The sequence below is a fragment of the Coffea eugenioides genome, chromosome 2, assembly GCF_003713205.1.
Source record: "Coffea eugenioides isolate CCC68of chromosome 2, Ceug_1.0, whole genome shotgun sequence".
In the NCBI taxonomy this organism is placed as follows: domain Eukaryota; kingdom Viridiplantae; phylum Streptophyta; class Magnoliopsida; order Gentianales; family Rubiaceae; genus Coffea; species Coffea eugenioides.
In genome coordinates this window covers 9,158,981-9,271,426 of record NC_040036.1, presented here as the reverse complement: position 1 = coordinate 9,271,426, position 112,446 = coordinate 9,158,981, and the positions used below count along the sequence as shown (strand labels likewise).

Below are 112,446 nucleotides of genomic sequence, written 5' to 3'. Positions count from 1 at the left end.
CCAACCACCAACCACTTTCACTGTCAATTTTGAGAAATGTGAAATTGGAGAAAGCCGTGGACGGACAAATAAGAAAGAAAAGAGGTCGGTGGTGGCTACAGGTCTTCCACTTCGCTAATAGGAGGAATGTTTTTCAAACCACAAAAAAGAATTTTTTTTTTCCAAACTTAATATTTTAATATAGGGAAAAGTCTGAAGTAACGAGCGTTATGATAACGAAACTGTTTTTGCCTGATATAACAGGTAAAAACACTTTTAGCGACCATTTGATTACCTGTTATACTGGTCATCTAAATAAAATAGTACCTAAAAATATGGTTAGTAAGTTTTACATTAAAAATAGTAAGTTAACTCAAGAAATTAGTAACTTTTATGTCTCAAAAAGTAAATTTGAAGAAATATGGAACTTACTTTTTTTTTGAAGTAGATAACTACTCTATATCTAAAACTTACTTTTTGGAGAGTAAGTTTAGTTCAAATAATAGTAAGTTTTTATAGACTAATAGTAAATATTGTTGATAGAATAGTAAATTTGGGTTAATCATCAAAACTTACTAGTTTATGGCATAAATTTACTATTTTACTTAAAGAAACTTATATGGAACAAGTATTAGGAAGTTTATTTGAAATAATGCTAAGATTTTTTATTAATAATTGAAACTTAGTATTATAGTTAGTAATTACTCGTAATGTAAATGTATGATACACAATTGTACGTATCATTTATAAATGTTATATGTTTTAAGCATTTTAAATAAACTATGAAAACTTTTTTTTTGCATATGACCTTATAAAATATGTAAGAATAATTTGTCATATTATAAATTTTGAATTATTTTTGAATTTGTAAAAGGTTAAAAAGTTTGGATGACAGTAAAAAAAAATCTTTTGAGTTATATATAGAATTGCACTTATCTATACATCACAATTTCCATATATGGACACCGATGAATATAATAAAATGGTACGCAATTTTCATATATTAATGCCTATGAATTTAATAAAATGGTAAAATCTTAATAAATTTATTTTCTGGGTCACAAGTATAAAAATTAAAGTTGTATTAACATAGAATAATCTTTGAAAATTATAGTAAAATTACCCATATGTTAAGTTTTGTGACTTTCAAACATACTTTGTATCATTTACATTATGGATTTGTATCCATATGTTTTCTATCAAACTCTTTTTTATTGGCAAATGGTAAGTAAATTATTATAAAAGGGTATTTTATAATAATCATAATTTTTAATAGATGAATTTTATGTAAACTGTTAAAATTATGAATTCACAAACGACTAAATCTGACTACTTTATGACACATATTAGTCTAAATGACTAAAAAATTACTGTAATCATGTACACGTTGATTGTTGAATTGAAATTTCTTTTATTACTAGTACAAGTTCTTCTAATCAAAGCAAAATAAAATCAAATATCTTTTCCTTTTGTATGCAATAGTTATGCTTAATAGAAAATTATTAAACCATTTTTACAGTACATAATTTCTCCTAAAATTTGTAACATTTACCATGACCTCTAACCTTGACATTGTTATTTAATTTACCTTCTAAATTTAATTTAATTTTCTTATATTAATTGTTATACTAAATTTATAATTTTTGTTATTATATTATTTCTCATTTTGTTTAGGCTTTTACTCTTATTATTTCTTGTGTCTCAGATGTAAATTTATTAAAACTTTATCATCTTATTATATTCATAGGTGTTAATTTATAAAAATTTTGATATATGAACAAGTAATATTCTATATATAACTAGGAAGATTTGTTGTTATTATTATCCAAACTTTCAAACTTTTCAAAAATTGAAAATAATTAAAAACTTATAATACGACAAAATTTTATTACATATTTTACGAGATTATGTGAAAAGTCAAACTTTTTTCCATAGTATTTTAAAATATGTAAATAAATTTTTTTAAATGTTAACTATAATCTTGTATTATACAGGTATATTATGAGTACTTACTAACTAAGGTACTAAAAATTAATCATTAATAAAACATCTTATCGTTATTTCAAATAAATTCCCTAACACTAGTTTGAAATATGTTTTAAAGTAAAATAGTACATGTGTCTCATAAATCAGTAAATTTTGATTATTAATCAATTTTACCATGTTATCAGTAAGAATTACTATTTATGTATTAAAACTTACTATTACATGAATTAAACTTATACTATAAAAAGTAAGTTTGGGATATAAAGTAGTAATTTATTTATTTAAAAAGTAAGTTTAATATTTATTCCAATTTACATTTTGAAGTATAAAGTTACTAATTTATTACTGTTAACTTACTATTTTAGATGGAAAACTTACTTTCTTATTTTTAAGTGTTATCCTATTTAGGTGGATAGGCCTATCAAATAATCAAATGGCCGCTAAAAGTAAATAAAAAATAAATCGAAAATGGTCATATAAGTGTTATCCTATTTATGTTTCAAAAAGTAATCGAAATAAAAATGAAAGTTACTTTTTTTAAAAATTAAATTACTACTCTACATTCGAAACTTAGTTTTGTGGGGAGTAAGTTTAGTTCAAGTAATAGTAAGTTTTTATAGATTAATAGTAAATCTTGTTGAAAGAACAATAATTTGGTTAATCAAGTAATACTTACGCATCAAAATTAAGCTGGCAGGACACTAGATATAGCTATCTAAGCATGACAAGATTACATGGCCAAGAACTGAATTTAGAGCACAAAGACTTTGGCTTCAGAAATCTGAAGCAATCAAAAGGCTAGTAACTTGATTTGAGAATTTGATCACCAGCATCAAGGGCTCTGATCACTATCAAAAGCTTCAGTTTGGATTGACATTTCTGGTTTACAAACCCAAGAGCACTTGGATGCTAACAATATCTGAAATTTGATCACCAAACTTTTTTCCAAGCAAGCTGAAATTATTCACATTAAAACAAGTAAACACCAGAAATTGCAAACTAAGGAGATTATGTTCAGATTTACAATCAAAACGCATTAAACTACCTTCGAAGAAACTTAAATCATCCTAAAAGCTTTGAGCAAAGACGTGCAAAAACATTTGTACTCTCTCAAGAATAAAATTCCTTAATGGTCTTGGCTGAAATTTGGTTCATTCACTACAAAACCATCACAAGATTTGTATTAAAAAAAGGCCACAACAACACATAATCATAGCAAATAAATAACATAAAACTTAGGCGTGAAGAAGGAAAAATGTACCTGAATACTTTTCATCTCCTAACAAGCTAGTGTTTTGTACATGACTTTGGATTAATGAAGGATTGCATGCCCACATTAATGCCTATACAAATGCAAATAGAGCACCATTATATTTCATGCCTTCACACAAAAATAAATAAAAGCAAGCTATACATTACCTGACCAGGAGGAATGATCTGAAACCAATTACTATCCATTAATTCCTTATTGCATCTATGCTGTGAATCTGATTGCAATAGGCCATCGGATGATCCTATCAGATTCAAATTTACATTCTCAACATTATTGGGTGCCCCAACATGATCATAATTGTGAGTTTCATATGCATCTGTGCACACTTTAGTACATTTTCGTCTATCATGTCCAAATGACCTGCGGGAAAAAAATTGCCAAGCACAATCCATAAACAATAAGATTGAATTTATAAAGGCGTATATGAAGTGTACATATATAACTAACATTTTTGGCCTTCTAACATAAAGCCAATGAGTGGATGAAATTTAGCATTGCTCATTCATATCTGGTTTTGCAAAGCTATTCTAACCGTAGAATAAGTCAATTTTAAGAGTAGGTGATTACTTGCAATTTTTGCATCGTCTTCGCTTTCGCTTGTGAGTGGACTGTTTTGCCTTTTGTCCCTTTGTAGCAACAACAATTGGACCAAGAGAAAGTATGGACCAAAGTGGAAACCTTTGCCTGGGAATTCAATCGTATCGTTGGAATTGAGAACTAAATAAGAAGAAGACAGATGACTTTAAAGAGATAGGTGAATGTGATACCCGAAAGTGTTTCAGGAACCCAAAACCGTTTTCAGCAACCCAAAATCATTTTTAGAAACCCGGTGATTTTTTCACTTAAATATGTAAATTTTTTACTTTTAGTATTAGTAAGTTTAGTTTAAACATAAGTAAATTTTGTCAAATAATAAGTAAATTAAATTACTCAAAGTGTAAATTTCTATTTCTGACTAAAACTTATCTTTCAGGCATATACTTACTAGTTTGAATTAAAAACTTACTTATCTTCTCGACTTGGCAACCCGTTTCTTTTCTAGGTATTTTATGATTAGAACTCCATTCTCTCTCTATATTACAAACCATCATCAAACTAATTGAAAACCTCAATTCTCATATAAACCATTCATCTGAATTTTGTTCCAATCAACCCATTCAACAGATTTATGTTCCAGTCTAATCGTTATGATATAGCAATGGCATTAACAAGCTATTTTGACTCTCCCGGTAAGGGTTTACGTATTAGTAATTTTTTAGGAGGAAGATGAGTTATTCACATGTCCAAAATATCGAAACAACCAGCATAATCTAATCCTTAGTTCAATGAAAGTCACAAATTTGCGGGTAGGTAGATTAGATTATGTTGAATGCCTTTGGCTCTTTACAATGAAATTCAAAATTTTTTCTCATGACAGAGCAAAGACGGTGATATAATTGATTGTGTCTATATGTATCAACAACCAGCATTTGACAATCCTTTCCTCAAAGACCACTGGATTCCGCAGGTTTGCCCCATGCAACACCATTCAAAAGAAAAATAAACAAAAAAATGCAAAAATATGAAGTATGTATAACACCATAATTGATTGATGGTCGGAAACTGTTCTATGAATTTTCTCTCCTTTCCTGACTGAAGAAGAGGGAAGATGTGATTCTACAAAATCTACATGTATCATAGGATGGTAATAAGAATTGCTTCTGCAACACAGATTTACAAGAGTAATAATGGCCAAATTTCCGTGGCATTGCAGACGTTACAATGGAGTAAAAAATTCAAGAGGCTGATAATAAATTTCCATAGAAACAACAGATTCGCAACAATGATTCTAGATCAGTTCAGTTCAATAACATATGCTCCATCAAGCGTATCAACTTAGAATTCCAAAACGGGAGAAACCTCTCTTGCCTGAAGAATTCAAGTTATAAAGCTCATGTTGAGTTACTAATATATTAGTAATTCTCACCCGCACAGAGTAGCAATCACAACATACAAATTTCTCTTTGACATTTCACCAAACATCTTATATGCATTCACAAATTAATCACATTTAACTTAAACGCCTGGTCTCAAGTCCTTTCCTAGATGTTTCACATGGCTATTAAACATATTTTACCCGTAGACAATCAAAACTACAACCATTTCCTAGATGTTTCAACGGACATTTTCGGCCCCAAAATTGCAATAAAATCTTCAAATTCTCAGCCTTGATTTCCCAAGAAAATCTTGACAAACAAAACAAATGAAATATAAATAAATTACAGCAATATAATCAAACGATTTCAAGAGAACATGATGATCTAACCTCGTCACTGCTATTTTTCATATGCTCTTTGGCTGGCTACCACCGTCGCTAACCCTTTTGTTGTGTTTGCATATGGCAGCACTCAAACCCAACCGAACGATGAGAAAGGATAGAAGCAAAGTGTGAACTAAAGATGAAAATTTTGAAGTGAGAAGATTTATTCAATTGTAACAAAGAGAAAGTGTGGATCAAAGTGGAAACCTTTGCTTGGGAATTCAATCGTATCATTGGAACTGGGAACTGAATAAGAAGAAGGTAGATAACTTTAAAGAGAAAGGTGATACCCAAAACCGTTTTCAGGAACCCAAAACCGTTTTTTTACTTAAATATGTACATTTTTTACTTTCAGTATTGGTAAGTTTAATTTAAACATAAGTAAATTTTGTCAAATAATAAGTAAATTAAATTACTCAAAGTGTAAATTTCTATTTCTGACTAAATCTTATCTTTCAGGCATATACTTACTAGTTTTAATTAAAAACTTACTAAAGTTAATATTAATTATTTTAATATAATATTTAAAAAGTCACTAAAAGATTTGATCTGTCACTAAAGGTAATAGAAACCTATAATAGCAGGTTTCCCTAATATCGTTACCATAACTATAGGCACTGTAGCACTGTCCTTTAATATAATTATCACTCGTTTCTCCCAAGTCCCAACTATGAATCTAAGCTGTTCAAGGTTCAAACCAACTCCAAGTATGAGAAGTTTAATCACATTAATTATTGCATGCTCAATAATTTACTAATCAAATGTGAGCCACACACATTAACACAATAATCACACGCACATTTTTTTTTATAAATGATTTTTAATTTGGTGTCAGACACTAAAATTACACTTGACTTATCGTAAGAACAAATCCGTTTACAAATCGATTCACTCCCTACACTTAGATACTGTTTTAAATTAATTTCACTCTTGTTAAAAAATTTAACACTTAAAAAACTCCTGTCAACGAATGAATGCCTTCAAAGTACCCGTCAGTTAAACCCAAAAAAGACACTCCCTCCGTCCCATTTTGACAGTCCTGTTTTCCTTTTTCGTCTGTTCTAAATTGTGGTCCACTTTCCAATTGAAAAATGCAGTTGTATTTTAATTTTTCTAAAATATTCTTATTCAATATAAGTTGTTGTTACTATAAACCTACTCCATTTAATGAAAGTTAATTCTTTTTTTTACCATCAATTCAAGTTTTCATAAAGTTGTACTCTAATTAATGTGAAGGTATTTTAGAAAAATAGCTAACTAAATTGATTGTTTCAATAAAATTAATTATTTTTTATTAAACTGTGTGAAAAAAGAAACATTATATCACAGTGGGACTGAGAGAGTAGTAGAATATAAGCACGAGCGCTCTGTAGGGAAAAAGGTGACCTCGCTCCCACCTTGTATCTTGTACCCTGCCTACGAGAATCCTATGAAATAACATGCGTAGTCGTCATTGTCTCGAGGTCCACAGCCTTTCTTCCATTGTTTCAGGTTTGCAGCGCAGAAGAAAGAAAACCGCATATCATATCATTCCGGACAGATTTAGGAGATTATAATTTGGCTTCTCTGATTCGTTTCAGGTTTTCTTTCTCTTCCCTAGTAGCAGAGTGTTTTCTTTCTTCGATTACATATTCAAATTTGCCCAAGAATGTTGAGCACCAAGTAGGATTATGTGGAAGATTCTTCCTGGGATGGCTAAACCCACAAATAGCGTAGCCGTAGTAGCTGGCGGAAACCAATACCTTCATGGCTACTGAATCAGAAGTTCAGCCTAATTTCCACCACAGAAGATGGAACCACTGCAAACTTAATAAAAAAAAGAATCCCAAATCGTCGAGACCTTTTCAATGATCACCCGTTATCTTTTGCCACTGCCCAAACTAAAATCTCCAGGAGTAGCTTATCACGTCGGATCTTGTCCACCATTTCTTCATCAGCTAAGCTACCATCATCGACGACCAGCCAAGCTACGGCCCAGCTTCTGGGCTCCTCCTCCTCTTCCTCGCAGTCGTCCCTGTGGAATGGCGATTGCCTCCTCCGACTTTTGCCAAGTGTTTGGCCCAGGAGACGCCGTTGGAATGACCCAATCCGCAGCCTCCCCACCAACAACACGGTTGGGGTCCAATCTCATGACCCATGGGGTCAAACCCCCACCCTTGGCATCAGCTTGTACGTATGCATCAGTATACCAATCGTCAGGTCTTTTTGTACTACTGTTTTTCTTTAATTGTTTTCATAAAAAGTACTACTGTTTTTCTTTAATTGGTTTTAGTTTTTATGATTTGAGTTGTTTCTATGAATTTTGACTTGGGTGTTAATACGTAGTACGTAGCATAATAATTGACTAAAATAAAAAATTAAATGGGGAAATTTGAGATAAGTAACAGTCAAATAAAATGGAGAAATTTGTGGTAAATAATTAACTGTAGTGCTGCTAAACAATTAAAAAAAAAAAAGGTCACGGGAAAATAATTGAATAATCTAGTATTGGCCAGATGACAGCTGATAAACAGAAGGGGAAATTTGTTCAAATTAGACTTTTTAATGTGATATCCATAGGTTCATGCAGTGCACACGTGTACGTATATTGTAAAACTTGTGCAGATTTGAACCCATACCTTCATGTCCAGTCTCCCTTAATTTATGCATAGGCAACAATGTCTTTTAACCTTTTGTGGATTATGAATTAGCATTTGCAAGCCACTCCCACCTCCCAAAATTATGGACATTATGTACTTCTCAGTTTCTGTCATGGCAAAATTATTGTGATGTTGACAGTCCTGTATGGTTTGTAGTGCTTGAACCAATGAATGTTCATAGCAGAAAGATGTCACTGTGTTGTTGTGGCGATCATAAATTGAATCATGTTACAGTGGCAACATTTACTTCTATCCGTCTACAGCAATGGTGAATCTAATAGTTTTCTTGGTGAAATGAAACTAGTCTTTTACAATTATAGGTTGGAGAAAACAATCTTTTACTGATAGTTTTCTTGGTGAAATGAAGCTAATATCCGTCTACAGCATCCTGAAGATTGTTTCTCAAGTTTCTTTTAGTTATTTCTTCTCATACTCTAGCTTTTTCTGTTTAAGGAGCTAAATATGAACCGTTGTTTTCAGTGATGATTAAAACAATTATACCATTGTTGTTTGTCGGGTTTCTAGCATGGATACTTCAGCCCATCCGCCCTCCACCTCCTCGCATCTGTGGCTCCCCCGGGGGTCCACCAATCACAGGACCTAGAATTAAACTTAGGGATGGGAGACATTTGGCTTATAAGGAGCATGGTGTTTCCAAAGAATTGGCGAGGTACAAGGTCGTATTGGTTCATGGATTTGGGTCTAGCAGGCATGAGGCAGAAATTGCGACAGCGGTAATTTGTTACCTCACATTGAATACGCAAGCCATTCTGCCAGAACTGGTTTCAAAAGAATTTCACTTTATTTTCAGGAGGCAGTTCAAGAACTTGGGATCTACTTTGTATCTTTTGATAGACCGGGTTATGGAGAAAGTGATCCTGATCCAAAGCGATCTTTTAGAAGTCTAGCACTAGATATAGAGGAGCTTGCTGATCAATTGGAACTCGGATCCAAATTTTATGTCATTGGGTTTTCCATGGGTGGACAAGTGGCTTGGGGTTGCCTCGAGTACATCTCTCACCGGTATGATTTGTAGTTCCAACATTTACTCCAATTTAGAATAGCAATTTGTTTATTTTAAATTAAAAATTTCCACAACTTGTGGAGGGTGTTCAACTATAGTTTCACTACGCAAGAAAAGGTAACTTAAGGAGAAGTATGCAAGGTCTTACTTTTAATTTGATGGAAGAATACTGGGAAGAATTTTTCTTCAATGACTATCCAATGATGGATGGACGTGACGCTGGCTAGATGGGGTACAGAGCTAATCTTGCCTGGCTACAGATTATCTAACTTTGAGTCTCATACTTAGTCAATCTTCTCTTCTTTGGGAAGATGATTCTAACTTAAGCAGTATGCGAAGAAAATGCCTGGCTAACAGTGTGTTCTTCTATTAAGTAAACTGTAGTTATCTGAATTGCAGTGGATATCAAAATGAAAGACGTTATCTTCACGGAGAAATCAAAGATGATGTCCTTTTCTAAGAGATCTAAAACCTGTGGAAATATAAAGCCACCTTGATTTTTATGTCTATTGTTATTAGATTATGAAACCAAACAGAAGCTTCAACTAGATGCGAGAGGCAGTGATGTCTCACACCTAAGCTCTTTCCCCTGTTGTAATTTGTATGCAGTCTCAACACTTCAATTTGTTAAATTCTTGGTGTGTAATTTTGATCTTTTAGTGTCCTGATTGTTTTCTACATGAGTTTGCAATAACCGTATGGTTCAATCTTTCGGATGCTGATAGGTTAGCTGGAGCAGCATTGGTTTGTCCAGTGATCAATTACTGGTGGCCTGGCTTCCCGTCAAATTTATCGACTGAAGCATACTATCAACAGTTACCACAGGATCAATGGGCTCTTCGAGTTGCCCATTACACCCCATGGCTCACCTACTGGTGGAACACGCAGAAATTGTTTCCATCCTCCAGTGTCATATCCGGAAGGCCCAAGCTCTCTCGCCGAGACTTGGAAATTATATCCAAGCTTGCAGATAGACAATCTCAAACGGTACTTGGAACTTCTCATACCATGGTTTTTTTTTTTTTTTTTTTTTTTGAGTTATAGATGGTTGATTTGGACTCCAATGATTTGTTCTGTTTACAGGAATACGTAACACAACAAGGAGAATTTGAATCCTTCCATAGGGACATGATAGTTGGATTTGGCAAGGTTGAATTTGATCCTATGGATCTTAAGAACCCTTTTGCTGACGGCGAAGGCTCAGTTCACTTGTGGCACGGCGACGAAGATGGCCTCGTGCCCGTTGTATTGCAGCGTTACATTGCTGAAAAGCTTCCGTGGATTCGCTACCATGAGATACCAAACGCCGGGCATTTGCTTGTGCTTGACAATAAAGAGGCCATCCTAAAAGAGCTTTTCACTGTCTGATGTAAACATCAATTCGTCCTGGTTACATTTAATCCTCCATTCTTTGGGACTACTAAGTAATGCTTTTTGCAAGTTTGTCCCAGTCGTGCATGTGGCTGCAACACTAGTCTATTAGTATTATAGAACTTTTTTGTCTGTCAAGTGAAATTGTGCAGACATCGCTTTCACTAAGTGGAATTCGAGAACGAGACTTCACATTACTACGCTGCATTCAAGAACTACAATTCCTTTACACATTTTGGTTTTGGAATGATGAAGCAAATTCGGATTTTATTATTATATGGAGTTCATTTGTAAACTAAGTTAGTCAATCTGTTTGGTATAGGTTGAGAAAGTCTCCAAATCCAAAATATTACATTGAAGACGCTAGAGAGAATTTCCCAATCCGAAATACTACAGTATTATATTGAAAACACTAGAGAGAATTTCAACACATGTTGGGGTAAATTCCTGATGATTCGGTGGGGCCCGCTCTCTCAGGCGCAGTGGGATTAGTTGGGGTTAATGGCGGTGTCAGGTATCCAGTCCCAGACCGCTACCCCCAGATACCCCTGTGTTGACAAAAAAAAAAAAAAAAAAAAAAAATTTCAACACATGTTGTAGCAGAGTCCGCGATCAGATATTAACCTTGACCATTACTTGTAGCGGCCTTGATCAGAAGATGGATGCTTTTTTTTTTTTTTTTTACCGGGACGATAACATTTCTATAATTTAATAATCTGATTAAATTAAAGGAGTGTTCTGACATTTTCTTTGAATTTTTTTTCACTGCAAGCGAGGTTCGAATCTCCGACCTACAATCAAAAGGAACCGGTGACCAGTGGTTATTAAAAGATGGATGCAGAGTTCGATATTTAACCGCCAGTACAATAAAGTAGGATGCTGAGTCCGATATTGTTCCAAAACCGGAGAGAGAGGCTTAAGTCACTCCTTGGACTGTAGGTGAGGGTTCAAATCTCACCTGCAGCGAAAAAAATCTAAGAGTCTGCAGCGAAAAAAATCTAAGAGTTGTGTCATAGCACTCTTTGGTCTAGTTGGGTCTGTATACCCACTAGCCCCCTACCACAGCCTCCTTAGGCTTCCCTCGCCCCTAGATTACGATAGAGTAGGTTATACAAATGTATAGTTGCTGACAAAAAAAAAAAATTACTTGCGCACAGATTATCCCGATAAAGTATTATCTCGTTGGGAATTGTAGGGAAAAAAAAGAATTAAACTGACTTGGTCCCACCTCCGCCAACTGATTGCTGAAGGCCTCAAGGCACAAAAGACTTTGTAATCACCAATATCAAAATCGCCAACACAAGTATATTTAGTTGACAAGAACGGATCATTTTCTTGTAAAAAATCGTGTTCAAATTTTGTTGTTGATGTGTGTGTCATTTCCTCAAATATTGATAGCTGTTTTGGACGAAAAGATTCTAGTAGTCTTCAATGAATAAATTGCGGTCTACAAATGCAAATTAAAGTTTCAACAATGTTCCACAAATGATTTGAGCAATTTGTGTATCATTAATGTAAGCTTCCGGCGACAAGCAAAATTAAGCCAAAGTGGGATTGCGTCCCCAGATTGCATCGATTTAATGCAAATTCACTGCTGAAAAAAGAATACGGAAACATGAAACTGTTGAATCTAATCAAGATCCCAAGTCTTTCTTAATAATTAAGAAGAGCCACAACACAGATTTTACATATCATGTAATCTGGAGAAAATAACCCTGCCAGAGCACTTGATGGATAGCTTAAGACGAGCACCTCCAGAGTTCCATTCATGCAACATTATTGTTTTTGAGGTACAAAGAAATGACTCAAAAAGATCACAAAATTCTTATTTGTTATCTTGCTGGAAAATCCCAAGTACATGAATATTGACTGACAAGAAGGAAATTCTAAATTACAGCTACAATTCAAAAAATGGCTCCAACTTGGGAAGTTCATACGCAGTGACTTCTTTGCTGTAAAGGACCGTCATAATTGAAATCCTTCAAGCTCAGATACTTGAAAGTTAGCCCGAGCTAGAAAAGCACACCTTTACTTGGGCAAGCCAGTTTCAGGGTTTAGGAGAGCTTGACTTTCCTCTGTAAGCAAAACTGGACCTCTACCAGGTCTTGTACAAATGAAGTAGCTTACATCTCCTTTGAATTTTCGGGTGGGAACGTTATCCTTGATTTCTGGAGGTGGAGGCAATGCTTCCACATCTTTCAGGTCCTGAATGCCAGCATCCATTAGAACTGATTTATCGCCAACAATATAGCTGCACAAAATAGGACACGCAAGAGAACATATTAGGGAGCTCATTATGGAAAATGTATTGGGACAAGAAAAACAAATCAAATCTTGAGTTGATGAATGTTATTCACGGTTAGAAAGGCCGTGTAAGATTCCATTTTTAAATACTTAAAACTTCAAAATAAAAAACAAGCAAAAAGATTACCTGTTTAGATCTGCACCAGACTGCGGAGGGAAATGAAAGAGCAGTCTTTGAAGCAGAAGGGCTGCAACTTTCCTGTTGCGGGCTATTAGAACTGCGTTTGGACCCGCATCAAAAGTATAAGCCACCTGCCAAATTTCATCAAACTTGTCATATCCAACCATTTGAACTAACCAATATGAGTTTCAACAATATTCCCACAGGTTCAGAGACCACATATTCAAATTTAGATGTTTGCCAATCCAAATGGCATTTTGATTACAAGATGTAGATGTTTGCCAATCCAAATATTGTAGCCTCTAAAACAAGATAATACTTTATTGTATGAGCTAAACCAGCCTGCTCAGCAATTCTTTTGTTACTAAAATCCCTGTTACATCCCATTTATTTAATCTTATAAAGGTTGTATTACCTATCAACCAATTTCTCTGCATGCAAGCTTCCTAAATACACATGGGCCTGGCAAAGAGCATATACACACCCAAACATGCATAAATCTTACTGTGTCTTACTCTTGAGTGTGTGTTTTTGTGTGTGTGTGTGTGTGAGAGAGAGAGAGAGAGAGAGGAAATATGAAGTAAAACAACTCTCTGCCACTGACGGCAACATATATCATCAGTCTTGCTTGTTTATGTGCCCTTTCAACAGGTCTTATCTGAATCTATGTTCATATTGCTGATCTTCATAAACAAGAAAACAGAATTTTACAAAGAGCTTTAACTTACTAAAAGATTCCAAATAATATAAGTTTGGATCAATAAGGGCGGTTATCACAATAAATATAGGAATAATCCGTTTCTGAAACTGATTTGCAATCCTTGCACTTTACAGATTTTAGAAAATTCTACCTGAGGTGTTCCCTCGGAGCGATTCCATTTCTCAACACAGCTGATTATCCTGCAAAGTTGCAAACCAGTACTGTTTAAAACTAAAAATTTGAGAGTGCAGCTTTGAGACCACAAAGGTTGACAATGTGCCACGAAAAAGAAAAATACAGAAACTCTTGACTAAATTGCTTGCCTATGAGATGTGTCATTCATGTAGAATATAGGGGGACTTGTATCCAGACAGACGGCATGGAACTGATTACTGTCTGAACAAGTCAGACGAGCAAATGCTGGAAAATTACGACTTTTTACGGCTTCTTCCATCTCAACTACACGTTTAGGTACCACTTCCTGAAATAATTGCATCCAAGAATTAGAAATTCAAAAAATTGTGTAACTTCATATCATGAAGAGTCTGATAATACAAAACTACACACACACAAAACTTAAACGTAACAACTAAAGACTCATAAACAAGCTCAACGAAGTAACTGAAGACTCATTATTTAAAATAAAAATAAAAAAAGAGGACCAGGTGATACCTTTGCTCTGTGCAGTACAAGAGGACTTGTTTCAACTGTCTCGCGCATTCCACTGGTGCTACTAGTTTCCTTCTGCCGCGAACTTACCTGAATTCACAGGAGCAATTTGAGTGACTAGTACATAAAGGATGCTGAAGAGATTAATGATGAGAAAGTGAATAACAAAGGATAAGGGAGTTCTTTTTTTTATCAACGAAATTGATGATGAAGCATGTAGTGATGTGCTTTTAGAAATAGTAGCAGGAAGTCACATGATACTCATAGCTTCTTCCAGTGAACTAAATCTGATTTATCTAGACATACGAAGAAAGTAGTATAACATAAACTTATTCTCATTATGAAGGAGCAATCATTGTCACTCACAAGAAGGGATACATGTCAAGGCACACAGGGTACCCCAACTATGAATAGCCATCCCACATGTTACTGTCAAATATATGGTGCAGGGCATTAGAAGACAAAGGGCAGAAAGAAGACTCATATTCCGAGATTTTGCATTTTATGAAGCCAAAGCTAGTGGATTTCCACCAATTACAAACACTACAATATTCAATGCAAGGACAAGACCTACTGGATCATGTTAACAGTAGTACAAGAATAGGTACTGGGATGTAAAACTTAAGTATACCAAGTTTTGAGGACAGACCATCCAAAAATCACTTTACTAGGCATTTTAAGCGGTCGCTACATCATCATCAAATTCTAGATTCTGAATAAGGAATATTTGAATTGGACCAAAGCAAAGATTGTGAATATTGCTTGACAATAAAAGTAAAACAAATAAAGGGCGAAAAAGAATGTGCAAAAGGATTTATTCTGTATAACCTTTCATTCTTATGTGCACCCATCTACCAACAAAAAGGAAAAGGATAATGAAAAATTTGTACTCTCAATATATCCCTCAGGCCCAAGGAAGTGGAAGATGAAAAAAGTAGGTATGTACCACTGCAATGAGAATAACAAGTTCATCCCAATGTTTCTCATCCACAAGCTGAACGGCAATGCTATCATTTCCATTGTCATCCTTATCAAAACCATGAAAACCAAATTATGGCAAGATCTTAAAAGATAACCTCCTTTTCATTGGAGACACAGAACAAAGCTTATAATCCAAACGTACTTTTCCCATGATCCACTTGACAAATCCACCATACAAGCTGCGACAAGCACTTCCGGAACCTTGCCTATACACGAATAATGGTGTCATTTGTAACTTAATTTTAGCCACATAGAAAGAGATGCATGTATAGCAGCTAGCAAGTTTTGGGAGAGACTAGAATATGAGCAAACATATTAGAAGGAAGCTTCAATATTTACAATCCTACAACACTACAGCATGAGAACACATTTAAATCATCCAGTTCTCAACTTCAATCTGATAGTTAAATCCCGACAATAATGTGGCCACATACATACACCTAACATCAATTGACAAGCCAGGCATGAGATGAGCCAACACAACAAAATCCCTCCAACAAAACGGGTTCCTTATGGGCTGCACAAGCTTCTCCTCAAGTGCACTCAGAAGGTAATAACAATAAGATGCACTAGAGAAAGAAGGAAGCTGACATCTGAATTCCAGTTTCTAAAATAAGTAAATGAATCCTATACCATTCATAGCCCAACAGAGATGAGTGCAAAAACTTTAAACTATATCTCATCTCCCCTATGAACATCAGCAGGGAGGGGGTTAACACATGTAACTTATAGCTCAAGAGACTTGATTATAGTGCAACCATTGACACAAGAAGACTAAGGCACATGGTAGAGATGAAACTGCGAAGCAAAGTAATGAAGAATTACCTGGCTATAGCAGAAAGATGACTATTATCTTCTTTCACGTTCATTAACTTTGCAAGCGAATAAACTGCAGGTGAAAAAAAATCATACATTTTTTCTCTTCTTGTATTATCTCTAAGACCATTTAAATCCAATAAGTAAAGGGACAAGAGTACTAAGACAAAGTACTGTAAGGCCCTTCAGAACACAAAAGCACAAAATCGGTAACAAAGATAAAGGGAGGATACGTAGTGAATACCAAGGCAGGCAAAGCCGGCAGCTGAGGAAGCCAAGCCAGCAGCAGTAGGGAAATTATTGTAAGACGCAATGTGCAAATGCAGGTTTTCCCAATCTCTTTTTGCAATTTTGATACCCTTCTTCTCATCCTCGACGTCACTAGCTCGAGATCGAATTTCCCTCAAACAATTTTGATATCTGCCTCCGGAGAGTGATATTTCCTATATTAACCAAACAGCAAAACAATTAACAAAAAGTGCCCCTCCAAGGATCACAGGAGAGAACAACAGAATCCAATTCACATAAAACCTTCATCAGGAAAGTACAACCAGAGGAACAATCTTTTGCTCCACATAACTGAACACAGATTCGTTTACAGTAAAGGGTTGAGGGGGGCATTGAGCATGATGGGCGGAGACTAAATTGAATGCGAGTAAATTAGTAAAGAAAAAGAATACGAGGAAGGAGGTAATAGCAGTGGTGGGTTTCAGTTACTTTGCCATTGAGCCACATGCGGTCGTGGGTGAAGTCGGGGCTGACGGCGACGGTGGTGGTGGTGCAGAGGTGGGAAGGATCAAGGGTGACGCTGATGCTGTCATTGATGGGGAGGATCAAGGACTCGTCCCTCTTCCCCCAGTACTTGATGACGGCTATATTGGTGGGCGTCTGGGCAGTCACCATCAGAACCCATGATTTATTCTCAGCCATTCTTACCCTCCCAGCTACTTTTGCTGCTGATTATGATTGGGAAGCAATTGCTGTAGCAGTGATATCGAGAAGAACAAGAAATGAGAGATGAGAAGGTGGCGTGAATTGCTAGGGAGGGAGGGTGGCTTGATTAGAGATGTCTATGAGATGAGAGTAGGGGAAGAGAGAGAGAGAGAGAGGGGTACGTGATTTCGTGGGGATTCCTTGAGAGGAAGAGCAATCAGGCCTGGGCACTGTGGATCTATCCGTTGCTGTTTGGTGGCGCCGAATTTATATATAATGGCGACGAATCCATGTTAGTTATAAAGAGGAGGAGCAGCAGCACCAGTAGCTTTTAATTTGGACAACTGCTTAGAGCAAGAAACAATCAAGAATCAACGACTCCTTAGTCCTTTATTGCCTCCTTATGTTGATTTTTTTTCCTTTTTTTTTTTGGTATCAGGCGCAGCTTACAATTCTCTCTGGAAAGTGGACACTCGTGACCAGAGGTCCAACGAGCCAAATCGAGTCAAATTTTAGCCTAATTAAATCGAACCTCAGTTTAGTTTTACGAAACTCTGTTTCGAAGTCGAATTTGGCAAATTCTCAATGTAAAGCTCGAGTTAGAGTTTAAAAAATAAAAAATTATTTTATTTTTTAAAATAAATAAAATAATAATTTTTCTTAATAAATAATAAAGTATTCATAATATTTATGTAATTTTACTATTAAAATAATATATATATATATATATATTTGTATTGGCTCGCTAACTAATAAGTTGAATATCTTTGAACTCGAGTTCGAGTTCAAATTCAATTTGATCAGCTCGAACTCGACTCGAACTTGGTAAACATCGAGTTCGGAGACTTGAGTTCCTCGTGAGCAGTTGGATTCGTTTGTAACCCTACTTGCGATTTTGAAACCCCCAAATTTTTAAACACGTTAATAACACCTTGGTATAGGGAGGACTTTTTTTTTTTTTTTTTTAATTTCCAAATCTAATGAATGTACTCTTTCTGTTCCATTGAAAGTGTCATACTTTTCTTTTTGGAATGTTCCAAAATATTTATCCTGTTGAGAGAGTCAAAACACTTTTTAGTCTGTTTTTCTTATATAATCCTTTTCTCTAATCATATTTATGTTACCATTTAAATTCAAATTTTGAATTTGTGAAGGTAAATTTGAAATAAGAAATACAAACCACTATTTTTAAAAAGTTGAATTATCGAAACAAGACCAAATAATTGGGACAGAGAAAGTATTACTTCAATACTCCAATTGAGCATGAGTTGAACCTATTATGCTCAATACTCGAGTTGAGTGAGTTCAATTTAGGAGTAATTCGAGTCGAGCTTAACTCAATTGCAGCTTATTTGAGTTTGATTTATCGATTTAAACATAAATAATTTCATTAATTCTTCAAAATAAATAAAGAAAAGAACAGGTCGGAGGCAATGACTAAAGGAAGGGTGTTCATTTATTTACATTGAAAATGTGGCACAACCAGCTGCATCAAATGCATGCAGGAGCAGGGCCTCTAGCAAATAACCGGTGAATTTGGCAGGGGTACTTCTACTCTGCCCATATCTAACTATTTGTCCGATTATTTATGTGTGTTAGGTTAAATTCTTCTTCTTTAGAAAGGATTAATTAATATTTGTGAGTGAGGTTAGGTAAGCTGCAACCTACAAGTAGTGGGCCTTTTCTAAATATCTCCACGTGTCTCACACAATAACTGCTGAATAAGAATATTTAACTTAATTTTTTGCAAATTACAGTTTAAAAAAATTTTCCATTCATCTACGGGCAATAACTGCAGTTTCTCAAAAGTGAAGAATTCTTCAGAGTTTCGTAGTCTCATCTCATCCTGCTACTACTTTTGTTTTTGTCTAAGTATATGCTGCAGATGCATACAATAGAGAAAAGAATGCATGGATGAAAATATATTAAAAGATTAGTGTATTTGCATATGCTTTTGGATGTTTGAACGTGGCCTGCTAAGTCATCGCCGGACAGTGATGGCAGGAAATAGACTAATGAGTTATTACCTACAAATTTGGTCACTATGATCGTTGCTACCCACTTGTTAAAAGAAGGCAAAATGTAAAACATAATTGGGTTCAAAATTTAAGAAAAGATATATCGTCGTATTTGTTTTATTTACTATTCTTTCCTTTCATTTTCTTATCACTTTCTTCCTTCATTTCTTATAATAATTTTCCTCTGTCTCTCTCAACTTTTTATACAAAGGATGATAGTCTTCTTGTAATATTTCTTTCCTCTCATCCCTCTTCCTTGACAAGGATGGAGTTGAAGGTTGAAAAAGTAACAACTTTCAATCAAAATAATCAAAGGAAAAATGGACTTGATGACATTAAATAAATTTGAATTTCGTTTCTTTGATGAAAAAATACCCATAAATTTGATTGATATGTTTGAAAATTTTGGTTGGAATTTAATCATAAAACAGTGCTTTAATCATATATTGTGAGTAATTGATATATGGGTATTAAAAGAAAAAAGGAAAACATATAAGATGGAAAGTCATTCCTATTCCAACACAACTGCCTAACATAATCAGTGCCATTGTCATTCCCTAGTGGGTACCAAACGTGTGGTTTTTTAAAAGCATATTTGACAATCCAACATCGTCCGGCACAGCGATGCTCAAGAAAAGTAGGCGGGAGAAGAAGTCAATCTTTGACAACAATATGGAGTACATATTTTGTCCATTCCTTTGCACATTTGTGAGTGAAGCGTGAAAAAGACACGCGCGCTCCTCCGATTCTAATTTTTGCCTTTTGGGAAGGTCAAAGGTGATGACCCAAAGCCAGAGGAATTGAGATAGAGATGTCAAAACTACGGAGAGATGCCATCAAGTGCCATTATATGCTGGGCTTCTCCCGTGAAAATTTATTGAATATGCTTATAAGAAAATTATTTCAAATTTCTTATCGAAATATTACTATAACATGAGTGAGATAAAAGGATAATTAGACAAATTTCTTATTTGAATTAGCATTCTATTTCTATAGGCAGGCTGCATATATTTCTGACTTTCTCCTTCACTATTATTCTTATGTTACTAAAAAACTCACATCCAGCCCCACCTAAAGCCCCTTTACATTTGTATCTGCATATAAGTAAAGTTGTAATCTCTTCAATGCGGTAGGCCAGGGAAAGACATTAAGAACCATAAACATTTGACCCAAGGTAGGTCTCTCTGCACTATCACCGACTGAAGGCCTCAGACCATCCCTCTTTCTCGGACAGCGGTGCAACCGTTCCTGGCGGTTTTTGTTATTTTACACAGCGCGTAACTTTGGTTGCACACGGCGTAACTTTATTTACACAACGTGTAACTTTAGTACAAAAATTTACGGGCCCAACATACGTTGTGAAGATCAATGTATAACTTATGATCTGGATCGCACATTTTTTTTTGATCAAAATCTGGCCATTGACTGTTCAGGGGCGGTCATTCTGATGACCGTCCCTGCCCCTTGTCCCTCTTTCTCTCATTCGCCCTTTCTTTAGTCCCACCAATCCAAACAGCCCACTACTCATCAGCAAATTTCCCGTTTTCAATTATGGCTTCTTTTATAAAAAAAAAAAAAAAAAAAAACTTCACAAGTCAAATGAAGCATAACTTTTTTCCAGCAAGCATGAGAAGACTTGATTTAGTTTAAGTCAAAAAGAGTATCGGTCAAATAATTGCAACTGACTCTCACTCAACTCTCCACCTACGTACTCCACTACTAATTTTTTGTTTTGGTTTTTTGTCTTAGTAGTAGTATTTCTTTTTTGACCAATCCTCTAGATTCTCTTGCTTGGCTTTGGTAAAACCTAAGAGATCCCAATATTTCAGCCCAATAAAGAAGAAAATGAGAGCTAGCTAACGTAGGAAAGAAAATACCTAGTAGTATTAACTAATAAGTAGCATTTCGAGCAGACTACACTGAAATAGAATTCACAGTATTAGATAAGGGAATTACTGCTAAAACAATAATAAAGTCAGACAATGTGGGTTGTAGCCCAAACGAGAATGCAGGACTATAATGGCGTTTCTAGGATGCCCAGTATCAGGAAAGAAGTGGAGATTTAGACATAAAATGCACGAAACTGCTTTTACAACATTGCTAAGTGATAAGAGAAGCCTTCTATCATCTACTGCATTCATTCATCTCAAAATTGCGTAAAACCTCTTACGAGGATCAAAAAGCCCCTAATTTTTCTAACATGCTTACGAAGAACTTCAAATTCAATATACAATGAATTTCAACACATTCACTAGTAAATCTAATCGAATACTGCCCAATCATACACATACATTTTCACTCAATCAGAGTCGGGATCACCATCCACAATATCAGGAAGTGAATCCATTGAAGTGTCGTCATTGATTTCTAGCACCAATCCAGCGCCCCTTCCTGTGTTTGATATTGTAGCAGAAATCTTTTCCACAATCCTAGTGTATTCATGATCTTGGCTTGTCACCACATCCTTCGCAGATGTTGGCGTGACACTCTGCTCAGTAACCATAGTGTTTCTTTTACTTGCTGAAGAAGAGACATCTTTTCCTGCTGCTACAACAAAATCTGTATGACCATCAGCTGATGTAGCACTGCCTGAAACCAGTCCATCTGATTCGATGGCAGTATGACCACCAGCTGTAGCAACCAATATTCGCCCTTCAATATGATCGCGTTCCTCTGTCTGCTTGTAGCTTTCCGGAGTCGGCAAGTCAACCATTATCTCATCCCCATCTACTGGTACTTTGTCAGCTGCAACAGCCATTGATTCCCCAAATTCACCACCTTCACGCTTATTTCTTTCAGAAGGAGAACCACCATGAGGAAGCTTTTCTAATGCTGGATCGGTAGAGGTCCCAGAGGGTTTTTTATCACTGCTGGTATATTTTCCAAGGTCATTGACATCTGTTTCATCACCATTTGCCAGCCACCTTTCGTACAGATCATCATCCCCAGACTCTGGCAGAGAAGGCTCCTTTCCTAGTGTGCTAAAATGAAATGAAGTGTTCTTTCTGTGATCTGCGAAGTGTACGTCTGGAAGGTTGAGGCTAGCGCTGCCATAATGGTCAACTGCCGATTGAAGATCTATAAATGGAAGGGCCCTAGGATGTATGAGCACTTCCAAGGTCAAAAGAGCATGACAGCAATATTCAGAAATTTTTGTTCCAGATTCTCGACTGCCTGCAGTCACCAGAACGCATAAATCTATGAGCAAGAAGTCGAGAAAAGTAGACTTTTTCAATTCCATTAACTTAAAAAAAAAGGGTTCAAGTAGCCCCGCAGAAGAACCTCTTACAAGTACGGTTATTCCTTCCATATCTTACATATTGAAGACCTCTTACTGTCAAACGAAATTACCAAGACAAATTGCAGGCATACATCACTCATTTGACAAGCATTTTAACAAGTACTCCAATTATACCGCTCATGTTAGTTACATAAAGGACAAAATCAAGCAACCTCTATTTCAGGTTTACCAACTTGACTTGGTATCCCCTCATCTATCTTAATTATATAAATTGTTCGTGCCTCCAATTCAAATGTACAACGTGGAGACAGCCCATGGATTGCATGGGAAGAAGATGACACTGGAGGCTGGACAGCACTTACCTCTATGAAAAAGTTCGAGACCCTGAGCAAGATGTGGAGGGCGAACACGACCAGGAGAAAGAAGGGATGCCAAAAGTGCGCGTAAAGCAGCAAGTTGGAAGTCTGCCCATATAGGAGTAGCTTCACCATAAACTACGGTACTATTGTTGTCAGCCCATCCCACTTTGCAAGCATTTGTTGCAACTGTTATAAGGAGACGATCAATATTTGATCGCCAACCATCTGATCTCATGGCACCAGCCTGTTGACAAAAAATAAAAATTTTCATTGTAAGCTCTGAAAGCATATACAGTTTATTGGAATCACAATTAGAGAAAAATAGGAGCTGCATTCATTTGAATATTGAAATACTGACAGGTACATCAAATAAAGTAGATGCCCCCCATGTCAGAAAATCAGGCTACATTCCATTAAGTGACAATTTGGAAACATAATTAAACGTGCAAGGGGCAAATTTAGTGCATAGGCCTACTAAATACGGCCTGAAAATGCCTGAAGTCTGGATCAACTTAGCACCAACTATAACATCACAGCCATAATGGATGATATTTAACACTAAAGCAGATTAGATGTGTCAGCAAGACTAACTAAGCATACTACTTTAAATAGATACCGGTAAGCATATAACTCCAGATAAGTACAGCTAGATAGACCATTACACCGTCTACATGAAGTTTCAGCTCAAGGAGCTTAATACTGGCTGCATAAAAAGCACAATTAACAGGATCTACCATGGTACAAGACCAAAAATGAAGCACCTCTCTAAGGCTTCCAAAGTGAATTCTTATTCCAAAATAACCACAGAGACAGTAGAAAGAAGCAGAATGAAAGACCAACTTGAGGTACTTTGTGAGCACACCTTTTGCTAAGTCAATAGCTAAAGTAGTATTCTCATAAGCATATAAATGATGGTAACTCAATGCATTTAATTAGATAAAGAAGGAATATACCACACTCAAAAGAGCTTCTAATGCCTCTAATGCAGCAATCCTGACAGATATTGCAGTCATATTTTGGGATGTCTCCACTTCCAGACCACCTTTAGCAGATTGGTCTCCAACAGATTCAGCTGAAGTTGGGTGCTTCCTTTTTCTCTGAAAACATTGTTGCAGTGCATCCTGTAAGGTCTTTGAGCGTGCAGCAGAGTACGAGCCACCACTCTCACGACCATGAGGATCCAGATCAAGCAATGCATTGCTTATAACTTCCTGGATCAGATATATTGCAATCCCTGTCAAGAACCACCACCATTAGGAGAAACAATTCCATGTGACAGATCTCTGTGTGCATCTGTATTTGTTTGCGAAAGAAGGAAAGAGGTAGTAAAGGGTTATTGAATTGAACGAATTACAAGAAGATTTTTTTTTTTTTTTTTTAGTATCAACAGCACTACTCTAAAAAACATCACTTCAAATTTGGTAAGCACCAAAACTATTGCCACTGAGTTAGATGCTAAAAAAAAAATAATCGGTTGTAGCATGCTACAAAGTCAAACCTATATCAAATATGGATTAAGAGAAAGGCAGGTAAGGGGAAAAAATTGTCACACAAAATTGGTAAAGGATGCACAATGGGTGCACGATTTTTTTGTTAGCAAATTTGGCAAAAGATATATATGAAAACATCTTCTAAATCACAAAAAGAAACAAACGAGGTTAGATAACAAAAGATTACTGCCTGGTTATGACACCAAATGTCATCAAGTCAAAGTAGTTTGATTAAAACTGTGAGCATCAACCTGATACCTCCTTATAACCTTCTACATACGAGTAAAGCAGCATGTTCGAACTTAGATACGGTAGTAGATCAAGTAGAAAATTACCATCATGTTCAAAATGTCTTCAAATAAAAACACGAGTATGGACAATTATCTAGTTCTCACAAAAGAAGTTGCAAAGCAATAGACAACATGCAAATGGTATCCCATAAAAACCTGAGATGTCGAAAAATCTCATGTATCTGATATTGACCAGTGAAAAAAATTAGAGAACTCAAACCTGAAAAGTATCATGCCTTTTGAAGAATATTAACCTCAGCCAACCAAATGCACTTATAAACCTTTGATAGTCCTTTATGCTCAAGTACGTACAAGATCAATCCCGGTGTTAATATCATAAATCACACGTTTTGCCTAATAAACTCATCAAGGCCAAACTGACAGTAGCTCTGGACTCATGCAAAGTATTGAGGTTCATTTTGTTTTAGTATTTCTTTTTCAGGGCTCTTGACAAGCAGCATACTTATAGAAAATCACCTTAATTGCAATGATCTTCCATAGAACATGTAGACTTGTAGAATGTCGGGATATTCAAATGACAGTTTTATAAAGCAAATTTTAACAAGATTCACGAGTTCCAATGCTACAGACTTTTTAGAGGTTTCGAAATAATGAGCAACTTATGCTCCATGTGCTTCTATTTTTGAACCCCCAATATGACAGAAATGAGCAAGAGGAGGAGGAGAAGAGTATCTCATGCTTACAAGCATATATTCTTGCACATGCATCCATAAGGGATCAAAATGCATGTCAGATGAACTAAGCGCGGGAACTAACATCAATTTCCAGGCACCCAATATCAACATAAGCAAAGAGGTGAAAAGATATGTTAAACAATTACTTACCAATCCCCATGGACATCAGCAAAACTTTCATAATTGAGTAAACCTTAATCCTTAGCTCTGGCAGGACGCATGTCCTAAAATATTCTGTTAGCAGTCGTGTGATATCTGCCACATGTGGTAACAACTGACTGCAGAAGCGCATACAAAATCATGTTACAACTAACATTTTTGAAATGTAAACTAAAGAAGGAAGAGGAAATCAAACTAAAGAGCATAGCTTTATATCCAACGGACAAAGAACTCAAGGACAAGCTTTATAATAAGATATAAATAGAGTGATTACATTTAAAAGAGAACAAGAAGAAGACAAATCAGTCACCTGCGAAGTCCCTTTACAATAGAACTCAGAAGCTCCAGGCTGCACCTATGCAATTCGGGAAGTTCTAAACAAATCAAGTCCTGTCTCATGGCAGTCATAAAAGGGGAGGATTGTGAGAATGAGCCATCGACCATCAGCACTCTCTTAACAAGAGCTACCAGTGAACGAACAGGCACAGAAACCTGCATAGAGCACCAGACAAACTTATGCTCAAGGTAACGAGTTCATGTATCTCCCTTAAAAAATACAAGAAATCAATTCGGTCCTTTACACATATTTGATATCATAAACTAAACGAGGCATATCACCTGAACGGGATAAGCAACAGTAAGCATTGTGCAACAGCAGGTCATCAGGGTAGAGACTCTTGAAACTAATACTTGTTCAGGCCTCTTCATTGCCTGATCTGAGTTTTTTGCTGATGCCGTTAGCCCTCCTAAGGGAGGTGGGGGGTCCTTCCCTGGAGGAAGTAACAACCTCACTACCTCACTACTTCTGGCCTCTGCAACAGGTGAATAAAACATCAGCACCTAAATATTCAATCAAAATAGCAGTTCCATCTCCAAATTAAAGCAACTGTTACCTTCTTCTAGACCTTGGAACATAACATTTAGTTGATTATTTATGAATATCAAGACCTTCTGCATCATCAGTGACCAGCTATCCTCATCTCCTCGGGATTTTGGAAGTAAGGCCAAGCCATGAGCAAGTTTCTGCAGACCAAGACAAATTAACTCTTTTTGGATTGGCTATAACAAGCCAACCTAAAATAAATGCATCAAGTAATTCTATCACCTTGAATATACTGACAGGACAATTCTCTGACATAAATTTTGAAAATATAGAGGATTCAACCTGCAAATTCACTGTATATCAGTAAATCATTCATAATAATAGCCAGCAAAACCAGTTAAATATGTCTAGTAGAGCAACTTGGTCCTGTCAGTTCCTTTTTCCTTTTGTTAGGGGATGTTAGTTCTGGATAAAGAAACTTAAAAGGATGAGCAAACCCAGAATATAAGCATCAGAACAGCCTTCCCTTTGTATATCTGCTAATGAAATGTGAATCTAAGATCAAACACCAGACTAAGATTGAAGAAAGGAAAAGGACTCTATTGCAATGTAAACCAACCTGCACATAGTAATTTTTAAAATTTCTAAAGCCCAATCCTCTCACCACTCAAAAGATTAACAATGCTTTTTCCCAAGTTTATATTAGCAATTTCCAACATGAATTTACATGCAATCTGTTGCATTGTCAATACCTCACCAGGAGAAAGAAAAACAATAAAAGGTTACCCCGGAAATCCCTACCTGACTAACAACGCAAGTTTAGGAACCCTAAACATCAAGCAAACATTACCCAGGATGAGATGTAGCATTTCAAACTATACATCTTTCTTTGCAGGCCAATTCTACTATATAGTTCTCCACTCAGATTCATGTTCTGCAAAGAACAGTGCTGGCAAAAGGACCATAGATAAGTATGTGGTTCTACATTTCTAGCATGTAAATAGTGGCCACCTTCATTTCTTAACCTATACATAATTGTAAGAAAACAAGAAAAAGTTTTTGGTGATTCTCAAAATAACTCAAATCTGGACAGCAAACACCCATTGGCATTTGAGAATAGATTATCAACAAGATGCATGAAAAAATCATTTCATACAGAAAGAACTACTCACACCATCGTAGTGTCGGCTGACAGAAGCAGGAAAAACATTTGTAAGTGTGCACAATAAGGAGATAGCTTCTTCCTGCACAAGCCAATCATGAAAAAAAAAAAAAGAACTTACAGATTGAAAAGGACAAACAACTGTGAAATTCTGCATAACTCTACTACTATGAAAACATACAAATCAAAAAGCAGTACGCAATTATTGACTTTGGAATGTAGGTTGATGAAGAACGAGACACCAGAATCCTGGTAAAGTCAAAAAAATTTAATAACTATATCGTTTTCTCCAGGATTAATTTCATTCAAAAGATATTGTGAGAAGTAGGATATGCTATGCTTCTAGAATACTACCACATTTTATATTTAAATGGGAAATCATAAAGAAATGCAAAACTTGCAAGAGGAATAAATATTTTATGCATCAAATGTGGTAGAATGAAATCAATCAGTTCAGGAGTTAAATAGATCAATTCGTGAGGAAAAAAATTTCCCAAAAAAAAAAAAGAATTTCCTACAGATTTATACCTACCCAGAAGGCATCAGAGCTATCCTCATTTAATAGCTTCAGTACTGGTTGAATAAGCTTAGAGGCTTGCGAATTCCCATCTTTCTTCGCATTAGGAAATCCACCCAACCTAAGTCAGTCAAAACATGAGCAGCACTGCTATGGATACTGCAAGAACGCATTTCATGACAAGCCAAGCACTTCTACTAACAAATTTAAGCTTGAAAGAGCAAGCATGCTATTGAATAACATCTCAACAAGTTAACTCCTAAACCCACTCAGCATCAAGAAAGAAAAGATAGACTGCACAGTTCTTCTCTGCAACATCTTTCTTTGGATTCCCTTTGCAGAAATGCAGGAAATGCTCTTAAGATTAAAAATAAGACATCAAAAAGGAAATCCAGAAATAATCCCTAAACTCGTGTCATGGAGAATTGTTTTTTTAATGCTGTAAAGTACAAAACAAACCTTGTGAACAGATCAGACATTGAGGCACAAGAAGCGACCCTCACGAAATGGGAATCTGAAGGAGGCTGCTCATAGTGACAAAAGGGAAAAAAGAAAAAAGAAAGAAAGAATATCTTTATCAGTAAATTATTTAATAGAGTTTCAACTAAAGAGCACTGTTAAGGTTATGAGAAAGCAAGGAAAGATAGCAAGATGTGAATCCCCATAGTAACAGCAGGATTTCAAAATTTTTACAGCTATGAGGTAAATACCGGACATAGTAGTGTTTAATATTGGTATGATTGAACCAAGAAACCCCCTCTATCCCCAGTCAATCACAAAATTATGTTCACGTTTCTTAGAAACCATATAATCCTACATCCCTTTGTTCTTTATACGCCAAAATTTTACCTATGTGTTTGTCATTCGACCAATATGGTGGTCGTAAATGTTTCTCCCTTCCCTCAAGTCTCTCTTAACATACTTGCCGCCATCAAAGTACGACATTCAGTTGGGAGCAACAGGAATACATGAACTGTGACATTAGTCGAGGTAAAAATGCAGGAATAATAATTGCAATTGAGGAAAAGGAAAGGCAAAATTGATGAATTTGATTAATAGCATTTTTAAATCATAAAGATGGAAAGCTACAGATGGCAACAACACCACTTAGAATTTGGTTGCTCAAAGAGTCCAGTGATTTCCAGAAAACATTTAAATGACAGATTAACATCAAGCACGAGAAAAGATATCTCTAATAGGCAAAAAATGTCTGATATGTCACTGGGAAAAGCTCAAATACCTGCATATGAGACAAGATCTTGTTGAACCATTCTGAGTAGGAAGCCAAAAAACGCTCTGAACTGCATTCCTGACTTGTCAATCCTAGCAAGCATATTCCAGCCCAGGATTTATCTGGCTGTATAATATTCATTCAGATTACTCCTGAAATGAGTTCCCCGTGGCTCTTGACAACTTCTAAAAGAGTATATAATAATTGTTTCTGTTTAAGTATGATTTTGCAATCTATCACTTTTAGACAATTGTACACATGCATATGTATATGTGGGTCTCTGTTGCAATAGCATTTGAGTATACAACATAAAACTGAAATACCGCATTCACCTAATAAGAAAAAATATATATATATATATACATGCATATACTAATGAAAAAAAAGCTGCATAACTTGTTGGAACCACAAATCAAGGTGCTCACACCTTTCAGTTATGAACCTAATTTTAACTCATCGGCTTACAGCCCAATTTTCTCTATTACTACAATCAACACGGAGTTTAACTTCTCACAAATTATAAGGGTTCTAAACTGATGTTTTGTGAAGTTGAGATGGGTTTGGATTTTTGCTAATTTGAGAGTCCCTGACTCAGTTCCACACCATTTTGACTCATACTTTCTGAGTTTACATATCTCTAACTAAAATGCGTGTGCCATGATACCATTTTGCTTTACATTGAAAAGATGATTAGTTTAAAAGCATATGATCAAGTGTGACTAATGATTGAGGAGAAACGTAAATATAGAATGTGCTCTAGAATATTTTACCATGCTGCTGGAAGCAAGGGCGGAGACCCGATTGACCCAGGCATCGACGGCCGACTTCCAGCCGTCACTGAGCTTTTGGTCGGTGGAAGATGGGGCCCATTCCCAGAGGAGATGATGAGTTTTAACGGCAGATACGGCGTGAGAGACGTCCAAAGAGTTTCTGAAGGAGTGTTTTTCGTCTGGGATGTATTCCCTAAGAAGTGACCGCAGTAGCTGAGGCTTCAATGCGACGCCGTACATGCCCGGATTGTGATTACTGGCTGCCATTGAAGAGAGACTAGAGAGTTGAGAGCAAAAACGATAAACCCTAAGGCTTAGTTAGGGAGTTTATGAAGGACGAGAAAAGAAAAGAAAGGAAAGGAAAGGAAAAGATAACTTAGGAAAGAAAGGAAAAGAAGGGAGAGGATGGCTAATTGCTCAGATTATTGTCGAAAAAAAAAAGTTGGAATAATATTATTCTGACAATGCAACGGTACAAAAACTTATGCGGCTATGCCTATGGGCTGAAAGCCTGAAAAACCCAGTAGGGCAAAAGAAATTTTTTTTTTTTTATAAAAGTCAGCCCGGCAGCTACTGGAAATTTTGAACAAAAGCTGCAGGCTGGCTTTTAAAAAAAAAAAAAAAAAAAAACCAGGCAGGTTGTCGGGCTTACTTAAATTTTTTTTTTAATAACAAACTTTTGCTGGCCGTAGTTGGGAATCATCTGCTCCATTAGCCGAAAAAAAGCTGCAGGGAATATTTTCGATCAATGGGATTCACTTGCTCCTTTCCTTCCTTTCCTTTTCTTTTCTTTTCTTTTAAGAATTCATGCATAATAAATAGGGGTGTAATCGAACTGAACTGGCTCGCGAACAACTCGGCCAAAAACTTAATTCGAACTCGGGTTAACCAAATTCGAGTCGAGTTTCGAGCGGCTCGATAAAACAAGCGAATCGAGTGCGAGTATTCCAAATCAATGCTCGAGAGTTCGTCGAGCTTAATCGAACTTTTAATTTAATTATTTTAATATATTATTATTATAAAATTATTCTTATATCCAAAAGAGTGTTGAATTTACGAAAATGTTTAAAGTTGTATAAAAATTTTAAAAGGGCAATAATGTTTTTTTCGCTCAAAAATTATTAAGAAAATGAAATTTTGTAACTCGACTTCGATCGAGCTCGATAAGACTCGCATTGACTCGAGCCTATGCGAGTCGAACTCGAGTTCTGCGAACAAACTTCGAGCTCGAGCTCCAATAATACTAGGGGTGGGCACGGGTTGGGTACCCGCCCCTAATATGATTTAGCTAACCCGACCCTAATATATCGGATCAATCATTTTACGATCCTAACCCGCTCATAATATCTTTGAGTACCCGCTATTCGGGTACCCGAAAATAAGGGGCGGGTCATACGGTACCCACCCCCAAAAAAAACTCTTTTTCAATAAAAAATTTATTTTCACTTAATATCAACATGTTTTTCAATAAAAAAACATGCTATTCCAATTAATATTGGTAGAGATATTGTAATTAAAATCCATACATCACCATTCTCACACATTTCATCCAACAATCAAATCGATCTCATAAATTTAGTACATATTAGAATTATAATATCTAACGGACAAAACGAATTTCATAATAATTTTGAGTATATCACTATTCTCACACATTTCATCATTCTACAACACAACAAACATAAGGATAATAAGTATTTCGTAACTTTCCCAATTTCCTTAAGGATGTTATGGTACAAGACTGCATCCCAATAAGTCGATTGTGAAATAAAGTTCGGAAAAGAATTGAATAGAACTAATTATTTTTGGAAAAAATATAACCAAAATAACCTTAAAAAATCTTTTCCAACTTCTTTACATCTTTGGAATAGACCTTATGGTATTAAAGGTGATGAAAAAATAAAAATAAATTTCTTACACTAAATAAAAGAGACACATTTAAGAGACATAATTGTAATAAAATAAATCAAATAAATAAATAAATGAAAGACACAAATGTTTTAATTATCTAGCTAACAGAAAATTGAAATTCCAAACGCAAATCTTTGATTGAATTGATGCAAAATTTGTAAGAAAGATCGATGGAAGTAGAATAAAAATAAAAATGATGAAAGGGATGAACAACTTTTATAACAAAGTTTCACAAATTTTTTTTTTTTCATTTTGTTCATTTGGTTCATGTTTCACCCAGAACATTCGCTTTCTTTAAACAAGATGAGGAGAGGTTGATCATATAGGATTAGAATATGAGGCTGTGAGTCACTTCACTTGCACTTAGAATTAAAAATTACAAAGTTATGAAATGATCCCTAATTTTTTAATATTTATAAAATATACCTTGCGAGTCGGGTACCCGCGAGTTTTTATTTTTCTAATCCGTATCCGTACCCGATTTTTGCGGGTACCCGACCCTCGTCTGGCCCGCTAAGAAAAATCGGATCGGATATCCTATTTTTCGGATCGGGTTCATCGGATTTTCGGACCGATGGATTTTTTTGTCCACCTCTAAATAATACTACTCGCTCGAGCTCGAGCATCTTCCTTCTATGTCGAGCTCGACTCGATTCGATTACATCCCTAATAATAAATGCATATGCAAATTATAGATTAGACACAAAATTTTATCAACGATTTATTTTATCCAAACACATATTGAAAACCTTGGGTTAAATCGTTCGAGTCAATTAAGAGTCTGGCTAGTAGATCATTTTGGCACAAAATGGTAGACTCTATTACTTTTACGACCAGAAAATGTGACAAATAAATAATTTGATAATTTACACAACAAAGATACATCAAATAAGTTGATCCTCATACGACAACATCAGTCAAAGCAAAACTTGCATTTTCATTCAGGGCAGTTGCCTCTTGAAATCGAGATTAATGAAATTACTGCAGTACAAATATATTTCACCATTTCGTGTTATCAAATATTCTTCATTTTTATTTTTTGCCTTTTCATTTTTATATTGCACAATAATTTTATATTTATAAAATTATAGTTTACATTAAAAATTACTTTGTATACTTAACTACCCACTATCATATTTATTTTTACCTTTATTCTTATAACAATCCACTACCAAATAATAATTTATTTCTATATTTTATTTAGGTAAATATCAATTTTCTATATATTTTATAAAAATATAAAACCAAGTCTTATACATAATAATTTCAACGATTATTTTTCAAAAATTTGGAAAATGCATCTTCTTGTAAATTGAATGAGTTTTTTTTTTTATCTAAAAACTTTTTTTAGGATTTAACATAAAATAAAAATAATTGATTTAGCAAATCTATCTGAACCTTTTTCTTACGTTTCAACTTTAAAAAAAAATTTAACCAAAAAGGCTACTGGGCGTAATCAGCCCGACAGCATAAGTTTTTAAATATAATACCCTGGTTCACCAGTATGCTAAATTATTATTCATAATTTCTTGCCGTGATGATTTCACTGCTCTTTACATCCATATCAAACATATTTTAGCGATTGGAGACAGCCTGCAGCTTTGTAGGCAAATTTCCACTGGCTGCTGGGCTTAGAAGGCAAATTTCCACTGGTAAGCCCGGCAACCGACAACCTGCAGCATTTTTTTCAAAATTTCCGGTAGCTATCGAGCAAGTCAGCCCGACAACCAAACTTAAAAAAAAAAAATTTCTTTTGCCTACCAGGCTGACTTAGTTTTATACTACTATATTGTCAAAACAACATTGTTCCGACTTTTTTTTTTTTCGGCAATAATCAGCTCAATTAGCCAAAAAAGATGCATATTTCGATTGGGAGTTCAGTGAAAGAAAAGAAAAGAAACATCTTTCTCTTATTTGAGAGTTAGAGAGATATGGAAGGAAAAGATTTTATGAGAATATAACTTTACGTATTTGCCCTTTCAATTTTTAAATTAAAGTCCAAATATTAGCTTTTTTGTTCCAATAAATAGAATATTTGGGCAAGACAAATTTCTAAAATAATTGCATGTGCATTCTCACAAGATGAATAATAATAAGTTGAGTTCCCAAATGGTGTAAGACACATTTTTTATACGTTTCATGATTATTAGCCCTATCTACAAAAGGCTCATCGTCTTTGATCAGGTGATCAGATTTAGGGGCTGATCCCATGGATGATAAAACTCCTAGAGGCATCAGTTTTTGTGAAGCTGTTTGGATTGTTGATCTACAACATGGAAACTGGAATACATGAGAAATGGAAGTTCTTGCTGGATCATTTTACAATTTGAAGCTTACATAGGCAAATAAACATACAGATTGTATGCATTCAAATTTCATATTCATGTATCACCACTGGAGCTTACATGTACCATAACCATGCAAGATATAATCACAAATCAATAATATAAAAATCAAGAGTTCATTGACAAGAATTTTATGATAGAAAATGAACAAAAAATTTAGAATACAAACAATAACAATCTACACAAAAAAAAATGCTTTTTCCATAATTCTCTAGAGAAGATTGAGCAAAGAAAAAAAGAAGAGATTGAGTTAAAAAAATACCTTTTGTTATTGAATTGTTATCAAATATTCTTCTTTTTTATTTTTTGCCTTTTCATTTTTATATTGCACAATAATTTTATATTTATAAAATTATAGTTTACATTAAAAATTACTTTGTATACTTAACTACCCACTATCATATTTATTTTTACCTTTATTCTTATAACAATCCACTACCAAATAATAATTTATTTCTATATTTTATTTAGGTAAATATCAATTTTCTATATATTTTATAAAAATATAAAACCAAGTCTTATACATAATAATTTCAACGATTATTTTTCAAAAATTTGGAAAATGCATCTTCTTGTAAATTGAATGAGTTTTTTTTTTATCTAAAAACTTTTTTTAGGATTTAACATAAAATAAAAATAATTGATTTAGCAAATCTATCTGAACCTTTTTCTTACGTTTCAACTTTAAAAAAAAATGTAACCAAAAAGGCTACTGGGCGTAATCAGCCCGACAGCATAAGTTTTTAAATATAATACCCTGGTTCACCAGTATGCTAAATTATTATTCATAATTTCTTGCCGTGATGATTTCACTGCTCTTTACATCCATATCAAACATATTTTAGCGATTGGAGACAGCCTGCAGCTTTGTAGGCAAATTTCCACTGGCTGCTGGGCTTAGAAGGCAAATTTCCACTGGTAAGCCCGGCAACCGACAACCTGCAGCATTTTTTTCAAGCTATCGAGCAAGTCAGCCCGACAACCAAACTTAAAAAAAAAAAATTTCTTTTGCCTACCAGGCTGACTTAGTTTTATACTACTATATTGTCAAAACAACATTGTTCCGACTTTTTTTTTTTTCGGCAATAATCAGCTCAATTAGCCAAAAAAGATGCATATTTCGATTGGGAGTTCAGTGAAAGAAAAGAAAAGAAACATCTTTCTCTTATTTGAGAGTTAGAGAGATATGGAAGGAAAAGATTTTATGAGAATATAACTTTACGTATTTGCCCTTTCAATTTTTAAATTAAAGTCCAAATATTAGCTTTTTTGTTCCAATAAATAGAATATTTGGGCAAGACAAATTTCTAAAATAATTGCATGTGCATTCTCACAAGATGAATAATAATAAGTTGAGTTCCCAAATGGTGTAAGACACATTTTTTATACGTTTCATGATTATTAGCCCTATCTACAAAAGGCTCATCGTCTTTGATCAGGTGATCAGATTTAGGGGCTGATCCCATGGATGATAAAACTCCTAGAGGCATCAGTTTTTGTGAAGCTGTTTGGATTGTTGATCTACAACATGGAAACTGGAATACATGAGAAATGGAAGTTCTTGCTGGATCATTTTACAATTTGAAGCTTACATAGGCAAATAAACATACAGATTGTATGCATTCAAATTTCATATTCATGTATCACCACTGGAGCTTACATGTACCATAACCATGCAAGATATAATCACAAATCAATAATATAAAAATCAAGAGTTCATTGACAAGAATTTTATGATAGAAAATGAACAAAAAATTTAGAATACAAACAATAACAATCTACACAAAAAAAAATGCTTTTTCCATAATTCTCTAGAGAAGATTGAGCAAAGAAAAAAAGAAGAGATTGAGTTAAAAAAATACCTTTTGTTATTGAATTGTTATCAAATATTCTTCTTTTTTATTTTTTGCCTTTTCATTTTTATATTGCACAATAATTTTATATTTATAAAATTATAGTTTACATTAAAAATTACTTTGTATACTTAACTACCCACTATCATATTTATTTTTACCTTTATTCTTATAACAATCCACTACCAAATAATAATTTATTTCTATATTTTATTTAGGTAAATATCAATTTTCTATATATTTTATAAAAATATAAAACCAAGTCTTATACATAATAATTTCAACGATTATTTTTCAAAAATTTGGAAAATGCATCTTCTTGTAAATTGAATGAGTTTTTTTTTTATCTAAAAACTTTTTTTAGGATTTAACATAAAATAAAAATAATTGATTTAGCAAATCTATCTGAACCTTTTTCTTACGTTTCAACTTTAAAAAAAAATGTAACCAAAAAGGCTACTGGGCGTAATCAGCCCGACAGCATAAGTTTTTAAATATAATACCCTGGTTCACCAGTATGCTAAATTATTATTCATAATTTCTTGCCGTGATGATTTCACTGCTCTTTACATCCATATCAAACATATTTTAGCGATTGGAGACAGCCTGCAGCTTTGTAGGCAAATTTCCACTGGCTGCTGGGCTTAGAAGGCAAATTTCCACTGGTAAGCCCGGCAACCGACAACCTGCAGCATTTTTTTCAAAATTTCCGGTAGCTATCGAGCAAGTCAGCCCGACAACCAAACTTAAAAAAAAAAAATTTCTTTTGCCTACCAGGCTGACTTAGTTTTATACTACTATATTGTCAAAACAACATTGTTCCGACTTTTTTTTTTTTCGGCAATAATCAGCTCAATTAGCCAAAAAAGATGCATATTTCGATTGGGAGTTCAGTGAAAGAAAAGAAAAGAAACATCTTTCTCTTATTTGAGAGTTAGAGAGATATGGAAGGAAAAGATTTTATGAGAATATAACTTTACGTATTTGCCCTTTCAATTTTTAAATTAAAGTCCAAATATTAGCTTTTTTGTTCCAATAAATAGAATATTTGGGCAAGACAAATTTCTAAAATAATTGCATGTGCATTCTCACAAGATGAATAATAATAAGTTGAGTTCCCAAATGGTGTAAGACACATTTTTTATACGTTTCATGATTATTAGCCCTATCTACAAAAGGCTCATCGTCTTTGATCAGGTGATCAGATTTAGGGGCTGATCCCATGGATGATAAAACTCCTAGAGGCATCAGTTTTTGTGAAGCTGTTTGGATTGTTGATCTACAACATGGAAACTGGAATACATGAGAAATGGAAGTTCTTGCTGGATCATTTTACAATTTGAAGCTTACATAGGCAAATAAACATACAGATTGTATGCATTCAAATTTCATATTCATGTATCACCACTGGAGCTTACATGTACCATAACCATGCAAGATATAATCACAAATCAATAATATAAAAATCAAGAGTTCATTGACAAGAATTTTATGATAGAAAATGAACAAAAAATTTAGAATACAAACAATAACAATCTACACAAAAAAAATGCTTTTTCCATAATTCTCTAGAGAAGATTGAGCAAAGAAAAAAAGAAGAGATTGAGTTAAAAAAATACCTTTTGTTATTGAATTGTGGGTGAAGAACAAAAGAAAGCCAAGTGAACTCAACTAGTTGGAAGTATAGAAAGTATAGAACTCAGAAAGCTTTGTATCGGTGCTTTTACAAATTAACTTTAGGATATATCGGAAATAATGAAGTTTTGTATCAACTTTTGAAGGACAAAATTGTTATATTAAAAATATCTTTTGGCGCCCAACAAGTTTTCATCCTTTTCTTCCCAATTTTAGGCGAAAATTTTTTCACCAATTAGAGGAAGTCCCATCCGTTTATTTCGTTTATCTTTCGTCCTTGTTAAAACTCCCAAAAGAATTAAATGGTAAGACTTTCTCTCAGGATACTTTCTTTTCTGTCATTTTCTCTCGATCCTAATGAAGCCTAAATTTGAATCAACGGACGTATAATTTGAGGGCTGCAATGGTCATTAGGGGTCTCCGGGTCGGATCCGAGAACATGGTGCCCGAGAATGTTAAATCTATTTTACCATCCAATTCAATGTTCATTTCTAACTATTAAAAAAAAAATTTAATTATTATTTTATAACCTCTAAGGTTTCATATCACTCCGTAAGAATTAATCCACACAATTGATGAGAACATATAATTTTTTTCACTCGAAATTTTTTTATCTTACTTTGAAGACAAACTTGTAAATTTCATTGGATATAAAACTTCGAACTATTTCTAATTCCTGGCTTATTACCAACTATGCTACATTTTGATGCCAAAAATAAACATTTACGTATGATCAAATGAAAATCACTGCAAGGCCCTTACGAGTGGTCTGACTAGTTCCGTAACCTAGTAATTACCAGTAAGTCTCGTGATTGATCCCTATGTGTTACTTTGATGCGTATCCTTGGAACAAAGCCGAAAGGTTGGAATACTCCTAAGTGGAAAAAAAATGAAAAACATTGCACGAAGGACCACAATGGTTCTAAAATAATGAGCATTCCCACTGATGACAGAAATTGCAGATGCAAGAGAGACACCATTTTGCACCAAATCTTTCTTCCATACAACAGCTACATTCAGAACTCTCATTTGCAGTTTCTTTTTAAGTAATCTAAATATCGGAAGCCGAAAATAATCCGCCGTCTAATACACATTATCCTGATGATCATCTAGGTGACTGTTTTTACAACAGGAGGCAGAGTCTTCAGAAGTGACATTGAAGGCCGACGTACGGTGTGATTGAGCAGAAGCATCAGACTTAGAAGCGTTAGAGCTCCAGCTTGATGAGCTGTGCCAAGTGACACAGGTACGTATGACAAAAGAGTTGATACCCCCAAAGTGACCTGTCGATGGAGCAAAATTTATTTAACAGATAAATTTAAATCATTCATGCGCGTCTGACAAAGGCAATCAAGCCAAGGAATTGGCCAGACAATTGTGATAAAGCTCGCCAACGAGGATTGCTAGAACTTAGCAGGACACACCTGGAGAGCAGCCATGCCTACTATACTTCCGATCAAGGAGCGTATGGCCGGATGCAGGTCCAGGTTCCGAGTTGAGAACCATAAGCCACCAATTGCTGCTAAAGTCGTAGTGGCAAGTAAACGATGATCTAGCTGTTAAAGAAATCGAGTCTTGTTATTAGAAAATATTGCATACCAACACAAAATATGGATTCTAACAGAGATGAGATTTCATATTTGCATCTGGTCAGAGAACTAAAGTTAGTTGCTTTCCATCTTTCAAGAACATAAACATTAGAGAGCCAAGTTTGTCATACAGTGAATTGAGACAAATATCACACACAGTAAATGCTTATGCAGCCAGGCCATAAAACTTCAAGATTTTTAAACCTACATTCCCTGAAAGTTTTCTCATAGCATCTTGACCACAGTAAATCCGACTTTGTATCTTCCATCTACAGTCATTATCAATGTCAATGTACCAGGTTGAGTACTTGATTCACACTTCTATTTCTGTCCTGATGATCCCAAAGGAGAAGGTCAACATTATCTGAGAACCATCTCTTCAATGTGCTAAATTTTGCTAGAAGAAAAAGAAAAAGAAAATAAATGTAACATCAAATGTCCAACCTTTTCTCGTGTCAGTGTCCACATCATTTCATTTCATAAGTAGATTCCTACAATAAAACTATTGATAATAAACAAAGACAGCACACTTCCTAATGATAATAAATAAAGTTCACCAATTCATCTGGAATCCAATAATATTTCAGCAAATGTGAAGTCTGACTAGAAACTAAGAGAGGTTACCTGCACAGTTGATGTATTCTCAAAGAAGTTCCGCAGAAGAGGCTTCATATTGAAAATATCTTCTGGAACCCATGTATCACCCATCTTTGGGAAAGTGTTAAAGGCACGACCCTATTGATTTTAGGTGCAGCCACAAGTTAAAATGAATATATTTCTGACTCATAAAATACAGAGCTTGTCCTTTGATTATTGGCAAACATATCAAGTTTCAAAGAAGCAATAGGTACATACAGCATCATTTCCTGCAACAAATGCTCCTGAGACAGCAGTGATTCCGACAAGAATGCTCACAGGGAGGGCAAGTCGCTTAACTTTTGCAGCACCCTTAACCCAAGCTACTGACTCAGCAGGAGGTTCAGGCATAACAACTGAAAGAGCAGTCCAGAAGAGCCCACTGTAAATTACAAATGCTGAAGTAAGATGGGCCGCTAGGCGGTAAGGGCTGACTCTTGGTTCAGCATATTCCGATTCAGGGGCCTATAAAGGAAAAGAAATTAGACCTTTTTGAATAGATATGTGTCAGATATTAATCATTGCAAGTAGAAAACCCAGTTCTTGATACCTCTAAACCACTTTTAACCATCCACCAACCTATTAGTCCCTGCCCGGCACCAAGAGCAAATAACCCAGATAATCTAAGTCCAAGTTGTAGAGTAATATAACCCTTGCGAAGAAAGTAAGAGAATGGCAGAGCAAACATGATACCCAGTGCTCTTCCCCACATTCGATGTGCATACTCCATCCAATAAATGAACTTGAAATCATCAATACTCATCCCTTTGTTTACACTGCAACAAAACAAAACTAAGAAATGCAGCGAAAAGTGCTCCCAAGTGAACATGACTAACAAATATTGTGACTGACATAAAAATTACTATCATGTTTAATGATCAGTAGAGACCTAATCAACAAACAAAGAGCACAGAAAATTCATCAAGACACGAAATACCCTATGAGAATATCATATGCAGCAAATAAATAAATAAATATCAGCACAAAATGCACCAGGAGTTCCAAAAAGTTAATATTGTAAACATGACTGATTCTTGCGAAAGTAAAACAGCAAATAATTTGAACTACAATTGCATAAAATGCTACCTCAACTGACCGTTTATATTCAGGTGACTGTTTATATTTCTCAAATTCAACCAGCCAATCTTCATCTGTTAGAGGAGGAAGCCTCCCAGTGAATTTCCAGTCAGTCATTGAAAGCCCCGATCTGGTTAATCGTGTCATACCGCCAAGCACCACCATACTGAAGACCCAAGCAGCAGATCCAAAAAGCCATATCCCAACCAACTTTTGGGCACGAGGCCCAGCAGTTACAAGGAGCCTCAAACCATCCTTCTTTTCTGTAGACGCAGCTGCTGCAGTGGATAAATTCCTAAAGGATCGTCTGCAGAAACCCTGAAACCAGAAAGCTGGGTTAGCAACCATGATCATTAGAACAAAATGCTAATAAAGTCCATTGCCTTGTCCATGAAACGAAAGTACAAGATCAAACCTAATTATAGCATCTAAGTTAAGATCTTCTACCCATTAATCAAGCCAAATTTCCCAGTTTTCAAACTTACAATTGAGATTTTAACAGCATCCTATCCCAGAGGTATTAAAGACCAAAGCAACAAACAGATCAAGATATGGCTAAAACCTGCAGTATTTCCATGTTGCTTCCTATCAATATGACTAAGAATTGAAACAGTTCATATCAAATTTGAAGAAAAAATGCCATCTTCTTTTTTTCACAAAAAATCCACTGCTTCTAGTTGTCTATTAACAATCTTAACATTAAGCCGCCACCAAATTGAACAAAGGGATGATCTTTAATCAAAAGCTAAACATGCTAAACCCATTATACCAAAAAAATATTCGGAATAGACATTTCTGTTTGTCTATAAAATACCAAAAAAAAAAGGAAGGAAAAGAAAACGAAAAAGGGCAATAAACATTTATGTTGGTCTATAAGATACAAAAATAAGCTGATTACACTTGAGAAGAGGAACAAGAAATGAACCTTATGATTAGGATAATGACGACGAAATGCTTTGAATCCCAAGTTACTCAAGCTTCTGATAATGCTGGTTTGGCTTGCAGGAATAAGATTAGAAGAAAAAGAAGAGTAAGTTTTTGAGTGGATCAGCAAGGAGGGCTCATTGGAAATGCAAAGCCCTGATGTTGATAATCTTGAATTTGAGGAAATTTGATTAACTATGTTTTTAGTTTTTCTGAAAGCTGAGATAAGTCTGCTCTCCATCATGTTTTCTCCACCCTGTTAGATTATATTTCTTTTTCTCACTTCGTTCTGTTTAGAGGATTTGAATGTAATGGGGTTTTAGAGTTTGGTGTTTTGAGTTACAGAAAAGTCCCGAGGCGAGGGTTTAAGCCTTTATGGCTTTTATTGTACATGACCGCTCTCTGAACCGCGACCGGGGAATTTCGAGCAATAGACAAGGTCCAGAAGGGCAAAGCATGAAGCAGGCTTGCTGATTATGGAGTAGTGGGGAATTGGGCCGACGACAGAATAAACTCCGAGAACCCAAAAAAATAGTCCAAAAAGCAGAATTAGACCATGACGCAGGTCCAGTGTGAGTCCTTTCGCTTTTGAGAAAAATTGTAACAAGGTCTGAACCCAAAAAAAAAAGGAAGAAAAAAAGCAACCGAGTAAAACAGTCTATTATTACTAGGTATCGGGTGCGTTTGATAAAATTGAAATTTAAAATTTAAATTATAAAATCTGAATTTATTAAATTATTGAATTGTTAAATATTAAATCTAATACATTTAAGTGTATATTACATTCAATGACAAGCAAATAATTTATCACTTAATTTTGGGAATAAGTTTTGCCTAAAAAATCCGTGCCAGTTAATTAATTCAAATGTTCAATTTTTGATTATTAACTTATTTGAATATGTTAAAATTTTAACCCATTAAATTTAATTACTGAATTGAATTATCAAACAGAACCTTAATTATTTTATTTTTTAAAGAAAAATGTTTGAATGGGTTCGATCAGATATCCCCACAAATCAATGCATGCTTTTCGAGATCATGGACCCTTATAAGCGTTTTGACAAATCGTACACTAGCAACCAACAAAGCGCTCACATCTGACATCACAATCTTAGTTGTTACCCTTAGAAGAAAATGCTTACAATCAATACTCGTTAGTCCTAACTCCTAATCTCATATACTCGTACCATCATAAGCATCCCCCTATCCTTACAATATAGCTCTAAACCTTGCCTCAAAGTGACATTAAAGATCAATCTATCAGGTAAATAAGTGGCCTTAAGAGCCTGAAATTACGGAGTTACGGTTGCCAACAGCAAGTTCAGTTTCAAACTTCCGATCAACAATCCCCTAGATGAAGAACTTTTATTTTGCTTTGTTTTGATTCTTCTTCCTGGAATTAGGTAGTGCGGAAGCAATGATGATTGAACCATGCATTACAAACTTTTGTACTGAGTTTTGTCATAGTAGAAGCGAAAGAACCAACGTGGCCAGCCCTTTAAATGATTTGTACCCAAGGGAAAAAGGCAAAGTTATAGTAGTACCATCTTTAATTACCACTACAGAGACTTCTATCTAATGAGTAAAAAGTACATTTGCATGGTCCATTGCTCCATATCCCAGCGCAAGTCAAGGCGAGATGGAACTAACAGTACTCACTTTAGTCTACCCTAATTAAATTTAAAGGCCTCCCACTTGCAAATTTACTTCACAACACTGGAGCTCAGCTGATAGGGTAGCTTCCCAGTTGCTCTCCAAGGCTTAAACTTAACAAGTTCAGTTCCACTGGTTGCAGATGGGAGCCAAGGCTAAGATCAGTTGGCCATTAATGTGGCTTTTGTTCTTGTGCTTTTTCCTACTGAATTTGTCTGATGGTGAATCTTCAAGGTATGAGCAAGAGGAGCTGTCGTGGCTGGCCGACAATGACGACGAAATTAACATGATTCAAGGCAGGCATGCCTCGCTCAGGAGATGTGATTTAACCTCTGGAAAATGGGTTTATGATCAAACTTATCCGCTTTATGATCCAAGCACTTGCCCCTACCTTAGCACTGCAGTTAAATGTCAGAAGAACGGACGCCCTGATTCTGATTATGAAAAGTGGAGGTGGAAGCCAGACGGTTGTACGATTCCAAGGTACCTCAATTACCTTCAAATAAGCGCATCATTTTTCAGTGCATTATTATTCTCCTTTGGGGATTATCTTTTCTGGGAAATCTTCTTCTTCTTCTTCTTTTTTTTAGACATAAAATGCATGATTGCATGCCGTGATATGAGTATGTATGTCTTTGCTCCATTGAGTGGTCCGGTGATGCAGGTTTGATGCATTGGAATTTCTGGGGAGAATGAGAAGGAAGAGAATAATGCTTGTAGGTGATTCCATAATGAGGAACCAATGGGAGTCTCTTGTCTGTTTAGTCCAATCTGTTATTCCAACTGCTCGAAAAATGGTCACTTATCATGGTCCTGCCATGGCATTCCAAGCATTGGTAAGGAGAGAAATTTAGAAAGCTTCTATATGGTTAGATGAAAGCCTCTGTTTTTAACAGTGGAATGGGAATGGTACTCTCAAATATTGTAGGTGCATGATCGGTTTAATTGTTGAATTTTGACAGGATTATGAGACATCGATTGAGTTTTGTTGGGCTCCATTTCTCGTGGAACTGAAGAAGGAAACAGCAGGCAAAAGAATACTGCATCTAGACTTGATAGAAGAGAATGCGAAGTACTGGAGAGGAGTTGATGTTCTTGTTTTTGATTCAGCCCATTGGTGGACTCATTCTGATCAATATAGTTCGTAAGACAGAATCTTCTTGTCCCACTTCTACAAGATTAATAAAATGTTTGCATTCATAGCATCATTCCTTTGTTGTTATATCCTATAAAGTAACTAAATTGCAGGTGGGACTTCCTCGCGGATGGAAACAATGCATATACGAATATGAACCCAATGGTTGCATATGAGAAAGGACTCACTACATGGGCTAAGTGGATAGACTTGAATCTTGATCCTCGCAGAAGTCGAGTCTTTTTCAGGAGCATGTCTCCGAGGCATAACAGGTAATCAACCAGAATTTCATCCTTTGTAAAATGTAACACTCCAACTCTCCAACATTATTAACTTCAATATTACTCTTTCTGTATAACCAGACTAGAGATTGAATGGGTTCCATGGTAAGTCGACAGTTTATGAACCTCAAAAAAAAAAAAAAATGACACAGATTTAGTGTTTTATTAGTTCCTGACTAGGTTTGACCAATGTAGTTGCCTTCTAAGCTTTTGGATTGTCTCAAACTGAACCTTGAATCAGTCCTTAATCAGGCATGCCAAATTCCGTACCAGTTTAACAATGCTAATATTGCAATCTCTAACAGAGCTTTCCACATGCTGATTTAGATTGAAGTATATATAGGTTATTAATCATCAGGGATTCATTTATTGGCAGGGACAACGGCTGGAAATGTTATAATCAGAAGGAACCTCTTCAATACTTCAGTCACCCTCATGTCCCTCCACAATTACCTGTATTAAGAGGGGTGCTACGAAGGATGAGATTTCCAGTATATCTGCAGGATATTACTACATTGTCAGCACTTAGAAGAGACGGCCATCCATCTGTTTATGGTAGATCCATAGGCCAAGAAGAGAAACAGCACGTCAAAGGGTATACCTCTGATTGTAGCCATTGGTGCCTCCCTGGAGTTCCTGATACCTGGAATGAAATGTTAAATGTTCTACTATGAACATAAAATCTGAAGCAATTTATGTTCTAGAACTATGTAAAGGTGGATTGCTCAGATTATTAGTGTCAGTTGTGGTGGTACTTCATCATTTCTCAGTATCATGCGGTTTCTCGAGCAATTCCTATGTTATATAAGTATCCTATATAGATTGGAGTGTCTGACATCAGAGTTGTGACTTTGTGGTAGAAAAGTATGCTTATTCATTGGTCAGTTCTTCGTTTTGGTGCAACATCCTTAATCATTTTAGTTAATTTGCATTGGTTGAATATGCCCGTTGGTAACTAGTAACATCAGAAATTATGCAAGTTCGTCTGAAAAGCGATCAACTCCTGCAACATTTTGTTCTTTTGCGCAATATTTCTGCATCAAATGTCAAGAGATGCTCCTAAAAGGTGTAAGATTTCTGCACCAGCTAAAGGATTAGTGATTTGTTATTAGTTTAATCATGATAGACTACAAATGTTCCAAACATGGTCCAAAATTCCCCTCAATTAGGGAAAGAGAATTGATCATGAAGCTTTACAGCTCACCCTTCCAACAAATCATGGTGCCTTCTGTCTCCCAAGCAATATCATATGCGCGCCAAGCTTGTTCTTCTTTGCTTTAGTGAAATGATGATCTCTTATGTTTTAGCTGCAACAAAGGAATTCCAGAAAAAGTACAAACTCAACCCTTTAACTGCCTATAAATCAACTTCTTCACTGCTTTCGCTCGTTTTTGAGTATCAGGTACTGTCAAATCAGTTTCTCTTGACCTTCATCCGTGCAATACTGCAGCTTGTACAAGTAATACTAATCTAGGGAAGAGGGGCAGGAACGGTTTCCTGGCAGTTCACGGCCAAGATTTGGCCAAAAAAAATTGTAAGGTCCAGATTTCATCTTGTACCTCATTTTTAACAACATGCGTGGGACTCACAAAATTTTATTCTAGAGTTACACATTATTGAAAGTAAATTACACCGTATGCAAATAGAGTTACGCCATGTATAAAATACACATAACCTTGACGTTCCTGACCCGGTCCCTAATCTAGTATCAAAATTGTCGTGAAGATATGTATAAACTATAACCACTAAACTCTGATATTCTGCAAGCTGCAAAGAAATTCGTGATCCTGTACCTTTGAACATGGGTCATCATTCATGTAGCGCTGGACTTCTTTGTGGCTCGTTTTTCCAGGAGAACGTGTTCTTTTGCTTTATCAAAGTGTTAGTTGAGGTAGTTGAAGGTTGAAATCTTTTTTGACTGAGGAGTTCTATATTCATCATCATATTTAATCTTTTTGGAGACATTGTCTCTTCTAGAATCATAGTTTATCACTTTATCTACACTTGAAGGATGTGGACTATATCAAATCTATGTCAGATTGGTCAAATGACAAATCCAGACTGGAATCAAATAGACAACATTGGATTCCAATTCAGAACCACATTAACATCATACTGCAATTACAGTACTATAGCATAGCCAAATAGGTATGTGTATATAGCTCTACCACAGTACAGATTCTAGACTTCTAGTTCTGTGAATTAGTAGAAAACAAGAACTCGTAAAGTATAGCCAACAATAGTGAATGAGATGTGTTGCTATAAGAAGTTTAACTGAAAACTCCTGATACATTATTATTTTCATTGATACCATACATTTGATGCCTATAATCCACACAAGTTGCAGCTCAAGTTTCTGCTAAAACTGATTTAAAGAATTGTAACCTGATACAACAAAAGCCAGGAGATTAAGATGGAGTAGGAGAGAGGCCTCCACTCTACTTCAGATGCTAGGATTCAAAGTGCTTCCTCAATTTAGCGAGCTCCTTGGAATTGAATCCAAAAGCCTTCAGCAAAAGCTCATCTTTAATTTCAGATCCAAAAATTGCAGCTGGAATTTTCACCAACCCTGGATTCTGACTGTCAAAACTTCCTAGTATCGTAGCTGCTGAATCTCCAACATTCATCTGAAAGTGTACAAGACCCCTTGGAAAGACCATCACCTCACCCTTCTCAAGCACTCTAGCAAAAACTCTGTTTTTTGTGTCAATAAACCCGGAATAAATCTTTCCCTCCAGCACAAATCCAACCTCAGTAGCTCTTGGATGATAGTGCGGGACATTAACCCCACCAGCAGCAAAATCAGCACGTACAAATGACATCCCCAGTGTGTTTAATCCAGGAAAAACAGTTGAGCTAACTGGAGTGGCTGCAAAACCAGTTTTCTTGAAATCGCCAGGGCTTTTTATGCCTGCATATACAAAATCTTCAACTGTGACCAATGTTGAGTTTTTGCAAGAAAGGGCATCGGATGAAAGATTTGTTCTTGGTACGCAAAAATCATAGACTGGATCAGGATCTGAAGATGAAACTGCATGAATACGGATGAGAATTACTAAGAAAGCTGTCACCTTGGAAACCATGGTTAGTGTCTTTATCAATGAAAGAAATGGGCGAAGACTGGACTTTTAAAGAGCTGGCGGCTCTGAAACAAATTATTGCTTATATACTGCCAAACAGCCCAGCAATCAACAATATTTGACCAAATGACTACACCAGAAGAATTGTGATTAGCACCAGATGTTACCACTTCCTTTTCAATTTAATTTTTCACCAACCTTTGACTTAAAATGAAATTATTCTTCAACCTAAAATGAATGACACTCGTTCTCTCTACCAACTTAGCTATCACAACATCACAAAGTAGTATGTGTTGACTTCACCAAAATATATAATATATTCACATTGCATTAAGCATTCTGCTTCATGGAGTAGCTTGCTTTGGGATGAAGATAAAGAGGAGTAGTTTCTCCTCTCTTCTTTTTGTTGTTCAGTAATTAAAGGTGGAGTAGTTAGCTCCCACATGACTGCATTCGAAAGTATAGTCATGCTAATATTTCATTCTTTTCAATACACTTGATTGCTTTAAATTGCTTGCCTTCGTGGACCAAATACATAAAGTGTAAGGACCCTGTGTAGAAAACAATAATGCAGGGAATTGAATTATTACCCAGTTTTATTCTTATATTCAGACTTCAAAGACAAGTGAAGATAATAATGTCATCCAACATCTCAAGCTTAAGGACCACTAGGCAAAGCCCAAATCATGATTCTTATTTCTTGGCCACCTACACATGAATAGAGAGCGCTGAATGGTCACTTTTACAATTTCCTGGGGTACCATCTTTTTACTTTGGGAGCTACTTTGAAACGAGCTTTTTTTCTTGTGGGATGACATTGGCAAAAGATTCAGCAAACTTCAACATGCACCAATCAGTACTCACCCGATTCTTATTGGCAATAACATGCAAACGAAAAGCAATTTCTGCGAAGATCAATCATCTAAATTCAGTAAAATTTTCTTTAGACTTGTAAGTTCCTATAAGATGATGCAAAATTGTGGAGCTGAATGCAAAGTCAATCTTCATCAATACAAGTAGTGTGCTGCTCCATGTTTGAGAGTGGTGGATGAAGGCGAGTGGTCACCGAACCACGACTTTGAAGTGGGGCATTTGTCATTTGAAGGCGTGGAACTGTATGTTGTCAAAGCATTGTCCCTCCAACTTTTGACATCTTAAAGCGTAGGCTTTCTCATTGCGTTAAGTGCTCCTTCAAAATGGGGCATTTTAAGGGTGTGTTACCGAATACTCCTATTATAATACTCCTATCAAGCTTTAAAATAATTCGTTTTAAGTGTAAAAATCTTAGGTTTGTTAGGATAGCCCAGTTTTTTCCCCCAAAAAAATATATAAAAATTGCTTGCATTATAAAAAATTGAACATTTTTCAATTAGTTTTTTTTATCTTTCATACCATATTTTTATTACATATATATCACAATACAAAAAGTGCAATATTGTTATTTCAAATTTTTTTTCAAATAATAATGGGCTTGTTTGGAAGTGAAATTTTTGACCAAATTTTTTAGCTACTAATTTTTTAACAACTTTTGATACAGGAACCCCAAAAAACTTATCAAAATTTTTTACCTATACACTTCAAAATAATACACAAAAAACTTTCCCTTCAACTTTTCTTCTTCTTTTTCCTCCCATACCCAACCGGCCACCACCTCCATCACCGCTTCCGAAGCCGATAACTATTCTGGCCAACTTTTGCCGGCCTTCCTCTTTTTTTTTTTTTTTCCCTCCCCTCCCCCTTTGACCGATATGTTGGTTTCCAAAATCTCTTTTTTCTTTTTTTTTCTTTCTCCCTCCCCCCTTCCTCTTTCCCTCTGTCTTTCCCCACCACCTTCCCCCTCCCGCAGCTTGGGGAGAAGAAAAATTGCAAAAAAATAAAAATTAAAATTAAAAAAGGTTCTGCCGACGCTAACTGGCACCAGCAGTAACGACGAGGAAGGTTCTCGAGAATTTGCAGTCAAGAAGCCAAGAGCCCTCCTGTCTTTAGACCTGAATCTTCCGGCCGCCCCAGACCAACCTGAAGATGATTACAGCACAGAATCCAAATACCCCTTTGCATCTGCTAAGCAACAAGTTATTGTCTTCTCCGCATCTCCTCATCCCTTGGTCGATTGCCATTACTAATTCAAATCAAACCCTCTGTTCGATTGCGGGCAGAGGGAGAGGGAGGGGGAGCTTTTGCAGGGATGGGGGAGGGGGGTCGCGGGCAAAGGGGAGCGACGGGGGAGCTTTTGCAGGGGCGGCGGATTTAACTTTTGCAGGGGGTGGCGGGGGGGGGGAGGGAGTTTCGGAAAAAGGGACAGGGGAGGGGGAAGGGGAAGGGAGGAAGGAAAAGAAAAAAGAAAGAAAGAAAAAAAGAAAAAAGAAAAAAGAAAAAAGAAAAAAGAAAAAAGAAAAAGAAAGAAAAAAAGTTTTTTCATCTCATAAAAAAGTTTTTCTACAACTTCTACAGTGATCTACAGTAAAGTTTTATACAAACACTCAAAAAACTCACCTTCCAAACAAGCCCAATATTCTATACAAACAAATCCAAAAGTTTTTATTGGCTTTTCAAGTAAGGCATTTAATTCTCGTGGTTAAAATGTGTATTTCAAACCACTAGGACGAAGAGTAACATTCACAAGCAAAATGCAAAACAAAATAGTATGTTTCCTTTTCTCCTTCTAGTAAAACAAACAATCAAATTCAGTCAAACAATTCGTATTTATAAACTCTAACAATATGAAGAATAAATCTTATATACAATGATGGTATGTACACTATTACCGTTAGATCGATGACATATATATAAAAGTTAAATTTCAAATTCAAAAATTTACATAGTTGTCATTTACACCGTCAATGTAAAAAAGATTAATCCTAATATATAAATTTCTTGCCAATCTTGCAATTGAAATATGAGGGACTAAAATAGGACTTTCTAGATACGTAAAGGACCTGTTTAGCAAATTGTCAATATAAGGGACTAATAAAGGAACGCACTCGTCAGCGCTAGCTGAGTCTTTACTCTTGAGTAGTTTGACCGGTTTAGTAGACACTTGTCAAAGTTCAGACGAACCCGAGTAGCCGCTGGTGAAGATGCTGGGGTTTAGTGCAGCTATTGCCTCTCCTTCCCCTGTCTCGACTGACGCAGCCTATTTAGCCACGGTCCTCACCGTCCCTCGCGCTCCACGCGCCGTCGCTGCTCTTCCTCTCTTCGTTCAAATAACAAATATCAGCTCTCCTTCCAACCTGGAGGTATTCAACACTAGCATTCAACAGTTCTCCGAATTCTATCCCTTTTTTTTCCTGCTTTTGCTTTTTAGTCCATTAGCGGCATTGTTACTGTTGAAAACTATATTAATGCTCTGTGGTTGGCTGGTTGTAGTATCTGTCTTCGTCGACGACGTCGTTAAGGTCCAATAGTTGTTCTTCAGTTAAAGCCATGGCTGAAGCTGGAGCTCTTTCAGCACCCACGACACCCGCGCGTAGTACTTTTTTACCGCTCTCATGTGCTCAGCCTTTTTTCCGTATTCGTTCATGTTGAATCCTTAAATTGTTGAATAGAGCAATTACTTGATCTTTTCATGGTAATGGAGGCAAATACTTAAGAATTGAAAATGGAAAGAAGAATTTGAGGATGGTTAATGAGTTCGAAATTGCTATTTACTAGGCCTGTTGCACTAACTATCAAGAATTATGTAAAAAGTTTTATTTTTGCAAGTGTTTATGTGACGCCCCCACTTCTCCCAAGGGCGAACCCAAGGGTATCCGCGGAACGCCTGCCCAACTCTCGCCAGGACTCGAGACAAATCGATTCAAGCTTAACAATATATAACAATTTATACTAGTCTAATAAGGAAAAGTCGCTTCCATAATCAAATATCCAAATCTTACACCACGAGTTCAGAATACATCAGTTACCCAATTCTTACATCAGGATCCAAAAGATACATCAATTCCCAAATATATACAACATCCAAAAGTTGTCTAGACAAATACGTCCAATATGCCAAATCAAAAGTGCATCAAGTTTCAAAATACAACAATTATAAGTCGACTAAACAATTATAACCAAGGTACTAATCAAAAGAGTAATCTAGTCGGCTTTTCTCCAAAATCTTTCCATCCGGTCCTGTTAAGGAAAACAAATCTAACGGGGTGAGCGAATGCTCGTGAGGCCAAGAAACACACATGCAAGCACGTATTCCAAATAGCAACAACAAATACACCGTAAGTAAAGCTATAAAGTTCGAATAATTCACATTTCCAGTAAGAAAAGTAGACAGAAACAATTCAAGGATACTGTAGCTCTCAGGAGCTAAATTCCACGTAGTCGAGCCATGGTCTTGATCAAATTCCATGTTGACACTCCGTCAACCACATAAGTATCAAATCCTGTAGATACACCACTTTCTTCGAATCCCGTCACCGTTACACCCCCTTACCGGGCCCGCTCATCAAAGTTTTGATAATACTCGAGTATATCATGGCAATACTGCGCGAGTAATGCCGAGCAAGATCTCTCCAATAGATCATGCTCTACGAATATCTCATGGTTTGCAAAGCTTACCGACCAAGCCCATGCTGGCTCGATTCGCAAAGTAACCAACGAGTTTGGGCGTCCCCCGAATACGAATACAAATACAAATACGAATATAAGTCAATGAGCAACGCTCAAATCGACGATTCCGACTAGGAATCACAAATACGAATCATATCCACATGACTACATACAAGTCGAATATGAATTCACATAGCAAAATTCGAATATAATTTCATTTGAAAGAGAACGAGTGCGGTAAAGTACGCACTCGTCTCTAAATTTCCAAATTCAAATAACGGATAAGAAGCAGTAAACACTTAGCAACAAATTCATGCACTTGACACTCACCGAGTGATTCAAGTAGCAAGTTCAAATGATGGTTTAGGCGTCTCCCGTGAGATCTTTTGGAAGGTCCTCTTGAGCGCCTGAGCATTTAATAATAAACTATCACTTACAAACCCCAATTAATAAGGAAGATTGCACTCTTGTACAATCTAAGAAAATTTCACGAGAATGAGCCTTAATTATTTGTAAATTGAAGCTCAAAAGTGGAGTTTTAAAACACAAGCAAAATCTGATTTACATTCTTAAAATCGAGTGTAAAACGATCAAGTGATATTAAAAGGGAAAAGAGAGTTTGAAAAACTCCATTTCCTTTAAGTTAGAAATTTTCAGATTTGTTACACTTACTTTGAAAAATCGTATCTCATTCTTTACACGTCCGAAATTGGAAAATTTGGTACCATTGGAAACTACTTCCAAAGTACTAAAAGTTCCTAGAATACAGTTTTCCATGATTCCAAATGGAAGGTATCCAAAATTTGGCTCAAAGTTGCTGTTCTGGGGCATTGAAGACAGGTTTAGGTTGGTTTTTGGCCAACTTTGAAAATTCGGAAAAATTCACTTGATCCGAACTAACCTCTGAAATTTGGAACTCATTAGAGTTGCAATCCAAGTTTAAAACAAAACAAACGGAACAAGATTCGGAGTTTTGAGCACCAAGATATGGTAGCTCAAAGTTACTTAAATTTCCTTGTTAATCAAGGATTTTCCAAACTCAAATCATAAACTTTGGAAGTTTAGTTGAGCAGCTAAACGGAGTCGGAATGGCACCAAATTTAGCAGTATAATACTTCCATATAGGGACTATTCCTCTGCCAATTTTCATAGAAAAATATGTACGGAAAGTTTTTTAATGAAACCACTAAAGTCCCAAGAAGTTCCTCGGCAAATCTGCCTTGGACTTCCGTTTTTCCGTTTTCAAAACGTTTGGCCAATAAAACACCTCAAACATGGTGCATTTCAGTAGGTAATGTCTAAAATAGGTCCAAGGTACATTTGATAGGTGATTTACACTAAGAAGCTTCGGATATCAAGTCCTAAATCATTGTTAGTTTCAAATCTGTCCAAATGCATGGTATTCCTTCACAAGACCAGATTCAAATTTTGATCATAAATCACTCAATTCAACACGGAATTGAGCATGGTTAGTGGAGTTGGAAAACACATTCATAAAGCTATAATTTCTCAGAAGAAACCATTTTCAAAATCCGTCCATAACTAGCTCACATTTCAGCATCAAGTTGTAGTTCATGTTCTGCCCTGTAGTGAACCAACGAAACAGGACAGAAATTTTTAAACGGACGGTTTGGCTCACTCGAGTGGAACCAGAATGTGAATTTTATACCAAATGAAAGCTGGGAATGTCTAGTTTCCAGTGCCACAAATGGCACTCGATTCCGACATCAGAACGATGAATTATAGCCGAAACAAGATGACTGACTGGGTAGTGACGGGAATCATTTTCCAGTTTCTAAACTTTGGAAATTACTTCATTTAACCAACCAAATCATGTTATTTTTCCATGAAATTTTTTACACAATCAATATAACATGTAAAAAACATAAACAAGTCATTAGATCTTCAAAATTTCACACCAAAGTGCTCGAACAAAGCAGGGGCAAAACGGTCACTTTTGGTCAATGCACCATACTTAAGTTTCTATCAACAACCCAACATTAATCCACTAGTTTAAGCACTAAATAAACATTATTACCATCAAAACGCCACAGATCAGTCCATATATCCAAGGTGGGAGTTCATAGAGCCCACACAACCAATTTTCCATCACAAACAAGTTACCCATAAACATGCAAGGGCTTAAATGTGCATTACTACTTCCATGAAGCAAGATTTGGAGAGTTGATCGGGCTCACCTTCTTAGATGCACGAGGACAGAATTTTCGGTCCCCTCTTGGTCCAAGAAATTCATGAAAACAGCCCCTCTTTCTTAGCTAGATACAAACTCCAAGGGTTAAGCTATGTGTAGTTCAATTTTTGTGTGATTTGGTGATGTTTTTGTGCAAGAAATGAAGAGGAAAAATTTGGAAGCTTGGAGTTGTTCTTCCTTCCTCCTTGGCCGCTGGAATGAGAGAGGGAAATGAGAGTGTAGAGAGTGTTGTAGCTTCTTGAGGAAGCTTGAGAATTTGTGGCCAAGATTTGTCCTAAAAGTCAACTCTCTCTCTCGCGCGCACGCGAGCGTTTTGTGCTCCATTCCTCTCTAGTTTATTTCACTAGTGCACTAAATCTCTAATACACTTATAATCATATCATCATTATTCACTCTTAGTAGTCCCAAAATAATGGTCTAAAGGCCCTCAATTCAATGCGCACGCGAAAACGCGTACTTCCGATTTATACGTGATAGAGTGAAATTTTTAAGAAATTCTTATAACGATAATATTACTAACTAATAATTGAGCACTTAAACATAAAAAAACCTATTTTGAGACTAATGTACAAGTTTCCAATTTTCCAAACTTATTGTATCCTCGAATCAATTATTTACTCCAAATCGCGTATTCACTATTTTCACTTAACGAGCCTTCGAAAATTAAATTTTGAAACGAGCCACTCTAAAAATATAAGTAAGTCATAGATCAATATAATTAGGTCTCAAGAGGTTAGAAAATAATATTTGAAGCAAATGGCCAAGTAAATAATTAAATGAGCTCGAAATAAAAATCTAATATAAGAAAATTTGTGAGTCCTTACAGTTTATGTGTCATTTATACCTAACTCCAGTATTTTGTAGTAAAATGTAGCAAGTTAATCTAATTTGAGATGAATATCTAACAGCTAACATGCTAGCTGTTCTTTTTATATTTTTAGCTTCCCTGTATTTAATTGATTGAGATCTTTGTTTTCATAGGGAGGAAGCCCGCTTTGATTTTGCTACCAGATAAAACGGATGTGGCTGTTCTTGGCTGTGGACTTCAGGAACTGGGGTAAGTTAAGTTAATATTTCACATTTGAAAGTTTACATTTGAACTAGACTTCAGGAACTGGTGATGAAAGATGTCATTTAATTGATTGAGATCTTTGTTTTCATAGGAAGGAAGCCCGCTTTGATTTCGCTAGCAGATAAAACGGATGTGGCTGTTCTTGGCCGTGGACTTCAAGAACTGGGGTAAGTTAAGTTAATATTTCACATTTGAAAGTTTACATTTGAACTAGACTTTAGGAACTGGTGATGAAAGATGTCATTTAATTGATTGAGATCTTTGTTTTCATAGGGAGGAAGCTCGCTTTGATTTCGCTACCAGATAAAACGGATGTGGCTGTTCTTGGCCGTGGACTTCAAGAACTGGGGTAAGTTAAGTTAATATTTCACATTTGAAAGTTTACATTTGAACTAGACTTTAGGAACTGGTGATGAAAGATGTCATGTGGGTAGTTGTAATTAATTTGGTAGAAAATTCAATGTAAGACAACAAAAATGGTTGGAATTGGGAGAAAAATATATATATCCCTCATAAGGTGATTACTATAAAAATATTTTAATGATACAAGGTTGAGATCATTACAAAAAATATGATTTTAGGAGATGTTAGTAATATTTTTGAAACTTTAAAAATGTAAGTGATATTAACAAAAATCTTAGGAAGTTTCTAAAATTATCTATAACCAAAAGGGTGAAATATACCTTTTGCAAGTTTGAGGGATAAAAATTATACACTTAATAATTGGAGAGCTAAAGGTATATAAACTAGATAATTTGTGGACTATCCAAATTTTTTGCCTTTATCCAAAATTTTAACCTCCAATTTTCTAATATTGAACTTTAGGAATTGCTTCATTTGACTTGTTTATTATATTGCTATAAATCTGAAATTGCGTCAAAATAAAATGGAAGCGCGTGACGGGAAGGAAACCATCCTCCCCCTGCTCGATGTCAAGTTGGAGGTTCAACGCTGTGGAGCAGCATGCTGGAATCTGGAAGGTTCTCGGCCCTTATTCCTTAAACCTTTAAAGGGTGAAGGAAAACACGTAGCATTCATGCCAAAAAAACACAAATTTTCTGAGTGAACCGTCGGGATGGCACTAACAAAAGCTAACTGCCCCTAGGACATGTCCAAGAAGTTTGTCATATGAGAAGCAAAAAGGTTTAAACTCTTCACATGGCCTGTTCCTCAATTTGACATAATAATGGAAAAATAGTTTTCTAATAGAATGATGACATCTTTTCAATGGTAACAATGTTGCAAATACACCCTAAAAAATGGCAAGGAATGTGAGCTCAATTTCCTGATATATCATAATGCAATAGCAACTCAAGCCCTTCCATTGAGGCAGCGCAAAGGTTTGTACAGTGAAGATACCATTTAGTAACTATCTTCATCAGTTTCTGGCCTCCGGAGGTAGTAACGCAGGCAATTAGTTAGCACCTGCAGGTTCAAATTGTAACTACAGAGAAGTGCAAGTTTAACATGCAAGGAACACATGCTTAAACAAAAGGATCATTGGCAAAACATAGAAAGAAGTTCTGCTCATTGGAAACTCTCAACATCAGCCCCCTATTCACCAATTGAGTGGGTCTTTTGACTTTGCTAATTGAAACACATGTTATCTTGCCTAAGATCCCAAGACATGCCTCTAGATCAAGAAATGCCACTTCCCTTATTTTATGAGTAAATCTCAAAGGCTCTTCACCTTAACTATAGGATTATTCAGGCAAAACATAAATTTTATTGAACCATTTCAGCTGCAAGTTTCCAAGGAAAAAACGTGCAAGTTCATCAAGGACTAATCAGTAAATAGCACTCGAACTCTTAGTTATCTTTCTGTTCTGGACTAGTGCAATAAACCTGTAATCAAAGAACAAAAACACCCAGGATTATATTTATAATATTTGGGCTTAAAGGGAACACCAAAGATGAATCAGTTGTCAAATACAAAAGGGGACTTCAACAGGATGGTAGTACCCAGGACACTGTAAGTAGTAGAAATTCTAGTCGGACTATCAATTGACAATATTAAAGAGCATTTGTATGCATGTGACCCCTTTTGTTTTGTTTTCATGCATGCCCACACATGCACACACGTGCGCGTGCAGAGACTAAAAAACTAAAGCAGATTTCAATTACCTGAGACAAGGAATTGTTCAATGCTTGCCCTCTGTAACTGACATGAAACTTGTCCTTTGCTACTAGACCCTAAAAATTAGTAAGTATTAGTTGACGCCAAAATATAACAACAGATGTTCACTCAGACAACAACTCAGGGAGAGGGGGGGCAGGGAGGGCATACTTCTGTTTCAATTTCAGCAGATTCCACATTAACATTGATGTCAGCCATAATTTTGATCATCTCTAAGAGCAGCCCAGGCCGATCAGCTGTTTCAATATAAAGTAAGCTGAAACCACAAGACAAAAGCAAACAAATGAGTTCAGTCTGAGATGCCACAGAACTGTACTCGGAAAAAGCTACCCAACACTTAGTATTAGTTTGAAAGCCAGTTAATAACTTGGGGCACATGCATATAAAGAACTCAAGCTGCAAAAATGCACACCTCCTTGCAGGTCCATCATCCTTGACATGTATATGAGTAGCAATATCAACATCAAGCTGCCATTTTGACAGGAAAAAGTCAAAAGTTTACAAGGTGGTAAGTTCCAAAAAAAAAAAAAAATTCAACACTCATTTTCACCTAGGCACGTTTCCATCTACCTAGTCACGTTTACAAGGTACTTAGGGTGTTGAATATTTATTCTTATTATTGTCCAAGGATGATAGGTCTAAACTGACTGAAATGCTGGAAATTCTTGTAGATAATGACTATAAAGACTACTAGATTATATTCGCTGTTATGACTACAAAAATTGTTAAAGATAATTTTTTAATCTAAAACTCCGTTTGGATTGGCTATTTTTTCAAAAAATAAGTTTTTCAAATACAATATTACAGTAATATACAATAATTCAAAAAACATCCCATCCATATTAGTATATCAAATATTTCAAAAAAAAATTATAGTAAAAATTTTTCATATACACTGCTACAATAAAAATATTTCAAAAACACCTCCCAAAAACAGCTAATCCAAACGGAGCCCTTGCTATTTGAACCCAGTGGGTACCCAAGTATTTTTCAAAATTTCTCATCAATTAATGGGTATAATTAGAATTTATCCCATTTTAAACCCAATATTAAATTTCGGTACCCATCCCTCCCAAAGTTCCCATGGGCATGGGTAATCCATTGGGATTTGGGACAAATTGCCACCTCTAATCAAGTGGGACCCAGGTATGGGATGGTGGAAGCCACGCCAGGCGGTGATCTGATGGGGCTGACGACCACTCCCCTTCCCAAAGAGCTCACTTCCGCTCTTCTACGCTCAGCCCGCCGTGCAATTGAGGAATTATCTGGAATGGTGCTGGTATTGGGCTTAGGCTTGCTTAGACCCAGTCCATGGTCTGATGAAGAGGTCCACAAGGGCTAGTTTGGGAGTTTAGGAGAGGATAGCTAATTCATTTGTGTATTTTACTTTTACTTTTTTTTTTCTTTTTAATAAAACATCATAATTTCAATGAAATTTGCACTAATTGGAAAAAAAATTCCATCAAATGTACGCATATACCAAAGATTTGAATAATAGATACTATACATCTGAAAAATACATAAAATTTACACTATAAAACTATAAAATATTTCTAAAATAAGATACAGTGCTTATAGCATGAAAAACATGTGTACATACTTCCAATCGTCAAATTTGGTGATCAATTACTTAAAATCTAGATATTATAATGAGATGCGTTGATCAGATTTAAGGAATTCCAAATCTGAAAATGTGTATATTTTACTTATTCACCTTTAGGTTTGTACTATTATACGTCATTTATTTTTCTTTTTATCAAGTTCAAAATCAAGAATTCTGTTGTCAATACATATGTAATTCTGAAAGCAATTAGTGATGAGATTATTTTTACAGTGGCGATGATATAAGAAAAAGTCTATTTCTTATATCAAGAAGGCTAAAAAACAATCGTATTTAATATCTCTTATATCGATCAGTTGCTTGATGCGTTTGTTTAATATAAAATTTCTCAAATAAAAATGTAATATGATTGGAATCACAGATCATAAAAGTGATTCATATAATTAAATATAAACGATTTTGTAAATAGATTTATGGGTCAAAATAATATTAATCCAAATTTGGCAATTGAAAAGTTACCGCCCTTTTTATTTTGAAGTCGAATTAGGCCGAAAGCATAACATGAATTATTTAGAGTGCATTTCATAAAACTAATGTTTGAAAACTAAATTTTGAAATCTAAAATATAAAGTTTGAATCCATTAAGTTATTTAATTGTCAAGTACTAATTCTAATATATTTGAGTGTATATAACATTAAGTGATAAGTAAATACTTTAACACTTATTTTTTAGAACAAATATTGTTTAGAAAATTCAATATCATTAGATGTTCTAATTTTGGTTATCAAACTCGTCTAAACATGTTAAGATTTGAATTCATTAAATTTAAATGTTAAATTGTGTTATGAAACAAAACCTATGTCTTTTTTTTCATAAGGAGGTTAAAGAACATGAAAGCGGAAAAAACACATTTTCAAATTACAAAAAGGGTACGTTTGGTAAACCATAACGGGAGTTTGCGTATGTCATCTTGTCCAAGATGTTTCCTATGTGCAAATTAAAATAAAGAAAGTTAAATGTGATTTTTCCAACTTAATAGTACCTTTATGCAATTATCATAAATCTTGTGGAGGTATGTTATGCTATACAAAAAATACAGAATCAAGATGTATTTGTGCATAACCATGTATATATAAATACACGTGCGTGCGCACATACACACACATATATATACATATATATATAGATGTATACACATATTTATAAGTAAATACACGTGTGTATATTTCAACTTTGTGGAATGAATTAAGATAAGAGTTGTCTGTTTCCGTTCAACATCTTGAAAATATTAGATGAATATGGAGTTATTTGCAAAAAAATTTTATTACATCATAAATACGTTTTTTAATACTTTTTTTATTCTTTCAACTATTTTTTATATCACATATATTACATCACAAATAATTGCACTGTTGATTTCGTGCCTAACTAATGTGGAATTAATTTTCAGTAGCCCTTGAAAAAAATTAAAATAGCTCTCCACCAGCCAAACGTGTTGGCTTCCCTCACATATTTGACTTTTTTACCAAAGCCAGGATGACTTTTGATCATTTTACAAACCTAAACCCCGAGAAAATCACAAAAGCCGGCCAACTTTTGAGGTTCCTCAGGAGACTGATAAACTAACCCAAACCCCCCAACACTCGATGTGGAATAACTACCTTAAGCAGGGCAGCTGCTACCAAGACCTAAAGAGACCTCACTAACCCCTCACCTATTTGACTACGAATAGGAAAAGTAAAAAGAGTTTGGAGCCAAGGAGAGAGAGGGAGAGAGAGAGATTTGGTGACTCCCACTTTGTCCTTGTCTCCTCTTCACAGAGGACTCCCATACGACAGAGGATCACAAGAAGAAGTCCAGCTCCGCGTCTCCTCTATTGCTTTGTACAACTATACATGTGAGGGAAAAAGAGTCTCCTCAGTTGGGTCCTTCCAAGTTTCTTCAGTTGCTTGCATCCCCAGAACAGAAAACCCGAGAAAAGCAAAGTCAAGTCCCCCCACCCCCAACTCTTATCTCTCTCTTCCTTCACTTTATTTTTGGCAAATTCAAATTCCTGCATTGAACCAAGGAAAAGGGCTCAAGAAAATCCATCAACCACAATTGTTTTGCATCATTGCCTCGCTCCTTGTACGTTTTCTTGTTTAATTCATTTAATATGCCAGAAACTATTTTCTGTGATTGGTTGGATCTTGTGATCACTAGAATTTATACATGGACTTCGCGAATGAGTACCTGCATAGCTTGGACAATTAGTTATGCAATTCAATTCGATTTGGTAGGTATTAGGACTGTAGTGTACCTACCTTTTCAGCAGAGGGCCCATTGTAATTTGCCTTCTAATTAAATTTGAGTGATTTTTTTACCTTTCTTTATGGTAAGTTTGTGGTAATTTTGTTGCATTACTGATTACTGTTAAATTTGAAATTTTGACCTGGGCTGCAGGTACAGCTGTTGTACAATCAAAGGAGGGATACTAATAGGCAATTGATGTCAGAGGGTTGATTTGAGTATTGCGGTGGTGTCGGTGTTCTTAGCATTGGCGAGTTTGCTCAAATGTTTTTTCCCAAATAATCAATCTCCTAATAAAAAAAACATCAATATATTCTTACCGTTACTTTCTCAACTTGATTGATAACTTAGCCGCTGGTGACAATGCTGGGGTTTAGTGCAGCTGTTGCCTCTCCTTCCCCTGTCTCGACTGACGCAGCCGTCCTAGCCGCCCCTCGCGCTCCACGCGCCGTCGCTGCTCTTCCCCTCTTCGTTCGAATAACAAATACCATCTCTCCTTCCAACCTGGAGGTATTCAACACCAACATTCAACAGTTCTCCGAATTCGATCCTTTTTTTTTCCCCTGCTTTTGCTTTGTAGTCCATTAGCGGCGTTGTTACTGTTGAAAACTATATTAATGCTCTGTGGTTGGCTGGTTGTAGTATCTGTCTTCGTCGACGACGTCGTTAAGGTCCAATAGTTGTTCTTCAGTTAAAGCCATGGCTGAAGCTGGAGCTCTTTCAGCACCCACGACACCCGCGCGTGGTACTTTTTTACTGCTCTCATGTGCTCAGCCTTTTTTCCGTATTCTCTCATGTTGAATCCTTAAATTGTTGAATAGAGCAATGACTTTGATCTTTTCATCGTAATGGAGGCAAATACTTAAGAATTGAAAATGAAAAGAAGAATTTGAGCATGGTTAATGAGTTTGAAATTGCTATTTACTAGCCCTGTTGCACTAACCATCAAGAATTATGTGAAAAGTTTTTATTGTTGCAAGGGTTTATGTATCATTTATAGCTAACTCCAGTATTTTGTAGTAAAATGTAGCAAGTTAATCTAATATGAGATAAATATCTAACAGCTAACATGCTAACTGTTCTTTTTTATCTTTTTTAGCTTCCCTGTATTTAATTGATTGAAATCTTTGTTTTCATAGGGAGGAAGCACGCTTTGATTTCGCTATCAGATAAAACGGATGTGACTGTCCTTAGCAGCGGACTTCAGGAACTGGGGTAAGTTAAGTTAATATTTCACATTTGAAAGTTTACATATCTTTTGTAATTTGGAGCCGCTTGCTAGGAGTTCCTCCAATGTAGAAATTTTTTATAACAACTATATTGAGAGACAGTTGCTGTAAGGGTGGAAGTTTTGGCACCAGCTGCACGCACAAAGAAAAAATGATCTGTTTTGATTGTATGTAACTGCTTTGTTTCTGTTGGAGCTGTAGCTGCTTCTCTTGTTAACTTGGATTGCTTTAGATTCATTATTTATGCTAGTTGTATTATTTAAAAGTTTTGTAAGGAGTACATTACCAAGGGGATCTTGGTAATTTTCCTATATGCTCAATGGCTGTGGCTCATCGAGACTTTTTGTCTAGTTTATTGAACTTTTCAATTTAGGATTTCATAATTGACTGAGTCTCTTTGTTTCTTTGCACATGCTTGGCTTTTGTTGCCTTGGTTCATAGGGACTTTGATGCATATAGCTTTTTTTTTTTTGCCAAATACATTTGCATTTGTTAAAAAAAAAATGCTAGATGGGACAGAAGAACCCCCCCTCCCCCCGGGGGGATGTAAGGCATTTTGTATCTTTTCATTTTTACTTCTTTTAGTGTGCCTTCAATGGTTGAACTTCTCCATGGTGATCATTAACAGAACATGCACACTTGCTAACTTAATAAAAAAAAAGATGGTCCTAATGCGTATGTTTTTTATTATGCTTTTTGGCTGGTAGGTACCATATTTTGATGAACCTTGTCAATTTTAGACGTACTGAAATGATAATGAATGCCTTCACTTGTATGGAGCTTGACATTGTAATCATGATGTTTAATTTATATTTCAGTTAGCTAAAACTTGGGGAGGGGATATTATTGGTATTGTGGAAAATACCATGCACCAGAGCTGTAATATAGCAAACTTTTCTATTATAAAATTGGTGGTGCTTGACTGCTTGTCAAGCTAATCTATCTTCAAATGCAGGTACACAATTATTTCAACTGGAGGAACAGCATCTGCTTTGGAAAGTGATGGTCTATCTGTGACTAAAGTGGAAGATCTCACTGGTTTTCCTGAAATGGTAAGCTGCTTGTTAAAATTGTGATTTTATGACAGATAAAACGATACTACTGGCCCACTTCCCTTAACTTGTAAATCCTGTACAGCTTGATGGTCGTGTAAAAACTCTGCATCCTAGCATACATGGGGGTATCCTTGCTAGGAGAGATTTGGTGCATCACATGGAAGCCCTTGACAAGCACAAGATTGGTGAGCATAGTTTACAATTCTGTTGGTTGAGTGGATGCGAAAACATCATTAGAGGTGAAAAAATGAATTGGTCACTTTCTCATTTTAGAGTTGAGAGCAGGCTCTGAGAACCTGTTGACCTTCAAATTGGCGATGAAAGATGTCATGTGGGTAGTTGTAATCCCCTGGAAGAGTAACTAAGGAACTGCATCCCCTTGACTATACCTTTAATCTTCAAGGCCATAAACAACACCTTAATCATATCCTGCCAATGCTGCAAGTCATACTTTTATTGTTATCTTACATTACCTATCTGATATGTGTAACTGAAATATATAGGACATGAAAATGTATTTCAGAATGTTTGCATCTTCAATTTGAAAAATGAACACCTTTCCTTGCATCTGGAGTGGAAGACTTTAGTTGCTTGTTTGCCTTATTACGTTACCCCAGCCATCTTTAAAACGACTCCCTTTTGCAGGTACAATTGATGTAGTGGTGGTCAATTTATATCCATTTTATGAAAAAGTTTCCTCTTCAAGTGGAATATCTTTTGAAGATGCAATTGAGAACATTGATATTGGTGGCCCAACCATGATAAGAGCTGCCGCAAAGGTTATTGACCTCAACCTTGTTGCTTTTGTTTTCTTCATTTTATTTATTAACATGTCTCATATCCATTCTCCTTGCTGCTGGATATGTTTTGAAAAGCTGTCAAATTCTTTAGGCAGGCCTGTATAAACCTTGTGTAACATTAGACTCAACAATTGTCTAATTCTAGGGTCTGATACTAAACACTGGGGATTTAATGAGTCATGAGTTTGAGTTTGAGGAAAACTAAAGTAATGATGCATCAAATGATGCGCTTTTGAAAAGCTTTGTGAGCTTGAAGCTAGTGCTTTAAATTACCTGCGGTGCTGTAGCAAGTAGTAAAGAAAAATACTATAGCCTTGCTTCTTGATGACAAAGAAATAAAAGTTCTTACTGTTTGTGGAGTTTGTATAATGCAAACAAAAGTTACTCTTTCTTACATCTTTTTAGTTTTGAAGGTTTATTAGTTGTAATTAGGCTCAGTTGCAAATCACTTGTGTGAGCTTCAATTGGCATCTTTCATATCTGTGCGTTAATGTTTAGGTGATATATCTTGTTATAAATGAAAAACCCTACTTGTGTGTATTGGCAAGTCAAAGTCTTTTCCTATGGTAGCAAAAAATGCTCTTTAGGCTAATCTGTAAGATAGCACCAAATGACAACTGTCTTATTTTTCAATGCTATATCCACAGAATCACAAGGATGTTTTGGTGGTGGTTGATCCAGAAGACTACCCTGCACTTCTAGAGTTTCTTCGTGGAAAGCAAGACAACCAACAATTTAGGAGAAAGCTGGCTCAGAAGGCTTTCCAGCATGTTGCCTCTTACGACACTGCAGTTTCAGAGTGGTTGTGGAAGCAAACATCAGAAGGTATTAATTTTTCTTATGGGTAGAAATATTTTTGCCAAATCATCCATGCCAGACGTATAGTTTCCAAGATCGCTTTGCCATGAGATTCCTTATCTCTACATGCTTCAAAAGTTGAATTCATGTTGGCAACTACTCGAAAGATTGTGGGTTCTTTATTTAAAGGTTGAAAACCAATAAGTTTGAATCATCCCATCATCTGTCCACTCATATTGACTAGTTTCTTGTGGATTTGAAGATAAGTTTCCTCCCAATATGACTGCGTCTCTCTCACTCAAAAATGCACTTCGGTATGGTGAAAATCCTCACCAGAAGGCTGCATTTTATGTTGACAAGTCTCTTGCTGAGGTTAATGGTGGTGGTATTGCAACTGCTATTCAACACCATGGAAAGGTAAGCGACTGATGCCTAACTCGATCTGCATTCTTTTCAGGCCTCATTTCTTGAATGATTTTGTTCCATAGAGTGTCCTATTTAATGACCTTTTCCATTAGGCTGACTGTGTGCTACCTCAATCGAAAGTTAGCCATGTTTCATGTTGGTCATGGAACTGAATGTAAGTGATATAACACGATCAAGGCTTTGCTTTGATATGTTGAAAGATCAACCTGGTGGAGAGAGGAATGAATCCTTTGGTGTATTAAGGATGATTATATTTATCCTTTCCTTTTGGACAAAAGGAAAATGATATCATTTGACTCGACACAATTTTTGTTGTACCTGGAACAGAGGAGAGTATAGTGAAGTTTTGCCGTCCTCTTTTGTGATGGGGTCTAGTGTGGTGAGGAATCAGGGACTAAAGCTTTTGAACTGCTTGCAAGTAGTGTTATCCATATTTCTTTGTGCCTTTTTCAGGGTTTTTTAAATCTTATCCTGCTATAAATTAGTTACAGCTCTGCTGTAATCAAAGTTTTTATGGTTTGAAAATTTATATCCTTTATAGACATTTTACCATAACGCTGCAAATTAATAACCTTATACATTTTCTCCAGATGAAAGAAATGCTTGCTGTCTTCTAAATGATGTCTTATCATTTTAATTAGTGTGTTTTCAATTTTCCTGAGCGAGTCTGCTTGTGTTATGCTTCCATTTTTCAAACTTATTGAATCTCTCTTTTTAGCTAAATCTGGAATTACGTCCATTTACTGTGTTAACTTCCTATTTTTGAGCTTTACATTGAGTAAGAGATTTTTTATAATTTGAACTTTGTATCAGACTCAGATTGCTTTTGTATCCTTTGGTACAGGAGATGTCATATAATAACTATTTAGATGCAGATGCAGCGTGGAATTGCGTGTGTGAATTTAATAGACCTACTTGTGTCATTGTGAAACACACAAATCCTTGTGGAGTTGCTTCACGTGATGATATTGTTGAAGCATATAGACTGGCGGTGAAAGCAGATCCAGTGAGCGCTTTTGGTGGTATTGTAGCCTTTAATGTGGAAGTTGATGAGGTAATTTTCATGTCTTCTTCATGGTGTTGACATTGAAGTTCTGTGCTATTTTTTTTTTCAGGCCCTAGCCCAGTTAGGGGAATGTTTTGTCTTCAAATTTTAACTTCTAATCTGAGTGATGAAATGTGGTGCCTGTGCTTAACCATTGCACAATGTGCTCTACAATGATCTTGATATAATGTTAGCTGTTTTTCATTTGGAACAACTGAAATCCATTTTTAACTGCTCAAGTTCTTGAAAATTGTCTCCTTAGGTGCTGGCTAAGGACATTCGAGAATTTAGAAGCCCAACTGACAATGAAACTCGAATGTTTTATGAGATTGTTGTTGCACCCAAGTATACCAAAAAGGGGCTAGAGGTTCTTCGTGGAAAATCCAAGGCTTTGAGAATACTTGAGGCAAGTAAAAATAGTAAAGGAAAACTCTCGCTCAGGCAAGTTGGTGGGGGTTGGTTAGCTCAGGATTCAGATGATTTAGTTCCTGAAGATATCGAATTCAAATCAGTCTCTGATAAGGCTCCACAAGAAAGTGAGCTTTCTGATGCACGGTTTGCATGGCTCTGTGCGAAGCATGTCAAGAGTAATGCCATTGTCATTGCAAAGGTGAGTTTAATCTAGCTGAACATAAACAACATTTCCCCCAAGTAAGGAAATAAAAAGAATACAGGTGGTAAAAAATGTCTAGATTCAGATGATTTGTTTTTGACCCTACTCCTTGCTTGGCAGGACAATTGCATGTTAGGTATGGGAAGCGGGCAACCAAACAGGTTGGAAAGCTTCAGGATAGCTTTAAGGAAAGCTGGGGATGAAGTCAAGGGAGCTGCTTTGGCTAGTGATGCTTTCTTTCCATTTGGTAAACATTTCATTACCTTAATGAACCAATATTGGATTTTGGTTTATTTACCTGGCTGAGTTCAGTTTGAGGTGGGATTAAAGACAAAATGTCAGGGAGAGGTTTATTTATTAATTTACTTATTTTTATTTTTGGATTGAGAAAGGTAATAGGTCTGCACTACTGAAGGGACTTCTTGATATGAAAAAGTTCCAAGTGGTAGCAGAACATAGACTGAAGGATAAGCCAAATCAAATCATAGACAACTGGTTACCTACCCCCATCTTTCTAAAGTTTTCTTTTGTGAACAGCCTGGAACGATGCTGTTGAAGAAGCATGTCAAAGTGGGATAAGCGTCATTGCGGAGCCTGGAGGTAGCATCAGAGATGTCGATGCTATCGACTGCTGTAAGAAATATGGAGTATCCCTGCTTTTCACCAATGTGAGGCACTTTAGGCATTAAAAAAGGAATTTTGAGTTTTAGAAGTGTTGCATGCCTTGAGGAGCAATTTCCAAGCTCGCAGCCAAAATTAAGGCCTGAAAGCTTTGGTAGTTAACCGAATAGTTGATAAATCGACAATATTGAATCTTCTTATATTTAATTTGGCCGGTTTTCAAAATGCATTATGAGCTAATTCTGTGTACATCTGGGAGCCAGAGTGCCTTTCCCACTGTACCTCTATATTTCTAATATTGAACTTTAGGAATTGCTTAATTTGACTTGTTTATTATATTGCTCCAAATCTGAGTTGCGTAAAAGAAATTGATGATAACATGGAGACACGTGACGGGAAAAAAACCATTCTCCCCTTGCCTCATGTCAAGTTGGAGGCTCAACGCTGTGGAGTAGCATGTTGGGATCTGGAAGGTTTTCGGCCTCAAACCTTTACAGGGCGGAGGAAAGCACGTAGCATTCATGCCAAAAAACACAAATTTTCCGAGTGAACCGTCGGGATGGCACTAACAAAAGCTAACTGCCCCCAAGACATGTCCAGGAAGTTTGTCATATGAGAAGCAAAAAGGTTTAAACTCTTCACATGGCCTGTTCCTCAATTTGACATAATAATGGAAAATTAGTTTTCTAATAGAATGATGACATCTTTTCAATGGTAACAATGTTGCAAATACACCCTAAAAAATGGCAAGGAATGTGAGCTCTATTTCCTGATATATCATAATGCAATAGTAACTCAAGCCCTTCCATTGAGGCAGCGCAAAGGTTTGTACAGTGAGTATACAGTGAAGATACCATTTAGTAACTATCTTCATCAGTTTCTGGCCTCCGGAGGTAGTAACGCAGGCAATTAGTTAGCACCTGCAGGTTCAAATTGTAACTACAGAGAAGTGCAAGTTTAACATGCAAGGAACACATGCTTAAACAAAAGGATCATTGGCAAAACATAGAAAGAAGTTCTGCTCATTGGAAACTCTCAACATCAGCCCCCTATTCACCAATTGAGTGGGTCTTTTGACTTTGCTAATTGAAACACATGTTATCTTGCCTAAGATCCCAAGACATGCCTCTAGATCAAGAAATGCCACTTCCCTTATTTTATGAGTAAATCTCAAAGGCTCTTCACCTTAACTATAGGATTATTCAGGCAAAACATAAATTTTATTGAACCATTTCAGCTGCAAGTTTCCAAGGAAAAAACGTGCAAGTTCATCAAGGACTAATCAGTAAATAGCACTCGAACTCTTAGTTATCTTTCTGTTCTGGACTAGTGCAATAAACCTGTAATCAAAGAACAAAAACACCCAGGATTATATTTATAATATTTGGGCTTAAAGGGAACACCAAAGATGAATCAGTTGTCAAATACAAAAGGGGACTTCAACAGGATGGTAGTACCCAGGACACTGTAAGTAGTAGAAATTCTAGTCGGACTATCAATTGACACTATTAAAGAGCATTTGTATGCATGTGACCCCTTTTGTTTTGTTTTCATGCATGCCCACACATGCACACACGTGCGCGTGCAGAGACTAAAAAACTAAAGCAGATTTCAATTACCTGAGACAAGGAATTGTTCAATGCTTGCCCTCTGTAACTGACATGAAACTTGTCCTTTGCTACTAGACCCTAAAAATTAGTAAGTATTAGTTGACGCCAAAATATAACAACAGATGTTCACTCAGACAACAACTCAGGGAGAGGGGGGGCAGGGAGGGCATACTTCTGTTTCAATTTCAGCAGATTCCACATTAACATTGATGTCAGCCATAATTTTGATCATCTCTAAGAGCAGCCCAGGCCGATCAGCTGTTTCAATATAAAGTAAGCTGAAACCACAAGACAAAAGAAAACAAATGAGTTCAGTCTGAGATGCCACAGAACTGTACTCGGAAAAAGCTACCCAACACTTAGTATTAGTTTGAAAGCCAGTTAATAACTTGGGGCACATGCATATAAAGAACTCAAGCTGCAAAAATGCACACCTCCTTGCAGGTCCATCATCCTTGACATGTATATGAGTAGCAATATCAACATCAAGCTGCCATTTTGACAGGAAAAAGTCAAAAGTTTACAAGGTAGTAAGTTCCAAAAAAAAAAAAAAATTCAACACTCATTTTCACCTAGGCACGTTTCCATCTACCTAGTCATGAACAATTATTGAGAAACCAAACCATGATTGGAATGCATAAGCATCACCGTATACAGCAATCAACAAGAGGATATGGCCAACTGGTCAAAAGGAAATCTTTCGAGTAGAATATGTTGATGTACCAAGCACTATAAACTAAAATCTCCAGCCAAAACTAAGCTTTCAATAATCTGAAGGAAGGTTTGATTGTTACAGGAAGGAAGCAACACTCATATTTAATATGCAATTTTATCAACTAGAGAGAGTAACTATTGGTTCTTCATCTGGCAAAGTTACTAGGCCCTCAAGCAATCACTGATTAGGAAAGAATGGAAAAACTTCATTGTACCGTGGAACACATTACTCTTATGAATGACTAACTGCCTTTGCATTACGTAGAAATTCTTTGTTTAAAATTGCATCCAAGTGTAATTAAAAAAAATTAGTGAGCAAATCAACAGACCCCAAAGGACCAATGTACATATGATTGAGGTAGTAGAAAAAATATGGGTGGGCAGTATTGATTGCAAAAGCAAGTTCTATGGAAGAAATTCCTAATCAGTTACAATGAATCATCAACCAGGATTATGTATTTTATTTTGATCATTAAATATAAGGAAATTTGTGTTCTATTTTGATAATTAAATATAAGGAAATTTAAAAGAGACACGGAAATCAGATTGACTAGGATAGATAGGGAAAGGGAATTACCTTCTTTGCCGGTGCTTTTATTCCGAAAGCCTCACCCATTGCAAGACGCTCACTAGACTCCTGATATGTACATATCATCGAGATGAAGGAAAGAGTTAAATAGTATAAGGAACAAAAACAACCTTAAGAGATAGGAAAGTACACAATAAAAAATGAATAAGCACGTGAAAATCCTGGAAAACTATTAAATGGTGTCCAAATATGAGTACATTAGCAATAGAAACATACTGGATGATACTTCAGCAGGTTGTTGATAATGGTAAGACGAATTCTCTCCAGAAGATCAGGATCTTCAACTTTGCGTCCACTTGCCCTAATATGAGAGTTATTGTAAACCATTCCAAAAAAAAAGGGATATGGCACATCTGATATCTGAATTAGAATTAATACATGCATGCAAAAGGTAACCTCCAGCAGACACACGACAACTTAAGGGGTTGCTGTGTAACAAATGCATAATGTCCACTTCAACATCCATGAATTTTATCATCAACTTGATGAATTATTTAAGATACAAGGCTTTCCTATTAGAATGGGTTGTTCAAAAGGATTCCCTGTTCTTCCATCAGATGTTCTGCTTTTTCCTGGATACTCCACTTCAAATACCCATGATTGGCTTACTAGCTTGATATAATTCAGAAAACACCAGCTTTCTCAAAGCTTCTTGCTCATACCTCTCATCAAAGGGCGCTATTTGATAATGTCTGTGGCAAACTTCCCGCTAAAACCAGTGAGCATTCAAATATCTGTCCAACATTCATTCATGAAGGTACTCCTAGTGGGTTGGAGCACCAAAAAAGTTTGTGAATAATTGTTGGCAATGCTTCAAGATTGCTTTTTCTTTTCAGATTAACCTATTAAGCTGAATTCCATTTATTTATCTATCGAACTTTTATTTGCCCGTGAATAATTCTTTTCTCAACAGATGGCAATCTCAAAAATCAGATTGAGTTCTTTCTGGAATTTAATACAAATTTAATACAAGTAGTTTAGACATATTGTTTCCTTAAGAAACTGAAATCTTTTACCAAGTAAACTAATGTGAATTATCTTTATGCCAACACCAGAATCAGATGACAAAAAGGTGAATTTTGCATCATCAACCATAAGAAATATTTTCAAAACCCATCAGCATAGTTACACAACTATCGTGCCATTCTTCATAGCAGCAGGAACAGGGAATCTAGTCTACTTATAAGACCACAAGCAGCATCGGAAACAGCAACCAAATAGTGAGAACTTTCCATCAATTTCGAAAAGCAACTAAATAGTTCCTTACAGACGCATGATGAAAAATTTTGTTTCTATCACTGAGGCCTCAGTGTTGACAGTTCCTTTCACAACATCCAAACCAAGATCTTTTAGTGCCTTCATCTGCTCCAGAGAAAACCAAGACTGCATGTTATATAAACTTACTTAAAGATGAAAAATATCCAAGATGACATATTTGAAAAGATTAGGAAAGTGAAAAAGGCATTAATCTTAAGCAGCAAGTCCCCATAAAAAATCTGAATATCTAGCATCGTAAAAAATCTCACACAGTTGGGCTAACTAAAAACCATGGGTTAAATGAGCATAAGGATACAGAAAGGCAGATATTTGTGGTCTAACTGGAAGAGTATTACCTCAGGCTCCATCACATCTAGTCTATACAGGAGGAAACATGACATACAATATCTTACAAGTCAGTACCTCTTACAAAAAGGTACACTGAGGAGTTTGATAAAAAGATGAGGTCCACAGTATCTAAAAATTTCCAAAAGACCTGATGCCATAAATCTGAAAAGGTTATAGATGGCTTACAATAACTTACAAAGACTTGAGTCTCCTAACTTTCCCTACCCCCTTCCACTTGATACAAAAGATACCTCATGAACTACTTTCAAATATTTCAAAAACAACTATATAACGAATACCAAATAATAAAACTGGCACAAAAAGAAAAAGAAACGTGATGACAGGCAGACAAAGGATGGTGACTTCACCGTGTCAATGAGAGCACCAAGACGATCGCCAAAGCTAACTTGTACTATTGTTGCATCAGAGTCAGAATCTTGATCTATCAGAACAATAGGCATAGGAATACCATCTCTATCCTGCTCTGATTTCTGGAAACAGCAATTTTAACAGGCTTAATAATCAAATGAAATCTCTCAAAAGAGTACTACTGTAATCAAGTAATTTCCAACATTTCCGCAGCACACTTTTCAGTAAAAACAAATTGTATAATAATGCGCTAAACAGAAATAAACAACAAATAACTTCATAGTTGTGATTTCACTGAAAAACTTGGATAATCCTGATATTATTCACAGCAACTTAAAGCGACTGAACAATAAAAAGAACTTTTTAAAAAAGAAGAAGAAGACAAGGCTAAACAAGAAACTTGGTAAATCGTAACTAACCAATGAGGCTGAACTAACTGATTCCACACCATCGATCGAAGCGCAACTAATATTCCTATCAAAATACAAGCAAAAAAATATAATACTTTTATTTAGATCAAACATTACATTAAAAAAAAACTATAAATAAAGTTTTCAGCCGTTAGACATTAAGAAGTTGAACAGTTTGCTTACTTTTTGGTAGTGATTCCGGAATGAAATAACCCGCGGGTGAGTTTAGACGAGGAGGTGGAAAAGGAGAGATTCAAGTGAGGAGCAGAGAAGTCACAATCGGAATGGGACAACTTGGATCGAACAGGTGCTAAGGTAGCAGCAGCAGCAGGACTGAAGAAAGCGTTGGCGATCGCCATAGCCACTTCTCTCGGAGGTTCCAATCAGGCGGAAATGGTGGAAAATTACTTGAAAATTGAAATATCAAAATCTGCTTGGTTATATAGCAGTGTAGTCAAGAGTATGAGCTGAACCGATTGAAGAGGTGAAAGTTACTGCTAGCTGGGGACGACTGGTGACGTCGTTGGGATATTATTGTTTATATCTCCTCTTTCGGAGAAATATATTCATTTCCGGCAACGCCGTTAGGCGGTGTATTGCGTCATCAGGTGGGACCCAGGTATGGGATCGTGGACGCCACGCCAGGCGGTGATCTGACGCGGCTGACGACCCCTCCCCTTCCCGAAGAGCTCGGGGTTTCGGACTTCCGCTGTTCTACGCTCAGCCCGCCGCGCAGTTGAGGAATTATCTGAAATGGTGCTGGAATTGGGCTTAGGCTTGCTTAGACCCAGTCCATACTCTGAAGCAGAGGTCCACAAGGTCTAGTTTGGGAGTTTAGGAGAGGATAGCTAATTCATTTGTGTATTTTACTTTTTCTTTTTTTTCTTTTTAATAAAACATCATAATTTCAATGAAATTTGCACTAATTGCAAAAATAAAAAATGCCATCAAATGTACGCATATACCAAAGATTTGAAGAATAGATATTATACATCTGAAAAATGCATAAAAATTACACTGTAAAACTATAAAAAATATTTCGAAAATAAGATACAGTGTTTGTAGCCTGAAAAACATGTATACATACTTCCAATCGTCAAATTTGGTAATCAATTACTAAAATCTAGATATTATAATGAGATGTGTTTACCATATTTAAGGATTTCCAAATCTGAAAATATTTATATTTTACTTATTGTGTGAACTTGAAAATTTGTTTATATTTTCTTATAATTTTCTTTATTTTTGAATAAGTTAATTTATAATTTCCTTAATACTAATTTACTTGTCTTAATAGGTGTAACAAACAATAGAGTTGAGAGTTTTGGAGTTTTCCTTTTACTTTTATAACTGGTACATGCTATGATTTATGGTGCATAGCGATAATGTGATTAATTGGTAAGGTGTGCGCACTAAATTTGGTGGATGGGAGTGAGTATTAAGTAAGAGAAAGTATATGATTAAAAGTGTTAAGAGTAAATTAGTGAATCATAAGTTAAAAATACAACAGAGACAAAGAAATAGATTTGAACCGACTCGCGCTGCTTGTTACCGGTTAGAGACCTTACTTGATCAAGATTTTCTTTCCTTAATCTTCTTATTTCCCTTTTATTTTCCCTTCCCTAAACTTTTAGGGGTGTTGGCCAAAATTCTTGACCAAAAAAAAAGAGAAAAAGAAGGCAAAACAAAGGAAAAAAATGATGGAATGCCAAGTGTTAGCAATCAAGACACCTTTTGACCAAGACTAACTCTAGTCTTTATCTTGCAAAATTCAGCCATTAATCCTTCACTTTTCTTTCTTCTTGGCCGAGAGAGAGACAAGAAAAGAGAGAAAAACTTCCTCAACTTCACCTTGATTCCAAGTTAGAACTAGTAAGAAATCAACCTCAAATCTTAAACCAATCCATAGAAGGGAGCAACAAGGAAAGAAGGAACTTTGTGTGATATGGATTTTGGGAAAGAAAGCTATAGGCTGTCACCTTAGGAATTGCAGGTTTTCTTGGTAAGGAACCACTCTTCCTCTTTAATCTTGCATTTGGTAGGAAATATGACTTGATTGTAGTATGTCGGGGAAAGATTTTTATAGTTTTGTGAAGTAGGCTGCCATTTCCAGCTTTTGTTGATTATATTCAGCTGATACATTATTTTCAAATAATGAAATGACAGTATCTAACTTTGTTATGCACATGGGAGTTATGATATGAAGATTTCTAACTTTAGTATGAATTTTTAGATTCAAAATAGGTTTTTTCAACTTTACTTGTAAATTTCCAGCCTAGGATTTAATTTGCCAACTTGAATATATGATGGATATATGTTATGTATATGTCTAATTTAGTGAGTTTAATGGCCTAGGATAAGAACCCCTTTTTCCTTATAACTTGTGGATTTGACTTGGGTTGTTTGGCCAGGGAGTGTAGCTTTGAAATTGGAGGGAAAAGTTAAGGCAAAACAAGGAAAGGTGCTGTCCGTTTTCATTCATATAGTGTAGGTGAGTAAAAATGAGGGATGTGGCATGTATTTAGATTGGTTTGGCCTAATCTCATTTAAAGTTGCTTGAATTTGCCTTGTTTGAGTCATAAGCTGGATTTTCTTTGTACCAAAATCATGCATTTGCATAAGGAAGGAAAATGATGGTTTCTAGTAACTTGTATCAAATTATAACTTGAAAACTATAATTGGTTTTCCTCCAAAGTTGTGAATATACCTCACCTATGTTTTGCTAAGTTTTATGGGTTATTTTTATATGAATCTTTCATTTGATATTGACAAGATAAGTTGGGCATTTTGAAACCCTATTGATTGCATCTTACTATGTGATATTCACTTGCAGATTTCGGGAGTAACCAGGGTGCAGGGCCTACGCGTAACATTGATAAGCAGTAAATAATTTGGTGAGTGTTTCAATTGTATGACTTGAACTATGTAACTTATTGTTGGGCTTACTAGATGTCTTGACTTGCCATTGAAAATGGCGAGTGTGTACTTTATCGCACTCGACTCCACTTGCTTGAATTCGTGCAGACTTATTCACTTGTGATATGATATACTTGTGCATGACTTGAAAGTCGATTGGAGTATTATCTCGTTGACTAGACTTACTTTAGGATCCCATCTCCATCAGCTAGTTGGTCAAATCGAGTCAACAAGAGTTTGGCTGAGATGATCGATGAACCATGGGTCCTGTATCTTGTTATGATCATGGTATACTTGAATATTACCCTACATGTATTTGACTGGCGTGCGAGCCCGGTAAGGGGAATGATCGGTGGACGGAGATGGCGTGAAGTAGTGATTTACTTGATCCTAATAAGGTATTCTAAGGTTGACGGAGTGTTAACAATGGCGAGTTAAATGGCTCAAGCGAGAATAATTTATCCTTCCACTTGAAATGCTATTTGTTTTTGGTTTGCCTGGTTTCGTTTCTACTTGTTCTGAGACTGATATTTGTTGCATAATATTTGGAACCTCACTGAGCTGTAACTTATCACATTAGTTTTGTTTTCCTTACATGGGGTGCGAACACGATCGTATGACTAGGATGAGCTGGATTTATGTATAGACCTTTTGAATTTTGTAATTATAATAGCACTAGCGCTCGTCTAAGGTTAAGGTTTCGACTAAAATTTGAATTTTTTGTTACATTTTGTAGATGTATCTATTTGGGATAATTCAAGATGTATGGAAGTATATTTTAAGATGGAAGCTATCACTCCTTTTATTTTTGTAATTACAATTCGGGGTTGAAATAAAGAGAAAAGTCCCAACTTTCTCTTCTCTATATTTCTCTCAATCTAAACTAACTCTTACAATAAAAGCAATAAATTATGAGAAGATTTATATGTCATTTATTTTTCTTTTTATCAAATTCAAAATCAAGATTTCTGTTGTCAGTACATATGTAATTCTGATGCAATAAGTGATAAGATTATTTTTACAGTGGCAATGATATGAGAAAAAGTCTATCTCTTATATCAAGAAGGCTAAAAAACAATCATATTTAATATTTCTTATATCGATAAGTTGCTTGATTCGTTTGTTTAATATAAAATTTGTCAAATAAAAATGTAATATGTTTGGAATCATGGATAATAATAGGGATTCATATAGTTAAATATCAAGGATTTTGTAATAGATTTATGGGACAAAATACTATTAATCCAAATTTGGCAATCGAAAAATTACTTCCTTTTTATTTTGAAGTCAGGTTAGGTTATCCGAAAGCATAACGTGAATTATTAAGAGTGCATTTGATAAAATTAATGCTTGAAAATTGAAAATTGAAATCTAAACTACAAAGTTTGAATCTATTAAGTTATGGAATTGTTAAGTATTAAATTTGATATATTTGAGTGTATATAACATTAGGTGATAAGTAAATAATTTATCACTTATTTTTTAAAACAAATTTTATCGAGAAAATTCAATAACATCGGATGTTATAACTATGGTTATCAAATACATTTAAACATGTTAAGATTTGAACCCATTAAATTTAAGTATTGAATTATATTATCAAATAGAACTTAAGGTTTTTTTTTTTCACAAGAAGGTTAAAGAACATGAAAATGGAGAAAACACATTTTCAAATTACAAAAAAAGTATGTTTGGTAAACCATAATGAGAGTGTGCGCATATCATCTTATCCAAAATGTTTCCTATGTGCAAATTAAAATAAAAGAAAGTTAAACGTGATTTTTCCAACTTAACGGCACCTTTCTACAATTATCATAATCTTGGGGAGGTATGTTATGCTATACAAAAAATACAGAATTAAGATGTATTTGTGCATAATCATGTGTGTATGAATACATGTGTACGCACGTGCACACATACATATATAGATATATATATGTATTTATAAGTAAATACATGTGTGTATATTTCAAATGTGTAGAATGAATTAAAATAAGAGTTTTTTTGTTTCCGTTCAACATCTTGAAAATATTGGATGGATATGGAGTTATTTGCGAAAATTTTTTATTACATCATAAATATGCTTTTCAATTATTTTTTTATCATTTCAATTATTTTTTATATTATATACATTACATCACAAAAAATTATAATATTAATTCAAAATATTTTTCCCAAATAATCAATCTCATAATAAAAAACATCAATATCTTCTCACCGTTACTTTCTCAATGTGATTGATAACTTAACCGTCATATTTTCAACCAATAGAAACACATATTCTACGATATAAAACCTCATTTTCAACTTTAATTTAATATTTTTTCCTTCCCTCAAACCCTCAACATTCTTTGTTCCCTAACCACTTTGCACAATTTTAGTTTCCCTCACAACATACTCCACAATTTTTAGATCACATCATGATCTACGATATAAAACCTCATTTTCAACTTTAATTTAATATTTTTTCCTTCCCTCAAACCCTCGACATTCTTTGTTCCCTAACCACTTTGCACAATTTTAGTTTCCCTCACAACATACTCCACAATTTTTAGATCACATCATGATCATGATAGTGTATCCGCTTCCAGCCTCCTTTTAACTTCCAACTTCCTTGGAGACTCGATTCACGCATGCGAGTCTATGCTGTCCCGTCAAAGTATCAAACACACATGAAAAGGATTTACGCCCCAAATAGATAAGGTATATTCCAAAGAAACCAAATAAGTAAAAGAAAAAGAAAAGAAATAGTAAAGACAAGTACCTATCCAACCCCCTGGTCCCGTCGTCACAGTATTTTGGACCCCAAATTTCTGGAAACCGTGCTTCGCTGGGACCGCGGGGCCGGCCCAGCTCCCACTGGAAATTTTACCCCTAAATTTAGCGGGTCCGGTTCGCGTGGAATCTCTTCATTGCCAGCTTCACGGAAGTATACAATACGTGAGTGGGCGAATAAAAAAAACAAAAGACAAACAAAAATCTACGCCCACCGCTTTGTACTCGTACTTTTTCTTTCTCTCTCTGATTTCTTTGCTTGTTGCTTTCTCTCTCTTCGATCCCTAGGCGATCGATGAATGCAGGTACTCTTTTGATGCTTGTCTAACTAACCTGAATCTTTTAGTCCTGTAGAATTTTTTAGATTCTGGAATATTTTTGTTGATAAACCCTAATTTCCGTGTTAGCTCAAGTTAGGGGTTTTGTAGGTATAGCTAACGTCCTTTGATTAAAGGTGTAATCAGCTGTTTTTGTATCTGAACTTGAGTTTGATTTGCTCAATTCTGTGAAATTCATCTAGATTTCGGGTTAATTTTGGTTGGAATATGGTGGTTTTCAATGCTCTTGACACTGAATTGAATTCTGAATTCTACAGCGGGCAGTTGCTTTAGCGTGGATTTCGTTAAGCGTTTTCTTTTCTCTTGAAATGTGATCATGTCTGGACGTTTTGTTCTTTATAGACTGTGGGTTTGTAATTTTATGGAATATACATTAGCATGGTAGTAACGTTATTGGGTTATTTTAAAGAAGTTATTGTACTCGTTATTGAATTTTAATCTCAATGATTTTCTTGTGAGTTCATTTTCTTTTTTCGTTTATCTTTTCAAAATGAGTCTATCTTTTTTCCTTTTAACATTTTTCCCCTGAAATACTGAATAAATGCGATCACTTTGTTTATGAATTGTAGTTAGACTGAGGTTATGAATTTTTAAATTTCTGCTTTGATAATTTTTGCTGTACCTACCGATGAAGACTGATTTCTGGTCTTTATTATTTTTTGGAAACGAAATTTTAGTTGTGTCTTCTTATAGTAACTGCTAGTATTTAATGCAAAGAATGGTATGCAATGCTGTTTTGTAAGTTTCAAAGGTTATGTGGTTTAATTTATAAGAAACATTTTACTGAATTCTTATTCTGGAGTTGCAATCTTGATTTTTGTTTTGCCGAGATGAGCCACTGATCATTTGTTTTCATTTGATTATGGTTGGTTACAGATTTGAAAGTAACCGATTGAAGGACAACCTCTTCATAGGTATGACTTGCTAGGATTGATTTGTCGAAATGGCTGGAAATCCGAGATTTGAATTGAGTTCAGCTAGCACTGATTCGAGCTTTCATGGAAACTATGCACAGAGGGGTACCTATTCTGGTCCAAGTTTGGGTAGATCTGGAAGCTTCAGACACGGTTCTGACGTCCATACATTGAATTCAGGAAAGGGTACACCAAGGGGAAGTGGTCCATCAACCGGGGATGTATCTACATTGTCTCAGTCTCTGATGTTGGAGCCCATTGTAATGTTAGATCAAAAGTATCCACGGTCAGGTGAGCTAAGGAGGGTTCTTGGTTTCTCTGGTGGGAGCATGTCAGAGGATAATTCTTTTGGCGCTACTCATTTAAGAAACTCACCTCCTGTGGCGGTAGAGGAGTTAAAGAGGTTTAGAGAGAGTGTTGCTGATACATGCATAAGAGCTAGGTATGATTTGAGATCTGGTATCCTATCTCAGTTTACTGTTTCAAGTTTTACTTTTTTGAATCATCATGGAATGTTTTTCCTATCTAAGGATCAAATGTATTACAAAACGTTTTTGAAGCTACAGTCTTTTCCTACTATTTGCTTTTCAATGACTGCAAAGGTGGCAATAGCTAATAGCAACATACTCACTCTTCTTGTTAGAGCATGCTGTGTTAATATGTTGTTGACCACTATAGTACAAATTATTGCAAAGAGGAAAATAAAATGAAAAATCCTGTCAAGGAACTGGCAAAGCAAGGTTAACTAAGTTATGCTCAATTACTAATCTTAAGAAATTTTATTGTATTGCAAATGAAATGGTTTTCCCCCTTTTTCCAGCATCATAAGAATGTGTCTTTGATCCCTTGAAATTATGTATGTATTGCTGTCAAAATTAATTTGTGGAGCTAGTACATTTTGAAGATAGTTCCTTTTTATAAGGACTGAATTGAATTTTGATTTAAAAGAAAAAGCATGTGGAGCTGAGAAATTACATTTGTTGAATTTGATTGTTAGTCCATTTTTATAAGGACTCAATGGATTATTGATGTATATGTCTGACTTTGATGGATTTTTTTTTGGGGGTCTTCCCTCTGATGTTTTTGCTGACTGCTTACTGCTTTTTTCTTTGTTTAATTTTGCTGGGCCAGTGGTAGAGCAAAAAAGTTGGATGAACACTTGCATAAACTGGGCAAATATTTTGAGGCTACCACCTCCAAGAAGCAGCAGCGGAATGAGCTATTAACGAATGAAAGGCCAGGTAGCGCATGTTTGAAAATTGGAAACCAGATGAATCGAAGCCCCTCTGACATTGCGCTTCAAAAGTTGGAGGATCGATCTAAGAATGGTACACTTAATAAGCGTGTCCGAACATCAGTGGCAGAAAATCGGGTTTGTAGTCTACTTACTGATACTGTATATTATTGGTTCAGCAGTTTTGGGCCTTGATATTTAACAGGTCCTTTTAGCTGTATGAGAGAGAGAAAGAATAGACTCTGGAGTCTCGTGCTATTCAGAATCTAACAATTGCTGCCTAAGTTGTGAATACCTGTAGTAGAACTGCTGATAGGATCTAATCCAGCTCTTTTGTAATGCGGAAAGTGAGAGCAAAAATCCCATGAATTTTCAAAAACTCATTTTCCCTTCATGGAATATGTGCTCTTATTTTCCCTTAAATAGTGCCTTCATCAAAAACTCATTATTATCAGTCACATGAAAAAGAAATTATGGGGTGTTTTCAGTTTTTAGTTCATAATTCCACTTTTTGAGTTTTATGGCGTATGATAAGAAAGTTGATCCAAATGGGAATATGTAGTCATACACGAACTGTGTCTAGTACAAAATGTACTTTACATTCTTGAAAGGTTCATGTGCTGTGTCTGCTTGCTTTAATTATTGACTAACAACAAGTGTTCAATGTTTTTAGTACATCTATGATATATAGTAGAATCGACGTACACATGCAAACTTGTCAGATTAATGAAGTCATAGTTGATTGATTAATAGATATTTTGCTTGCCTTTTCTTAATATTCTCTTAATATGAATATTGTGATTCAGGCGGAGGGAAGGAGCAATGGCTTACCAAGGCAGCCTTTGATGATGCCCAAAGACACGGTTAGAGATCATAATATGGATTCTCACATTGTTGAAGAAAAGATTCGCAGATTGCCAGCTGGAGGGGAAAGTTGGGACAAAAAAATGAAAAGAAAACGTTCAGTTGGTGCAGTCTCTGCTAGACCTAATGAGAGTGATGGAGAACCAAAGCGAACAGTTCATCATAAGCTCACCAATGAATCTGGGTTGCAGCCTTCTGATTCCCAGAGTTTTAGGTATTTGGTTTGTTTTTAAAGCAATATATTGAATCATTATTTTGTAAAGGCCTTTGCCCCTCAATGACTAGTTGAAGTAGGGATTTCATCCTCAAAAGTATTGGTTCCTGTTCTCCTGTGAAATTGAGTTATGTGGAAGAAATTTATTCTTTTATTACATCCTAAAACAAAAAGTGTCTTTTTTCTAAGTACCTTAAGGCCATGCAGGTCATATTGACGATGAATTTGACGGAAATATTTAAATTCTTAAGATGGGAAGTTTACTCTGTTGGCGCTTTGTAGTGTCAAAATCCAAAAATGAGCAAAATGCAAGAAAGCAAAACCACAAAGTAAATCACGTCAACCTAAAATTTGAAGTTTGGATATGCTTGACTTGGTTGTCCTCCTCCTCCCCCCCTCCCCAAATGAAAAAGTGTATTTGCTCTTTCCAAAAAAGGAGTTAAAAGTTTCCAGTGTGTGCCAAAATACCTCCTTTAACAATGGGAGAAAAGAAAATGCTTGATCAATGAAGTTTCAGGGTGCACCTCCCAAAGGCAGATTGTGTTGAATAAATATATTTGCCAACGGAATGTAAGTTTAGATACTCGACTTTAAGCATCTTATTCTGTGAAAGCAATAATCATTTATTGATGGTTGGACTACTTTATGCTTTGTTGTTAACTTCGTAGCAATATTGGATGTCAATGTTCGTTTGGAAAATTTTTTGTGTCTTTTTCCTTTACTTATGCCTAAGGATAATAATTAATTTAAAACTGTTGCTTTGTTGGTGGGACCTAAATGTGCTCATCACAATCAGTTTGGTAAAGCTCCTTCATGTGTATGAAGATATGTAGTCTCAGTTCTTTTGGATTCCTTGGTGCCTTTTAATATAAAGTTATTTGGAAAAGTAAGAAGATCTTTTACTTGTATTCTAAGCTTTTGAAATTTACTAAACTTGTACATATTTTTTTTGGCAATACTGCATAATGAGATTGTGCATTCTCTACACTATATTTTTTCAAAAAGAAATGGAAGAGGTAAAGCTGAGCTTTACATAAAGCACATTTAAAGTGGGTTGCCCATGTTCTCGAGAAGAATTTCTCTTGTTGTTCTATTACATCTGAATCTCATATTTGATTGAGACTGATTTGCATCACATAAGTTTCATGCAGTAAATGTGCCATCATAATGGTCCTTTTATCTTAATTCAGAAATAACAGAATTTTTTTTTTTTTTTGCATAATGTGACATTCCTCCATTTTGCACATGTTACAGATCTGGAGCGCCTAATGTTACTGGTAGCATTAGTAAGTTGGATGGTACTTTATCACCTGCCAATTTGAATACTCGTGCTACAATTAAGGTTGAACAGGATAAGTCCACTCTCTCGAGGGAACATCTTGCCAAAGGAAGTGCTAAGTATGTCTTTGTTCTCTTTGTTGTCTCATTTTTTTTAGCATCAGATTTCCTTTCTAGTAAACTTGTCTCTAGCTTTGCTGACATTCCGTAGTGTAAACGGTAGGGTTTTTTTTTTATTCTCTCATTGCCAGACAATATAATGGTGGTGATATATCTGAATCTGTTCTTTAGGTTGAGCAATCGTGAAGACAATCATGTTATCTATCCTAGTCCAGTGGCAAAAGGAAAGGCCTCAAGGGCACCACGTAGTGGCTCAACAGCAACAAACTCGATATCTAACACTTCTCGAGTATCTGGAACATTAGAGAGCTGGGAACTGTCACAGAGCATAAACAAGAACTCCACCAATGGAGCCAACAATCGCAAGCGCGCTTTGCCATCAGGTTCTTCCTCCCCACCCATAACTCAGTGGGTTGGTCAGAGGCCACAAAAAAGTTCTCGCACTAGGAGAGCCAATCTCATTTCTCCTGTGTCGAACCATGATGAATTGCAGACACCATCTGAAGGGTGTTCCCCTTCTGATTTTGGCTCCAGATTGACATCTAGTGGAACTAATATTTCTCTTATTCCCAAGGGGCCAGCAAGCAGTGCCCAGAATCTTAAAGCTAAACCTGAAAATGTTTCATCCCCTGCTAGATTTTCAGAAAGTGAAGAATCTGGTGCTGGTGAAAACAGAGTTAAAGAGAAAGCAGTGGCTAGTAGTGAATTAGAGGAGAAAGCTGTTAATGCTGCTCAGAGTGTTGGAACTTCCCCATTGCTTCTGAAGAAGAATAAACTTTTGGTTAAAGAAGAAATTGGTGATGGTATACGGCGGCAAGGGCGAAGTGGAAGGGGCTCCTCAGTTTCTAGAGCTAGTATTTCACCAGTCAGTGAGAAATTGGACAGTGTGCCTGCAACTAAGCCAATTCGAAGTGTGAAGCCTGCCTCTGATAAGAGTGGAAGGTGCTGGAGCTCTCCTTGTTAAGGAAATCATGCCAACTTTACCATTTACTGTAGTTTTCTTTAGCTTACCTGTTGTTGTATTAATTGTGGCAGTAAGTCAGGCCGTCCTTTGAAAAAGGCATCAGACCGCAAGGGCTTTTCTCGTCTTGGGCATGCTATCAGTGCTGGTTCACCAGATTTCACTGGTATAACTTTCAATGTCGTCCTTATTGGTTGCCTTGTTACTTGTGAGAGTGCATAGAGAAAGTAGCGGATATAGGAAAGTGGGTGATCACACAACTCCCTCCCCCCCCCTTCTCTCTCTCTCTCTCTTTCATGCTTGCTTGTTCTGTTTGTTGTCACCCTAATAAGTTATTTGCTGTCTATAAGTAAAAAATTTCTTGCATGCTCTTTTGCTTTGTTAGAGGGAATAATACATGGTGATTTATTTTGTGAGTTCAGATAAGTATGTATAAGATTTGTAATATGCAGTTTTAAGTCTTATCAGCCAGAATAGGTCATTCTGTGTTACTTTGAGTAACTAATTAGTGTATATATATCTAAATGCGAAGTTATTCTTATAAAAGCCTGCTGGCATACCATTCCAGCAGTTTTGTCAGTTATTTTTTACATGGGAAGCAGTTTGACTATAAGACAGATTCTTGTTAGAATGGTCATTAGACTGACTCTCGTACGAATAAGTCTTTGATCCCTGATATAGGTTGTCTTGGTTCACCAACATGGTGCATAATTAACTATTATCTTCTGATGTTTCAGGGGAATCAGATGATGATCGGGAAGAGCTTTTGTCATCTGCAAATCTTGCTTACAATTCTAGTGGTATGTGCCTGATTTTTCCCTCTCCTTGAAAAAGATTATATTTTGTGGCATAATTTATGTTTAAATACTGCTTTATATCGTAGTCCTTGCATGTTCAAGTGCATTTTGGAGGAAGGTAGAGGGATTATTTGCTTCCATCAGCTCAGAGGGAAAGTCATACTTAGCAGAGCAGGTGCATCTGAATAGCAATGAAATATTCTTTTAATTGTATCTTCTTTTGTTCCCCCCCCCCCCCCCCTCCTTCTCTTTCTTGTTTTGAGATTATATAACATTTTTTTTTCTTTTTCTGTGTCAGCTAAAATTGTCAAAGGAACTGCATGAAAGGCTTGCTGAGACGCTTGGCAATGGAGGTGCTATTCAGGTACTTATTGAAAATAGAGATAGGCTACTTCATGGTAGCAGCATTTAAGTTGAGTTCTAATCCTGTTTAGCACTTCATTGGATTTAGAGCTGTAAATCAGTTATATCGACTCTAGCATTGCCTGTTCAAAGTAACTTTGAGTATTGAACAAGCTGAGCTACTTCAGATTGAAAGGTTTTCAAGCATTACGGTGAAATTAATCTGTATTCAAATGATATTACTTAAATGGATGCACAATCAACTTGGCTTGATGCAGTCAAGCTCAAAATCAATCTTGCAATCATGATGTATGATAGCATTATTCTTAACATTCTTTTCGAAGAAATAGTTCAAATCTGTTTAGCAAGTTCAATATTTTAGCAAGCATTTAAAAGTTAATTAGAGTTTGTGCAGTGATTGAGTCTTGTATAAGTATATAATTTCTGTTGGATACACATACATAGTAAAGAAGTATGCTGTGTTGTCCAACTTAATTAAGTCAAGGTGAGCTGCTGGAGCTCTGTGTTAACGGATGGGCTGACAAGTAATCTTAAGGTCGATTGATCAAGTGAATTACTGCATTCAGAGATTTAATTGATGGAATTTTGGCTTTCCTTATTTGCTGGTTACTATTGTTCATAAATCTCTCAACCCTATTGCCTTTGGTTGCTTTTCAACTGCTAATTGTTCAAATGGGAATCTAGTTTGTACACTTGTAGGGAATTTGGTGACAAGTTGGATATACTATTGAATTTGATTTGATAGAAAATATGTTTTCCTGGTGCTTTAAACTATTCTTCTGTTTCTACAGGGAAATTGTTCACACGATGAAATTTCTTTATCTGATGCACTTTCTGGAGAGAGAAGTAGAAGCACTCAAAATAAAAGTGAATCAAGAGACTTGTGTAATACAGATGATTCAGTCGATCAAGTTCATAATTCTACTTTGTGTGGAGGACTGGATGCAGGAAGGAGATTCGACCATGTTACTCCACTTTACCAAAGGGTGCTATCAGCTCTCATCATAGAGGATGATGTTGAAGAATTTGATGACAATGGATGGGAAAGATGTATGCCACATCAGAATGCTGTAGTGGCTTCACCTGATGATGCTTGCTTTGTTGATGCTGAAAGCAAGCATAGGAATGGGGAATTTGAATGCGAATCTGTATATGGGGTTCATACTCAGAGCAATGGCCATGCAAATAGATTGTTTTCGCATCATACGAGCAGCAATTATACTAGAAAATCCAGAGTGCTAGATTCTCCATGTGACAGTGAACTATCACAACGAGAGAATGGCTATGTGCACTCTGAGGTTCAAGTTTTTGTTGGTCTTTCTGGTAGTGATTTGGATGGAGAACAAAGTCATCGTAGCTCTTCTATTGAGTGCCAATATGAGCAAATGTGTCTTGAAGACAAAATCCTCTTGGAGCTCCATAGTATTGGTCTATATCCAGAAACTGTGGTAAGGATTGCTTGTATTAGTTCTTACAAGATTTTCATGCCTTGTCATGCTGTAAATAATTTCTGTTACTGCTTTCTGGTTTGTTTTTCAATCTTTTGGCATCCAAAAAGCCATATTATTTCCGTCATTTACTTGATATCTACTTGATCCAAAATTTTTCCCTTTTTCTACTTTTACCTTGTGCAGCCTGATCTCCATGATAAAGAGGATGAAGTGATCAATCAGGAAATCATTCAGCTGAACCGCGGACTTTATCAACAGGTAATTATTTAAAAAATTGTTGAGCATCTATATTATATATTATGAGTCTGATTGTGAACATTTTAGTACCGCATATTCAAGTGATTGAACTGATGAAAGAGATATAATTTTCGTGAGCAGGATACTGTTGTATCTTTCTTTCGATTTCAATTAGGCTTCTCAAATGAGATTTATGGTCTTGTCAATTTGGAAAATGTAGGTTATTAAAAAGAAGAGTCGCCTGGAAAAGATCTATGAAGCTATTCAAGGAGGACAAGATGTCGAAGGATCGTAAGTACTTTTAGAGAGTGTTTCTGTATGTTGTAGAAAGTGGAGAAAAAAATCATTGCTGTTCCTAAGCATTTTCATTTCCTGTTTTACTGTGCAATTTTAGAGTTTAGATTTTGGATTTGAATCATATTGAGAAGAATACTTTCTGTTTCTTCCACAGGGACCTTGAGCTTGTTGCAATGAATAAGCTTGTAGAGATTGCTTACAAAAAACTCTTGGTAATGATTTCATCAATTTGCCTTTCTTCTATATGGATTCTGTAATTCCAAGCTGTGTTAAAATTCTGAAAAAAAATGAGTTCTTGGTAGGATATATCTGGATCAAATATTGTAAAATGAAAATTTATTCTTAAATTTTAGAGGCAAAAGAGGTACAGTTTAGATGTGATGTTATGCTCCAGATTGTGCTTTGTTACCTCCAATAGAGAATTGGCAATGTTGAGTTTCGCTCTCTAATTCAAGTTCTTGACTTTAATAGGGAACAGGATTAATTACCTAGTTTGTAAAACTTTAGGAGGTTATTTGCTGGAATTGGTTGAAGTTCATAATGACAGTGCATTCAGCATTTTACTTTCACATTTTTTGGGGATCTGCACTATTTTATCTTCGTGGAAATTGTGATTTGACTTTTTCGGGACACAATATCAGAAAAACAAAAAGCTTTTCTGCTTTCAGATTGCACTCTCTTAATCTTAGCTGTGTAGCAGTCATTTAACCATGCTTTCAGAATGTCCTTAAAGTGTACTATTATGGGATGCAAATAGAATAAATTCTGATATTTTCTGTTGTGTACTGCTTTTCATGCAATTCCGCAATCAGATTTGCATTACCTAGCAAATTTGGAGATGGTAGCCTTTTTCCCCTCCAAAATTAACCTTTTAATGAAATCAAGCACAGGAGGAGGAGATAGCCAATATTATACCAGTAGTTTCTTTCTTCATTCACTTATAGAACATGGAATGCTCCTTGTTACATCCTTACTGGTCACTTTGAGACCTGAGATGGTTGTAGAGGCTGTTCAAAGTATGGATATCTCTTTTAGATTGGAAATGATCATTGCAGGTATAGATCACCAAAGCATACCGTGCGATGCAAACATGTCTACTGACATGGCTTTCTTTCTAGGCATACTTCGCCTCTTTTATCTTATCTTCATCTGAAGCCTCTATTTGCTTTGATTAACATTATTTTCCTAAGATACATCACTTACTGTCACAAATCTTAACCTTGAGAATATGCATGTAGGAAGTATTGCTTACTGTCATAAATCTTGACCTTGAGAACATGCATGTATGAAGTATTGCTTAGCTGATTATTTGTGCGTATATTTGTTTTCCACAACTTAAACCCTATGCTTCTGCTTTGTTCCAACAATGATGAATCCTTCATCATAGCACTATGAGCTGTGATCGCATGCATATTCGATTATAGTTTGTACTTCTTCTTTTTCTCCCAGCTGGATTTATGACACCATGAATTAATAATCACATTCTACTAATTATAATTTAGGTTGATAATATGCTGTCGTGCAGCACTTTTTGTTATCTTTTTAGTATACAAAATCCAAATATTAATGCTTCTGCCTCGTATTCCTTTCATCTCAATTGTGCTTGTATTATGGCTGCTGAATGCTGTAACCTAGTACACCCTTTATCTCATAAAAAAATTTTACAGGCTACTCGAGGAAGTCTTGCTTCTAAAAATGGGATGCCTAAGGTGTCAAGACAAGTTGCACTGGCTTTTGCAAGGAGAACGCTTGCTAGATGTAAGAAATTTGAGGACTGCAGAGTGAGTTGTTTTAACGAGCCTGCTCTCCGGGATATCATCTTTGCACCTGCTCCTCAAATCAGTGAAGTTGAGCCGTTGACTGGTGGTCGCATTGCAGGTGCAAATCTTAAACTATTATTACGCTTGTCAAGTTTTGTCCATCTGAGTGCTATTTTACTTTTAATAATGAAGTAAATTAGAGTTCGCTATTGCTATATTTGGCTTTTGGCTTCAATTTCTGTTGATACTAATCAGAAAAGGTGGTCTTCTTGATTTTATGTTGACTTGTGCCGAGCGCATTTGAACTTCGATACTTCTCTACAAGCTCATAATCGGTTAAATTTACTTTAATTATGATTCTTCTTATTCTGCAGATACTTCTCGCAATAAAACTGGGGGTGATACATTTGACAATTACAGTCATCAGTCTGAACAAGCTTTTGCAAAGAATGGGCCTATTTTGAACAGAGGGAAGAAAAAAGAAGTACTGCTTGATGATGTTGGTGGTGCTGCCATTAGAACCACATCACTTGGGAGTAGCCTTTTGGGTGGCGCAAAGGGAAAGAGAAGTGAGAGAGATGCTTCTGTGCGTAACAGTATTACCAAAGCTGGCCGCTCATCTCTGGGTAACTCTAAGGGTGAGCGGAAGACAAAAACAAAGCCCAAACAGAAAACAGCTCAACTTTCTACATCTGGAAATGGATTCATGAATCCAGTCTATCCTTCTTCAGCTGGTGGCTCTGGTGAATTGATGAACAATAGTGGAAATAGAAAAAGAGAGGTTGGTTTGATTTCCCCTGGTAATGCTCCTCCGGATTCAGTGAAGGAGAAAAAGGAATCTCTTGAGTTTGCAAATATGCCGCTGAATGATATAGATCTCCCGATGGAAGAACTAGGTGTAGGACCTGACATTGGAGGAAATCAGGACTTCAATTCTTGGTTTAACTTTGAGGATGATGGTTTACAAGACCATGATGCTGTGGGCCTTGACATACCTATGGATGACCTTTCAGAGTTGATGTTTTAGGGGCAGTATCGTTGTACATTCTTGTGGATTATTTAACTGTTTAGATGTAAGATTCTCTTTTTACATTGTTTTTTGGGGGCCAGGGAGAAAAAAAGGAAGAGAGGAGGGGGGCGGGGGGTTTACTGCTAGTTTAAGCTGTGTCCTGGCCAGTTGGCATTTGTAATTATTGGCCATTCTTTTTGTACAATTATATGAGCATAATTAGCGGGAAATCCCCATTGTTTTTGAATTATACAGGACTATTTTTCCTTTCTCAAGCATTGAAAGTTTAAGAGGCAGTTTTGAAAATGCAGTCAGCACCATTAGATTCTAAATGGATTCGCAGGTGCGATGTTATTGGACGAGGGGCATGGATGATGTAAACTTTTTTGAATGGGATGTAATTTTACGTAAACTACTTGTAAAATTTTACAATAAAGACGTAATTATTATGTATAAGATTCATATGAATAATAGCAGAATGTTATACCTCTGTTATAAGAAAGTACGAACAGTTTATTTATTTATTTATTTTGATAGGGTACAAGCAATTTATTTAGAATTACAGACTGTTCAAAAGTAAGAATGTGCGAGCAGTTTATCTAGAATTGCAAAATGTTCAAAAAAATGATATACTATTGTTCAAGGATGGTTGATCTATCCTGCGCTTGATTTTACGGAAACCTGTGCAGCGGACGTTTGCTTGTGATTGATTTTCAAGAGATGTTTATCTTTTCGCTCTGGTCCATGTGAGCAACTTTACTGTAGTTGGCCGCTGCTCCACAAATTCTTCCGAGGATCTGCATCTGAATAAATGCAATTCCCGCTTAAGTAACTTGGGGCTTGTCACTAAATCTCAAGTTATTATTCTATACTCGTGGTTGTTCTGCCACTGCTTGGGAGCTAGGCCTCTCTTAAACAGCGTTATAGTGCCAATAGTCAAGAGCATTATTTTGACTCTTCCAGGTCTACAAAGAATTTGCTCTCCCGTGTTACTGGATTTCATGTGGGATATGTAAATGCATTTGGTGAGTCAAATTTAACGGCTTTTGCATCTGGACTGCCCTTGCTACTTGCCCGTTCTGTCACCATTCTGTCGAAAGCTGCAGTTCTGCCCGTACCAAGGCTTAGCTACTTAAATAAAGTGAATCTGGAGAATGCTAACTGAGTCTCTTCTCAGTTTTGCATTGGCTGACAAAATATGTACAGTGAGAGGGTTGCTGCTATCCAATCCTACACTCCTCAGTCCTCTCTCCTGCATGCGTTCTTGCTCAATATTTCTTAATTGGTCAGATTTCATGGAAGCTTCTATGTTGTCAGTCTACTGCAGCTAATTTTACACAAAGCCATCTTGAATTGGATCAACTACAGCTCTCCAATCCTGGCATGTTTATGCTTTAATAAGTTCTATATTTGAGGAAAGTATTGAAGCTACTTATTGTGTCTCCATTCATATTTTATATTCTTCACAGATTTTCCTGCAAGCACATCACTTTTTCAATCTGTGAACCCTATTAAGATTAACAAGGGATGGTTGCCTTCTCTAGGCATCAAAAGCAAAGCTTTTCCACAGTTCTGGACATGGTAAAATCACAGCCAGTACAACCGTTCTTTTTTTTTTTTTTTGGTTGGGGTAGGTCGACTACCTAGTGATCATTGACACGCAAACAGCCAGACTGCAAGAACTTTTACTTCCAAAATTGTTTTTTTTAGCTGTATTTTTACAAAGCATTACCAGTTCGTAAACACCTCAACTGAGCAACGGCAATCAGTTATCAAGTGCACTACACAAGGCAGAATCATTCTGCATAAAGAAATAGTAAAGGTAGATTATAAAATGGATGAAGTTACTGGGCAGCTAGTACATTGAAGTCAACTTTGGCACTATAATATGTACCCGGTTGGGTCAGTTTGAATGTCTCCTTGGATAACAATGAATTAATCTGGCAAAGTTAACCTTCAGAACAAGTGCCGAGTGGCTCGGCAGCTATGACCATTCATAGCATCAAGCTAGCAGTTTCATATTGCAGGGTAGGGGTGAGCTTTGCAAAACGATGGAAAGTTTTACGGGATCGAGAACTCTGGTATTGTTAGTCAACGAAATCACACAAGATGACCTGCCTTGTGCAATGCAACAACCGAGAGACTAATCCAATGATGCCCTGCAGATGAGCTTGCCAATTAACCAAATTGACTAAAATCACCTTTCCTGTCCAATGCAGCTATTTGAACCTTTTACTCTCCATCTTCAGAAACTATGTCTATCCGGTCCATGTAGTGATGACAAGCTACAATGGAGACTGGTAAAAGGTCTTCAACCATTCGGAACATGAAGTGCAGACTTGGAAGATTAAGTCCCAGTTTGTACTCTTTCTCACCAAATTCTGTCTGTTTTAAGGTTGCTCTGTAATTTGTGGTGGCAGTAGCTGGGTGACCCCTGGCAATAGATACCTGAAGTACATAGGAACACAACTTGGTGTCAGCCACATGAATGTAAAACAAAGGACCAAGGAAATTATTTAACAACAACTGTATAACCGAGAGAAGGTTTCACTTGGTAATGTGAAACGAAAAGTAAATCAAAGATGGAGTTAATACATGCATTAGTTAACTGAGCAGGACAATTGACACATACTTTCCAAATGAAGCTAAAAGAAAAGGTATGAAAAATGTTGATTGATGGCAAAAAAATTGGTGAAAATGTCTTTTGACACTAAATGCTTTATTCTGCAACAAAACCCAAGCTTTCAGCAGCAGTTTTATGTGGTGTCACGATGTTTGAGCATAGGCTTTCATGCCTATAAATTGAATGACTTAAAAGTAGACGAAGAGGGACAAAATCATGGGAACCAACATGTTTCTCTAAGTAGAGAGGAGTATTGTTTAGCCAATGATTCACCAGTTTGTTTCCATAATTCAATGATAAAGAGACAATAATAGGAATATAGCGATGCCTATCTAGTCAATGATATTCTCTGCAATTTTCTAGCCACATCAACTTAACCAAACCAAGATTAAAGGTTAAGGACAACAATAACATTAACCATATCTCTTTTAAAGTTACAATAAAAATACGATATAGGAATATACTGATGCATATCTAGTCTTTCAAAGTTGGGAGTCACAATTGAATAGCTACATTAGTAGTGCCACATAAATTTACACAAAAACAAGTTAAAGGTTAATGACGAGTAATGTTAAGCAAGTTTTTCCATTTAAAGTTACTACAAAAAGACGATTACAAGAACAGAAATGCAAAGACAATCAATGCCTGCATACTAACCAAATGATTTTCTCCCATTTCAAGAAGCCAAAATCTCCAATTGTTGAATTCTGTACCATCAACAATGACAAATATGTCATTCCAGTCAGAATGATGAAACTCAACATTGTCCAACCTTTTCCCCACACCAACACCTATGGCCTTGACAAATGCTTCCTTCAGACACCAGTATCTGCAAGTTATCAGTCAACTGTCAGCCTTCCTTTCTATCATTACAAATTAATTTAACCTTTTCTTAGGCTTATTCTTTTCAATTAGTAGGCAGCATTCTTTACTTTTAGCTGTTAGCATCACATTTTGCCAGTACTCAAAACCATCTAGAGTCAATCATACCTGTAGAACCTATTCAACTTATCATAGGAGGAGTCAGCTTTCATAATGTCAGACCATTCTAAATTTGAGAAGTACGATAAGAAGTTCTGAATGAACTTGTCAACTGACTCTTTCATGGGAATAGAACAATTAGCAATGTCTAATCCAACAAGGCACACAGGTTCAGAAGCAATTGCCACAAAATTGCCATCATGGGAAGTGTTAAAGTTAAAATTTGGAAATGTGCCGGTCTTGTCATCATATTCCTGTAGAAAAGTATAGCTTTTATTAGTTACGCAAAAGATTTGCAATTATAAGGCAGAAAAATAAACTCAGGAGATAAACACGTCTCCAACCAACAAGTCTGACGCTTACATGATGATATTATCAAATAGCATTTTCCTTTTTGGAAAAAATAATGATCTTTAAATTTTTTTATGGTATAAAAACACATAAAAATAAGATCAATAATACGAGATTCAGTATGCGAATTAGTTATGAATATACTTTTAACTAAAACATACTCCACCTGGTCCTCTGTGGACTGCAACAGCCATTTTCTTAACATTTTTCCTTTCTTTATTTCATTTTAAGCTCTTGGATAAATGAAGAAAACCATTTCAAATAACAGGGAAGCAAGAAAGACAGAGAGTTGGAAACAAGTTATAATGCAAAAGGATAAATCCTTTAAAGCTGCAAAAAAAAGTTGTCAATCAGAATGTTCAGAGTCTAATATGCAATTGCTAGTTGTGTGCAGAAAAGGAAAGACATTTCAAACATTCCGCCTTGAGACCACAAAACAAGGAAATAAGACACTGACATGACTTTAGCTATTTATAGTAAACCCTCTAGGTTGTTTTCTAAGGGTTCACAATCTGGTCAAATCATGAGCGTTAGTTTTACCCACACACAGAGTCTCTCTCTCTCTCTCTCAATATATCATCTTAAGTTGATTTTCTGGATTTACGAGCTCAATCATATTTATACGGAGTGAGTTATCACTTGCAGTTGCTGAAATTGGAAATCCTTGCAGATCTTTTGTGATGGCAATCTTTCTCGAACCTTGTTTGACAATATAAATAAGAAAAAGAACCTACCAGCACCCTCATTTACTATTAACCATAGATATTACTTGGCCAAAAGGTATTTCACTAATTATCACAAGTTTATTTCCGTTATACCTTTCAGAGCATTTTTATCTGAAAATTCCACTTAGTAGACATCATGAAAAATGCTGCAAATATGAAATCAGAACAATTTGCAAATGAACAGAAAAGCCTCGGGCTTTTCCAATCCAAAAGACTTCAATTGAATTCAGCTAAGCAGCTCAAACACACCATGAAGCTTTTTTATGATACACCAGCCAACTAACGAACAATGTTGTTAACATACCTCAAATTACTCTTTACAAATTAAGCATAAGAAAACCACCGAGATTCTGCCATACCAAATAGGGTTTACCCTCAACCGTTCGCCTGATGATAATTTCATCGTATGGAATACCCAGCACCTGCTGCACAAGTGCGTACTGCAATAGCCTGCTTACAAGCGCCCTTTTTCGGTCTTCCATTTTCACAAACCTATTAAATTAAGAAAAATCATTCCATCAAGTAAATTGAGGTTTCTTTAAGCCATCCCCACAGTCCTTGCTCACAAAAACAAGTTGCTGACATGATTTGCTAATTTAACCACCCCAAATAAAAAAAAAAGAAGAAAAAGCACTGTGCAAAACTCTCAAAATAAATTGACCTGGTTATAGGAGAATGCTCGTGCTGGGGAAGAAATGACATCACAGAGGCGAAGTAATCTGGAGAAGGATTCCACTTTGAGATGTCTACAATCCATCTCTGAACACCCTTTTCCAGTTCCATTTTTATCCTTTTCTCTCAACAACAATTTTTCATCACAGAACTGAAAATTCTTCTACCTCGAGCTACAAGTCTGGCGAAGTTTTTCTACAATTGTTTCACTTTCAACGATTCTTGATTTTCCTCTTAAGCCGGCAAAAGCTCTTCATTCGGTTCGTTACTAGTTTTTGGGTCTTGGGCACCTCATCAATTTACTCATTTCACCCGCCAGTTCAGTCAGGCTGCAGATGGGCTTGTGTTCGGTCAACTATTAATAACCTTTGAGCCTAAATGGAGGCCCAAAAATATTTAGGCCTAAATGGAAGCCTTACCAATTGTCCTTTTGATTCTTCTTTTAACGATTAATTTTTCATGCATCTATGGGAATTTTTTCACACAAGGAGACTTGAGCGCATGCCACGTGTGGGAAAAGAAAATTTTGAAATTGAATAAATATCATGTTTCATGTACCATTGTTAGTGAAAAAAAGTTTTATTACAGTGATAATATAGAAAAGATTAATCCGGTAATTAATTATATCATTAGAGTGCGTGCGTGTGTGGATAGTAGAAAATGACCTTAAAATCTACATAGGACTAGCAAGACTCGTACATCACTTAGTGAGTCAGCGTGTACGAACATGAGGGAATTTTGACTCTAAAATTCGCACCATTTAAGATATTGGACAATCTTAGCTATAGCTTGCGAATGATTGTACCTGGCCAACTCCTGATGACACCCTTTCAAGTAAACTATAAATGGAAATGGTGGGAATCGCAGACACTAGGCTGGCTGGCGTACATAGTTACTACAGTTAGGTGGCCAAATAAACTAAAGAAAATAGCAAAGAGCCGCATAATAAAGCCACTTTCGGCTAATTATTTGTTAAACTAGAAAAACCAACAATTTTGCCATCAAGATGTCGTGACAGATTGAGCTGTGAAAGGTACAACTACCAATCTAATATCCTATCCTCTTCAGTTTTCTTGTCATTTCCACTGTCCTTTTGCACGATCAAGTGAGTGCTTGCCAGTATAAAAAGGCGGGTGGACTTGGTGCATGATCAAGCGAAGTAGAACTTGCAGTGGAGTTATGAAGTACAAAAGGCTCTATAAATTGAACGCAAGGCAAGATGATGAGTCAAATTTTTGGCCATCTGAAGGCAGCGAAACTGAGAGCAGCTACAACAATGGAAATCATCAGCCGGCAGATGAGATTAATGACAGAAAGAAAGTGAAAAGCCTAGCGGAAGCTATGCAGAGAATCCTTTCAATGGGAGAGCAACAACTGCAGCAGCGGTCAGCCAGGGCGGAGAATCGTGCCAAGAACTTGGGATGTGATCAATTCCAAGGAGAGGTCAAGAAATCCGAAAATAGAAGCTGCGAAAAGACTGCGAACTCTTGATGATCAATTACCTTTTGCAGTGCATTTTTCAGCGTCTGTATAGTGTCCTACAATACATAAGTATATGGTTCCTTACCTCATTTTCATGCCAAAGTTTAGTGGAGATGAGTACTATTCGGGGCAGAATGGTGCCCTTCATAATGGCACTTGTATTAACATGTACACTCAAATATCAGGTATGTGCATCAAATTCCATCCATTCACTCTTGAGGTGAGAATCCGAATATCTAAATATATAACTATTATCATTATCTATACTATTATATAAAAGTATCTTGAATGACTTACCAATGGGCGTTTATTATTTTTTTTGATTTATCTAATATGCCCAAAATTATATAAATGTTAACTTGAGGGTAAAATTGAGTACCATGGACAGTTAAAACAATACTGAAGTTTACAATTTGGCTAAAATTTGAACTTTATTAGTCTGCTCCTTTTTTATTTCGATTTTTAATTTGTACATAATTCTTACTCGTATGCTCGGTAAGTAGCTTCTTAATTTATAAGTAGTCTTTTAATTTGTATGTTTGTATGTTTTTCAAGAAGTTAATAAGAAAGGACAATGGTTAGTATTAATATACATCTAATACCCTGATTATTGCAACTATCAAAATTAATGATGCGTACATGCAAATTATAAACCTTTGTGAAAAGTGATTTCATGAAATCTTTAGGTGTAAATAGAAATAAAGTAATTGATAGTTGGAATTGTAAAGGCTACATAATATCTTTTCTTTTTATCTTTTTTTTTTAATGCAATTGGGAAATCAATGTCCGGTTGCTAAATCATCATGATTTTCACGCTCTCGTCACCTTCACGTGAGCTAATTATCCATATCTACAATTTTTTACCTTCATTTCCATTTATTTTTAATTTTTTATTGATTTTTTTTTTTTTTTTTTTCATATTCTATTTTGGGTTTTCCACTTTTTTTTTTGTTAATTGTGTTGTGTTATTTGATGATGATTATTCAATAAAGATCAAATTTTTCTGTCTAAATTGGATATGTTTGTTTTTTAAATTTCCTGATGATGATTGTATTGTCAATCTATGGTGTTATTCATTTAGATACGTCAAATTCATTTAGGTCCCATTTTGCCATGCAAAAGAATTATTTCCTTTTTTGTTGTGACAATTTTACATCCCATTTTACCGTATGAGATAGAAAATTTTTAATGAAAATAAATTTGGGATGTTAAGTTTAGAAAAAATATGATAAGAGTGAAGTTTGGTGATTTTCTTAGTAGCCGATGTCTGCACGAGAGAGGTATTTTGAAGGTATTAATCTATGTTTACAGTGAGATCAATGGAGTTTATTTTGTTAATGATTTGATAATGATTACTATTTGGTTGTAATGCATAAGTTCAATTAAAGAAAAAAGATATCTTGACACCAGGACTCACACCCCAAGGCGCTAATGGACTCTAATTTTCATGTCCTACTATGGTAAAATGATTTGGGCAGCAATAGTATACACGATAAAAAACATTGTAGGTCCATTTTCCAACTTAGGTTCCATTTGATAAAACTGAATCTGAATTTTGAAGTCTAAATTCTGAAATCTGAATACTGAAATAATTAATTTGTTGAATTTTAAGCACTGAAAAAAATTTATGAATGTCTGAATTTTAATGTTAAACCTATTTATACTATTTGATAAACATTAATAACTGAATGCTTAATAAGTTAAATTTGACAATTTTGCCTTTGTATCTTTTCATCCAAAAAAGAAATAGAACCTATGATTTAATTAGCTAAAAATGTTAGGTGTGAAAATAACAATATTTATTTTTAAATCAAATTAATATAAAAGATGAATTATATTATATGAGGAGTATGGAGAATAAGTGAAAGTCATTCAAAAGGGAGAAAAAAGAAATAGAAAATCATTAGATAGAGAATATTAGGTTGTTTAATTATATAAGAATTTTGAACATAATTAATAAACAAGGGTAGATTTGGTAGATAAGATAAGGTAGTTGAAGTAATTCTATTGATGTTTATCAGAATTAAGCATTCAGTTAAGATTCTTGTGCTGAAAAAAATACACACAAGTTTAGCACTACTTAACAAGTTCAGCAAATCGATTTTCATTTATCAAACGCTCAAAACATCTGAATGTCTGAAAAAGTTCAGATTCAACACTTTTTTATGTTATCAAACAAACCCTTAAAGTGTTAGTTATGATGCTTATGCAATTAGTTAGTAGATTAGTACTAGCAAGGATCAATCAGCCTATAAATGGCCATATAATATGGATTTTCTATTATCTCATTGCATTTATGCATTTGTTGTTGTTAAGTTGAATATTATGTTAGCACTTACTCAAAAATTCTAAACATAAAATTCAGTTAAAAAAACCACCAAGGTGCAAAGAAGTTATCAAATAGTTAAGAGCTCGATATCTCGCAGATAAAATTGACAACATGAAATAGTAAGTTCATTCCAAATTAATTGCATAACACAGTTTAATTATATCTAAAAAGTTCTGACAAACATATGAAAAAAAATCATGTCATCTTCAAATCTTACTAATATTACTTAAGCAAATGCGAAACTACTCAAAAATTAAAAAGATGTAAGGGATTGGGTGGTAATCAATAGGGTGGGTAAGGTGGAAGATTGTAATTAGTTTGGATACAACTATTAGTTCACAGACAACAGAATAAGCTATTTAGATTGGTTAACATCCTTGAATTAAGTTCTATACCTCAAATGGTTAGTAACTTATCGGTTTGTATTGGACTTCAAGATCTCATCCAGTTTGTATTTAATTGAGTAATTTTTATTTACTATTTTCAAATGAGACATAGGTGAAATTGAACTCGTACTCATTTTCAATAAGTCTTGATCAAGTTAGTAGAGCCGAGTGATGTTTACAATTTCAAGTGATTTTCATCCTATCATTTTCAAATTATAGTTTTTTTTTTAAAGTTACGGCTACAAAAACGTGCCAAAAATAAATTTCCGTAGTTGCTGCTAGTTGATATCCTATTATCATTCATGGCTTGCATACTTTTGGCAATTAGAAATCCTACCTTATATATTGTATGAATTGCCAAACCTATGTATGGTTTCAATCAATTTTATTTTGACGAGATTTTTTCATGCACGTATGTATGATTGTTTATGGAACTGGCTAACTAATTTCAATCTTTAAACAAAGTGTCTCCCCTGAATCTCATTAGTCAATAAATGTAATTAAAATTACAAACATATACTACAACTAGAGCTGTTAAACGAACCGAGCTGTTCGGTAGCTCGGTTCGTTTCGGCTCGTTCGTGTTCGTGAAAGGCTCGTTCGAAATTTTAAACGAACCGAGTTCGAACGAATTTTTTTGTTCGATTAATAATCGAGCGAACACGAGCATGTTCGCGAGTTTTAACGAACGTTCGCGAACATAGACATAATTATCATTTAACAAATTTTAGGGTTAATTTTATGGCTGGACTTTTATATTTGGAGGGCAAATTTCTTTGTTTTATTTGTTGTTTTTATGTTAATGTTAGTTATATAGTTAATGAATAATAGAATTTAGTCACTTAGTGCTTTAATTATTTTTTAGAATGATTAATAATTTGCATGGCATATTTAAGGCATAAAATAATTTGGATTCGAGCATTTCGAACATGTTCGCGAACGGCTCGTTTATGTTAAACGAGCCGAACTCGAACTCGAACTCGAACACTAATTTTACTTAACGAACCGAACACGAACACAGGTTTGGAGTTCGAAAATTAACGAACGAACACGAACGTTGTTCGAACTGCTTAACGAACAGAGCTCAAACATGAGATACTCGGTTCGATTCGGTTCGTTTACAGCTCTAACTACAACCCCTCTTTTTTCCAAAGATTATTTTGCTACCCGTCAATTCTTTAGATTATTTAATTCCACTTTATTTTTTCTTTCAATGCTTTGTTATATATATTCAGATTATTGTTTCACCAAGTGTCCATAATTATCTCAAAAATTACTAACACACTCAAAATCCTGGAAAACGTTAACCCAGAGTTCAGCAGGCCATGCCCCTTTTGGACAAAATAAAAGGAAAAAATAGAAAATGATAGTTGAATTGATAAACAAAACAAAAACAAAAATCAAGAATCGTCCTGTAGCCCACTTAACATGACATAGCTAGAAGGTTCTAAAAATTCTGCAGAGAATGACATTCTTCAGCGGAAAATGAAACACAGAAACTTAAAAGCTTCAAAAGTCTTTTTGTGTGTGTGTGTGTGTGTGTGTTAAAAGCTTCAAAAGTTCACCAGATATCCGTACAATAAGACTAGCATTGTAGAGAAATTTTAATAAGCAGATATGTTCTCCAATGCTAAGAAAGGGAAGTTGTCGTATTGACTCGCCAATGAGGCCCATGTCTAAATAGCGGCCCCTTCAACCTTTCCAGTCAGTTATCAAGAAAATAAATTTGGTTTAGCGGCCCATGTCTAAATAGCCAGAAAAAAGAAAATTTTGTTTTCTGGTTGCAGATCAGCAGCACTTGTTCAGCAGACCAAGATCATCTGCCTACGAGATTCTTTACTCTCGTTTTACTTGTCCTTTTCTAACACTCATCCTTCCTGAACTTTATTCTCCAATTCTTGTCCTCGTTCTTGTTTTTGTTCTTTCTGTTCGAGTATACATTCGATCTTTTACACGTACCGAATTTTACAAAGTTCATGTAGGTCATTAAATAAAAAAAATTCCCTTGGCTAAAATCCTCGAAAGTCTTGATCTTTAACCATATTATTGTGATTTAATTCAAGAAAATCCAATGGGTGTGGGTATATCTTTCCTTATTGGACTAAAGGCAGCAACTTTATTCTCTCTCTTTACATTTATGAACAATCTTGGATTCAAATGGTTTGCTATACCCTTTTTATATGCATCTTTAATATCTTTCTTGGTTTCAATTGCTTCTCATCCGTCTATCAATCTCCCAATGCTTTTAGGGAAAGGCTCAGATGGGGTTTTTCCCATTTGGTCATTGATTATTTTCAGCCCGTATTTGTACTTCGTTAGAGCCTTCTCAGCATTGAGGAGGCTGAGAAGTGGTGAAGCGCCTTATAGTGAGATTTGTGAAGGTGTATATGTTGGAGGGTGGCCTTTTTCACCTGATAAATTGCCCCCTGGTAACCCTGCTGTTATTGATTGTACCTGTGAGTTGCCAAGAAAGACTGAGCTTTCAGGACATGCTTATTTGTGCATTCCAACTTGGGACACAAGGTCACCTCAGCCTGCGGAGATTGAGTCTGCTGTGAAGTGGGCTTGCAGAAAGAGGGCTCAGAATTCACCAATATTCATCCATTGTGCATATGGTAAGATTTGAAGCGCCAGAATCCTCTATCTATGCTTCACGATTTACTGTGTACCTGTTTCCTTCTCTGTTTTGGTGGTAAAACTGGTCTTTTTTACTGATTAAAGACTTGGTTTTTACTTCTTCATGCTACTTAACTATTGATACTAATTTTTGGGTATCAGGCAATACGGGAATAATGTTATAAATACTAGGCAACACGTTAGTCTTGTGATGGAAAATTGTAGAAAAATACTGAATGCCCGTTGTGTACGTTATATTCTAAGAATGATCTCCTCCAGTTCTGTTTTAGAATTCTAAGTCGCATTCTACCTTCATCCTTGGATTGACATCTTTTTAGGGAATGTGTAACTCTTTGTGCTATTTCACGTGAGCTCATTTTGAGTTGTATAACTTGTTATCCTGATGCAGTGGGAGTTAATTGCTTGTCATTCTGTCAACAAGTGCTCCATGACATATATTCAAGAACACTTTGTGCTGTTTTTGGAGCTTGGTGATTGATTTCATATCTTTTTGTGGGACAGCCCTTTCATTTTAAAGAATAAACTGAGAGCTTCTTGACACTATGGTAGCCTTTTTACTGAAACCTCTTTGGGCAGTATTGGGCTGAAGTGCTCATTAACCATGCAACTCTTCATAAAAACCAATTGATGAAGAAAAAAGAGAGTAAATTTGTTCAATGCGTGTTTCCTCTTACAATTGCAGTCTATTTTTTGTTTATTGGCTATTTCCTTTTAATGGATTCACTTTATTTGGGCCGTATACTGAGACAATAAAGTTGATCCGAGTTGCTTTCTGCTCTTGATGTTAACCTGGAATGTTTTTCTACTTGAGAAAAACCGAACTTAAGATTTTCTTCCACGTGATGAGTTGGGAAAACCTGTATATTTGGCCTCAGTTATCCTAAAATTTTAAAGGTTTAAATTCTTATGTTCTTGTATAACAATGAGCTTGTTTATTGTGATGATTTCTCTAAGGCAAAAGTCTATAGTTACTTTCAGCAGCTTGTGGATGAGATTCATTTATTCTTCCAAAATATGCTATGCTCTTACTACCTTCAATAATATAAGACACTTCTTTAACTGACAAAGGCTTGTAACTCGTGCATCTGTTTTACTCATTGTATTGCTTGCGGTCCAGGTCATGGAAGAAGTGTGGCAGTTACGTGTGCATTATTGGTAGCTCTTGGCGTTGCAGAGGATTGGAAAAATGCTGAGAAGTTAATTAAAGAAAGACGACCTTATATCCGAATGAATGCTCTACATCGCAAAGCGTTGGAAGAATGGTCTAAGTTTCGGCTGTCTTCACCTAAGAGAAATGATGAAATTGGTTTGGGATCTGTGATTCTGTCCAGTCCTTCAGAACGCTCTTGAATTGGATGTCAAGACCAAGAAAGTACACTTATTTTCTGGATTATAGATGGCACGTAACAGAATACTTGTTTGAAACGCTATTGACAGTAATCCTCTCCTTTCTAGGTTAAATCTTGTTATCCTTAAATTATGAGATAAAGTCTGATGCTAATGTTTGATCATTTGTGTCCTACGCTTGAGATAACTAGTTTGTGAGCCTTAAAAGGAAACAAATGCTGATCATATTTGTACTGGTGCAACTCCTTTCTTGAACAAAGGACAGTGCATTGGCTTCTTTATTTTCATCCTGTGTTTCTTCTCTTTCTGATTGTTGTTTTGTTTTATTTTTTAAAGAAGGTATAGCTGTAGGTTGAGTATAAAAGCTGGTAATGCAAGCTATTAGCAATAGTCACAGAGCACATTAATTCAGCAAAAGCAGAAATATCTGAAGTCAAGTTTTCCTCCGGTTATCTTTAGGATGTATACTCTGCAATGCCTGGTGATCATCAGATGTCACACTGTGCTAAATGTCAATTTAACTTCGCTAAACAATTCTGACATCCAATAACTGTGTTTACTCAGGTGAAGTCTAAACTCCTGTATGGGGCACTAATAAAGGCGATTGTATGGCTCAAACCCATGTATGGTAACAATCCTCTTGTCTGCACGTGTATTCATCATAGCTTTGAAATTCAGCAGAAACTTTGCTCGCAAAGGGTCCTGGAAACTCATTGCAAGAGGTCAAAATTCCGCAACTAGATAATTTGACGTATTGGTCTTGATATGGTGGTAATACCATGAAATCTGTTAGAATTCAAGGTCTGGACTGGCAGTTCTTGGAAGATTTTCGAACCACCATGGAAATGTATCCTATTTGTTTTCTCCTCCAATGGAATTTAGGAGTAGGAACTGCCAAAATGACTTCTGTCATAACTTCTAAGCAGTAAACAATGATACAAGGCCGCACAGAAAGTCCCTGCCATTCATTGTATCGCTTGACATCAAAAAAATATACCCTCAAGGACCAAACAATCTCCCTAACAAATTTTCTAACTTTCAGATTAAAAAAAGCGCTTTACATTGGCTATGAACCGAAAAAAGGAAAACAGGATGAAAGCAGTGGCGTCCGTGTCACATTTACATGGGAGTCAAGGCATTAAAAACTAAACAACACAATATCTATTTGAACCCGAAGAAGTTATACAAAGCTAAACATAGTGAGGCAACAAAACTCTCATCACATGAGCTGATCATTTTAAGGAGATCAGATTCTACACATGTTACAAGCAAATCATGGAATAGTCTTCCATAGTTTGTTGCACAAATGCAAAAGTCGAAAAACAACCCAAGAAACTTATTGGCAAAAGCTGTACATAACCAAGGGTACAGTATATACATGACTCCAGCCAATGGATCATTATTTTACAGTGGAAAGACTACCAACAAAATTTTGAAGGACAGTTATTCAAGTCAGTGCTCTGTTTCTTTATAGGCATGATTTCCTCTTCATGTATTGCTGCCAATAAATTTTGCAATGCCTAATGGATTTCTGGATACATGCATTCAGGGAATCCATTCTGATTTTTATGTCCCTGAACTAACACCTCTTTTGGTGGCTTCTTCCCTGCTCATGGTCATGAATGATTCTCCACAGCCACACTGCCCTTTAGAATTTGGATTGATAAATATGAACTCTGACCTGATCATACCAAACAAAGATGTTTGAGATTTTAGCAGGCAGCACAAAAAGGTTAACTGTTCCACTATACATGAGGAAATGAGAAATAACATCACCCTGCCATGGAACAAAGTTAACTCTGAGGCTAACCTCTAAATCATAGTCATATTTTCTGAAGTTGAAGTAGTTCAAAGGAAGATAACATCACATTTCAAGAAACAACGCTACAATGAAAAGAATAGAGCAAAATTTGTGTTATACCTGCAGAGATGCTTCTGAAATTGAGTTAAGCGTTAATAGAAAGGAATTTCATACCTCAGTTTGTCATCTACAAAGTCCATCTTGGTTCCTATGACATGCATGAGGGCCTTCGGATCAACCAATATCTTAATACCCTTGTCCTCAACCAACTCATCAAACTTCCCTTTTTCATCTGTACATTTAACAAATTTGTGCATCAGGCAAAGAACTATCAACCAAATTATGGAAACAAAACAAAGGGAATGCCCATTGTCTTCTGGTTACATTGAATCCTACAACATCATTTATCATCTCCAACAGTTATTGCAGTGCACCAACTCTCATCGGGTGGGATTCCCGCAACACAGGCAAACCAATGAAAGAACAAAAAGTACATGGATAAACAGAAGTCCAGCAATGTTGTTGAACAATCTTTTCTTGTTCCTTTTCTTTTTATTTCCAAATTTTGTACAGGGGAATGGCGGTAAAGAAGAACAGGGAAAGTGGTGGGAAATTGGAAAGCGTGAGAAACGAACTCTTGTATGATAAGGACAAAAAACCCTTAACCATCCAAGTTTCTATTCAGATTATGTTTCCAAGCACTCACCTTAAGTTCATCAAATGCACGGAACAATATAATATCTATCCAAATAACCTAGGTTTGGCTAGGATTAAAATTTTCAAGATACGGGCAATTCGAAAATGTCACCAGCCTGAAGAATCAACAAAAGAACCATCTTCTGGATTTAATCGCCGTAAAATAAATTAACCAATAAAAATCTTCATATTCCAACCTTTTAGTTAACGTTTTCACTAAAAGGGCAAAGGATAGAACCAGGCCAAGTAGAACCCACTAGCAGAAATCCCTCTTGTTGTAAGCTTCAAACAAGAAATACTGATAGGAAAAAAAAGACCTTAACCTATCCATTCAAGTCTACCCGGCATAAAGGGAAAAAAGTTTTTGTTCTAAATCTACGACAGATGAAGCCAGAACAAATAACTCTACCAGAGATTTTGGGAGGAAATTTAACAAACTTATCTTAATTGAAGCAAAATTAGATGCGGCAATTGAAAAAAAAATTATCTAATAAAGAAGTGAAGAGGGGCGGGGAGAGGGGGATTGACTTTGAGAAACGGAACCTGCGTAATTAAGGGTGTAAGATAAGCCGTTGCATCCGCGAGCTTTGACGCCGAGCTTGAGAAATGAGCGCTGCCGCTGTTCCAACAGCTGCCGTATTCTGGAAGCGGCGGTTTCGGTTAAGGTGAGAACTTGCTTTCTCAGGGCCGACGCCGGACCCATCTTCTCCACACCCCTCTCTTCAACGTCACACGACACGATTGAGAGCAACAATAATAATAATAAAGCTACCTCTGCAATCTCCCTATATTCCCCCCTCTGTCCCTCTCCTTCTCTGGATATATAGTTTGATACAAACTCCCTCTATCCATTGACCCAGTAAACTCTGGCATTGGGCCACAAATGAATAGTGACAACTTGTCTGGGCCTTTCAATTATGCTGTGTTACCCCATTGGGCCTGCACGAGCTCTCATCCTCGACATGGTTTACCTCAAGTAAATGTGTTTGAGGCCTCAATGGTCAGAGAATCGTTTGAAATTTGGATAGACCCGATCTTTAAATATTCAATAAGATAAATTATATCGTATCACTTGATAAAATGGTGTGACACAGTTCGAGTCAATAGATTTTTGACAATCAAATTAATTTTTTTTTGCTAGGGAAGTATAGAATGAACTAAAGCTCGTGAAGATTCTAGGTAGCGGTGGCAAAATGGGCGGGATGGGCGGGATTTGCTTGGGTTTGTGATGGAACCGAGTCATATGGGTTTGGACCCAATCTTACCCATATGTGTTTTGGGACTAACTTGGGCGGGATCACTTTGGGATGGGTTTAGATTGATCCCGCCCAATACCCAAATTTATTTTCTACATATATTTTTTCCTTTAATTCATTTTTTATTTTTTTATATAATTTTAATATTTTTGATTTATTAAATTTTTTTTAGTTTTATTAAATAAACATGCAAATGCTTTATACTCAGGATTCCCATCAAAAATTGGATTAACAAATAAAGGAAAAAATAGATATACAGCCATATTCCAACATATATCAAGATGGCCAAAGTACTTAAGGTGTTGAATATTTATCCTTATCATTGTCCAAAGATGGCAGGTCTAAATTGACTGAAATGTTGAAAATTCTTGTGGATAATGACTAGGAAAACTATAAGATTATATTCTCTAGTATGACTATAAAAATTGTTAAAGATAATTTTTGAATCTAAGACTCCGTTTGGATTGGTTATTTTTTCAAAAAATAAGTTTTTCAAATACAATGTTACAGTAATATACAATAACTCAAAAAACATCCCATCCATATTAGTATATCAAATATTTCAAAAAAATTTTATAGTAAAAATTTTTCATATACACTGCTATAATAAAATATTTCAAAAATACCCCCCAAAAATAGCTAAACCAAACAGAGCCCTTGTTATTTGAGCCCAATGGGTACCCAAGTATTTCCCAAATATTCCCATCAATTAATGGGTACAATTGGGATTTGTCCCATTTTAAACCCAATATCAAAATCCAATACCCATCCCGCCCAAAGTCCCCATGGGCATGGATAACCCATTGGGACTTGGGACAAATTGCCATCTCTAATTCTAGGGAAATCTCTTACTTTATCCTATTCTCCGGATTTTCGAAAATAATAATACTGCCTGCCAAGTTATATTTAGATAGAGAGAGAGAGAGAGGGGTTGGATTAGGAGCCTCAGAAACAAGTTTTTTTTTCTTTACAATACGTTAATATGACCTCGTCAGTGCCGATGAACGACACAGGTGATGGACACCTGTGGTCGGGGGACCTAGCAATAGCATTAACCCCACTTGGATCACACTTGATCTCGACTCCATCTTTTGTTTCTTTCTCCATCCATCCATGCATCATTTTCTAGTAGCAGCGTAGCACCATATAACTTCATCGTCATTGCTCTCTCTTTTACAGGAAACTGGTAAGCGCAATCGGTCACTCGTTTATAAAAAGATTATCAGAGTTTTGTTTTGGAGCAGTAGAATTAAATGGATTTTCTGGAATTCTAGATATCAAGCATCGCAAGCTCTTGCTTCCTCCTAATAGTAGCTACGAAGCTGCAGGTCTTTTATTTTTTTTTCCGCCTGTAAGAAAGGTCCCTTTCTTTCTTTTGTTATTTTCTTTCCCGTAATTGATCTTGTTTTTATTCTAATTTTTAACATGATTGCTAAGCCTCTATCGTGGGCTACTCTTTTAATCGCTGATTTAGAGTGTTTTCTTATTTTAAGTTGGCGCTACTTCATTATTATTCTTTGCATGTGATATATGGAACATGAATTCCTGAAACATGGTGGATGTAATTTCACCATTTTTTGCAATAATCGAGTTGATTGAGAATTAGAGTCGGTTAAGTTGAAGATGAAGACCTGCATCCCGTTTTGTACTTGTGTTGGCCACTGACAAATTTATTCTCCCAGTTCTAGGAGCCCACTGGCATCAGTTTTCTTCATCCTGATCGATACGAACTGAGTGAAATTTAGCATCTTTATTCAAACTTATCTGCTCTGCTCCCCATGAACAGGATCTGCAGAGGCTTTACGTTGTCGGATCCTTCCTTGTTTGTTGGTTACAGAGCTAGGGTTCAATCAAGTCTGAAAATGTCGGCTGTAAATATTCCTTCATCTTGCTTGCTGAGAGCTTCACCCAGTGTGCAATCCCGTGCCTCGAGTAATCAGGGATTATGCTCTCTGGGCTTTCTGAATAATAATAATGTTTCCAGAGCATTGGGTATGAAGCCGTCCTCCACCTTCAGAAACACCTCAACGGCTGCATACAAAGTGAAACTGATAACCCCGAGCGGCGAAGAGAATGAGGTTGAAGTTGGCGATGATGAGTACATCCTGGACGCAGGGGAAGGTGCTGGAATGGAGCTGCCATATTCTTGCAGAGCTGGTTCCTGTGCTACCTGTGTGGGGCAAATTGTTTCAGGATCAGTAGACCAATCAGACGGGTCATTCTTGGATGAGACTCAAATTGAGAAGGGATATGTTCTTACGTGTATTGCCCGCCCTACTTCTGATTGTGTGATTTACACACACAAGGAGGAAGATCTCCATTGAACATCAACATTAAAGGAGCAGTCCTGATTAGTTTCACTGTAATTAATTTTGGCAAAAAAAAAATGGAAACTTGTGACAGTCGTCGTGTTCAAGGCATTTGTTGAGATTGGTAGTTTTCTACAGTTGCCTTGGTGAGTAAAACTTGGTTCAGACTTTTCCAAGAATATGTTGTTACCAATTATTGCTCTTTATTTAGTATACTGTTAGTGTATACATTATCACGATTAGATGGACATATGAATAAATTTTGGATTTTAAATTTAAAATTTGTACACGTGATATATATCTAATGATGGTAGTGGATGCACTAATAATATATATATATATAAATAAAATTAATCTTTTATTCAATGGGAGAGTCTTAAACCTTAGGGGTGGCAATTCGGGTCCAAATCAGGTTGGCGGGTCGGGTTCGGGTCAACCCCGTCAGAAAATTTGTTGACCCGAACCCGAAAATATCAGGTTGACGGGTCGACTCGAAATGACCCGAAACTTAATTTTAATTTATTAATTTATCACTGTAATTTCTAATAAAATCAATTTCTCACAAAACTAATTACATAATCAAGTAATAAAAATTTAAATAAATAATTCCAAACCAAATCTAAAATAAATTAAACACCGTAAAAGTGTTTTATCTCAAACAAAATATAAAATAAATTAAAACAGTATAAAAGTAAAAAATAATATAATATATTATTTGTCCAAATATAATAATTTCAACTTCACACAAATTAAATAAATTCATTTAGGATTAAGTAATTAATGCCTTTGAAAAAAAGAATAACTTAGTTTAGTTAGATAAAATTATTTTTATGTTTATTAAATTATTTTTAATTCGTAAACGGGTCATATCAGGTCACCACGGGTTGACCCGAAATCGACCTGTTTTCTTTTCGGGTTCATCGGGTCCAACCCGATTCTGACCCGAATTCCCGAAACCTCAACCCAAACCCATTAATTTCGTGTTAGGTTCGTATCGTGTTTTCAGGTCGTGTCGAAAATTGCCGCCCCTATTAAACCTTACAAAGGGAAGGGGACAGGAGAGCGATTAAGAGTCAAACTAATCAAGCCAATATTCCTTTTGGGTTTTTGGGGATTGCTGCTAATTATTTTCGCTTGATTGTAAACGCATCGGAATATTCTTAATTTATTTGTTCTAACCAAAATTTTATTTAGATTTTGGAGTTGGCAAATGGACGGGCTGGGTGGATTTCACCAGGGTTTGAAAGATTGGGTACAAGCCTGTTCAAGTCCATCCTTTTCGTGGGTTAGTTTTGGTAGGGCAATAATAGATTTTGGTGTCGTGGACTCTGTGGTTACCCAATTAAAAATGTTCGCTTGATTATAACAACTAGAGACATGGGCAAGATGCGGTACGAGTTATAGGTCAAAATCAAGGAATTAAAGAATTTAAAAGTGCTAACAAACAAGAACTCTAAGGGGACACTAGAAAACTCAATATATCATACTCTCCTAATCCTATATTGATAGTCTTATTTTTTTCACCCATCTTAAATTATAATTCAATTTTTAATTTAAAAAATATGATTAATTTTTAACATCTCTAAAGTATCTTTATTTAACATACTTTATTATCTGTGAATATAAACTATTTAATTTAATACAGTAATTGCTTTG

The 112,446-nt window shown here is 35.8% G+C and overlaps 13 protein-coding genes and 2 long non-coding RNA genes across 24 annotated transcripts; 6 read left to right on the top strand and 9 right to left on the bottom strand.

The window, feature by feature from the left end:
- Positions 1-3,457: 3,457 nt before the first annotated feature.
- LOC113763759 lies at positions 3,458-5,715 on the bottom strand. Its single transcript, XR_003467392.1, has 3 exons — positions 5,544-5,715; positions 3,806-3,922; positions 3,458-3,598 (listed from the first exon to the last, which is right to left on the bottom strand). It is a non-coding gene; the product is annotated as an uncharacterized LOC113763759 (long non-coding RNA).
- Positions 5,716-7,565: 1,850 nt separating this feature from the next.
- On the top strand, positions 7,566-10,844 carry LOC113761323. Of its 4 annotated transcripts, none has more exons than XM_027304269.1 (5): positions 7,566-7,736; positions 8,657-8,910; positions 8,988-9,199; positions 9,926-10,187; positions 10,284-10,844. In XM_027304269.1, exons 1-5 carry the CDS (start codon positions 7,616-7,618, stop codon positions 10,566-10,568), a joined length of 1,134 nt encoding a protein of 377 aa, XP_027160070.1. In that variant the 5' UTR covers positions 7,566-7,615; the 3' UTR covers positions 10,569-10,844. The 4 variants fall into 4 exon arrangements, with proteins under 4 accessions (XP_027160070.1, XP_027160069.1, XP_027160067.1 ...); XM_027304268.1 differs by having other exon boundaries at positions 7,624-7,706; positions 8,702-8,910; XM_027304266.1 differs by having other exon boundaries at positions 7,624-7,706.
- Positions 10,845-12,183: 1,339 nt separating this feature from the next.
- Positions 12,184-17,443, bottom strand: LOC113762545 (diphosphomevalonate decarboxylase MVD2, peroxisomal-like). 2 transcript variants are annotated; one of them, XM_027306039.1, is made up of 11 exons: positions 17,278-17,443; positions 16,880-17,142; positions 16,407-16,605; positions 16,172-16,235; positions 15,489-15,552; positions 15,312-15,392; positions 14,369-14,455; positions 14,020-14,177; positions 13,848-13,896; positions 13,003-13,127; positions 12,184-12,822 (listed from the first exon to the last, which is right to left on the bottom strand). In XM_027306039.1, exons 2-11 carry the CDS (start codon positions 17,090-17,092, stop codon positions 12,600-12,602), a joined length of 1,263 nt encoding a protein of 420 aa, XP_027161840.1. In that variant the 5' UTR covers positions 17,093-17,142; positions 17,278-17,443; the 3' UTR covers positions 12,184-12,599. The 2 variants fall into 2 exon arrangements, with proteins under 2 accessions (XP_027161840.1, XP_027161838.1); XM_027306037.1 differs by having other exon boundaries at positions 16,880-17,443.
- Positions 17,444-21,221: 3,778 nt separating this feature from the next.
- Positions 21,222-30,139, bottom strand: LOC113761754. 2 transcript variants are annotated; one of them, XM_027304871.1, is made up of 13 exons: positions 29,851-30,138; positions 29,090-29,206; positions 28,309-28,373; positions 27,865-27,970; positions 27,343-27,414; positions 26,453-26,512; positions 26,241-26,370; positions 25,966-26,159; positions 25,658-25,839; positions 25,339-25,466; positions 23,667-23,947; positions 22,717-22,957; positions 21,222-22,287 (listed from the first exon to the last, which is right to left on the bottom strand). In XM_027304871.1, exons 1-13 carry the CDS (start codon positions 30,115-30,117, stop codon positions 21,413-21,415), a joined length of 2,718 nt encoding a protein of 905 aa, XP_027160672.1. In that variant the 5' UTR covers positions 30,118-30,138; the 3' UTR covers positions 21,222-21,412. The 2 variants fall into 2 exon arrangements, with proteins under 2 accessions (XP_027160672.1, XP_027160673.1); XM_027304872.1 differs by lacking the exon at positions 23,667-23,947 and having other exon boundaries at positions 22,717-22,899; positions 29,851-30,139.
- Positions 30,140-38,475: 8,336 nt separating this feature from the next.
- Positions 38,476-42,107, bottom strand: LOC113762701 (cytochrome c oxidase assembly protein COX15-like). Its single transcript, XM_027306258.1, has 7 exons — positions 41,822-42,107; positions 40,916-41,214; positions 40,370-40,595; positions 40,039-40,284; positions 39,808-39,918; positions 39,019-39,150; positions 38,476-38,877 (listed from the first exon to the last, which is right to left on the bottom strand). The coding sequence occupies exons 1-7, from the start codon at positions 42,062-42,064 to the stop codon at positions 38,704-38,706; spliced, it is 1,431 nt and encodes a 476-aa protein (XP_027162059.1). The 5' UTR covers positions 42,065-42,107; the 3' UTR covers positions 38,476-38,703.
- Positions 42,108-43,515: 1,408 nt separating this feature from the next.
- LOC113760990 (protein trichome birefringence-like 36) lies at positions 43,516-45,829 on the top strand. Its single transcript, XM_027303773.1, has 5 exons — positions 43,516-43,956; positions 44,138-44,309; positions 44,436-44,617; positions 44,722-44,880; positions 45,266-45,829. The coding sequence occupies exons 1-5, from the start codon at positions 43,616-43,618 to the stop codon at positions 45,561-45,563; spliced, it is 1,152 nt and encodes a 383-aa protein (XP_027159574.1). The 5' UTR covers positions 43,516-43,615; the 3' UTR covers positions 45,564-45,829.
- A 1,329-nt stretch (positions 45,830-47,158) lies between these two features.
- LOC113760991 (germin-like protein subfamily 3 member 2) lies at positions 47,159-48,317 on the bottom strand. Its single transcript, XM_027303774.1, has one exon. It carries the CDS (start codon positions 47,970-47,972, stop codon positions 47,340-47,342), a length of 633 nt encoding a protein of 210 aa, XP_027159575.1. The 5' UTR covers positions 47,973-48,317; the 3' UTR covers positions 47,159-47,339.
- A 2,792-nt stretch (positions 48,318-51,109) lies between these two features.
- Positions 51,110-68,595, top strand: LOC113763439 (bifunctional purine biosynthesis protein PurH). 3 transcript variants are annotated; one of them, XM_027307260.1, is made up of 14 exons: positions 61,283-61,621; positions 61,937-62,033; positions 62,135-62,293; positions 62,426-62,528; positions 62,923-62,998; positions 63,968-64,064; positions 64,150-64,252; positions 64,713-64,846; positions 65,515-65,692; positions 65,928-66,082; positions 66,936-67,145; positions 67,399-67,746; positions 67,870-67,996; positions 68,287-68,595. In XM_027307260.1, the coding sequence occupies exons 3-14, from the start codon at positions 62,147-62,149 to the stop codon at positions 68,436-68,438; spliced, it is 1,830 nt and encodes a 609-aa protein (XP_027163061.1). In that variant the 5' UTR covers positions 61,283-61,621; positions 61,937-62,033; positions 62,135-62,146; the 3' UTR covers positions 68,439-68,595. The 3 variants fall into 3 exon arrangements, with proteins under 3 accessions (XP_027163062.1, XP_027163061.1, XP_027163060.1); XM_027307261.1 differs by lacking the exons at positions 61,283-61,621; positions 61,937-62,033; positions 62,135-62,293 and adding exons at positions 51,110-51,205; positions 51,336-51,426 and having other exon boundaries at positions 62,508-62,528; XM_027307259.1 differs by having other exon boundaries at positions 61,937-62,293.
- LOC113763442 lies at positions 57,136-58,428 on the bottom strand. The gene is made up of 4 exons (XR_003467345.1): positions 58,345-58,428; positions 58,083-58,188; positions 57,920-57,988; positions 57,136-57,220 (listed from the first exon to the last, which is right to left on the bottom strand). It is a non-coding gene; the product is annotated as an uncharacterized LOC113763442 (long non-coding RNA).
- A 313-nt stretch (positions 68,596-68,908) lies between the features above and the next one.
- LOC113763440 (ACT domain-containing protein ACR12) lies at positions 68,909-74,441 on the bottom strand. Of its 3 annotated transcripts, none has more exons than XM_027307262.1 (10): positions 73,851-74,437; positions 73,677-73,731; positions 73,257-73,379; positions 72,551-72,666; positions 71,500-71,584; positions 71,272-71,331; positions 70,415-70,470; positions 70,153-70,258; positions 69,990-70,058; positions 68,909-69,290 (listed from the first exon to the last, which is right to left on the bottom strand). In XM_027307262.1, exons 1-10 carry the CDS (start codon positions 74,024-74,026, stop codon positions 69,228-69,230), a joined length of 909 nt encoding a protein of 302 aa, XP_027163063.1. In that variant the 5' UTR covers positions 74,027-74,437; the 3' UTR covers positions 68,909-69,227. The 3 variants fall into 3 exon arrangements, with proteins under 3 accessions (XP_027163063.1, XP_027163064.1, XP_027163065.1); XM_027307263.1 differs by having other exon boundaries at positions 72,551-72,645; positions 73,851-74,436; XM_027307264.1 differs by lacking the exon at positions 68,909-69,290 and adding an exon at positions 69,297-69,710 and having other exon boundaries at positions 73,851-74,441.
- Positions 74,442-79,562: 5,121 nt separating this feature from the next.
- Positions 79,563-91,470, top strand: LOC113762462. The gene is made up of 16 exons (XM_027305921.1): positions 79,563-79,663; positions 80,573-81,052; positions 81,742-81,982; positions 82,651-82,922; positions 84,177-84,320; positions 84,492-85,262; positions 85,356-85,447; positions 86,019-86,081; positions 86,165-86,253; positions 86,377-86,442; positions 87,233-87,889; positions 88,076-88,150; positions 88,350-88,420; positions 88,581-88,638; positions 90,094-90,304; positions 90,561-91,470. Exons 2-16 carry the CDS (start codon positions 80,640-80,642, stop codon positions 91,211-91,213), a joined length of 3,876 nt encoding a protein of 1,291 aa, XP_027161722.1. The 5' UTR covers positions 79,563-79,663; positions 80,573-80,639; the 3' UTR covers positions 91,214-91,470.
- Positions 91,471-92,877: 1,407 nt separating this feature from the next.
- LOC113760520 (L-aminoadipate-semialdehyde dehydrogenase-phosphopantetheinyl transferase-like) lies at positions 92,878-96,841 on the bottom strand. The gene is made up of 5 exons (XM_027303134.1): positions 96,537-96,841; positions 96,235-96,367; positions 94,809-95,053; positions 94,476-94,647; positions 92,878-93,643 (listed from the first exon to the last, which is right to left on the bottom strand). Exons 1-5 carry the CDS (start codon positions 96,656-96,658, stop codon positions 93,428-93,430), a joined length of 888 nt encoding a protein of 295 aa, XP_027158935.1. The 5' UTR covers positions 96,659-96,841; the 3' UTR covers positions 92,878-93,427.
- A 5,671-nt stretch (positions 96,842-102,512) lies between these two features.
- LOC113761082 (uncharacterized protein YnbD-like) lies at positions 102,513-105,015 on the top strand. Its single transcript, XM_027303907.1, has 2 exons — positions 102,513-103,359; positions 104,499-105,015. The coding sequence occupies exons 1-2, from the start codon at positions 102,816-102,818 to the stop codon at positions 104,729-104,731; spliced, it is 777 nt and encodes a 258-aa protein (XP_027159708.1). The 5' UTR covers positions 102,513-102,815; the 3' UTR covers positions 104,732-105,015.
- Positions 105,016-105,866: 851 nt separating this feature from the next.
- LOC113755878 (iron-sulfur assembly protein IscA-like 3, mitochondrial) lies at positions 105,867-108,189 on the bottom strand. The gene is made up of 4 exons (XM_027299745.1): positions 108,155-108,189; positions 107,769-108,040; positions 106,704-106,821; positions 105,867-106,409 (listed from the first exon to the last, which is right to left on the bottom strand). Exons 1-4 carry the CDS (start codon positions 108,187-108,189, stop codon positions 106,295-106,297), a joined length of 540 nt encoding a protein of 179 aa, XP_027155546.1. The 3' UTR covers positions 105,867-106,294.
- Positions 108,190-109,752: 1,563 nt separating this feature from the next.
- On the top strand, positions 109,753-110,941 carry LOC113763836 (ferredoxin-like). Its single transcript, XM_027307795.1, has 2 exons — positions 109,753-109,809; positions 110,268-110,941. The coding sequence occupies exon 2, from the start codon at positions 110,344-110,346 to the stop codon at positions 110,803-110,805; it is 462 nt and encodes a 153-aa protein (XP_027163596.1). The 5' UTR covers positions 109,753-109,809; positions 110,268-110,343; the 3' UTR covers positions 110,806-110,941.
- Positions 110,942-112,446: the final 1,505 nt, after the last annotated feature.

What these genes read in the sequence shown, in the direction of transcription:
- LOC113761323 (XM_027304269.1), top strand. Translation starts at nt 7,616, where the DNA reads ATGACCCAATCCGCAGCCTCCCCACCAACAACACGGTTGGGGTCCAAT. An exon ending in AGGCAGAAATTGCGACAGCG is followed by an intron (nt 8,911 to 8,987) that starts GTAATTTGTTAC and finishes CTTTATTTTCAG; the next exon opens with GAGGCAGTTCAAGAACTTGG. An exon ending in CTCGAGTACATCTCTCACCG is followed by an intron (nt 9,200 to 9,925) that starts GTATGATTTGTA and finishes GGATGCTGATAG; the next exon opens with GTTAGCTGGAGCAGCATTGG.
- LOC113762545 (XM_027306037.1), bottom strand. Translation starts at nt 17,092, where the DNA reads ATGGCTGAGAATAAATCATGGGTTCTGATGGTGACTGCCCAGACGCCC. An exon ending in TGCCGGCTTTGCCTGCCTTG is followed by an intron (nt 16,236 to 16,406) that starts GTATTCACTACG and finishes TTTCACCTGCAG; the next exon opens with TTTATTCGCTTGCAAAGTTA. An exon ending in GCTCCGAGGGAACACCTCAG is followed by an intron (nt 13,128 to 13,847) that starts GTAGAATTTTCT and finishes GAAATTTGGCAG; the next exon opens with GTGGCTTATACTTTTGATGC.
- LOC113761754 (XM_027304871.1), bottom strand. Translation starts at nt 30,117, where the DNA reads ATGGCAGCCAGTAATCACAATCCGGGCATGTACGGCGTCGCATTGAAG. An exon ending in TCAGCCGACACTACGATGGT is followed by an intron (nt 26,513 to 27,342) that starts GTGAGTAGTTCT and finishes GTGAATTTGCAG; the next exon opens with GTTGAATCCTCTATATTTTC. An exon ending in GTTCCAAGGTCTAGAAGAAG is followed by an intron (nt 26,160 to 26,240) that starts GTAACAGTTGCT and finishes CACCTGTTGCAG; the next exon opens with AGGCCAGAAGTAGTGAGGTA.
- LOC113762701 (XM_027306258.1), bottom strand. Translation starts at nt 42,064, where the DNA reads ATGATGGAGAGCAGACTTATCTCAGCTTTCAGAAAAACTAAAAACATA. An exon ending in CAGTCACCTGAATATAAACG is followed by an intron (nt 40,596 to 40,915) that starts GTCAGTTGAGGT and finishes GTTTTGTTGCAG; the next exon opens with TGTAAACAAAGGGATGAGTA. An exon ending in TGGTTAAAAGTGGTTTAGAG is followed by an intron (nt 40,285 to 40,369) that starts GTATCAAGAACT and finishes TTTCCTTTATAG; the next exon opens with GCCCCTGAATCGGAATATGC.
- LOC113760990 (XM_027303773.1), top strand. Translation starts at nt 43,616, where the DNA reads ATGGGAGCCAAGGCTAAGATCAGTTGGCCATTAATGTGGCTTTTGTTC. An exon ending in CCATGGCATTCCAAGCATTG is followed by an intron (nt 44,310 to 44,435) that starts GTAAGGAGAGAA and finishes GAATTTTGACAG; the next exon opens with GATTATGAGACATCGATTGA. An exon ending in CATTCTGATCAATATAGTTC is followed by an intron (nt 44,618 to 44,721) that starts GTAAGACAGAAT and finishes ACTAAATTGCAG; the next exon opens with GTGGGACTTCCTCGCGGATG.
- LOC113760991 (XM_027303774.1), bottom strand. Translation starts at nt 47,972, where the DNA reads ATGGTTTCCAAGGTGACAGCTTTCTTAGTAATTCTCATCCGTATTCAT.
- LOC113763439 (XM_027307260.1), top strand. Translation starts at nt 62,147, where the DNA reads ATGCTGGGGTTTAGTGCAGCTGTTGCCTCTCCTTCCCCTGTCTCGACT. An exon ending in GTGGAAGCAAACATCAGAAG is followed by an intron (nt 65,693 to 65,927) that starts GTATTAATTTTT and finishes GTGGATTTGAAG; the next exon opens with ATAAGTTTCCTCCCAATATG. An exon ending in TGATGCTTTCTTTCCATTTG is followed by an intron (nt 67,997 to 68,286) that starts GTAAACATTTCA and finishes TTTTGTGAACAG; the next exon opens with CCTGGAACGATGCTGTTGAA.
- LOC113763440 (XM_027307262.1), bottom strand. Translation starts at nt 74,026, where the DNA reads ATGGCGATCGCCAACGCTTTCTTCAGTCCTGCTGCTGCTGCTACCTTA. An exon ending in AAATTTTTCATCATGCGTCT is followed by an intron (nt 71,585 to 72,550) that starts GTAAGGAACTAT and finishes CTCTCATATTAG; the next exon opens with GGCAAGTGGACGCAAAGTTG. An exon ending in TAAAAGCACCGGCAAAGAAG is followed by an intron (nt 70,471 to 71,271) that starts GTAATTCCCTTT and finishes TCAAAATGGCAG; the next exon opens with CTTGATGTTGATATTGCTAC.
- LOC113762462 (XM_027305921.1), top strand. Translation starts at nt 80,640, where the DNA reads ATGGCTGGAAATCCGAGATTTGAATTGAGTTCAGCTAGCACTGATTCG. An exon ending in GATACATGCATAAGAGCTAG is followed by an intron (nt 81,053 to 81,741) that starts GTATGATTTGAG and finishes TTGCTGGGCCAG; the next exon opens with TGGTAGAGCAAAAAAGTTGG. An exon ending in CATCAGTGGCAGAAAATCGG is followed by an intron (nt 81,983 to 82,650) that starts GTTTGTAGTCTA and finishes ATTGTGATTCAG; the next exon opens with GCGGAGGGAAGGAGCAATGG.
- LOC113760520 (XM_027303134.1), bottom strand. Translation starts at nt 96,658, where the DNA reads ATGGAACTGGAAAAGGGTGTTCAGAGATGGATTGTAGACATCTCAAAG. An exon ending in TTGAGGGTAAACCCTATTTG is followed by an intron (nt 95,054 to 96,234) that starts GTATGGCAGAAT and finishes ACTTTTCTACAG; the next exon opens with GAATATGATGACAAGACCGG. An exon ending in AAGTTGAATAGGTTCTACAG is followed by an intron (nt 94,648 to 94,808) that starts GTATGATTGACT and finishes GATAACTTGCAG; the next exon opens with ATACTGGTGTCTGAAGGAAG.
- LOC113761082 (XM_027303907.1), top strand. Translation starts at nt 102,816, where the DNA reads ATGGGTGTGGGTATATCTTTCCTTATTGGACTAAAGGCAGCAACTTTA. An exon ending in ATTCATCCATTGTGCATATG is followed by an intron (nt 103,360 to 104,498) that starts GTAAGATTTGAA and finishes CTTGCGGTCCAG; the next exon opens with GTCATGGAAGAAGTGTGGCA.
- LOC113755878 (XM_027299745.1), bottom strand. Translation starts at nt 108,189, where the DNA reads ATGTCGAGGATGAGAGCTCGTGCAGGCCCAATGGG. An exon ending in GCTCGTGCAGGCCCAATGGG is followed by an intron (nt 108,041 to 108,154) that starts GTAACACAGCAT and finishes CTATATATCCAG; the next exon opens with AGAAGGAGAGGGACAGAGGG. An exon ending in TTTGTAGATGACAAACTGAG is followed by an intron (nt 106,410 to 106,703) that starts GTATGAAATTCC and finishes TGGTATGATCAG; the next exon opens with GTCAGAGTTCATATTTATCA.
- LOC113763836 (XM_027307795.1), top strand. Translation starts at nt 110,344, where the DNA reads ATGTCGGCTGTAAATATTCCTTCATCTTGCTTGCTGAGAGCTTCACCC.